The sequence below is a fragment of the Pelophylax lessonae genome, assembly GCF_965119305.1.
Source record: "Pelophylax lessonae genome assembly, contig: HAP1_SCAFFOLD_159, whole genome shotgun sequence".
Taxonomy (NCBI): Eukaryota; Metazoa; Chordata; class Amphibia; order Anura; family Ranidae; genus Pelophylax; species Pelophylax lessonae.
Genome location: NW_028120131.1, coordinates 307,373 through 444,051, shown reverse-complemented (window position 1 = coordinate 444,051; position 136,679 = coordinate 307,373). Strand labels below are relative to the sequence as shown.

The window sequence follows — 136,679 nt, the reverse complement described above, 5'->3', positions numbered from 1 at the left end:
GAAGCGCCGCAATTTTATCCGCAATTCCAAATTGCCTAATGTGAAGCCACTGCTCCCTGTTCACATTAGGCAATTTGGAATCGCCGACAGAAATGCGGTGCTTCTACCCCCGATTCCAAATTGCCTAATGTGCATGGGGCCTCAGTGAGCAGCAGCTGCACGGGAGAGGAGAGATTGCCGATGACAGCTGGGACATAGGAGCCTATGGGTGACATCACTACTCCAGGAATTCCAAGCCGTTGAGTGCTCCCTTCTCTCCCCTGCAGCCGCCACTGAGGCCCCATGCACATTAGGCAATTTGGAATCGGGGGTAGAAGCACCGCATTTCTGTCGGCGATTCCAAATTGCCTGTGAAAGGGGAGCAGTGGCTGCACGGGAGAGGAGTGAGCACTGATGACGGCTGGGACATAGGAGCCTATGGGTGACGTCACTACCCCTGGAATTCACAGCTGTTGAAAGCTTTCTCCCTCTCCCCCCTGCAGCTGCCACTTGCTAACACGGGGGATCACGTGACCAGACTGGAGCGGGCTGAACATAAGTATACTTACCCAGCCGTTAAGTGCTCCCCTAGGCCCTGTTCACATTAAGTGATTTGGAATCAGGGGCAGAATCGCCGCAATTTCAAATGGCTTAATGTGCACGATGCCTCAGTGAGCATTGGCTGCAGGGGAGAGGAGGGAACCCAGATGACGGCTGGACCATGGGAGTCTACAGTATAGGTGACGTCACCACTCCTGGAATTCACAGCTGTTGAACGCTTTCTCTCTCCCCCCCCCCCTGCAGCTGCCACAGGAGATCACATGACCAGACTGGAGCGGGCTGAACATAAGTATACTTACCTATATTTTTATAAATGCAGGTTAGTCTGCATAGGTGTTGGGGAGGGGGGGGGGGGGGCAGATGATTTTAAGGTTAGGTTAGGTTAAGGTTAGGGTGGAATTCTACTTTATTACAAAATTCTTTAAACTGTGCTTGGTTTCAGAATCCCAGAGCTAAAATATCTGATGACTTTATAGTAGAAAGGACACAGAGGGCAATTACCAAAGTGCTGGCCGGGGTGACCGGCTCACAGGTAGGGGGTGGTGGTGTGAGCAGGGGAGATCAGTGAGTAACAATGTAATGATCCTGTGCATAGGACATCATCTCTCCTGCAATGGAGACATCAGAAAACCTTCCTAGTGGGGGATCCCCTTCCTAACGGGCCCCATAGCTGCCGCATGCACAGCTATGACTATAGCCAAGGAACCGGCGCTCTGCTGTGATCTGCACTTCCTGTGTTGTCTCCGGAGCACACTTTCCATATATGACTAAGGACAATAAAATCCACCAGGGTTTAATGACACTTTATCAGCAATCTAGCAGATCTGTCATACAAGTAAACAAATGACTGGAAACAGGAAACTCATTGCAATGTGTGACATGGGAAGGGGGCGCCCAAACTATTTCTATTCCAATAATAGTCTGCAAACTCCTCAATGTCAGGGGGGGCTCTGGAGGTGTGTCAGTAATAATACCGGTACCGTCTGACACCTCACTATGCCTACTGGGCAGCACTGGTTTAAATACAGCACTGGGTTACTTTAACCACTCGCCGACCGGGAACATTTCAATCTTCTGCACACATTCAAATCTAAAAAATGCTAGAAATGACTGCAACCCCCCAAATGTGTATATATAGAGAATTGTAAAGCGCTGCGTAAACTGTTGGTGATATATATATATATATATATATATATATATATATACACATACACACACACACACCCCCCCCCCCAATACATACATACATATATCACACAAATACATACACACGCACACATATATAGGCACATGAACTTTAATGGCCTCCCAGTCTTAGTCCGTAGGGTTCAATATTGAGTTGGCTCACCCTTTGCAGCTATAACAGCTTCAACTCTTCTGGGAAGGCCGTCCACAAGGTTTAGGAGTGTCTATGGGAATGTTTGACCATTCTTACAGAAGCACATTTATGAGGTCAGGCACTGATGTTGGATGAGAAGGCCTGGCTTGCAGTCTCCGCTCATTCATTATTGTGCAGGGTGACTGGTCTTTGGGGGGGGACCCTCTGCATGGTGCAGGGTGACTGGTCTTTGGGGGGGGGGGGGGGCTCTTCTGCATTGTGCAGGGTGACTTTTGGGGGCTCCTCTGCATTGTGCAGGTTGACTGGTGTTTGGGGGGTACCCTCTGCATTGTGCAGGGTGACTGGTCTTTGGGGGGGACCCTCTGCATCGTGCAGGGTGACTGGTCTTTGGGGGGGACCCTCTGCATCGTGCAGGGTGACTGGTCTTTGGGGGGCCCCTCTGCATTGTGCAGGGTGACTGGTCTTTGGGGGGGACCCATTGCATTGTGCAGGGTGACTGGTCTTTTGGGGGGGGGCTCCTCTGCATCGTGCAGGGTGACTGGTCTTTGGGGGGGGGCTCCTCTGCATCGTGCAGGGTGACTGGTCTTTTGGGGGGGGGGGGGGGGGGGCTCCTCTGCATCGTGCAGGGTGACTGGTCTTTGGGGGGGGGGCTCCTCTGCATTGTGCAGGGTGACTGGTCTTTGGGGGGCCCCTCTGCATTGTGCAGGGTGACTGGTCTTTGGGGGGCCCCTCTGCATTGTGCAGGGTGACTGGTCTTTGGGGGGGACCCATTGCATTGTGCAGGGTGACTGGTCTTTTGGGGGGGGGGCTCCTCTGCATCGTGCAGGGTGACTGGTCTTTGGGGGGGGGCTCCTCTGCATCGTGCAGGGTGACTGGTCTTTTGGGGGGGGGGGGGGGCTCCTCTGCATCGTGCAGGGTGACTGGTCTTTGGGGGGACCCTCTGCATTGTGCAGGTTGACTGGTCTTTGGGGGGCTCCTCTGCATCGTGCAGGGTGACTGGTCTTTGGGGGGGCTCCTCTGCATCGTGCAGGGTGACTGGTCTTTGGGGGGCCCCTCTGCATTGTGCAGGGTGACTGGTCTTTGGGGGGCCCCTCTGCATTGTGCAGGGTGACTGGTCTTTGGGGGGCCCCTCTGCATTGTGCAGGGTGACTGGTCTTTGGGGGGGGGACCCATTGCATTGTGCAGGGTGACTGGTCTTTGGGGGGGGGGGGGGGGCTCCTCTGCATCGTGCAGGGTGACTGGTCTTTTTGGGGGGGGGCTCCTCTGCATCGTGCAGGGTGACTGGTCTTTGGGGGGGGGGGGGCTCCTCTGCATCGTGCAGGGTGACTGGTCTTTGGGGGGCCCCTCTGCATTGTGCAGGGTGACTGGTCTTTGGGGGGGGGCTCCTCTGCATTGTGCAGGGTGACTGGTCTTTGGGGGGCCCCTCTGCATTGTGCAGGGTGACTGGTCTTTGGGGGGGACCCATTGCATTGTGCAGGGTGACTGGTCTTTTGGGGGGGGGGGGCTCCTCTGCATCGTGCAGGGTGACTGGTCTTTTGGGGGGGGGGGGCTCTTCTGCATCGTGCAGGGTGACTGGTCTTTGGGGGGCCCCTCTGCATTGTGCAGGGTGACTGGTCTTTGGGGGGCCCCTCTGCATCATGCAGGGTGACTGGTCTTTGGGGGGGGGGGGGGGGCTCCTCTGCATTGTTCAGGATGACTGGTTTTTGGGGGCCCCTCTGCATTGTGCAGGGTGACTGGTCTTTGGGGGGCCCCTCTGCATCATGCAGGGTGACTGGTCTTTGGGGGGGGGGGGGGGCTCCTCTGCATTGTTCAGGATGACTGGTTTTTGGGGGCCCCTCTGCATTGTGCAGGGTGACTGGTCCATGTTGGGCTCTGTCGCATGGCCATCTAGGAATGGAGCTCACTGAGTCATGAGGATGCCGCCACTCTCAAGCATTCAGACAGGGCTTTTGCATCACATCCATCGGATGGGCTGCTGGATGTCTCTGCAGGATTACAATAGCAGTATAGCACTTCAGGTCCATTGTGAATGTATTTTATCATTACCCATTAAACTCCATTTACTAACAGTAAATGCAGGAAGGTCGATGCGCACTGATCTCTGCTTTTCATCTTCCCGATCATCCCAGTCCTGTTACTACTCAGTGCTGCATGAACAGTGCATCCAAAGCACCTTACAGGATTGCTGGTATTTCTTTGCAAACATTATCTCCTTGAACAACCTTGAAGAGCGAGTTAGACTGGTACTTTAATATCAGATAGAATACAGAGAAAGTCATTGTTTCGGGTCTGCTGGTAGCGGTGTCTTGGGAAATAAAGCGGCACATTCCTCTGTAGATGCAGTGGCCTCGATATCTCACCATACAAGACTCAGGGGAAGGTAATCCACTTCCAGATTAAATGGTGCAATGCTTGGGAAGGCCTACTAATAACATCGCTGCTAACAAACCACATGATGTACTGATCACAGGGGAGAACAGAAAGGAGCAAATTGTTTTACTGCCTTGTAAGTCCAGAGAATACGCTGCACAGCAGAAGTGGTCAGCTTCTGTGATGTAGACTTCAACTGACACCCCTGACATCCACCAATGGGCCACACATAATATTTACTAATGGTAATCCTACACAAAGCTGTCAGAGATGGCAGACCTGCAGCAGCAGAGGGCCGCAGACTGCAGACCTGCAGCAGGAGAGGGCCGCAGACTGCAGACCTGCAGCAGGAGAGGGCCGCAGACTGCAGACCTGCAGCAGGAGAGGGCCGCAGACTGCAGACCTGCAGCAGGAGAGGGCCGCAGACTGCAGACCTGCAGCAGGAGAGGGCCGCAGACTGCAGACCTGCAGCAGGAGAGGGCCGCAGACTGCAGACCTGCAGCAGGAGAGGGCCGCAGACTGCAGACATGAAGCAGGAAAGGGCCGCAGACTGCAGACCTGAAGCAGGAGAGGGACGCAGACTGCAGACATGCAGCAGCAGAGGGCAGCAGACTGCAGATATGAAGCAGGAGAGGGCCGCAGACTGCAGATATGAAGCAGGAGAGGGACGCAGACTGCAGACATGCAGCAGGAGAGGGCCGCAGACTGCAGACATGCAGCAGGAGAGGGCCGCAGACTGCAGACATGCAGCAGGAGAGGGCCGCAGACTGCAGACATGCAGCAGCAGAGGGCAGCAGACTGCAGATATGAAGCAGGAGAGGGCCGCAGACTGCAGACATGCAGCAGGAGAGGGCCGCAGACCTGAAGCAGGAGAGGGCAGCAGACTGCAGACATGAAGCAGGAAAGGGCCGCAGACTGCAGACATGCAGCAGGAGAGGGCCGCAGACTGCAGACATGCAGCAGGAGAGGGCCGCAGACTGCAGACATGCAGCAGGAGAGGGCCGCAGACTGCAGACATGCAGCAGGAGAGGGCCGCAGACTGCAGACATGCAGCAGGAGAGGGCCGCAGACTGCAGATATGAAGCAGGAGAGGGCCGCAGACTGCAGACATGCAGCAGGAGAGGGCCGCAGACTGCAGACCTGAAGCAGGAGAGGGCCGCAGACTGCAGACCTGCAGCAGGAGAGGGCCGCAGACTGCAGACCTGCAGCAGGAGAGGGCCGCAGACTGCAGACCTGCAGCAGCAGAGGGCCGCAGACTGCAGACAAGCAGCAGGAGAGGGCCGCAGACTGCAGACAAGCAGCAGGAGAAGGCCGCAGACTGCAGACATGCAGCAGGAGAAGGCCGCAGACTGCAGACATGCAGCAGGAGAAGGCCGCAGACTGCAGACATGCAGCAGGAGAGGGCCGCAGACTGCAGACATGAAGCAGGAGAGGGCCGCAGACTGCAGACATGCAGCAGGAGAGGGCCGCAGACTGCAGACATGCAGCAGGAGAGGGCCGCAGACTGCAGACATGCAGCAGGAGAGGGCCGCAGACTGCAGACATGCAGCAGGAGAGGGCCGCAGACTGCAGACATGCAGCAGGAGAGGGCCGCAGACTGCAGACATGCAGCAGGAGAGGGCCGCAGACTGCAGACATGCAGCAGCAGAGGGCCGCAGACTGCAGACCTGCAGCAGGAGAGGGCCGCAGACTGCAGACCTGCAGCAGGAGAGGGCCGCAGACTGCAGACCTGAAGCAGGAAAGGGCCGCAGACTGCAGACCTGCAGCAGGAGAGGGCCGCAGACTGCAGACATGCAGAAGGAGAGGGCCGCAGACATGCAGCAGGAGAGGGCAACAGACTGCAGACCTGCAGCAGGAGAGGGCCGCAGACTGCAGACCTGCAGCAGGAGAGGGCCGCAGACTGCAGACCTGCAGCAGGAGAGGGCCGCAGACTGCAGACATGCAGCAGGAGAGGGCCGCAGACTGCAGACATGCAGCAGGAGAGGGCCGCAGACTGCAGATATGAAGCAGGAGAGGGCCGCAGACTGCAGACCTGCAGCAGGAGAGGGCCGCAGACTGCAGACCTGAAGCAGGAGAGGGCCGCAGACTGCAGACATGCAGCAGGAGAGGGCCGCAGACTGCAGACCTGCAGCAGGAGAGGGCCGCAGACTGCAGACCTGCAGCAGCAGAGGGCCGCAGACTGCAGACAAGCAGCAGGAGAGGGCCGCAGACTGCAGACCTGAAGCAGGAGAAGGCCGCAGACTGCAGACATGCAGCAGGAGAAGGCCGCAGACTGCAGACATGCAGCAGGAGAAGGCCGCAGACTGCAGACATGCAGCAGGAGAGGGCCGCAGACTGCAGACATGCAGCAGGAGAGGGCCGCAGACTGCAGATATGAAGCAGGAGAGGGCCGCAGACTGCAGACATGCAGCAGGAGAGGGCCGCAGACTGCAGATATGAAGCAGCAGAGGGCAGCAGACTGCAGACATGCAGCAGGAGAGGGCCGCAGACTGCAGACATGCAGCAGGAGAGGGCCGCAGACTGCAGACATGCAGCAGGAGAGGGCCGCAGACTGCAGACATGCAGCAGGAGAGGGCCGCAGACTGCAGACATGCAGCAGGAGAGGGCCGCAGACTGCAGACATGCAGCAGCAGAGGGCAGCAGACTGCAGACATGCAGCAGGAGAGGGCCGCAGACTGCAGACCTGCAGCAGGAGAGGGCCGCAGACTGCAGACCTGAAGCAGGAAAGGGCCGCAGACTGCAGACCTGCAGCAGGAGAGGGCCGCAGACTGCAGACATGCAGAAGGAGAGGGCCGCAGACATGCAGCAGGAGAGGGCAACAGACTGCAGACCTGCAGCAGGAGAGGGCCGCAGACTGCAGACCTGCAGCAGGAGAGGGCCGCAGACTGCAGACCTGCAGCAGGAGAGGGCCGCAGACTGCAGATATGAAGCAGGAGAGGGCCGCAGACTGCAGACATGCAGCAGGAGAGGGCCGCAGACCTGAAGCAGGAGAGGGCAGCAGACTGCAGACATGAAGCAGGAAAGGGCCGCAGACTGCAGACATGCAGCAGGAGAGGGCCGCAGACTGCAGACATGCAGCAGGAGAGGGCCGCAGACTGCAGACATGCAGCAGGAGAGGGCCGCAGACTGCAGACATGCAGCAGGAGAGGGCCGCAGACTGCAGACATGCAGCAGGAGAGGGCCGCAGACTGCAGACATGCAGCAGGAGAGGGCCGCAGACTGCAGACCTGCAGCAGCAGAGGGCCGCAGACTGCAGACATGCAGCAGGAGAGGGCCGCAGACTGCAGACATGCAGCAGGAGAGGGCCGCAGACTGCAGACATGCAGCAGGAGAGGGCCGCAGACTGCAGACCTGCAGCAGGAGAGGGCCGCAGACTGCAGACCTGCAGCAGGAGAGGGCCGCAGACTGCAGACCTGCAGCAGGAGAGGGCCGCAGACTGCAGACATGCAGCAGGAGAGGGCCGCAGACTGCAGACATGCAGCAGGAGAGGGCCGCAGACTGCAGACATGCAGCAGGAGAGGGCCGCAGACTGCAGACCTGCAGCAGGAGAGGGCCGCAGACTGCAGACCTGAAGCAGGAGAGGGCCGCAGACTGCAGACCTGAAGCAGGAGAAGGCCGCAGACTGCAGACATGCAGCAGGAGAAGGCCGCAGACTGCAGACATGCAGCAGGAGAAGGCCGCAGACTGCAGACATGCAGCAGGAGAGAGCCGCAGACTGCAGACATGCAGCAGGAGAGGGCCGCAGACTGCAGATATGAAGCAGGAGAGGGCCGCAGACTGCAGACATGCAGCAGGAGAGGGCCGCAGACTGCAGATATGAAGCAGCAGAGGGCAGCAGACTGCAGACATGCAGCAGGAGAGGGCCGCAGACTGCAGACATGCAGCAGGAGAGGGCCGCAGACTGCAGACATGCAGCAGGAGAGGGCCGCAGACTGCAGACATGCAGCAGGAGAGGGCCGCAGACTGCAGACATGCAGCAGGAGAGGGCCGCAGACTGCAGACATGCAGCAGGAGAGGGCAGCAGACTGCAGACATGCAGCAGGAGAGGGCCGCAGACTGCAGACCTGCAGCAGGAGAGGGCCGCAGACTGCAGACCTGAAGCAGGAAAGGTCCGCAGACTGCAGACCTGCAGCAGGAGAGGGCCGCAGACTGCAGACATGCAGAAGGAGAGGGCCGCAGACATGCAGCAGGAGAGGGCAACAGACTGCAGACCTGCAGCAGGAGAGGGCCGCAGACTGCAGACCTGCAGCAGGAGAGGGCCGCAGACTGCAGACCTGCAGCAGGAGAGGGCCGCAGACTGCAGACCTGCAGCAGGAGAGGGCCGCAGACTGCAGACATGCAGCAGGAGAGGGCCGCAGACTGCAGACATGCAGCAGGAGAGGGCCGCAGACTGCAGACATGCAGCAGGAGAGGGCCGCAGACCTGAAGCAGGAGAGGGCAGCAGACTGCAGACATGAAGCAGGAGAGGGACGCAGACTGCAGACATGCAGCAGGAGAGGGACGCAGACTGCAGACATGCAGCAGGAGAGGGACGCAGACTGCAGACATGCAGCAGGAGAGGGACGCAGACTGCAGACATGCAGCAGGAGAGGGACGCAGACTGCAGACATGCAGCAGGAGAGGGACGCAGACTGCAGACATGCAGCAGGAGAGGGACGCAGACTGCAGACATGCAGCAGGAGAGGGACGCAGACTGCAGACATGCAGCAGGAGAGGGACGCAGACTGCAGACATGCAGCAGGAGAGGGTCGCAGACTGCAGACATGCAGCAGGAGAGGGCCGCAGACTGCAGACATGCAGCAGGAGAGGGCCGCAGACCTGAAGCAGGAGAGGGCAGCAGACTGCAGACATGAAGCAGGAAAGGGCCGCAGACTGCAGACATGCAGCAGGAGAGGGCCGCAGACTGCAGACATGCAGCAGGAGAGGGCCGCAGACTGCAGACATGCAGCAGGAGAGGGCCGCAGACTGCAGACATGCAGCAGGAGAGGGCGGCAGACTGCAGACATGCAGCAGGAGAGGGCGGCAGACTGCAGACATGCAGCAGGAGAGGGCCGCAGACTGCAGACATGCAGCAGGAGAGGGCCGCAGACTGCAGACATGCAGCAGGAGAGGGCCGCAGACTGCAGACATGCAGCAGGAGAGGGCCGCAGACTGCAGACATGCAGCAGCAGAGGGCCGCAGACTGCAGACATGCAGCAGGAGAGGGCCGCAGACTGCAGACATGCAGCAGGAGAGGGCCGCAGACCTGAAGCAGGAGAGGGCAGCAGACTGCAGACATGAAGCAGGAAAGGGCCGCAGACTGCAGACATGCAGCAGGAAAGGGCCGCAGACTGCAGACATGCAGCAGGAGAGGGCCGCAGACTGCAGACATGCAGCAGGAGAGGGCCGCAGATGGCAGACCTGCAGCAGCAGAGGGCCGCAGACTGCAGACATGCAGCAGGAGAGGGCCGCAGACTGCAGACATGCAGCAGGAGAGGGCCGCAGACTGCAGACATGCAGCAGGAGAGGGCCGCAGACTGCAGACATGCAGCAGGAGAGGGCCGCAGACTGCAGACATGCAGCAGGAGAGGGCCGCACACTGCAGACATGCAGCAGGAGAGGGCCGCAGACTGCAGACATGCAGCAGGAGAGGGCCGCAGACTGCAGACCTGCAGCAGGAGAGGGACGCAGACTGCAGACCTGCAGCAGGAGAGGGACGCAGACTGCAGACATGCAGCAGGAGAGGGACGCAGACTGCAGACATGCAGCAGGAGAGGGCCGCAGACTGCAGACATGCAGCAGGAGAGGGCCGCAGACTGCAGACATGCAGCAGGAGAGGGACGCAAACTGCAGACATGCAGCAGGAGAGGGACGCAGACTGCAGACATGCAGCAGGAGAAGGCCGCAGACTGCAGACATGCAGCAGGAGAAGGCCGCAGACTGCAGACATGCAGCAGGAGAGGGCCGCAGACTGCAGACATGCAGCAGGAGAGGGCCGCAGACTGCAGACATGCAGCAGGAGAGGGCCGCAGACTGCAGACCTGCAGCAGGAGAGGGCCGCAGACTGCAGACATGCAGCAGGAGAGGGACGCAGACTGCAGACATGCAGCAGGAGAAGGCCGCAGACTGCAGACATGCAGCAGGAGAGGGCCGCAGACTGCAGACATGCAGCAGGAGAGGGCCGCAGACTACAGACATGCAGCAGGAGAGGGCCGCAGACTGCAGACATGCAGCAGGAGAGGGCCGCAGACTGCAGACATGCAGCAGGAGAGGGCCGCAGACTGCAGACATGCAGCAGGAGAGGGCCGCAGACTGCAGACATGCAGCAGGAGAGGGCCGCAGACTGCAGACATGCAGCAGCAGAGGGCAGCAGACTGCAGATATGAAGCAGGAGAGGGCCGCAGACTGCAGACATGCAGCAGGAGAGGGCCGCAGACTGCAGACATGCAGCAGGAGAGGGCCGCAGACTGCAGACATGCAGCAGGAGAGGGCCGCAGACTGCAGGAGATGGCATAGGGCCACAGGTTGTGCACCAGGGTTGTGCGGTTTGGGCTCTCACCCACAAGGGCTGTCCTAGGTTAGTCTCATTGGACCTGGCATATGCTGGTATCTGTGGTTGTCCCCCTTTTCTCTATATTCCCCTGCTGCAAGCGAGTCTCCATAGAAACATTTGATCTCCAGGACAGTGATTGCTTCCTTTTCCACTGCAGAAGAGATTTATTACTCTTTAGAAACGGTCAATCCCACCCAACAGGAGTGCTTATGCCTTTTGGTTATGCAGTTTGGGGTCCATCTCCAACTTGATGACGAACCCCTGTCTGCACCCTGCTCTGATCTGTTGCCCATCTAGGACCATAATCTCACCTCTTTTCTCACACAAATAGAGATTTGTTTTGGTGGTATTTGATTACCACTGTTTTTGTGCTATAAACAAAAAAAGGCTAACAATTTAAAAAAAAAAAAAAAATAGAAAATTAATTTCAGCTATAAAACCTATCCAAAAAAAAAAAAAAAAATCCAATTTCTTCATAAATTTAGGTCAATACAGGTATTGTGCTACATATTTTAGATTAAAAAAAAACCCAATAAGCATATATTGATTGGTTTGCGCAATTACAAACTATGGTAAATATACTGAAATTTTTATTTTTTATATACTAGTAATGGGGGCGATAAGCGACTTCTAGTGGGAATGCAATATTGCAGCGGACAATCTGACACTTTGTGGGAACCTGGGAAACGAATACAGTGGTCAGTGCTAAAAATATGCACTATCATTGTACCACTGACACTGGCTGGGAAAGGGTTAAACAGGGGTGATCAAAGGGTAAAATATGCGCCTAGCCAGTGTTTATGCATTTACTATGTGGTGTTTTACTAAAGGGATGTGCTGGATTTTATTCCCTGATTTGCAGGGAAACAACATCCAGCACATCCCTGTTGACAGGACAGAGCTCTGTATTGTTTACATGGGCAGAGCTCTTCTCCTCGCCAATCAACGGGTGCCGATGGACATCTATTGCCCGCTGATCAGCTTGGGCTGTGACTAATCGCAGCACAAGAGGCACAATGGCAGCATGCGCGCCCCCCTACCCTAGAGCAGAATCATGTTTATATGTGCATTATTCTGTGCAGCTGGCCCACACTGTTGCAGTATATGTACAGTGCGGGCTTGGCAAGTGGTTTGGATTGATTATACATTGATTATCACTGTTTTAAGCAATAGAGTGTGTAACAAAACAAATAACTCAACACACAGCCATTAATGTATAAACCACTGGCAACAAAAGTGAGTACACCCCTAAGTGAAAATGTCCAAATTGGGCCAAAAGTGTCAATATTTTGTGTGGCCACCATGATTTTCCAGCACTGCCTTAACCCTCTTGGGCATGGAGTTCACCAGAGCTTCACAGGTTGCCACTGGAGTCCTCTTCCACTCCTCCATGATGACATCACAGAGCTGGTGGATGTTAGAGACCTTGCGCTCCTCCACCTTCCATTTGAGGATGCCCCACAGATGCTCAATAGGGTTTAGGTTTGGAAAGATGCTTGGCCAGTCCATCACCTTTACCCTCAGCTTCTTTAGCAAGGCAGTGGTCATCTTGGAGGTGTTTGGGATCGTTATGTTGGAATACTGCCCTGCGGCCCAGTCTCTGAAGGGAGGGGATCATTCTCTGCTTTAGTATGTCACAGTACATGTTGGCATTCATGGTTCCCTCAATGAACTGTAGCTCCCCAGTGCCAGCAGCACTCATGCAGCCCCAGACCATGACACTCCCACCACCATGCTTGACTGTAGGTAAGACACACTTGTCTTTGTACTCCTCACCTGGTTGCCGCCACACACGCTTGACACCATCTGAACCAAATAAGTTTATCTTGGTCTCATCAGACCACATGACATGGTTCCAGTAATCCATGTCCTTAGTCTGCTGGTCTTCAGCAAACTGTTTGCAGGCTGTCTTGTGCATCATCTTTAGAAGAGGCTTCCTTCTGGGATGACAGCCATGCAGACCAATTTGATGCAGTGTGCGGCGTATGGTCTGAGCACTGACAGGCTGACCCCCCACCCCTTCACCCTCTGCAGCAATGCTGGCAGCACTCATACGTCTATTTCCCAAAGACAACCTCTGGATATGACGCTGAGCTTGTGCACTCAAACTTCTTTGGTTGACCATGGCGAGACCTGTTCTGACTGGAACCTGTCCTGTTAAACCGCTGTATGGTCCTGGCCACCGTGCTGCAGCTCAGTTTCAGGGTCTTGGCAATCTTCTTATAGCCTAGGCCATCTTTATGTAGAGCAACAATTCTTTTTTCAGATCCTCAGAGAGTTCTTTGCCCTGAGGTGCCATGCTGAACTTCCAGTGACCAGTACGAGAGAGTGAGAGCGATAACACCAAATTTAACACACCTGCTCCCCATTCACATCTGAGACCTTGTAACACTAACAAGTCATGTGACACTGGGGAGGGAAAATGGCTAATTGGGCCCAAGGTGGACATTGTCACTTAGGGGTGTACTCACTTTTGTTACCAGCGGTTTAGACATTAATGGCTGTGTGTTGAGTTATTTTGAGGGGACAGCAAATTTACACTGTTATACAAGCTGTACACTCACTACTTTACATTGTAGCAAAGTGTCATTTCTTCAGTGTTGTCACATGAAAAGATATAATAAAATATTTACAAAAATGTGAGGGGTGTACTCACTTATGTGAGATACTGTATATCCCTGTGTAAATAATGAAACTTAGAATGTAGAAGCTTGAATATAACCTATGACATACTATCTCCTAAATGATGTGTGATTCAGATTGTATCGTGTATTTTCATTTTCGTGTTCATATATGTGACGAGGCTTTAGGGAAGTACCTCCAAGAATCCCATTTGTTATGGTAGGCTTGTATTTTGTGGTCTTTGTATGCTATTCATTTCTCATAATGTGCTTGGGTATTAACTCTAGCCACTCCTAGGTGGCTGCTAAAATTCAAAAACTATGGTGGGAGATCTGGCTGGTGATATTCCCAAGAGATATTGGGAGCATTGGGAGTGTCATAATCAGACCCCACTGTTAACTGAAATAGAACTACTGGGTGAGGCGCCCCTTTAACCACTTGCCGACTGCCTAACGCCGATCTACGTCGGCAGTCAGCCCCTCACAGGCAAAGTGACGTAGGGCTACGTCACTAGCTTGTGAGGGTCTAGGGAGCGAGCGCGCGCCCCCGGATGCGCGCTCCCGCTCCCGCGTGGTCACGGACCCCCCCGCGCGTGTGACCAGCGGACCCGATGTCCGCCGGCCACTCGGCGAACGGCGGGGGAGAGGGAGAATGTCAGGCAGCTTGTGTAAACAAGCCACCTGTCATTCTCCTCGCTGTTAAGACACTGATCACTCGGATCTAGTATGTAGATCCGTTGATCAGTGTCCTTACAGCTGAAGCCACAGCCAATCACAGTAGAAACCACGCCCCTAGGGATACACACAGCCCCTCCCTCCCAAATAAAGTTAACCCCTTCACTACCAGTGTATTTTTACAGTAACAGTGCATATATATAGCACTGATTACTGTAGAAATGTCACTGGTAACCCCAAAAGTGTCAAAAATGTCAGTCAAGGGTCCGATCTGTCCGCCCCAATGTTGCAGTACCGCAAAAAAAAAAAAATCGCAGATCGCCGCCATTACACGTTAAAAAAAAAAAAACAACAAAAATGACAAAAATCTTTCCCTTTGTTAGTAAACGCGATAACTTTTGCGCAAACCAATCAAAATACGCTTTTTGCGATTTTCTTTACCAAACATAGGTAGCGTAAAACAAATTGGCCGAAAAAGTTAAAAAATTTTGATTTTTACATTTTTTTTTGGGGAATTTCATATAAAAAAATGTGAAAAATATTGCTATTTTTGCAAAATTGACGCTCTTTTTTTGTTTATAGCGCGTGATCAAAAAATCGCACAGGTGATCAAATACCACCAAAAGAAAGCTCTGTTCGTGGGAATAAAAGAACGCCAAATTCGTTTAGGTACAGCGTCGCACGACCGCGCAATTGTCCGTTAAAGTCACGCAGTGCCGAATCGCAAAATACCCCCTGGTCGGAATGGGGGTAAAATCTTCCTGGGCTTAAGTAGTTAATTAGTAGATGAGGTGCCTGTGACGGACCCCCGTACTCAAGAAGAGTATGTCCACCATATAAGCTTCCCTTGCCTGGTAGCAGTACGATCCAAGATCCCTTAGCCCACCCAGTCCCCTGTCGAGACATCAGATATTGTAGCCACGATGTACAAGTCTAGCCGAAAATAGCTTGTATAAGATCTGGAACATTTATTGAACAAACCTACACCGAATATATACCAAACCAGGTCAGGTGCCTGATTACATTATCATATGCAAATGAAATTGTGTACAGAAATATAATTTATATACCTAAGGAACAACCAACACAAACTGTATTCTACTTTCCCACTAGCAACTAACAGATGACAGAGATTTAATTAACTTGAGCTAATTACCTAGCAGACTTGCCGTCATCGAGCTCATGAAGTACAATACACATTATTATAAGTGTAAACACATCCTACAGTAGATAATAGGTAAGTTAATCAGCACAATGTGTGGAAGACAGGTGGCTGAGCTGATGACATTAGCACCTGCCATGAGTCTGACTGTGCGGAGCTGTCCTCTTTTGGCAATAGGCAGCGAGGACTTTAACATGCATCCTAGGTCTAGAGTCCCAAAATCTGTGTGTCTTGGGGAGATGTGGACTTGAATCCAAAGTAACATTTCTCTAAGAGTCACCCCAGCATACATTCACAAAGAGTAGCGTTCTCTCACAAGCCAGGGCCCATAGTCAGTAGGCAAGAGGCTAGCCTGCAGTCCCCTCGAAAAGCCCCTGGCCTGAGTGAGTTTGTCACAGTGCCCTTTTAATTAAGATATAGGATAGAGAATGAAATGGATGGTGTCTGGCCACTTACCTGTTCCGTTCACCTTCTCTCTGAGCAGCTTGGCGTCTCGGCCCAAACCGGCGACTCTGAAGGAGAGATCCGACAGCTCGTCTGCAGACTGAGAGAAACACATCCATGTAAATCCCCCCAATACAGAGTACTCAAATCACAGATAAACCCATCAACACCAAGAGGGGAACAAACTAAAGGGAATCTGTCACTTTGTCCAATCATGGTTTCTATGCCCATTGATACCCACACTCCCTCCACCATATGATGGCCACAGACTTCCCCCAAAGATACATACCCCCCCCCTTATTGACACCCCACCTACTCCACCCCAACCATCAACACCCCACCTACTCCACCCCAACCATCGACACCCCACCTACTCCACCCCAACCATCGACACCCCACCTACTCCACCCCAACCATCGACACCCCACCTACTCCACCCCAACCACCGACACCCCACCTACTCCACCCCAACCATCGACACCCCACCTACTCCACCCCAACCAATGACATCCCACCTACTCCAACCCCCACCAATGACATCCCACCTACTCCACCCCAACCATCGACACACCAACTACTCCACCCCAAACAACGACACCCCACCTACTCCATCCCAATTACTCCCCACCTACTCCACCCCAACGACTCCCCACTTACTCCACCCCACCGACACCCCACCTACTCCACCCCAACCAAAGACACCCCACCACCTACTCCACCCCAACGACTCCCCACCACCTACTCCACCCCACCCCAACGAGTCCCCACCTACTCCACCCCACCCCAACGACAACCCATCTACTCCACCCCAACCAACGACACCCCACCTACTCCACCCCAACCAACGACACACAACCAACGACACACAACCAACGACACACAACCAACGACACACAACCAACGACACACAACCAACGACACACAACCAACGACACACAACCAACGACACACAACCAACGACACACAACCAACGACACACAACCAACGACACACAACCAACGACACACAACCAACGACACACAACCAACGACACACAACCAACGACACACAACCAACGACACACAACCAACGACACACAACCACAGTAGATAAGCTTAGAAGAAAAGCTGTTCATTTGAAGGAATTGCATGAGGACTCGAGGACATACAATGCGATTAGAGGAGAAGCGTTTTAACCTCAGGCAACGTGGGGGGTTCTTTACTGTTAGGGCTACAAGATTGTGGAATTGTCTACCACAAGAGGTGGTTTCTGCGGGTAGTATGGTGACTTTCAAAAGACTCTTAGACTTACATCTCAAGGATCAGGAGATTGAGGGCTATGTTAGATGATTACAGTCACACACACCTACACAGGTTGAACTGGATGGACTATTGTCTTTATTCAACCTCACCTACTATGTAACTATGTAACCAACGACACACAACCAACGACACACAACCAACGACACACAACCAACTCCACCCCAAACGACGACTCCCCACCTACTCCACTCCACCCCAACGACTCCCCACCTACTCCACCACATGAGATCCACTTACTCCATTCAATGATACCCACCTACTTCACCCACTGATACCCATTATCCCAGTGTTCCCCTGTCCATCTCTAAACCCTGTGTACACCCCACCACCTACTCCACCCCAACAACTCGCAACCTAGTCCACCCCAACGACTCCCCACCTACTCCACCCCACCCCAACGACACCCCACCTACTCCACCCCACCCCAACCCACCTACTCCACCCCAACAACTCGCCACCTAGTCCACCCCAACGACACCCCACCTACTCCACCCCACCCCAACGACACCCCACCTACTCCATCCCAATTACTCCCCACCTACTCCACCCCAACGACTCCCCACTTACTCCACCCCACCGACACCCCAACCAACGACACCCCACCTACTCCACCCCAACCAAAGACACCCCACCACCTACTCCACCCCAACGACTCCCCACCTACTCCACCTCACCCCAACGACACCCCACCTACTCCACCCCAACCCACCTACTCCACCCCAACCAACGACACCCCACCTACTCCACCCCAACATCTCGCCACCTACTCCACCCCACCCCAACGATTCCCCACCTACTCCACCCCACCCCAACGACAACCCACCTACTCCACCCCAACCAACGACACCCCACCTACTCCACCCCAAACAACGACACCCCACCTACTCCATCCCAATTACTCCCCACCTACTCCACCCCAACGACTCCCCACTTACTCCACCACACCGACACCCCAACCAACGACACCCCACCTACTCCACCCTAACCAAAGACACCCCACCACCTACTCGCCACCTAGTCCACCCCAACGACTCCCCACCTACTCCACCCCAACCAAGGACACCCCACCTACTCCACCCCAACAACTCGCCACCTACTCCACCCCACCCCAACGACTCCCCAACCAACGACTCCCCAACCAACGACTCCCCAACCAACGACTCCCCAACCAACGACTCCCCAACCAACGACACACAACCAACGACACACAACCAACGACACACAACCAACGACACACAACCAACGACACACAACCAACGACACACAACCAACGACACACAACCAACGACACACAACCAACGACACACAACCAACGACACACAACCAACTCCACCCCAAACGACGACTCCCCACCTACTCCACCCCAACGACTCCCCACCTACTCCACCCCAACGACTCCCCACCTACTCCACCCCAACGACTCCCCACCTACTCCACCACATGAGATCCACTTACTCCATTCAATGATACCCACCTACTTCACCCACTGATACCCATTATCCCAGTGTTCCCCTGTCCATCTCTAAACCCTGTGTACACCCCACCACCTACTCCACCCCAACAACTCGCCACCTACTCCACCCCAATGACTCTCCACCCCACCCCGACACCCCAACCAACGACACCCCACCTACTCCACCCCAACCAACGACACACAACCAACGACATACAACCTACTCCACCCCAAACGACGACTCCCCACCTACTCCACCCCAACGACTCCCCACCTACTCCACCCCAACGACTCCCCACCTACTCCACCACATGAGATCCACTTACTCCATTCAATGATACCCACCTACTTCACCCACTGATACCCATTATCCCAGTGTTCCCCTGTCCATCTCTAAACCCTGTGTACACCCCACCACCTACTCCACCCCAACAACTCACCACCTAGTCCACCCCAACGACTCCCCACCTACTCCACCCCACCCCAACCCAACCCCACCCCAACCCATCCTTCTCAACCCCAACAAATCGCCACCTAGTCCACCCCAACGACACCCCACCTGCTCCACCCCACCCCAACCCACCTACTCCACCCCAACAACTCGCCACCTAGTCCACCCCAACGACACCCCACCTACTCCACCCCACCCCAACCCACCTACTCCACCCCAACAACTCGCCACCTAGTCCACCCCAACGACACTCCACCTACTCCACCCCACCCCAACCCACCTACTCCACCCCAACCAACGACACCCCACCTACTCCACCCAAACCAACGACACCCCACCTACTCCACCCCAACAACTCGCCACCTACTCCACCCCACCCCAACGACTCCCCCACCTACTCCACCCCACCCCAACGACACCCCACCTACTCCACCCCACCCCAACGACTCTCCACCCCACCTACTCCACCCCAACCAACGACACACAACCAACGACACACAACCAACGACACACAACCAACGACACACAACCAACGACACACAACCAACGACACACAACCACCCCACCCCAACCCAACCCCACCCCAACCCATCCTTCTCAACCCCAACAAATCGCCACCTAGTCCACCCCAACGACACCCCACCCCAACGACACCCCACCTGCTCCACCCCACCCCAACCCACCTACTCCACCCCAACAACTCGCCACCTAGTCCACCCCAACGACACCCCACCTACTCCACCCCACCCCAACCCACCTACTCCACCCCAACAACTCGCCACCTAGTCCACCCCAACGACACTCCACCTACTCCACCCCACCCCAACCCACCTACTCCACCCCAACCAACGACACCCCACCTACTCCACCCAAACCAACGACACCCCACCTACTCCACCCCAACAACTCGCCACCTACTCCACCCCACCCCAACGACTCCCCCACCTACTCCACCCCACCCCAACGACACCCCACCTACTCCACCCCAACAACTCGCCACCTACTCCACCCCACCCCAACGACTCTCCACCCCACCTACTCCACCCCAACCAACGACACACAACCAACGACACACAACCAACGACACACAACCAACGACACACAACCAACGACACACAACCAACGACACACAACCAACGACACACAACCAACGACACACAACCAACGACACACAACCAACGACACACAACCAACGACACACAACCAACGACACACAACCTACTCCACCCCAAACGACGACTCCCCACCTACTCCACCCCAACGACTCCCCACCTACTCCACCCCAACGACTCCCCACCTACTCCACCACATGAGATCCACTTACTCCATTCAATGATACCCACCTACTTCACCCACTGATACCCATTATCCCAGTGTTCCCCTGTCCATCTCTAAACCCTGTGTAAAACAGACCTAAGTGACCAGATCCCTTCCCTCGCATGACAGTGGTCAGGCCAGGTGATTGGTCGCTCAGTCTGGACGAATGAAGCATTGTGTGGTGCAGACTATCAGTGGGTGAAGGGGGCCCCGACACGCAAAGTGGGCACTTTGACCTGCATGGGTAAAATAACAGATTCTCTTTACCCATTACTGCCAATGGTACGGTCAGAAGTGGCCGCAAGGAGATGGGGATTATTCCATACTGCGGCATACATACATCCCTATTTTGTATTGGGGGCAAGCTCAATCTTGTGTCCCCAGGACTGTGACCGCGCCTTAACCAACCGCTTCCAGTCACACAGTGACAGTGTGGGAGCCGGCAGAAGGGGCTCTCAATCAAGTGATCATTGTGACAGCCAATCACAGTGATCACATGACGGAAAGGGCCAGGTGTTAAGGTTTTTTTTCGCTTCAGCATTAATGGGTTAAAATTGGGTGTCAGAACCAATATCGGAATCAGCAGACTTTTCTTTTTTTTATTAAGGATGTACAATCTAAACAAAGACTAGTTTAATATAAACTAGTATAACTAGTAAAACTAGTATAGTTTCTGGTGACATCTTTAAAATATAACCTAAAGATAATATCTTGGTTTCTAGGAGGACTCCTGATGTGGGAAAGCAGCTGATCTAAAAATCATACACCCAAAATAATTTGTGTCAGCATCACCCCAGCTTTAAAGAGCCCCTGTCACCGCACCATTCATTCCAATAACAATCTTTCTATTAGATCATAAACTAAATAACCAAAAGTATTGGGACGCCTGCCTTTACACACACAATCTTTAATGGCATCCCAGTCTTAGTCCGTAGGGTTCAATATTGAGTTGGCCCACCCTTTGCAGTTATAACAGCTTCAACTCTTCTGGGAAGGCTGTCCACAAGGTTTAGGAGTGTGTCTATGGGAATGTTTGACCATTCTTCCAGAAGCGCATTTGTGAGGTCAGGCACTGATGTTGGACGAGAAGGCCTGACTCGCAGTCTCTGCTCTAATTCACCCCAAAGGTGTTCCATGGGGTTGAGGTCAGGACTCTGTGCAGGCCAGTCAAGTTCCTCCACCCCAAACTCCCTCATTTAGGTCTTTATGAACCTTGCTTTGTGCACTGGTCTAAATCATTTGGTAGAAGGGGGGGGGGGGGGGGGGAAATATGGCGTGGGGTTGTTTTTCAGGGGTTGGGGCCCCTTCGTTCCAGTGAAGGGAAGTCTTACGGCGTCAGCATACCAAGACATTTTGGACAGTTTCGTGCTCCCAACTTTGTGGGAACAGTTTGGGGATGGCCCCTTCGTGTTTCAACATGACTGCGCACCAGTGCACAAAGCAAGGTCCATAAAGACATGGATGAGTGAGTTTGGGATGGAGGAGCTGGACTGACCCGCAAAGAGTCCTGACCTCAACCCAATAGAACACCTCTGAGATTAATTAGAGCGGATAATGCGAGCCAGGCCTTCTCTCCAACATCAGTGCCTGACCTCACAAATGCGTTTCTGGAAGAATGGTCAAACATTCCCAAAGACACTCCTAAACCTTGTGGACAGCCTTTCCAGAAGAGTTGAAGCTGTTATAGCTGCACAGGGTGGGCCAACTCAATAGTGAACCCTACGGACTAAGACTGGGATGCCATTAAAGTTCATGTGTGTGTAAAGGCAGGCGTCCCAATAACTTCTGGTAATATAGTGTATGTACAATTTATGTATGCCATTTACCTGTAAAGTCCTCCCCTTCTGTAGACATCCATTCCCTACTTGCAGGAGAATTTGGCTTCTCCAAGAAGAGTGATTTCTTTAGCACAGCCCCTTCCCCTCCCTTTCTGACAGCCATTGTTCTCTTCTCCTTTTAGGAGTGTAATTGCTGTCTGTGCTGGCCCAGCTCTTCCTCCCCTCACTTCCCTAAATAACCTTTTCTCCATCTTTTAGAGCAGCCTCTCTCAACGTTTTAAACAGAGGAACCCTAGAAACAGTGGCGGCCGGTCTATAGGGGGCGCCGCCCCCCCATCTCCGTGGCCAATAAAAAAAAAAAAAAAAAAGGAGAAAAAAATAAATAAATAAAATTTTTAGCCCACTAGGGGGGGGGGGGGGTTTGCACCCCATGTGCTTTAAGCAGAGCCGCCAATTGGCGGCCTTCAGGGGGTCATCGGGGCGCAGAGCAATGCGCCCCGACACTCCCCACTTTCCGGATGTCCTGGCTGTGATTGGTCCAGTCTCCAGCCTGGACCAATCATAGAGGACATCCCGGGTGACGTCGCGTGGGGGGCCGACGTCAGAGAAGAGGGCAGCGGGTGGCACGCATGGAGGAAGAACCGAAGAAGACGTCCGGCGGAGCGCATGGAGGAAGAAGATGTCGACTCTCGGGCAGCACGCCAGGGAGTCGGGACGGTGACGGGCGGTGCGCATGCAGGACGAGGACTCGGAGGAAGAAGACGTCCACGGCAGTGGCACCAGAGGTAAGTGAAGTCTCAGGGGGGGGGGGGGGGGCATGCACGCTGGTCTCTGCATTGAAAGGGGCATGTATACTGGTCACTGCATTGAAAGGGGCATGTATACTGGTCACTGCATTGAAGGGGGCATGTGTGCTGGTCACTGTGCATTGAAGGGGGCATGTGTGCTGGTCACTGTGTATTGAAGGGGGCATGTGTGCTGGTCACTGTGCATTGAAGGGGGCATGTGTGCTGGTCACTGTGCATTGAAGGGGGCATGTATGCTGGTCACTGTGCATCGAAGGGGGCATGTATGCTGGTCACTGTGCATCGAAGGGGGCATGTATGCTGGTCACTGTGCATCGAAGGGGGCATGTATGCTGGTCACTGTGCATCGAAGGGGGCATGTATGCTGGTCACTGTGCATCGAAGGGGGCATGTATGCTGGTCACTGTGCATCGAAGGGGGCATGTATGCTGGTCACTGTGCATCGAAGGGGGCATGTATGCTGGTCACTACGCATCGAAGGGGGCATGTATGCTGGTCACTACATCGAAGGGGGCATGTATGCTGGTCACTACATCGAAGGGGGCATGTATGCTGGTCACTACATCGAAGGGGGCATGTATGCTGGTCACTACATCGAAGGGGGCATGTATGCTGGTCACTACATCGAAGGGGGCATGTATGCTGGTCACTACATCGAAGGGGGCATGTATGCTGGTCACTACATCGAAGGGGGCATGTATGCTGGTCACTACATCGAAGGGGGCATGTACGATGGTCACTACATTAAAAGGGGGCATGTACGATGGTCACTGCATTGAAAGGGGGTTTGTGCTAGGGGGCCTGTACTGTGGGGTTTGTGCTTGAGGGGTTTGTGTGGGGTTTGTGCCACTCTCAGTCAGTGTATCCCATAATGGGGTGTCTCTCACAGTATATCCCATAATAGGGCCCCTGCTCCCTATTATGGGACATACTAGTACTGATGGACCCCTTAATATGTGATATATTGGGAGAATTTGTTCACGCAAGCAAAATACAGGGGACAAAATAAGTGGAGTCTATAAAGGGTGGGGCTTCTTAGAAATGGGAGGGGTCAAAATGGAAGGGCGGGGTCTTGCGCCCCACCATCTTAAAACATCACCAGCCGCCACTGCCTAGAAATAACTTAACAGTCTCTAAAACCCATGATCCATTAGTGTGATGGTCAGTGGCAAGAATCCCTATAAATAGAGTGGGAACTTCTGAGTGTCAGAAATTGCTCATTGCTTAAGGAACCCCTAGCAACCTCTAGAGCAGGGTGTCAAACTTAATTGAATCATGGTTGCCCACAAAGGATCGGTTGTATCTGGAGTGTGCTACGCACAGAGCGCAGGGTTTAGGGGTGCGCAAGTGTACAGAGCGCAGGGTTTAGGGGTGCGCAAGTGTACAGAGCGTAGGGTTTAGGAGTGCGCAAGTGTACAGAGCGCAGGGTTTAGGGGTGCGCAAGTGTACAGAGTAGGGATAGACCAATACCGATATTTTGGTCACAAAGTATCGGTCGATATGGGCCAATATTCTGCACATTCAATCACACATCCAATGCAGAGTGATCAGTGCCCCTAGTGCCACCATCAATGCAGAGTGACCAGTGCCCCCATCCAACGCAGAGTGACCAGTGCCCCCATCCAACGCAGAGTGACCAGTGCCCCCATCCAACGCAGAGTGACCAGTGCCCCCATCCAACGCAGAGTGACCAGTGCCCCCAACAATGCAGAGTGACCAGTGCCCCCATCCAATGCAGAGTGACCAGTGCCCCCATCCAATGCAGAGTGACCAGTGCCCCCATCCAATGCAGAGTGACCAGTGCACGGGGATTAGAGCGCTGCCTGATAACACGAAAAGCAGGGTTCTTCTGCTTATCCGGGGCGGGCGCTCTCATACGAAGTCCCGTCTCCTGGACCGGCTCCTATGATCGATATGGGCCAATATTCTGCACATTCAATCACACATCCAATGCAGAGTGATCAGTGCCCCCATTGCCACCATCAATGCAGAGTGACCAGTGCCCCCATCCAACTCAGAGTGACCAGTGCCCCCATCCAACGCAGAGTGACCAGTGCCCCCATCCAACGCAGAGTGACCAGTGCCCCCATCCAACGCAGAGTGACCAGTGCCCCCATCCAACGCAGAGTGACCAGTGCCCCCATCCAACGCAGAGTGACCAGTGCACGGGGATTAGAGCGCTGCCTGATAACACAAAGAGCAGGGTTCTTCTGCTTATCCGGGGCGGGCGCTCTCATACGAAGTCCCGTCTCCTGGACCGGCTCCTATGATCGATGTCACTAGTGTGCTGTCTATCATAGATAGGAGCCGGTCCAGGAGGCGGGACTTGGTATGAAAGCACCCACGCCGGGTAAGCAGAAGAACCCTGCTCTTTGTGTAACCAGACGGCGCTCTAATCCTCTCCCCCAACGGAGGCAGCCCTACCCTAAGAAAATATCGGTCATATCGGCCAAGTTTGTGGCCGATACTTTCAAAAAGTGAATAAGTGAATATCAGCCGCCGATTATCAGAGTGCAGGGTTTAGGGGTGTGCTGTGTACAGAGTGCAGGGTTTAGGGGTGTGCTGTGTACAGAGTGCAGGGTTTAGAGTGCATTATGTACAGAGTGCAGGGTTTAAGGGTGCACATAAAGAGCACAGAGTTCAGGGGTGTGCTATACAGTGTGCAACCCCAACCCCCCCAAAGCTTCCTCACATCTTTCTCTCCTACCTGGCCCAACTCTAGTACCTCCATGTGTAGTTGGCCCTGCCTCGCCTTGCACTGAGTTGATGCTCTCCCTCAGGGTTTAGGGGTGTGCTGTGTACAGAGTGCAGGGTTTAGGGGTGTGCTGTGTACAGAGTGCAGGGTTTAGAGTGCGTTATGTACAGAGTGCAGGGTTTAAGGGCGCACATACAGAGCACAGAGTTCAGGGGTGTGCTATACAGTGTGCAACCCCAACCCCCCCAATGCTTCCTCACATCTTTCTCTCCTACCTGGCCCAACTCTAGCACCTCAATGTGTAGTTGGCCCTGCCTCGCCTTGCACTGAGATAATGCTCTCCCTCAGATTCTGAAGATCTGTCCCCTCTGTGAGCGTGTGCAGGAATCTGTTAGTTCTGGGACCCGCTGAGAGCAAAGCGGTCCCTTGTAAACACAGAAGCCTTCTGTGTTTACAAGTGACAACAGGAATGGAGGGTGAGAGCTGGAGATGGCGGAATGGAGTTCCACCACATTTCTGCTGCAAAACTGGGTGTGCCACATGGCAAGGACTGGTGGACTGGATTCGGCCTGCAGGCCTTATGTTTGACATACGTGCTCTAGAGGAACCCGAGGGTTCCGTGGAACCCCGGTTGAGAAACCCTGTTCTAGAGGAAGAAGGAAGGGGAATGCCATAGAGCACATGTGTCAAACACAAGGCCCGCAGGCCGAATCTGCCCCTCCGGGCCATTTCATGTGGCCCTCCCACCTCTACTCCAGCCCTCCTCAAGACCCTGTGCTTTCTGCTTTCTAGCAATGCCTCTAGCTTCTTCCCAGCAGCAGCACAAGTTAAGGATGGTACATTGTAATGTACGGGAGGGTGGGGGACTCAACTTCTGATGTTGGGGAGGCTCCTGACGTGTTATGCAAGGGTGGGGAATGCTCTGGACATCTAGTCTTAAAGAGACAACCGGCCCTTTTGATGGCAATCATATTGCTGATGCTGCCCTTGATTAAATTGAGTTTGACACCCCTGCCATAGAGCACCCATTCTCAACCAGGGGACCCTAAGGTTCCTTAAGAGGTTGCTAGGGGTTCTTAGAGATGTGGGTGATTGACCTCTTATTTGAATATTTCTGGACATTTCTGGGTTGAACACCATTTTGAAAAGCAGGCACCAATGATCTTTTTAGCTGTCTGTAAGGGTGGCATTGTGTCCACCCATGTAAGAGGCATATACCCACTTACCCCTTATAAACTGGTTTCTGCAGTGGATTCCCCCCAGGACCTGAGACATATATGTTAAGGGTTCCTCCTTCATAAAAAGTTTGAGAAAGGCTGCTAAAGAGTGACAGCCCTGAGTATGCTGGGGCCAAAGACATCACATCAAAAAAAACACCTAGCAGCAGTCTTAGGGGTTTCAGGGGTCCATACCAGCGAGGCTTTTACTGGTAAATACCATCGGTCTAATAAAGCTCTTATGAAATTAGATTTGCAGTTTTAGTAAGCGGTCACGACCACATACCCCCTGCCCGAGTGTGGGGGGCACGTCTGAGGCCAGACAACGAAGGACATGTAGAATAGCAGGGTAAACTGCTGTCAATCAAGCAGATCAGGGCTGGCCTGGGAGAGGGCCATGGTGACAAAGTCAGCTATGGGACTACAGGCACACCGCACGTCAGCACTGCATCCTGAGGTACACCGCACGTCAGCACTGCATCCTGAAGCTACAAATCAAAGCTGGGAAACACAAACTGACCACGTCAGCAATGATCTGCTTTCATGCTTGGTCTGGTCAGAAGATCACAAGAATTAAAATGAATTGGCAGGCTCAGCATGTATTTACTAATAAATGTAAGTGTCACTGTACAAGAAGGAACATGTGCAACAGGGGTGTCCAAACTTTTGACCCTCCTGTGTCACATTGGAAGAAGAGGAATGGTCTTGGGCCGCACATTACAAAACACTAACAATAAGACCCCATTACGAATTTGTGATTTTGAAAATGGCACTGCAATCATGGCAAACCGGACCATACGGGTTTGGGCGCTATTCTTTCTTTACCACTTCAGTACCGCACTATAGCACAGTACTAAAGTCCGGGGAGGGTGTCCATAGATGTCCTCCCAGAACCCCACTCCCTTGCGGTGCGCACTGGGCGCGCTCGGTGACTGCTGTGTCCTTAGGACACAGTTGATCGCCTGTAAACAGACTTGCTGGTTATCGGCAGTCTTTTCCTGTCTGCGTGAGGAAAGGAATGGCAATAACCGGCAAGACTGTCAGTACATTGATGGGCACTGATTATTAGTGCAGTCTCATCAGTGCCCATCAATGAAGGAGAAAAATTACTTCGGGTCTTTTCACACGAGCGGTGTGCTCGGCTGACTCCGTTTTTCCCATGGGGGGATCGATACGCCGATCTCCGCTGAGTAGGCAGATGACAGGTCCGTCTCCGCTTACTTTGCAGAGACGGAGCTGTCAGATCCCTGCACTCCTCTATGGGGAGATCGGATGAAAACGGATCGCCTGTCCCTTTTCATCCGATCCCATCAGATCCGATCCTCCAGACAGATGGAAAATAGCGTTTTCCAACTGTCCGGATTTCACAGACAGGATCGGATGCGGATGGCAGCGGGTATCAGAGGACATGTCTCCGCTGATATCCGCTGTTCCATAGGGGTGCATGGGGCATCCGATCAGATCCGCCTAAAAAAACTGACCGGCGGATCGGAAAGCCCGTGTGAAAGGGACCTTATTTACTAATTTTTTTTAACCACTTAAAGACCGCCCGCCGCAGATATACTGCGGCAGGCTGGCCCTCCTGCGCGAACCAACGTAGCCCTATGTTGCGCACCTGCAGCTAGGGGGCGAGCGAGCGCCGCCGCGCTCCCGCCCCCCACTTGGCAGTGGGGACTCTGATGCATGAGCAGGCGGCTCCGATTGCCGCCGGGCACGCACGATCGCTCCTCACCGAGACAAAAGGACGGGCAGCTGTTGTAAACACATCTGACCGTTCTTCTCTCAGAAATGATCACAGTGCGCCTGTGATCCTTCTATATAGGATCACATGTCTCTATGGTCATTTCACAAGCCACGCCCCCCATACAGTTAGAACCACTCCCCTAGGCTCACATTTAACCCCTGATCACCCACTGTGTTAACCCCTTCCCTGCCAGTGTCATTATTACAGTAACAGAGCATATTTTTATCACTGATTACTGTAGTAATGTCACTGGTCCCCCCAAAAGTGTCAAAAATGTCAGTTAGGGGTCCGATCTGTCTGCCATAATGTCGCAGTCCCGCTAAAACCGCAGATCACCACCATTACTAGGAAAAAAAAAAATAAGACAAATCTTTCACGTAGTTCGTAGATGTGATAACTTTTTTTTTTTTTTTTTAACGCAAACCAATCTACGCTTATTTGCGATTTGTTTTTTTACCAAAAATATGTAGCAGAAAACAAATTGGCCTAAAATGCTAAAAAATTTTGAATTTTTAAATTTTTTTTTTTGTTGGGAATGTTCTATAGCAGAATGTGAAAAATATATTGTTTTTTTTTTTCCCCAGAATTGTCGCTCTTTGTTTATAGAGCAAAAAAAAAAAAAAAAAAAAAAACCAGAGGTGATCAAATACCACCAAAAGAAAGCTCTATTTGTGGGGAAAAAAAGGAGGTCAATTTTATTTGGGTACAGCTTTGCACGACCGCGCAATTGTCCGTTACAGTAACGCAGTGCCAAATCGCAAAATATGGCTTGGTCATTAGGGGGCAAATCCTTCCGGTCCAGAAGTGGTTAACAGAAGCTAAGAAAAAGTTTTTTTTTTTTTATTTTCAGTCTTTTCATTTGTTTTCCAAAAAAAAAAAAGAAAAACCAAGCGGTGATTAAACACCACCAAAAGAAAGGTCTATTTGTGTGAACATTTTTTATTTGGGTACAGTGTTGCATGACCGCGCAATTGTCATTCAAACTGTGAAAGTTGGCCTGGGCAGGAAGGGAGTGAAAGTGCGATTGTCACGCACCAATTGTGGCAAAACGCATCATGTGAAGCGGTCGCCAAAAGAAGCTCCGGCTCCCCCCTATTTTTTTTTTTAGGTGGCAAGCTTTGTGCGACGCATTTTGCCACGATTGCTACGTGTTTCGGTCGCGCGACAACTACGTCAGGAGTCACACTGTATTTAAGGCGCCTTGAAGTGATTGCAAATATACTTCCTTCCTCTGTGTAGTTGGTTTTGCACAAAGCAGCCCCAATCCTCCTCTTCTTGGGTCCCTCGTCGCTGCTCCTGGCACCTCCCTCCTGGAGTGGAGTGCCCCCGCACAAAGCAGCTTGCTATGGGGGCACCCGAGCCGAGCTGCAGCTCCTTGTGTCCATTCAGACACAGAGCTGCCGTTCTGCCCCGCCTCCTCCTGATTGGCTAATTGACTTTGATTGACAGCAGTGGGAGACAATGTGCCGCTGATGTGTCTCAGCCAATCAGTAGGGAGAGTCCCAGACGGCTGAGGGACATCGCTGGATAGAGAGGGGGCTCAGGTAAGTATTAGGGGCTGCTAAGGAGGTTGCTACACACAGAAGGCTTTTTATCTTAATGCATAGAATGCGCCTTCTGCCTTTACAACTCCTTTAAGAAATAAGGGCACCCAAACACGTGTGGTGCGTTTTGCTACGATTGCAGTGCGATTTGGAGTCGTGAAGTGTGAATGGGGCCCAAGGATAGCTGATGAGCCGAAAAAGTCGAGCAGATGATCAGATTTTGTGCTGTGTGTGTACAGTGCAGGAATGGCAGGCGGCTAGGCACAGTGTCAAGGGTAGAGAGTGGGGGGATTTGGGAAGGTGCAACTGAAATCTGAGGGGTGCAGCCCACCCCAGCAGCCCCCTAGATCCAGGGCATGCACAACTTACTTGGCTTGCTAGTGCAAGTCCCTGCATGTGCCTCTGGTGCTACTGCAAACACGGCATCCCTTCAGCCGTTCCTAGGCCATGCTGGTCTATGCCAGCCACTGCCGCTAGTCCTATGCCAAACACAGCATCCCCGGCATCCCTTCATCCACTCGCCAGCCGTTGACCCACAATCGCTCCCTGAGAAGAGAGCATGGCAGTCTACTGTTCTCACTGGAATCAATGCAGAGCGCCGGTGTTCTTCCTATTTAGGATTACAGGTCTCTGTGTTGATTTCTTAAGCCCACCCCCCCCCCACAGTTAGAAAACACCCCCTAGGCTCACATTTAACCCTTTGATCGCCCCTGGGTGCTTGGGTCCTTACCAATATGTCCTTAGCAGTAATGTCACTGGTCCCCCCAAAAATGTCAAAAATGTCAGTTAGGGGTTGGATCTGTCCATCGCAATGTCGCAGTCCCGCTAAAAATCGCAGATCGCCGCCATTACTAGTAAAAAAATAAAATAAAAACTAGGGGAAAGATTTGTCATTTTTAGAGGTTCTAAACTTCATGCAAACCATTCCCCCATTGATTTCAATGCAAAAAACGCCCCCCCCCCCATTGACTTCAATACAATCCCCCCCCCCCTTCAATGCAAAATTGCATCCCTCATTGGCTTTAATGCAAATTTGCATCCTTCATTGGCTTCAATGCAAAAACGCATCCCCCATTAGACTTCAATGCACAATCACGTCCCATTGATGTGCTCTGTATGCCCCCAACCAGAAATTTAAAATAAATCTTATACATACCTCATTCCCGGACCACCGTTTGCTGCCGCTATCTACACTGTTAAAGCCGGAATCCAGGCAGCCATAGGGCTTAGAGGAATACACATCATCATTGAGGCTGAAAGATACAAATACACATTGCAAAGGTTATAATAAGAAACAGGTCATTCCTAAAGAGAAAACATTCCATATTACATTAAAAAAGACGGGAAAAAGACGTAGTAAAATCCCTTTAGGAGCCTTCACACACAATACATGAACATGGACACAGTCACTTGGCATGAGGAGTTGACTTGCCGGGAAGCCGGCTTCACAATCTGAATAGTAACTAACCTCGCATTGTACACTGCACAAATAAAATGAAAGGAACACTTTGGAAACACATTAGATCTTAATGGGGAAAAATATCATGCTGGATATCTATACTGGTATGGACTGGGTAATGTGTTAGGATCTATACTGGTATGGACTGGGGAATGCGTTAGGATTTATACTGGTATGGACTGGGGAATGCGTTAGGATCCATACTGGTATGGACTGGGGAATGCGTTAGGATCCATACTGGTATGGACTGGGGAATGCGTTAGGATCCATACTGGTATGGACTGGGGAATGCGTTAGGATCCATACTGGTATGGACTGGGGAATGCGTTAGGATCCATACTGGTATGGACTGGGGAATGCGTTAGGATCCATACTGGTATGGACTGGGGAATGCGTTAGGATCCATACTGGTATGGACTGGGGAATGCGTTAGGATCCATACTGGTATGGACTGGGGAATGCGTTAGGATCCATACTGGTATGGACTGGGGAATGCGTTAGGATCCATACTGGTATGGACTGGGGAATGCGTTAGGATCCATACTGGTATGGACTGGGGAATGCGTTAGGATCCATACTGGTATGGACTGGGGAATGCGTTAAGATCCATACTGGTATGGACTGGGGAATGCGTTAGGATCTATACTGGTATGGACTGGGGAATGCGCTAGGATTTATACTGGTATGGACTGGGGAATGCGCTAGGATTTATACTGGTATGGACTGGGGAATGCGTTAGGATTTATACTGGTATGGACTGGGGAATGCGTTAGGATTTATACTGGTATGGACTGGGGAATGCGTTAGGATTTATACTGGTATGGACTGGGGAATGCGTTAGGATTTATACTGGTATGGACTGGGGAATGCGTTAGGATTTATGCTGGTATGGACTGGGGAATGCGTTAGGATCTATGCTGGTATGGACTGGGGAATGCCTTAGGATCCATACTGGTATGGACTGGGTAATGCCTTAGGATCCATACTGGTATGGACTGGGTAATGTGTTAGGATCCATACTGGTATGGACTGGGTAATGCGTTAGGATCCATACTGGTATGGACTGGGTAATGCGTTAGGATCCATACTGGTATGGACTGGGTAATGCGTTAGGATCCATACTGGTATGGACTGGGTAATGCGTTAGGATCCATACTGGTATGGACTGGGTAATGTGTTAGGATCCATACTGGTATGGACTGGGTAATGTGTTAGGATCCATACTGGTGTGGACTGGGTAATGTGTTAGGATCCATACTTGTATGGACTGGGTAATGTGTTAGGATCCATACTGGTATGGACTGGGTAATGTGTTAGGATCTATACTGGTATGGACTGGGTAATGTGTTAGGATCTATACTGGTATGGACTGGGTAATGTGTTAGGATCTATACTGGTATGGACTGGGTAATGTGTTAGGATCTATACTGGTATGGACTGGGTAATGTGTTAGGAAGGAAAGGATGCCACATTGTTTGATGGAAATGAAAATTATCACCCTACAGAGGGCTGAACTCAAAGACACCCCAAAAATCAAGGTGAAAAAATTATGCAGCAGGCTAGTCCATTTTGCTGAAATTTCATTGCAGGAACTCAGAATGGTCCTCAGCAGTCTGGACCAGGGCATCACTGAGCTCCTGAACAGAGTGAGGTGCAACCTGGCATTGCTCTAAACTGATGGCCTATTACCTATACAAAATATAGGGCACAGAAGTTTGACGCTATTTCACAGACGTATGTTATATTAAGGCTTGACATGTTGGGTCTGTGTTTACTCGGTGCAACCCCATCTTTTATATTTTACCCAAAAAAATTGGGTCATTTATTGCTTTTAAGTGCCCTAAAATTAACTTAAGTGTATTTTGTACATAAATTGAGCTTTCTGGATCTTACCGTAAAATTGGAACTACCACCATTTTATGCCCTAGGGCAGTGATGGCAAACCTTGGCACCCCAGATGTTTTGAAACTACAATTCCCATGATGCTGAACTACACTGTAGTGTGCATGAGCATCATGTGAAATGTTGTCCCAAAACATCTGGGGTGCCAAGGTCGCATCACTGCTCTACGGTGTCTGCTTTCAGAAAATATATTTGGGTGAGGGGTTTATGTAATATTCAGGGCTAAAATAATTTTTTTTTAAACATTGCAAAAAAAAAAAATAATGCAAAAACCGCTTTGGCAGCTAAAGGGTAAAGCCTATTTGGGGATTAGATTTAAGAGGGTTAGCGATGGGGGTAAGGGTTACAGATAAGGTTAGATGGCGATGTGTGTTTCTGTTTTTGCCTGTTATTGTGGCAGAAGTCACAGATCAAGCATGGAAGAAGGTTACAAAAGGAATAAATATTAGTAGGTAAAACAAATCCGATACTTACCAAGTGGTAAAACTTGTGGGGCGGCTCAGTTTCCCCAGAGCTGACAATTCTGGTGTAGGTTTACTGCAAGCCTCTATGTTAAGGTACTTAAATATGTGAACCTTCCCTTTGAGACAGATCTGTCCAAAATAGAAAACCAAATTCAATATTCTTCAATAAAACTTTGAGAGAAGGGGAGAGCAACGAGACTGCCCTCCTCCTGCAGGGTGACATAGGAATACTGACCTGTGCAGGTGGGTATTGGAGGGGGTTGTTGTCCAGTATGATGGTCTGAAGGTGTCGGAGGTGTCGGTAACAGACAGGAATGTGGGAGATGCGGTTGCAGGAGATGTCTAGACGTACCAGAGGAAGCTCTGAGAGTTCTGGAGTAGAGAATGATGAAAGATTATATATATATATATATATATATATATATATATATATATATATATATATATATATGGGACAGGGATTCCCTGGACACTCATACAAAGCAGAAGATGTTGAAGCAGATAACTTATTTTTATTTATTACTCACTAAGTAATACAGAATACATTGGGAGCTCATCTTGTATTTGGGCCGGAGTTTAAATCCCGGACGAGCCCCCATTGTATTCTATATTCGGCTTCTTTTACATTAACGCGGCTCCAAAGTCGCACAGTTTCCACTGTGACTTTCATCTGACTTTACATTCTCGAAACCAAAGTCGCATCTAAAGTCAGACCAAAGTAGTGTGAAAACCTTTTCTGAAGTCGCAGCGACTTCTGTAGTTACAGTAGGAACAGCTCTCATATAAATACATTAAATTTCACATATTCCTCACATGGGGTCTCACAAGTCGGATCCCAATGCCGCACAAGTGTGAAAGTAGCCTTAGTGAACGAGCAATAAAAAGCTCTTTGTGCTTCAGCTTTTTCTTTTATTTCATGGTGGTTAGCAGGAACACACCTGGCAGATCTGTGGGTGCATGGACTTTTATATTGTAACATTTGGTGCTGAACACCCCTTCATTTGATATAGTGTGTATATATATATATATAAATGAAAGAGTCGGAATATCAACCAAAAATGCAGAAAAGACACAATACAAATGCTAGAAATCGAGTTGCCGCTCAGTGAGTAAAATAAGTATTTGATCCCCTACCATCCAACAATAATTCTGGCTCCCACAGACTGGCTACAGTATGTGCTCATGTGGTAGACAGATTAGTCCCGTCAATGTAAGAAGGTGCTCCAAATGACAACTCGTTATGTGTATAAAAGACCCCTGTCCACAGAATCTCTTTCTTCCATTCATACCTCACTATCATGGGCAAGACCAAAGACCTCTCAAAGGACGCCCTGGACAAGATTGTAGACCTGCACAAGGCTGGAATGAGCTACAACACCATCAGCAAGAAGCTTGGTGAGAAGCAGACAACTGTTGGAGCGATTATTCACAAATGGAAGAAATACAAAATAACCATCAATCGCCCTCAGTCTGGAGCTCTATGCAAGATTTTGCCGCATGGGGTAAGGATGATCATGAGAAAAGTGAGGGATCAGCCCAGAACTACACAGGAGGAGCTTGTGAATGACCTCAAGGCAGTTGGGACCACAGTCACCAAACAAATCATTGGTAACACAATGCGCCACCATGGGTTGAAATCATGCAGCACCCGCAAGGTCCCCCCTTCCTCAAGAAGCCACATGTACAGGCCCATCTGAAGTTTGCTAATGAACATCTAAAACAGGGGTCTCAAACTGGCGGCCCTCCAGCTGTTGCGGAACTACAAGTTCCATTATGCCTCTTCCTAAGGGAGTCATGTTTGTAACTGTCAGCCTTGCAATGCCGCATGGGGAGTTTATTTCTGCCACAGCTGGAGGGCCACCAGTTTGAGACCCCTGATCTAAATGATTCAGAGAGGGATTGGGAGAAATTGCTGTGGTCAGATGAGACCAAAATAAAGCTCTTTGGCATTAACTTGACTCGCCGTATTTGGAGGAAGAAAATTGCTGACTATGACCCTAAAGGCCCGTACGCACGATAAGAAATTCGGAAGGGAAATTTCGTCCGACGACCGATCTGCTGATTTTCAGATTGTTAGTATGGTGCTTTCAACAGCCGACTCCGACTTTTCGGCTGACAAAATCCTGATGTGCAGGCATTAAAATTTTTGCCTCCGTCAACACATGTCAGATTTTCGTCTCATTAGTACAGATTGACGGGGAAAAAATCTTATGAGCAAGACTAGGCATGCTCAGAGAGGAAAGAACACATACAAAGCAATCCAACACATGACATCACTCCTGAAGTAGAATTCTGTCGTATGGGAAAACTCGTTTGAAAAAACCTCTTCACTTTCCACATCAGACTAGCATGCCACAAAAAACAGACATTCGATAATCTTATCGTGTGTACGGGGCTTAAGAAAGCCATCCCTACGGTCAAGCACGTAGGTGGAATCTGGGAGTTCGGTCTGCTTATTGTGATTCATCTGGTCTAGGGAGTGTCCCCACTGGTCCAATAGGGAGGCATGTTGGACAGTGGAGGAAACCTGACCAATGGGTACACAGGCTTTGATACAGCTCCAGTGATTGGCACAGACTGCTGTCTCAGTGCATTGTGGGGTGTGATATAAAAGCCAGGAGCACATGTGCTTGGGGTCTTTGGCTGGTGAGTCCCGGAAGGAGGGTGACAGCTGCTTCCTCTTCTGCAGCAGTTGGTGTATGGTCACAGGCAGTCGGCCTGGTGAGCCAGAAGGCAGGAGCTGAACCCAGAGGTCCAGGAGAGCTGACTAAGAGGAATTGAGACACTGAAGAACTTGGAAAACAGTATGGTGAGTACAGGGGATCGTGCCTAAGGGCCTGACCAGGAAGGGGGCCACTCCAAAGTAGAGTAGAGGATGGTGTCAAGCTGGTGGAGTGAAGGGGGGTGCTAGGCGAGTACTCTGAAGATAAGTGCTAAGTAAGCGGTCTATTCAGGAACTTTGCCTCAGATTCATCTAGTGGCAAGGTGAAACTGCGGCCTAGCCGCATCCTCAGATAGAAGTCCTCAACATTGTGAATTGTTCAAGTTTTGGAATATCCCACTCATCCCTTCTCCCATCCCCATATAAAACAAAACAACAAAAACAACAACCCTACTGTTCGGACTGAGCCGGAGAGTAGAGTAAAGTGTTGAGATTCTGCATGTAGTTGCTACCGGTAACCCAGAGGGACCCAAAAAGGTGAGAAATCCAGCAGCCCTCAAGAGGGCAGTGCTACATTTGTATTTAAATAATTCATGCATCTGAATTTATGTATATATCTAATCTATGTTTTTTTGTGTCCAGCAGAATATGATTTCCTCCTATACTGGTCCTGAGGAAGCTACGCATTAAAGCGAAACGCGTTGATCTGCAGAGGCGACCCACTATACAGATCTCCTCTTTGGGGATTGCAACCCAGGATGTACAGTATTAGCTTAGGAGGTGCTGTATAAGGGTCACATTCTGTATCCATATGCTCCTTCAATGATTTTTAATATTTGCCTTGTTGCATTTCTGGATGTTGTGTCATTCCATGGGGCGACCATATTGTTATTTTATTTGGCGGGAATTTTACTTTTCATTCCAGACCAGACCTTTTTCTGGCACTTTGTTTACATGTAACAATCAGTATTTATTTTCTAGAAAATTACTTAGAACCCCCCTAAATAAATAGCAAGAAGAAGGGTGACCTCTACCTATGCCACATCCCAAATTCACCATTTCTGGACCGCACGCCGCCTTTTTACTGTGGCATTGCGGCCCTCCTGCGCGAACTGACGTAGACCTACTTCGGTCGTGCGCAGGCAGCTAGGGGGTGAGTGTGCGCCGCTGGCAGCATGCTACCGCCCCCACTCGGCAGCGGGGAAGCTGATGCACAGGGCAGGCGGCCACGATTGCCGCCCGACACCCGCGATCGTTGCCGGCTGAGAGAGAGAAGAACGATCAGATGTTGTAAACACAGCTGATCGTTCTCTCTGGAATGAATCCTTCTATATAGAATCACAGGTCTCTATGGTCATTCCACAAGCCACGCCCCCTCACAGTTAGAATCACTCCCCTAGGCTCACATTTAACCCCTTGATCACTCACAATGTTAACCCCTTCCCTGCCAGTGTCATTATTACAGTAACAGTGCATACTTTTAGGACTGATTACTGTAGTAATGTCAATGGTCCCCCCAAGTGTCAAAAATGTCAGTTAGGGGTTCGATCTGTCCGCCGCAATGTCGCAGTCCCGCAAAAACTCGCAGATCGCCGCCATTACTAGTAAAAAAAAAAATAATAAAAATGACAAATATTTCCTGTAGTTAGTAGATGCAATAACTTTTGCGCAAACTAATAAAAATACGCTTACTGCAAATTTTTTTTACCAAAAATATGTAGCAGAAAACAAATTGGCCTAGAATGTTAAAAAATTTTGATTTTTAAATTTTTTTTTTTTGAGAATGTTATATAGCAGAATGTGAAAAATATAGATTTTTTTTTCCCAGAATTGTCGCTCTTTTTTTGTTTATAACGCATAAAATACAAAATCGCACAGGTGATCAAATACCACCAAAAGAAAACTCTATTTGTGGGAAAAAAGGACATCAATTTTATTTGGGTACAGCGCCCCCAACCGCGCAATTGTCTGTTAAAAGAAACGCAATGCCGAATCGCAAACTATGGCCTGGTCATTAAGGGGGCAAATCCTTCCGGTCCAGAACTGGTTATACAATATAGACAGAAAAACGCAGGACCCAGTCCTCCAACAGGTGGACTTCACATCCCGTTTTATCATTATGTGAAAAAATAAAATATTTTGATACTTTTATACAAAAAATGTAATTGGTGTCATGCTAATGCCAGTAAAGTCCACCTGTTCAAGGACTGGGTCCTGCGTTTTTCTGTCTATATTGTATAATTTGCGATGTGGCATTGGTAGAGGTCACCCTTTGTGCTGCTATTTAAGGGGGGGGGGGGGGGGGGTTCTACGTAATTTTCTATTAAAAAAAAAATACTGATTGTTACATGTAAACAAAAAGTGTCAGAAAAAGGTCTGGAATGAAAAGTAAAATTCCCGCTAAATAAAATAACACTATGGTCACCCCATAGGATATTTTTCATGAAACATTCTTTTAGAGACGGCGTCTTTAGGACGGTGAGTCTCACCTTCCGGCAGAGAGGTCAGCTGATTCCTTCGGACGTTCAACTCTCGCAGAGATTCCAGCGATCCCATCTGTGGTGGCAGAGACTGAATCTCGTTACAGCTGATATCCTAGGAGAGACAATACAGAGGTTACGTATAATACCAGGAGTCCCTTGTCTACAACACATGAAGACATTACCTATAAGACATTCCATTATAGAGCTGTGACCGGGTTCAGCACATTCATACAATTCAAGGAGAGACTTCCCACAGACTCTGTATATGAGAGAAGATGCCTTACCTCTCTACTTTACCTCCATCTTTTTAACCCATTTAATCCCGGTCACTTTCACCCCCTTCCTGCCCAGGCTAATTTTCAGCTTTCAGCGCTGTCACACTTTGAATTGAATGACAATTGCGCGGTCATACAAAAATCTATTCAAACAAAATTTTATCATTTTTTGAGACCGATAGAGCTTTCTTTTGGTGGTATTTAATCACCACTTTTTTTTTTTTTTTAAGCAAAAAATAAGTTTTAGTTTCGGTCATAAAACTCTGTAAATAAATACATTTTTCTCCACTGATGGGCACCCACTAGGCAGCGCACATGGGCACCCACTAGGCCGCGCACATGGGAACCCACTAGGCCGCGCACATGGGAACCCACTAGGCCGCGCACACGGGCACCCACTAGGCCGCGCACACGGGCACCCACTAGGCCGCGCACACGGGCACCCACTAGGCCGCGCACACACTAGGCCGCGCACACGGGCACACACTAGGCCGCGCACACGGGCACACACTAGGCCGCGCACATGGGCACACACTAGGCCGCGCACATGGGCACACACTAGGCCGCGCACATGGGCACCCACTAGGCCGCGCACATGGGCACCCACTAGGCCGCGCACATGGGCACCCACTAGGCCGCGCACATGGGCACCCACTAGGCCGCGCACATGGGCACCCACTAGGCCGCGCACATGGGCACTGATTGGCAGCACTGATCATAAGGACACTGATGGTCACTGCCCTGATTATCAGTGTAGATGTCCTCTGTGTGGATTTGCTGCTCATCAGCTCTCCTCTCCTCACGCACACGGGCACCCACTAGGCCGCGCACACGGGCACCCACTAGGCCGCGCACACGGGCACCCACTAGGCCGCGCACACGGGCACCCACTAGGCCGCACACACGGGCACCCACTAGGCCGCACACACGGGCACCCACTAGGCCGCACACACGGGCACCCACTAGGCCGCACACACGGGCACCCACTAGGCCGCACACATGGGCACTGATTGGCAGCACTGATCATAAGGACACTGATGGTCACTGCCCTGATCATCAGTGTAGATGTCCTCTGTGTGGATTTGCTGCTCATCAGCTCTCCTCTCCTCACGCACTGTCAGCGTGAGGAGAGGATTGCCGTTAACCGGCTAATCCTGTATACATTGTGATCAGCTGTGATTGGACACAGCCGATCACCTGGTAAAGAACTGCAGCGATTGGCTCTTTCACAGGATCACAGATCACTGCTGATGCGCAGGCAGCGCCAGCATGCCATATGACGGCCTCCCAGAAAAGTGCAACTGTGCTGAAGTCCGATTAGACTGAACAGGTTAAAGAGTAACTCCCCTTTTAAGAGGAAAAACATTCTCCCAGCCATTGGCTGCCAGCACTGACTGGATGCCCCTTGGACAAAAGCCAGTCAAAAGCACAGTTCAGTCACCAACAGCTCCAGGTCACAGTTTGATTAGGAACCCAGGACAGGCTTCTAATCACATGATCATTCTGACAGCAAATCACATGGGTGACAAGAGATCACGGTGATATTTTATTGGATAATCAATAGTTTGAAATATCCAAAATGGGGGTCCTGAGAGAAATTCCGATATGTATAAAGCAGTAAAAAGGTACCACACCATTGCTGATGGAGTCGATGGTGTTTTTTATTGAATAATCCTTAGTATAGGATATTCAATGTGGGGGTTCTGTGGGAAACCCAGATGTGCAGAAAGCAGCAAGAGTCACACCAATGGTGATCGAGTCTACAGTGCTTTTTCTTTTTTGGATAATCAAAAGATTATATTCAATGTAAAGGTCCTGAGGTACATGTAAAAAGCCGTAGTGCTGCCACACCAACGGTGATAGGAAGGGGTCCTGAGGCAAATCCAGATATGCAGAAAGCAGTAAGGGTGCCACACCAATGACGATATAGGACGAAATAGGAATCAATAGGATAAGATAACCAATGTAATGGCCCTGGAGGAAATCCAGATATGTAGAAAGCTGCAGGGGTCACACATCAAAGGTGATAGGAAGGGTCCTGATGGGAATCCAGATGTCCAAAGTGGTATTTTATTGCTTTATGAATTGGATAAGCTATCCAATGCGGGGGTCCTGAGGGAAATCTAGATATGTAGAAACCAGTAAGCGTGCCGATGGTGATAGAGGCCACAATGGTATTTTATTGGATAATCAATTAGGATAAGATATCCAACATGGTGGTCCTGAGGGAAACCTAGATATGCAGAAAGCCACAAGGGTGCCAAACCAATGGTGACAGTCCATGGTGGATTTTTTTATTTGAAAATTAGGTTAAGCTACCCAACACAGGTCCTGAGGGAAATCCTGATATGTAGAAAGCAATAAGATTTCCACACCAATGGTGATAGAATCTTAAGTGTTTTTTAATTTTTATTGGATAATCAATAGGAGAAGATATCCAATGTCTTGATTCCGAGGGAAATCCAGATATGTAAAAAAGCATAGGGGTTCCACATCAATGGTGATAGAAAGGGGTCCAAAGTGGGATTTTATTAAATTATCAATAAGATAGAATATCAAACGCGGAGGGAAATCCAGGTGTGTTGAAAGCAATAATGCCTCGTTTCCACTGAGCGGATCGGTTTGGGTCAGTTCGGTACGGTACGCTATTTTGAGTGTTTCCATTATGAAAGTGGCCCATACAACCGAACCAAACCGCACCATTCCTGGTCCTCCTTCAGATGTAGGGCCATAGGAAATGGTACGGTACGGTTAGGGCGGAGCTACTGGCGTCACGATACATTCAACTGATTGGCGGACAAGGAAACGTCAATGCTCACGTCAAACGAAAAGCTCAGTCCAGATAATAGTCCAGACTTGCAGTGGAAACGCTCACCTGAATAGGCCGGACCATTATAACCCTTCCAAACTGTACCAACCCGAACCATTCCACTCAGTGGAAACAAGGCATAAGCCTGGCCAAACCAATGATGAGAGGTCACAATGATATTTTATTGGATAATCAATAGGATAAGATATCCAAAGTGGGGGTTCCTGAAGGAAATCCAGATATGTAGAAAGCCCTAGGGGTCCCACACCAATGATGAGAGGAAGGGATGCTTAGGGGAATCCAGATATGTTCAAAGAGGTATTTAATGCCTCGTTTCCACTGAGCGGATCGGTTCGGTACGGTAAGCTAATTTGAGTGTTTCCATTATGAAAGTGGCCCATACAACCGAACCAAACCGCACCATTCCTGGTCCTCCTTCAGATGTAGGGCCATAGGAAATGGTACGGTACGGTTAGAGCGGAGCTACTGGCGTCACACGATAGATTCCACTGATTGGCGGTCAATGCTCACGTCAAACGAAAAGCTCAGTCCAGATAATAGTCCAGACTTGCAGTGGAAATGCTCACCTGAATAGGCCGGACCATTATAACCCTTCCAAACTGTACCAACCCGAACCATTCCACTCAGTGGAAACGAGGCATAAGCCTGGCCAAACCAATGATGATAGAGGTCACAATGATATTTTATTGGATAATCAATAGGATAAGATATCCACCATGGGGGTTCCTGAAGGAAATCCAGATATGTAGAAAGCCCTAGGGATCCCACACCAATGATGAGAGGAAGGGATCCTTAGGGGAATCCAGATATGTTCAAAGAGGTATTTCATTGAATTATCAATAAGATACAATATCCAACACAGCAGTTATGAGGGAAATCGAGATCTGTAGAAAGCAGTAATGATGATACAGGCCAGAGTGGTATTTTTTGGGATAATCAATAGGATAAGATATCCAACATGGGGGGTCCTGAAGGAAAATCAGATATGTAGAAAGCCGTAGGGGTGTAACACCAATGGTGACAGAGTCCACAGTGTTTTTACTGGATAGTCAACAGGATAAGATGTCCAACATGGTGGTCCTGAGGGACATCTAGATATGCAGAAAGATGTAAGGGTGTCAAACCAATGGTGACACAGTCCAAGGTGGTTTTTAGATGGATAAGTAAAAGGAAAATCTACCCAACGTGGGGGTCTTGAGGGAAATCCAGATAGGTAGAAAGCACTAAGGGAGTCACACCTTTGATTGAGTCTAAAGTGTTTTTGTTTTTACTGGCTAATCAATAGGATAAGATATTTAACACATTTCGGGTTCACACATCCCCCCCTTTATCAGGGCTTCTATGTTATACAACTTCAGAAATGCCTGGACTCGAAAAAGTTTATAAAGACCAGAGCAAATGTTAGCATCAGCGAGTATTTCTCATGCTTCATTACACATTGGTACTAACATCTGATCGTATTGGATGTCCTTCTGAATTCCTTTGAGATGAACTGAAATCTCAAACAATATATTCCTTCTTTAAAATTACAGTACAAAGTTACCTACCCCCAGGGGAGGACTGGGCCAGGGGGGGGCAATTGTCCCCTGGGCTGCTCTGATGCTCCATTAAAAGGCTGCACTGCCTCTGCCGCAGACATGCCTAAAGGATTCCTGGTGAAGGGAAGTAAAAAGTCCCCACTGCTGACCTACTGAGTGTGGGATGAAGACAAGGAGAGCGCAGGCCTCCTTGTCCATCCCCCAGTATGGATGGTGTAAACTGTGCCCGAGCAGAGGCCGGTTCCATGCCCCACTGGAGACTCTCCTACCCCGGCCAGCCCTGACCGTGCTTTCCCAGCTCCCCCCCCAATCCGCCTCCGCTGGCCAGTTCGGGAACCCAGATTTGGCTGGAGAGTAGAGTACCTGGAGCAAAGCTTCGGCATGGAATGGGGGGTCAGGAGGAGGCTGGGAAGAGGGAGAAGAGACGCCCTGAGAGGGGACATGATAGCAATTTATAAATATCTCAATGGTGATCTCAGCATAGAAAAACAGCTATTCAGTCGAAGGGATTGCATGAGGACTCGAGGGCATACAATGCGATTGGAGAAGAAGCGTTTTAACCTCAGGCAACGTGGAGGGTTCTTTACTGTTAGGGCTACAAGATTGTGGAATTCTCTACCACAAGAGGTGGTTTCTGCGGGAAGTATGGTGGCTTTCAAAAGACTCTTAGACTTACATCTCAAGGAGAAGAACATTCAGAGCTATGTGAGATGATTACAGCCACACACACCTACACAGGTTGAACTGGATGGACTATTGTCTTTATTCAACCTCGCCTACTATGAGTGTCTCTGCACCATGGGCCTCTGGTTCGTACTTGCCTCCTGGGCCGAAAGTTGCCAGTCAGCCCCTGCCATACCCCATATGTCATGGAGAAGATGAGGTGTCTGTAGTCCAAATCAGGTGAATGACCTAGTGTGACAACACTGCTCTGCCACAGATACAACAGAGTGAGAGTTGTCACACTACGACAGGAAATTTGTTACCGGCAAGATCACCAAGTGGGGAAAAAAAATAGAAGGAGAATAATCCTAAAAGAGAAAATGAATGCAGTCACCATGTCTAAGGACTGCCAAGCTGCACTATATGACATTTTTAGGTTTAGATACTGTTTATGGGAACTCAGGAGCTGCGTCTATTCTGTCTATGCCAAGGAGGATACCATTTACTAAAATAATGTGATTTGGTAATGCTGACGAGGGCCAAACTGGCTGATCTGAAGTGGGAATTTCTGGTGGTAGATGCAGGTCGTGTGGGAAATTCCAAAGGTGTTGGATGAGATGTTATGCCAGTGTTCAGGCCTTTGCCCTCAATGACATGACCCCACAGCATGTGACAGGGTGAGGTATGGCAGACATCTTGCTCTGTATACCAATCCCTCAGCTATCAGAGACGTATATACTGAGCTGTATAATACAGGAAACGAGGGGGGGGGGGGGCACGCTCTCATGCTCACTGCACCCATAATAAAGTATAGAGGAGGAGGAGGAGGAGGAGGAGGAGGGGGGAAGAGACTCACACGCGCACACAGTAGAAGCAGGAAACCTGAGATTACACAATCACCCAAAGCAGAATGAGCCAACATCTTCCGCTGATCAGAGAGAGCCACTGACTGCTCAACCACAACCCCCCTCCTCCTCCTCCCATCTATAGCACTAATACACAACACCCATCTGACAACCTGGCTTATATTAAAACCACATCATCAAACGGAAGAGCCAGATAAACTCCAACGTCTGATTTACCCAAGACCCAACTTTGTTGTTTTTGTAGTTTTGCATAGAATGTTGGGAACGTCATGCCAGCCTGCAAGCTCCTATAGCAGGGGTCTTCAAACTACGGCCATCCAGTTCAGGAACTACAATTCCCATCATGCCTAGTCATGGCTGTGAATGTCCGAGTTTTACAATGCCTCATGGGATGTGTAGTTCCACAACAGCTGGAGGGCCGTAGTTTGAGGACCCCTGTCCTATATCATCAAGTGAACACATGCATGCGTCTTGGTGCACTAATGTGGTCATGTATAAACCTGCCCGTTTGCTACCATCATGTTGGCACCAGATGAGCTGTCTGAGCTCTGTGCTGTATGGTCTTCAGCAAAAACCTATCTATTCCTGATTTCTGACCCCTCCGGATAATGACCGGCCTCCTTATTGCCCAATATTTGCCAATCCTGCTGACCACAACTCTGCCACCTGCCTCTGCACTTTTGTTGCCCTATCAGTGCCAATATCTGCCAATCCAGCTGACCACAACTCTGCCACCTGTCTCAGCACTTTTGATGCTCCATCATTGCCAATCCTGCTGGACAGCGACTCTACCCCTGCCCCGGCTCCTTTGTTGCCTGGTCGTTGTCAATATTTGCCAACTCTGCTGACCAAAACCCTGACTGCTGCCTCTGCACCTTTATTGCCCAATATTTGCCAATCCTGCTGACCACAACTCTGCCACCTGCCTCTGCACTTTTGATGCCCCATCGTTGCCAATCCTGCTGAACAGCGACTCTGCCGCCTCCCCCCGGCTCCTTTGTTGCCTGGTCATTGTCAATATTTGCCAACTCTGCGGACCACAAACCTGCCTGCTGCCTCTGCAATTTGGTTACCAAACTGTTGCCTATACTGCTGACTATAGGTCAGTGTGCTGCCTCTGCACTTTTGTAGCCCTAATGTTGCCAATCCTACTGATTACGACTGCCTGCCGTCTGTCTTTTTTTTCTCTTTCTGCTAACTACAATTTTGTCTGCTGCCTCTGCACCTGTATTGCCCAATCTCTGCCAATCCTGCTGGGCACAAGTTTGCCTCTGCAATTTGCCCTATTGTTGCCAACTATGACACTGCCTACTGCCTCTGCACTTTTGCCGCCCACATTTTGCCAATCCTACTGGTTGCGACTCTGCCTGCTGCCTTTTTTTTAAGCCAATCCTAGTGACTACAATTTCGTCTACAGCCTTGGTATCTGTATTGCCCAATCGTTGCCAATCCTGCTGTCCACAAGTCTGCCTGTTAGTATATAAGGGGTAGGGAATTGGCGCTGCCCGATGGGGATATATAGTGGTATTATTGTTTCATATATCCCCATCGGGCAGCGCCAATTCCCTACCCCTTATATAATAATACTAGATATAGCCTTGGCTATATTTTAGGGAGGCTGCAGCCCCTCCATTCCCTATATTTCCATAGCGCGGGACCCATCCAATATTTATACACAAGTCTGCCTATTGCCTCTGCAATTTGCCCCATTGTTGCCAATCTTGCCGACTAGGACTCTGCTTGCTGCCTCTGCACTTTTATTGCCAATCCAGAAGTCTGACTAAAATCATTTTGGCTTTAAGAAAAAAAAAAAAAAAAAGTAAGTTGATGGCAGAGAACCGAAAGGGACGTAGGAGGTCGCTTCTGTCCTCCAAGAGCATAGAGCCAAGTGAGGGCCATCTTGCCCTCACTTGACTTCCTGCCCAGCCATCTGCTGGACCGGATTACTTCCGGGTTTACCGGTAAGCGGTGAGGGGGGGGGGGGCGCGTCACCTCTCCTGCCACCTATAAAAGTGATCCTGTGGGGAATCTGTTGCTGGGATCACTTTTAATTGAAGGTGGGGGGGGGGGTTATGGCTAGCTACTGCCATAACCCCGGTAGTAAATGTCCACATCATGACGTACATTTACAGTTAGGTAGTCGGCAAGTGGTTAAAGGAGTACAGCCAAAGCTCATTTGGCTGCACTTCTCCTGCAGTTCCCAGGAGTCCAGTTCGTTCTGTACTCCTGTGACACGTCTTCAGCTGACAGCAGGCTGCAGCTGACATCACTCAGTCGCTTCAGGCTCTAGAGCAAGGATATGCAAACTCTGGCCCTCCAGCTGTTGTAAAACTACATCTCCCATCATGCCTCTGCCTATGGATGTCATGCTTGTGGCTGTCAGAGTCTTGCTATGCCTTGTGGGACTTGTAGTTCTGCAACATCTGGAGGGCCACAGTTTGCAAATCCCTGCTCTAGAGGGATCCCAATCTCAAGGTCTGGATCCACTCGGGAGTCTGGACCGGTGTTCCGTGAAAAAACCATACCCGTGAGAAAACCATACCCTCGTCACTTTCGGTTCCGCTACAGAGGGTATGGATTTCTCACGGTAGTTAAACTTGCGGCGGGTATATTAAAACACTTCGGGTGCAACATAAATCATGTCCTCTCCTATCGCTGTAACTTCCCTCATCTCCGGTAATAAATATAAAAGCGGATCACGGAGCTGCGATCGCCGTCACATTTACGTCTCATACACCCGCCGCCGCTTTTATATTTATTACCGGAGATGAGGGATGTTACAGCGATAGGAGAGGACATGATTTATGTTGCACCCGAAGTGTTTTAATATACCCGCCGCAAGCATTAAATTTCACAGAGTGCCGTGAGTTTTTCCTAACCTCTGAGCATGCGCACTTCTCAAATTCTTTGATTGTCAATTAGGTATCCGGGGCTCTGAGCATGCGCACTGCTGCGCTGCTCAGCTGTTTCCCACAGGAAGTGACGAGGGTATGGTTTCTCCACGGGGTATGGAATTCTAACGTTACACCGGCACCCGGCTCAGCTTCTCAGCGATCTGCTGAAAAGCCTGAGCCAGCCGCTCCCGCCCCTCCACAGCCCATCGCTGTAGTGAGCGTTGGAGGTGCAGAGCAGAGAGCCGGTGACTGACAGTCAGAGTGGAGGGGGAGAACGGAGTGATCGGCGGTGTTTAATGGCTCAGTTCTCACTGCAGAGGGCGGAGGGGACAAATGCAGCATTGGATCGATACTGCACCCCCCCCAGTGGAGTATAAATGTGTTTTATTTTTACTTCTCTTTTAATACTTACCCCTCCCTTTGGATCAAAAAAGCCCAAGTCAGCATTACCAAGTCATTATTATTTGGAAAAAAAAAAAGTTCCCCTTTTATGGCATAAAAAAAGAAACCACTGTTCCCAAACTTCCCGCAGAGATCACATGACTACCAATCATCGCTGCAGACAGTCTATGGCTCCTAGGAGATTGTTCTGAAATGATAAAAGCAGACAGAGCTCGGAGTCCCCCATCCCCCTTGTCCAATCACATTACAGTATGAGAGGTGAGCTGCACAGAATCAAGAAGCAGCAGTCCTATCTGCAAAACCAAAAAATCTTTATACTGGTGTCAGAGGAGACACTTAAATGTGAGTGCGTGATCTATTTAACCACTAAAGGACCGGGCCTATTTCTGACACTTGTTTACAAGTTAAAAACAGTATTTTTTTTTTTTTTTTTAGAAAATTACTTCAAAACACCCAAACATTATATATATATATATATATATATATATATATATATATATATATATATATATATATATATATATATCAAAGACCCTAGAGAAAAAAATTGAGATCCTTGTAATATTTTTCATCACACCGTATTTACGCAGCGGTCTTACAAACGAAATTTTTTGAGAAAACAATACACTTTTTTTTTTTAATAAAAAAAATAAGAAAAACAGTAAATGTTACGCCGAGTAAATAGATACTCAACATGTCATGCCTCAAAATTTCGCATGCTTGCAGAATGGCGACAAACTTTGGTACTCCATCCCCATAGGCGACATTTTAAAAAATTCTACAGGTTACCAGCTTAGAGTTACAGAGGAGGTCTAGGGCTAGAATTATTGCTCCAACGATCGTGGCAATACCTCACATGTGTGGTTTGAACAGCATTTATATGTGTGTGCGCGACTTGCATATGTGTTCGCCTCTGAGCGCGAGTTCGGAGGGATGGGGCGCTTTACATTTTTTTTTTTAAACACTGCTCCTTTAAAAAAAAAAAAAATATGTTTTTTGATCATTTTTATTCCTATTACAAGGAATGTAAACATCCCTTGTAATAGAATTAGGCATGACAAGTCCTCTTTATTGTGAGATCTGGGGTCAAAAAGACCTCACATCTCTCATCTACACTAAAAAGCAAACAAAAAAAAAAAAAAGGGCCCTTTAAGGCCATTGGGAGGAAGCGAGGTATGACCTCGCTCTGGTCCTCCAAGGCCATAGAGTGGAGGCCAGTTTGCCCTCACTCGACTCGAGGGGTGAGAGAACCGGATCGTTTAGCGATGTAAATACGCGGTGGGCGGTCCGTAGGTGGTTAATAAAGTGGGAACATTTTTTTTTTTTTTTTTTTTTTAAATCAAGAAAAGCTTTATTGAGAAAAATTCACACCATTACAGTCAGATAGAAAAAACTTTCAGATGGCAGCATCAAACCATAAAACATTACACAATCCACGCCACACCACAGTCCCCCCAAGGTTATCACAGTCAAGTACAGTGCGACAAACACACAGCAACCTCCCACCCGAGCCAAAATTGAGCATATATATATATCTCTCAAAAAATTACAGTAACAAAACGGTCCAGGATAAGATCATCAGGGGCCATGCCCGGTCTGTTCAGCCACACACCCCATACCTTAGAAAATTTCTGAGGCACCCCCCTATGTTGGTAGATAACCTTCTCCATACGTAAAGTAGAAGCCATCTGTTCCAGCCACATCCCATACGTGGGCGGCTCCTGCGCTATCCAGTGTCTCAGGATCAGTAGACGGGCCTGAAAAAGTACCCGACTGGCGGCCTCTCGCAGAAACGTATCTTCCACTACCGCTTCCAGTATCCCCAAAATGCAATGTCTGGGATCCCCAGGGATAGCCACCCCCAGAGTTCCATTAATGGCAGACAGCACCGTGGACCAGTATCTGTGCAGCTTTGGACATCGCCACAGCAAGTGAACCAAGTCCCCCACCTCTCTCTGGCATCGTCCACAGAGGTCATCGTCACGAAGACCCATGGCATAAAGTTTCAGGGGAGTGTGATGCACTCTTAGCAGGATGTAAAGCTGCGACACCTGGTGTGAAGCATTGAGAGAGCAGCTACGGACTACCTCCAAGGCCTCCTCCCACTGTTCCCCCGGGATCTCCCCCACATCCATGCTCCATCGGTCACAAGCCCGGCTCGGGTACTTTTCCAGGAAAGATCCCAGAAGAGAGGCATAGCAGCCTGATATGAATCCCTTGGTGTCCTAAAATTGTTGCATTAGGAAAAAAACAGGGGTCAGGGACAGGAAAAGCTGTCCCAGAACTGCCTGTGCCCTCCATGCGTGTTGCAATTGGAAATAATAAAACCTCATACTGTCTGGGAGCGAGAAGCGCTCCTGAAGCTGTTCAAAGGTCAACAGGGATCCCTCCCGCACAACATGTGTAAGGTGTGTCACCCCATATACTCGCCACCTGTCTCCCTGGTCCAACTTGCATAGTTCCGGATAAGTCCTATTGTCCCATATCGGGCTAAAGTTAGTATAACCCAATGCTCGCTGAAGTTGTTTAGTTTTGTCCCATATTTTTTGTAGTAATCTATATGTCGGGAAGCGCTTATTAGGTTTAGAAAAAAGTTGCGCCTCAAGTCCCTCCGGCACCCCGTGCGCGCCAACAAACCACTGCATAACCGTCAGTGCCGCGCTCGTACGCGACCCGGATACCGCCCCCATGAGATGTTGCAGCTGTGAAGCCAAATAGTACAACCACGGATTAGGAAGGGCAAGGCCCCCCCCTTCACGAGGCTTCTGTAGCTGCTCCATACGTACTCTAGCTGCCTTACCCTTCCACATAAGAGTCCGGAAAAGGGTGTTAACTATGCGGAAAGTTTTCAGTGGAATAACGATAGGAGAATTATGGAGGAAATATAACAATTGCGGCATCAAGACCATCTTTATAAGGTTCACCCTCCCGGCTAGTGATAGCCAGAGTTTATACCAAGTCCTGATTTTGTCCCGAAACCTGGTAAGAAGGGGGCTAAGATTGAGTAAGCTATACTGGGTCAGGTCCGCCGAGACCACGACCCCCAGGTATTTAAACTGCTGAACCAAGGGGACCGGGCAGTGTGGACCCAAGGAAGGGGCATCGGTCCTATCCAGTTGCAAGAGGGCGGATTTGGACCAGTTTATAGTGAGTCCGGAAAACCGACCGAACTCAGTAATAACCGCCATAGCCGATCTCAGGGAAACATCAGTGTCACCCAATGTCAGGAGCATATCGTCCGCGTAGAGCAGGACTTTATCCTCAAATGGTCCATACCGGAACCCCACGATGGATTGCTGAGCTCTTATGCGCGTTGCAAGGGGCTCTATCGCTATGGCAAATAATAGGGGTGATAGCGGGCACCCCTGTCTCGTCCCCAGTGAAAAACGTGCGGAGACCCTGCCTCCCTCCCTAATGGTAGCCATTGGTTGAGAATACAATAACTTTACCCATGATAGGAATATAGGGCCAAAACCAAATGATTCCATGGTCGCCCAGTGGTATCCCCATTCCACACTGTCAAATGCCTTATTGGCATGCAGGGACAGCAGTGCCCTCTCCCCCGCGTTATCCGCCGGCGTCTGGATCGCAACAAACAGGCAACGCAAGTTAAGGGCCGTAGATCTATTGGGCATAAATCCCGCCTGGTCTTCATGAATGATATGCGTTATAACTTTGTTAACTCTACGCGCCAAAACTTTAGCCAGTAACTTGACATCCGCCTGGAGCAGAGAGATGGGCCTGTATGATCCCGGGTCCGTAGATTTATCTGATTTGAGTAATAATATGATGCTAGCCCTAGTCATAGACTCCGGAAGGGTCCCCACCTCCCTCACCCTCTGGAACACCTCCAATAATCTTGGCAATAACAACCCAGAGTAATTCTGGTATATTTCAGCAGGAAGGCCATCATCCCCAGGGGCCTTAGATCCCGGAAAGAGGGCCACCGCTTCCAGCAACTCCTGTTCCGTAATCGGGGCCTCAAGCTGCAGCCGCTGTTCCTCCGTCAACTGCGGTAGAGGAGTGGCACCCAGAAAGTCCTGCAGCTCTTTCCGGACTGTAGTGAGCCCGCGAGGAGTACAGGTCCCTGTAAAACCTCACCAGCTCAGCCATAATGTCATCCTGCTTATTAACTAAAGCACCACCCGGCAACCGGAGAGCCCCTATGGGAGGAACCGAGGGGCGTGTCCCCACCATTCTCAACAGCATACGGTCCGTGCGTTCCCCTTCTTCGTAAAAAGCTGTTTTGGCAAAAAAACGCCTTGTCTGCCTTTGAGCGAACCTCCCCAACCCACACCAACTGGGCCGAGAGCCATGCCGCCCTTGTATCATCAGTGGGGTTGTTCAAGTATTCCTGCTCCAGCCGCTGTGCGCACTGGGACAGTTGTTCCTCAAAACCTTTAGACTTGGTCTGGACCCTCTTAACATTAGCAATGAGGACCCCGCGGAGAAAGCTCTTAAAAGCCTCCCATCTCAGGAGTACATCCCCGAAACGGTCATGCTCCTCAAAAAAGTTTGCGATGGCTGCTGGAATGTCATTGTCCAGCGGAAACAGTTTCAGCCAGAAGGCATTTAAGCGCCAGGGAGCTCTACGCAAGTCCACCCGAGAGCGGACCTGCAATCTGACCACCAGCGGGGAGTGGTCCGAGATCCCCCTACGGGCATACCCAATGTCCTCCACCACGGCCACAGCCTCCCTGTTACCCACACATAAATCTATACGTGACAATGCAGAGTGAGTTTTGGAGAAACAGGAAAACTGCACCGTGTCAGGGTTTCTAAGGCGCCACACCTCAGACCAATCCACCTCAGTCAAAAAAACGGGAGAGAGCCGTACCTCTAGGCTACACCCCCGGAGGGCGGTGGAGGGTGTCTGTCCCTGGCAGGGTCCAGTACCCCATTAAAGTCCCCTATAACAAACAAACAATGGCAATCCAACCTTGTCCATAGTAAAATGAAGGAACTCCCTTAGCACTCAAGAGGAGAATGGGGGCAGAATGTACACTATTGCTATCACACACATAACTTGAAAAAGCATACAATGTAAGAACACATACCTCCCCTCAGAGTCTACCTGGACCCCCAGTTCCCGGAAGGCCAGCGACCCGTGAATCAGCACACTGACCCCCCGGGAATATGAGGAGTGGGTTGATTGATAGCCCCATCCCACCCATGCATACCTAAGGCACCCAACAGAGTCCCCCACCAAATGAGTCTCCTGCAAGGCAATAATGGCCGGGTGGTACTTTCGTAGCTGATGGGCCACCATAGCCCGCTTGAGCGGGCAGCCCAGGCCACGAACATTCCAAGAGACTACCGGTATCCCCGCCATGAGAAAAACCTACAAAAATAGCAGAGTGAAGACCGGAGGCCCCCTCCAAGGCAACCAAGGCAAATACATAGAAGGTCCCCTGAGGAGTCCTGGTGTGGAAATGTGGCATCTTGACATTGTCCAGTGAAACATGTAGTGTGAATCTTCCCAAAAACAAAAAAACAAGAGTCAGTGAAACTGAAACTCAGTAGGTCAAGGCACAACGGCACCCTGACAAAGAACTGTCTGAAAACAGGCGGCTCACTCCAGACGGGTTCGACCGCAGCCTCACCGTCCAGAAGGGAGCCACCCGGCCAACATGCACAACGGTGCAAACATAAAAGCAGGCTCCAAAGCAGAGCCATGGAAAAACACATCCTCGCTCGTCCACACTTGCCATAGTCGGAGCTGTAGATTCCAAATCAAACTCCGTAAACGTCCCCGGCCGGGTCAAAAACAGACAGCGTGCAAGGACACGCGCAAAATGTAGGACAGCCCCACTCCAGATAGATGCGGTCACTGAGGAAATCCCGATCACTCTCCAGGCTCATCCACCCTCCTGCGACCGAGAGCCGGTTCGTGGACATCCAGCCAGCTCGCCGAATCCGCAGCGGTGTCAAAAAAGTGCGCCCTGCCCTCTGCCGTAACTCTCAAACGGGCAAGGTACAGCATAGCATACACCAGGCCAATTCGACTGAGTCGTTTCTTCACATCGATGAATTTAGCCCTTTGTTTTTGTACCTCCGCCGAAAAGTCCGGGTAAATGGACACCCTGGTACCATTATATCTGATATCTGCCTTTTCACGGGCAAGACGCAATATCTTCTCCCTGTCCCGGTAATGTAAAATCTTGGCGAGCATGGGCCTGGGAGCATTGCCGGGCAACGCACTGGTGGGAACACGGTGTGTGCGTTCCACCGCGTATAAAGGAGAAAAGGACTCCCGTCCGAAGATCTCACATAGCCAGTTCTCAACAAAGTCCGTGGGGTCCCTTCCCTCCACCTTCTCAGGTAACCCCACAATACGAACATTATTTCTGTGCAGGCGGTTCTCGATATCATCCATCTTGTTCCTGTTAGCCTGAGCCTGCCTGGCTGTTTCCCTGGATTCCGTTATTAAAGTGGGCATCTGGTCCTCCAAGTCACAGATGCAACTTTCGGCAGCTGTGGTGCGTTCCCGCATTTTTTGTAAATCCTGACGCAATAGGGATACTTCCTCCGTGAGACCCCCCACTCCGTGAGACGCCCCAGTCTGTCCTTGACAGTGTTCACGGAGGCCGTGCATTGCTGTACAGCCTGAAGAATGCGACTCAAGGTGGGCTGAGTCCCCGCCAGCATGTCTCCCTCCAGCCCATTACTGAACTCAGACTGCTCAGGCACCTCCACATCCCCTGTGCCCTGCTGAATGTCCCCGAGTACCTGTGCCCCTGCCAAGGGTGCAGTCGTCACATCGCTTGTGCCCGGGAGGTCGCATAGCTTCTTAGCGTACAGCAGGATGTCACCAGCACTGTCCTTTCCCCCAGTGCGCACCATTTTGGGCTTTGTGCCCATGTCCTTCTGCCTTTCAGGGCCGCAGGATGATTGCTGCGGAGTCCCTAAGCCGGCACCATCCTGACCGGCTGAGCCAGGGACAGGGCCATCCTTTTGCTTGCTCCCTCTGGTCATGGCTGCGCCCGATCGGGACATGCAGAGCGGCAACAGAGTCCGTGTGGGTCAAGGGCAATGGGCAGGTCAGGGAGAGCAAAAGGCCAAAGGAGCAGGGACAACAGCTCACCAAAGCCACGTCCGCCAAGGCGTCGCCGCGATCGGCTGCCCGCCGTAGGAAAGGCCGCGGCTTCAGCTGTAAACTAGGCCTCAGCCCGGATCTCCGCGGATCGTGGTCCCCCGTGGAAAATACAGCCAGAAATCTGCAGCAGGGATGAAGGAGAGTCCCCCCTAGGCGAGCTGGAGCCCGATGATGTGGAATAAAGGCAGGATGGCAGCCGATTGTAATCCGGCGGAGCGGAGCTCTCCCCACGGTCCCGGACCCAGGTTATCCGGCACTTATCCGATATCCAGAGGCAGCAACAGACTCAGGGTGCTTCCCTGAGAAGGATCAGTCCACAATTTACGGTCGTCCGGCCGGGGAAGGATGTAATTGCAGGGTTAATATCGGGAGCTCCATGGAGCTAGGTCTGCTCACATGCCCGGTCCGGCCACGCCCCCCCAAGTGGGAACATTTTTATTAAATTATTTTTTTTTTGCTATGCTGAGTTTTTTTCTCTTCCATTGATTTTCTTCTCGCCTGGAATATCCATGGACGGAGGGAGAGGATTGATCGAGAGATTTGCAGATTGTCGCTCCTTGTGCAGAAAAGCTCCTGCCTGCTGGTTTCCGAATTTTACCAGCCGTTCCATCTGGTGAGTGAGTTTAACATAAGTGGTGGCGGGATATTCACTTGATGTGGTAACACTTGATCCCCGGTTCACACATATGCGGCACGGGAACCCTGTGAATCCACTGTACAGTGCCAGCCCCTCCCACCAGCCAAGATCTGTTTGCACTGCATAGAGAAGCACAGAGACCCAGCGATCACATCACTGGGTCTAAAATACGGTATGCAATGAAAAGAGAAGAAATATCATTAGCATGTTAATGAAGGGGGGGGGGGGGCTAGACTTCAGGTGCGAGCTTTGAGGGTGTCATTTTTATCCTTCCTTCACTACATTGCAAGTCGCTGGCCTGCAACAAGCAGGTGGCCAGTGAATTATTAAAACGTCTTACATGCATGCAGTCCAGGTCAGTGATCAGGGCCGGGACGAAGGGGTGGGCAGGAGGGACGGCTGCCCTGGGCGCAATGGTTTATTGCAGGGATGGGGGCGCCCTGACCCTAAGTAAAGGGGGGGGGGTGCAGTTTGGCATCTCTGCTCTGGATGACTTTGTCCCGACACTGTCAGTGATTGATTCCCCCAGGCAGGATCTGAAGGAAGCTACAATGCTGGAACGGAAGAAAGGCAGGAGAAACGGAGCCCCAGGCAGCTAAGTAGAACACAAATAAATTCTCAAAAGAGATGTGGCGGTGGTGAGGCTCTATGGCCCCGGGTATATGCAGAGACTTTGCTGCCTCCCTGGGGTCAGGGGAAACCCAATGGAAAGAACAAAAAGAGGGCGCACTGACCTTGCGCATTACCCAAGTGGGGTTTTATTGATAAAAAAAAGGAAGGAAATCTTCTCAAAACACAAATGCCCTAAAAGTATATCCTGTCCACAATGGACACAGAGCAACCAGGTCATCAGGACAATGTCCAGCATGCCGGGGGGACCCTCCAAATTTCTGACGCGTTTCGAGGGAAGATTCCCCAGAGACTGGCTCTGAGGAAGAGGGAATCTTCCCTCGAAAAGCGTCAGCCATTTGGTGAGTATAATACATCTGATTACAGGGGACTGACATTTGTTTAAGGGCCTCTTTAGGATGGACAGGGTCACCTCTTACACGCAGACATGTATAAGGGGTCTTCTATCCCACACTTCCTCCACACACAGCTCCCCCCTACATCCCATCACATCGCACCCCTTCAAAAGTAATAAGAACAATGGCACACTTTTCACCTTCTCGCTTCTGCCAGCAGGAAAGTTCTTACATCTTACCCAATAAATCTGCTACTCACCAGCTGGCGCAGGTTGGTCATGGCGCCCACCTCCTCTGGAATGGAGTTCAGCTTGTTATTACTGGCGATGAGGACAGTGAGAGGAAGACGACAGAGATAGGGGGGTAGAGAGGTCAGGAGGTTTCGGCTGTGGAAACAAAGGACGGGAAGTTCATGAGAAAAATTACTTCAATGCCCTCCATTGATTGTACATTACCCTCATTAATCTCTATAATAGACTGGGGTCTTGCTCCTCTCTACAGTAGACTGGGGTCTCCGGCTTTCATACCTAGAAGGAACCCCATGTATATTCCCATATGTTCTCATGGTAGATATCTACTCTGGACTAGTGCCTCTGGTTTGAATACCTAGAAAGAAACCCCCTGCATACTCTTCCTAATGTACCTTTCTTTCTTGCTGATCTCTACAGTAGACTGGGGTCTCTGGTGTGCATGCCTTAAAAGGAACCCCCTTTATCTTCCCATATGTTCTCATGGCTGATCTCTACTATGGGCTAGAGCCTCTGGTTTGAATACATAGAAAGAACCCCCTGCATACTCTTCCTAATGTACCTTTTTTTCTTGCTGATCTCTACAGCAGACTGGGGTGTGCACACTACCTGAAGCAGACTGGGGTGTGCACACCTAGAAGGAACCCCCTTTATATCCCTGTATGTCCTCATGGCTGATCGCTACTGTGGACTGGAGTCTCTGGTTTGAATAGCTAGAAGGAACCCTCCACAGATGTACTTTTTTTTTCTTGCTGATCTCTACAGCAGACTGGGGTCCCTGGTGTGCACACCTAGAAGGAACCCCCTTTATATCCCTGTATGTCCTCATGGCTGATAGCTACTGTGGACTGGAGTCTCTGGTTTGAATAGCTAGAAGGAACCCTCCACAGATGTACTTTTTTTTTCTTGCTGATCTCTACAGTAGACTGGGGCTTCTGTCTTGCATACCTAAAAGGAATACCCAACATCCTTCCAAATGTTCTTGCTCCTTAATGATCTTTACAGTAGGATTGTGATCTTTAGTTTGCACACCTAAAAGGAATCACCTGCACCACTCCAGATGTATTTGCTCCTTACTGATCCCTACAGTAGATTGGGTCTCTGGTTTGCATATCTACAAAAACCTCCTGCGTCTCTCCTAAAGTCCTTTATTTAAGGGGGCTGCTACAGTAGACTGGGGTCTCTGGTGTGCATACTTAGAAGGAACCCCCTCTACATTCCCATATATTCTGATATCTACTGTGGACTGGGGCCTCTGGTTTGAATACTTAGAAGGAGACCACTTCACCCCTCCTGATATACTTGTTCCTTGTTGATCTCTACAGTAGGCTGGGGCTCTGGGTTGCATATCTTCAAAAACCTCCAGCATCTTTCCTGAGGTGCTTTGTCAAAATGACTGCTATAGTAGACTGGGGACTCTTGCTTCCATACGTAAAAGGAACCCCGTGCATCCTTCAATGTGTTTTCATTGCCAAGATCTACAGTAGACTGGGTTCTTCGACTTGGATATCTAGAAGAAATCTCCATCCCTCCAGGTGACTTGGTCCTTGCTCATCTTGACTAAGACTAAGGGCTCTGGCTTGCATCCCTAGGAAGAATCCCTTGCATTCTTCCAGACTGGGGTCTCTGGTGTGCATACCAAGGAACATCCTTTATATATTCCCTTATGTTCTCATGGTAGATATCTATGGTGGACTGGGTTCTCTGGTGTGCATACCAAGAAGGAACATCCTTTATATTCCCATATGTTCTCATGGCAGATATCTACGGTGGACTGGGGCCTCTGGTTTAATACCTAGAAAGAAACCACTTTACCCCTCCTGATGTGCTTGCTCCCTGTTGATCTCAACACCGGGGTCTCAAGTTTGCATACCTAGAAGGAATACCCTTTATCACTCTAAATACACTTACTCCTTGCTCATCTCTACAGTAGACTTGGGCTATGGACTTGCATACCTAAAAAGGAATACCTAAGATCCTTCCAAGTGTTTGTGCTCCTTGCTGATCTCTACATTAGACTGGGGTCTCTCGTGTGCATACCTAAAATGAATCACCTGCACCATTCCTGATGCATTTGATCCTTGCTGATCTCTACAGTAGACCGATCCTGGCTGATCTCTACAGTAGACTGATCCTGGCTGATCTCTACAGTAGACCGATCCTGGCTGATCTCTACAGTAGACTGATCCTGGCTGATCTCTACAGTAGACCGATCCTGGCTGATCTCTACAGTAGACTGATCCTGGCTGATCTCTACAGTAGACTGATCCTTGCTGATCTCTACAGTAGACCGATCCTTGCTGATCTCTACAGTAGACCGATCCTGGCTGATCTCTACAGTAGACTGATCCTGGCTGATCTCTACAGTAGACTGATCCTGGCTGATCTCTACAGTAGACTGATCCTGGCTGATCTCTACAGTAGACCGATCCTTGCTGATCTCTACAGTAGACCGATCCTGGCTGATCTCTACAGTAGACCGATCCTTGCTGATCTCTACAGTAGACTGATCCTTGCTGATCTCTACAGTAGACCGATCCTTGCTGATCTCTACAGTAGACCGATCCTGGCTGATCTCTACAGTAGACCGATCCTTGCTGATCTCTACAGTAGACCGATCCTTGCTGATCTCTACAGTAGACCGATCCTGGCTGATCTCTACAGTAGACCGATCCTGGCTGATCTCTACAGTAGACCGATCCTGGCTGATCTCTACAGTAGACCGATCCTTGCTGATCTCTACAGTAGACCGATCCTTGCTGATCTCTACAGTAGACCGATCCTTGCTGATCTCTACAGTAGACCGATCCTTGCTGATCTCTACAGTAGACCGATCCTGGCTGATCTCTACAGTAGACTGATCCTGGCTGATCTCTACAGTAGACTGATCCTTGCTGATCTCTACAGTAGACCGATCCTTGCTGATCTCTACAGTAGACCGATCCTTGCTGATCTCTACAGTAGACTGATCCTTGCTGATTCTCTACAGTATACAGAGGACTCTGGCTTTTATACCTAAAAGAAATCCCCTGCATCCTTCCAGATGTTTTTATTGCTGATCTCCAAGTCAACTGGGTTCTTTCACTAGAATACCTAGAAGGAATCGCCTCCATCCCTCTAGGTGACCTTGCTCCTTTCGACAAAGACTAAGGGCTCTGGCTTGCATACCTAGAAGGAATCCCCTGCATTCCTCCTGATGTACATATTGCTGATCCTTACAGTAAACTGGGTTCTCTGGCTTGTATAACTAGAAGGATACCCCTGCATTCCTCCAGATACTTGCTCATCTCCACAGTAGACTGGGGTCTCTGGTGTGCATACCTAGAAGGAACCCCCTGTATATTTGCACATGTTCTCATGGCTAAGATCTATTGTGGACTGGAGCCTCTGGTTTGAATACCTAGAAGGAAACCACTTCACCCCTCTTGATGCACTTGCTCCTTGCTGATCTCTACAGTGGACTGGGGCTTCTGGAATCACCACCACCACTCCAGATGTATAATCCTTGCTGATCTCTACAGTAGACTGGGGCTTCTACCTAAAAAGGAATCCCCAGCACCACTCCAGATGTATTTGAGCCTTGCTGATCTCTACAGTAGACTGGGGTCTCTGGCTTGCATACTTAGAAGAAACCCCATGCATACCTAGAATGAATCACCTCCAGGTGACCTTGCTCTTTTCTCATCTTGACAAAGACTAAAGGGCTCTGGCTTGCATACCCAGAATGAATCTCCTGCATCCCTCCTGATGTACTTATAGTTGATACTTACAGTAAACTGGGTTCTCTGGCTTGCATAACTAGAAGGAATCCCCTGCATACCCCCAGATTTACTTGCTACCTGCTCTTCTCTACAGTAGACTGGGTTTTTGACTTGCATACCTAGAAGGAATCTCCTCCATCCCTCCAGGTGACCTTACTCCTTGCTGATTTCTACAGTAGACTAAGGGTTCTATACTATATACCTAAACAATGTCAGTTATGCTTAGTTTGATATAAATACGGAGTCTGAAGACACGGGTAGACAGCTGACCATCAGCAGAGCCGGTCACTGAATACCAGCGTTGGGGGACATCAGGGACTTAGAACAAAGATACATAATTAAAGTTGGGAAAAAAAAAAAAAAAAAAAAGGAGACTGATGGCCATCAAGTTCAATCTCAAACAAAACCTTCTACAGCGGCTGCCAAATTCCTTACTGACCCCCAAGGACAGTCGATTTCCTGGACCAGAGGGCTCTGACCCCCTAAAACAGTCAATTTCCTGGACCGGGGGGCTCTAACCCCCAAAGACAGTCAATTTCCTGGACCAGGGGGCTCTGACCCCCAAGAACAGTCAATTTCCTGGACCAGGGGGCTTTGACCCCCTAAAACAGTCAATTTCCTGGACCGGGGGGCTCTAACCCCCAAAGACAGTCAATTTCCTGGACCAGGGGGCTCTGACCCCCAAGAACAGTCAATTTCCTGGACCAGGGGGCTTTGACCCCCAAGGACAGTCAATTTCCTGGACCAGGGGGCTCTGACCCCCAAGAAAAGTCAATTTCCTGGACCAGGGGGCTCTGACTCCCAAGGACAGTCAACTTCCTAGACCAGGGGGCTCTGACCCCCAAGGACAGTCAATTTCCTGGACCAGGGGGCTCTGACCCCCAAGGACAGTCAATTTCCTGGACCGGGGGGCTCTGACCCCCAAGGACAGTCAATTTCCTGGACCAGGGGGCTCTGACCCCCAAGGACAGTCAATTTCCTGGACCGGGGGGCTCTGACCCCCAAGGACAGCCAATTTCCTGGACCAGGGGGCTCTGACCCCCAAGGACAGTCAATTTCCTGGACCAGGGGGCTCTGACCCCCAAGGACAGTCAATTTCCTGGACCAGGGGGCTCTGACCCCCAAGGACAGTCAATTTCCTGGACCAGGGGGCTCTGACCCCCAAGGACAGTCAATTTCCTGGACCAGGGGGCTCTGACCCCCAAGGACAGTCAATTTCCTGGACCAGGGGGCTCTGACCCCCAAGGACAGTCAATTTCCTGGACCAGGGGGGCTCTGACCCCCAAGGACAGTCAATTTCCTGGACCAGGGGGCTCTCAGAGATTACAACTCTGGATGTCGTCAGCTGAGAGAACATTAGTTGCTCCCTTTTAAAATTCCTTTACTGCTTTTTGCCCTTATTAACTTATGTAGTCACCCCAATAATTAATTTGAAAAGATGCATGAAATGTACAGTTACAGAGCCCTGCAGGCTAAGGCCCTCTTTCTGAACCTTTGACTACAGAGGAACTCTTACAATCATTTTCAGGTCTCGGAAAACCCCTGCTAAAAATAATTATATATACAGCTCATAGTACAATGGCATACTCAGTAAGTGGTGGATATAATAAATAAAAATGTGGTGCATTTAACAAGAATATCATCAGTAATAAACAAGAAATGTAATTAAAAAATTAACGACAGCTAGAAAAAAAAAAGAAAAAAAAATTACATTGATGGCCAGTAAAGAAGACCCTTTGGTGGAGAAGGCCCCCAACTACATTGCATTGGCGGTCAGTGGACAAGGCCTTCCTTACATTGGCGGTCAGTGGACAAGGCCTTCCTTACATTGGCGGTCAGTGGACAAGGCCTTCTTTACATTGTTGGTCAGTGGACAAGGCCTTCCTTACAGTGGTAGTCAGTGGACAAGGCCCCCCCCCCCCCCCCCTACATTAGTGGTCAGTGGAAAAGGCCTTCTTTATACTGATAGTCAGTGGACAAGACCTTCCTTTACATTGGTGGTCAGTGGACAAGGCCCACCTACATTGGTGGCAATTGGAGAAGGCCCCCATGGAGAAGGCCCCCATTTCATTAGTGGTCAATGGGAGAAATACCTTTTAAGAAAAGAGATGCAGACAGTGAACTCTCTTTTGGTAGTCCGTGAAAAAGTACCCCCTTACAATGATGGTTCATGTAATGCTTCACTACACTGGTGGTTATTGAGGAAGGCTTCTCTTACATTGGTGGTCACTCGAGAAGGCCCACCTACATTGGTGATCATTTGAGAAGGCCGACCTACATTGGTGATCAGTGGCAGAGGGGTCTTCTTAGACTGTGGCCAGTGATAGTAAGGTTTCTTATACTGAAGGGCAGTGGTAGTAAGGTTTCTTATACTGGTGGGCAGTGGTAGTAAGGTTTCTTATACTGGTGGGCAGTGGTAGTAAGGTTTCTTATACTGGTGGGCAGTGGTAGTAAGGTTTCTTATACTGGTGGGCAGTGGTAGTAAGGTTTCTTATACTGGTGGGCAGTGGTAGTAAGGTTTCTTATACTGGTGGGCAGTGGTAGTAAGGTTTCTTATACTGGTGGGCAGTGGTAGTAAGGTTTCTTATACTGGTGGGCAGTGGTAGTAAGGTTTCTTATACTGGTGGGCAGTGGAATGAATACCCCATTATACTGGTGTTTGGTGGAAAGAATGAGCCCCACACTGGTGATCGGTGTAGTGACCCCTTACATTTATGCTCACTGGGTAAAATGTTAGTTGGTGGTCAGAGGCATTTAAAAACAGACAGAGGCATCATTGGTCCCCAAACTGTTGGCTCTGCCAAGTGAAGATGCTGCTGAAACCATGCAGATACCATCAGACAAAAGATCTCGGCTTAACGCTCAATACACCCCTAAACAATCTTTGGAGGGACCCTAGGATTCAACAGAACCCTGTTGGAGAAAGGCTGGGCTAAGGTATTAGGGGATTATGTGTGGATACAGGAAGCTCTACAGCTCTCTTACCTTATGTTCAGGTAGGTGAGGGCCTGTAGGTTGGAGATGCACGCGGGAAGGGTACGCAGGCAGTTGTGATAGAGGTTCAAGGATTCCAGGGACACCAGCTGACACAGCTCGCCAGGGACTTCAGAGAAACGGTTCTTCGATAAGTCTGAAGAAGAAATCAAATGATACATCAAAACACAAAGACCTCACATCTGCATGCCACACTACAGGGAAAATCCCAGTCAAACATGGCCGCAATGTGAGAGAACCATCCCTGTCTACACAAACTACTCCGCAGCCTACGCTATTGTATCATTTACAGTAGTTTATTTTTTTGTTCACGTGTGTGGAATGCCCCCCCCCCCCCCCCCAACAACATGCTAATTACATTTAGATCAAACCTTTCCGCTTTCATTACATACCTTCTTTTAGAGCTATTGATATCATCACGGGGTCTCGTGGGAGGGGCCAGCAGGGTGCTGTACATAGCTTCCTAAAAACATCACAGCACCCTACCACCGTACTCCTCTCAAAAACCCCAGCCCTGATACAAGCAGTAGGCTGACTATTGGGGGGGGGGGGGGGGGGGGGAGTTCTACAAATATCAAAAACGCCTTGATGGGTTGTGGTCAGTCTGGAGGAGTCCCCTTTTGGGGATGGAGGAAGTCAAATCATTTGGTGGAGGGGGGATTATGGTGTGGAGTAGTTTTTCAGGGGTTGGGCTTGGCCCCTTAGTTTCAGTGAAGGGAACTCTTTCGACGTCAGTGGAGGAACTTGACTGGCCTGCACAATAGAGTCCTGACCTCAACCCGACAGAACTCTATTGGGATGAATTAAAGTGGAGACTGCAAGCCAGGCCTTCTCACCCAACATCAGTGCCTGACCTCACAAATGCGCTTCTGGAAGAATGGTCAAACCATCTGATACACACCCTCCTAAACCTTGTGGACGGCCTTCCCAGAAGAGGTAAATCTGTTATAGCTGCAAAGGGTGGGCCAACTCAATATTGAACCCTACGGACTAAGACTGGGATGCCATTAAAGTTCATGTGTGTGTAAAGGCAGGCGTCCCAATACTTTTGACAATATAGTGTATATGTTTGTGTGTGTTATATACTAAACTTACACATGGTGCCAAGGGAAGGGTGATGTCACAATCCTTCTGGTAATATTCTGGGAATGCTGAGGATCCCAAATCTCACAATAGGGAGCTCCTGCGCTACGCCTTGGGTTCTTCTCATCAGGTTTGGTGTTCCCAGGCTCTTCACATGACTCTTGTGAGGATGACGGAGGAAAGGTAAAATATATTTTTAACTTTTTTCCCCATTGAGTCTTTTTTTTTTTTTTTTTTTTTTTTTTAGAGCTTTAATGTGGGTATTTCAGAAGGGGGGAGGGGAGGCAGTATGTAATAAGGAAACATTGCTAATAATATAGTCAGACTCCTGAAAATTTCACTATATTTTCCTCCTTTAATTAAAGCATGACCTTGTCTTCCCTTCCAGCCTCTCCCTCCTTGAACAATCTGTGCAGTGTAATCCCCAGATCCTCGTGCCATGTCACTTCGCTCATCCCTCGGTGCTGGCAGAGGCAGGGCGTCGCTGTGCCCCAGGGGCCACCACATGACTCATTGGTGATGACTTGGTTGTGGCTCCCTGCCCAGAGCGCAAATAACAAGGCTTATTCAGGGATGCCGGGGAGAGGCCAGATAATGGAGAGGCCGGGGCGGGTTTGTGACCCCCGCTGTACTAATGTTTGGATTTGTCACACGTCAGGGCTTGTGGGTGAGGGAAGACCGAGGAATGGGCACTTTAGTCCTGGAAGACGAACTGGAACATGAGTCCTGTAGAAGGATGGCATGGTGCCACATCTTCATGTGAGAAGAGGACCTGGATAGCATGATGTGGTTTTATCCGACAACTTTCTGGAACAACTAAATTAGATTCAAACTTTCCATCTATTATTTAAAAGGAATGGGAGGAACACAGACACCAAATATAAAGCCATTTATCCAACTGTCCATCCAGAGCCTCTGGTTTATAGACCAGATACATCCTAAACATAGAACCATTTATCCAACAGTCCAACTCGAACCTCTGATATCAAGACCAGATACAGTGCCTTGCGAAAGTAGTCGGCCCCCTTGAACTTTTCGACCTTTTGCCACATTTCAGGCTTCAAACAAAGATATAAAACTGTAATTTTTTTGTAAAGAATCAACAACAAGTGGGACACAATCATGAAGTGGAACGAAATTTATTGGATATTTCAAACTTTGTTAACAAATAAAAAACTGAAAAATTGGGCGTGCAAAATTATTCAGCCCCTTTACTTTCAGTGCAGCAAACTCTCTCCAGAAGTTCAGTGAGGATCTCTGAATGATCCAATGTTGACCTAAATGACTAATGATGATAAATAGAATCCACCTGTGTGTAATCAAGTCTCCGTATAAATGCACCTGCACTGTGATAGTCTCAGAGGTCCGTTTAAAGCGCAGAGAGCATCATGAAGAACAAGGAACACACCAGGCAGGTCCGAGATACTGTTGTGGAGAAGTTTAAAGCCGGATTTGGATACAAAAAGATTTCCCAAGATTTAAACTTCCCAAGGAGCACTGTGCAAGCGATAATATTGAAATGGAAGGAGTATCAGACCACTGCAAATCTACGAAGACCTGGCCGTCCCTCTAAACTTTAAGCTCATACAAGGAGAAGACTGATCAGAGATGCAGCCAAGAGGCCCATGATCACTCTGGATGAACTGCAGAGATCTACAGCTGAGGTGGGAGACTCTGTCCATAGGACAACAATCAGTCGTATACTGCACAAATCTGGCCTTTATGGAAGAGTGGCAAGAAGGAAGCCATTTCTTAAAGATATCCATAAAAAGTGTCGTTTAAAGTTTGCCACAAGCCACCTGGGAGACACCAAACATGTGGAAGAAGGTGCTCTGGTCAGATGAAACCAAAATCGAACTTTTTGGCAACAATGCAAAACGTTATGTTTGGCGTAAAAGCAACACAGCTCATCACCCTGAACACACCATCCCCACTGTCAAACATGGTGGAGGCAGCATCATGGTTTGGGCCTGCTTTTCTTCAGCAGGGACAGGGAAGATGGTTAAAATTGATGGGAAGATGGATGGAGCCAAATACAGGACCATTCTGGAAGAAAACCTGATGGAGTCTGCAAAAGACCTGAGACTGGGACGGAGATTTGTCTTCCAACAAGACAATGATCCAAAACATAAAGCAAAATCTACAATGGAATGGTTCACAAATAAACATATCCAGGTGTTAGAATGGCCAAGTCAAAGTCCAGACCTGAATCCAATCGAGAATCTGTGGAAAGAACTGAAAACTGCTGTTCACAAACGCTCTCCATCCAACCTCACTGAGCTCGAGCTGTTTTGCAAGGAGGAATGGGCAAAAATATCTGTCTCTCGATGTGCAAAACTGATAGAGACATACCCCAAGCGACTTACAGCTGTAATCGCAGCAAAAGGTGGCGCTACAAAGTATTAACTTAAGGGGGCTGAATAATTTTGCACGCCAAATTTTTCAGTTTTTTATTTGTTAACAAAGTTTGAAATATCCAATAAATTTCGTTCCACTTCATGATTGTGTCCCACTTGTTGTTGATTCTTCACAAAAAATGACAGTTTTATATCTTTATGTTTGAAGCCTGAAATGTGGCAAAAGGTCGCAAAGTTCAAGGGGGCCGAATACTTTCGCAAGGCACTGTACATCCTAAATCTAGAACCATTTATCCAACTGTCCATCCAGAGTCTCTGGTTTATAGACTAGATACATCCTAAATATAGAGCCATTTATCCAAAAGTATCTGGTCTATAAACCAGAGGCTCTGGATGGACAGTTGAATAAATGCCTCCAGAATCTATATCAGTGGAAGTGATATATAAAGCACAGATGGCGATGTTCCCACTAGTAAGAAGGGTGCAGGGATGGTAAAGATTATATTCGCTCCCATCCCCCTACACGTGCCTTTCATTACAGCATGTTATGGGTAAGATTACACAACAAAGCCTCCGGCATCCAAGCACACAACACAGCTGATCCCTGAACACCCTTCACCTCCATTTCACCATCCCAGACCATTCCATCCCAGGAAAATTTGACATCCACAGTCATCGGATAATATACAAAATATACACTGCTGAGAAAGACCCGGGATGGAAAGACCTCGTCCTTTGAGACTCAGATTTCCTGTTCAGAAATAAATGAGGAAGTTCAGTGGCTTTATGAGCAACATTTCTGTGTAATTAGAAAAAAACTTTACTGAAATACTCTGCACTGCTGGAGGACTCTGCTCCTTCCCCTATAACTAGGGATAGCCTTGCGGTTCGCGGCGAACTTTGCTAGTTCGCAGTCCGCCGGTTTTGCGAACACATGGCGTTGTTCGCGGCGGCCATATTAGTTAACATTGGGGAGAACTTTGACCCATGACACAGCCATCAGGCGGAACAGGACAGCCAATTGAAACCTTTCAGCACATGGACATACCCCCTACCTTGTAAATAGACCTGACCTGGCGGCCATTTCACATTCCGCTTTTTGTCAGTGTAGGGAGAGGTTAGCTGTGTGCACCAGGGACAGATTGTCAGTGACACAAATAGCTCTGTTAAGATCAACAAAAGTCCTTGTAAGGACTGGTATTGGGTATAGGTGTACTATTCTTTGGTGTGCAATGCACTATATAGGGGTGTAATACACTATATAGAAAGTATATTATAGTGGATTTGTATTGTGCACTGTTCAGCATTGTGACTGGTGTGGTGAGCGTTTCTGCAGCAATACTACAACTACAAAGAGTGACAAAAGCACTTTTAAAAAAGTATTATAACTGGTGTGATAGATCAGTGGCCCCCCAATACCACATATTAAAGTGGGGTGTTATCTGAGTATACTTTTATAAGTGTATTTGTGTTCTGCAAAAATATTGCCTCTTTTGCTGCGTTAACTCTGCTACACACAGTGCCAAACTCACTAGCCAATTTTTTGTACAAGTGGTGTGATAGACCAGTGGCTCCCCAATACCACATATTGAAACGGCGTGTTATATACCTTGTTCCACATATACTGCACTTCTCTAGAGACTTTTGTTACAGGGTAATTTAAAAAATGACAGGCATAGGAAGAGGCAGGCCCTTACGCATGGGTGCTAGGGGTAGGGCAGGAACAGTAGGCCGTAGCCAAAGTGTGAAGTTTTAGAAGGTGCGTTTGATTACGTCAAAGGACGCACCAGACTTGGTTGAGTGGCTCACTCAGCCTTCCTCTTCCGAACCCTCCTCATCCTCTCTATTTGCACCGCCAAAGACACCACCACCACCACCACATACCCTTCGCTTGAGTCACTGGAATTATTTTCCGATCCATCACAAGACATTTGCGATGGGCAGCCATTCTTGGCATCGGATCAGGAAGAGGAGGTAGCAACAGCCGCCACTCGGCAGTCTGACGACAGTACCCAGATCAGCCCAAGGAGGTTGGTCCCCGCTGTTGCTGCCTACTCCGAGATCTCTAATGTTAGTGGTGGGGAGGGTGACATCGATGACATGTCTATGGATGTCACGTGGATGCACACAAGAGAGGAAGAGGAGGGGAGTTCAGAGGGAGAGACGGACCAGCAGATAGGGAGGAGAAGCAGGTGGAAGTTTGCATTGCACAGGAGAGACAAAGCAGACTGCTAATGTATCAGGAGCGAGCCATCAACCATGTACAGTCACATCTGGCGCTCCCAGGACGCCGGCACATGGCTTCGCAGTGTGGGCTTTTTTTTTATGTGTCCGCTGCTGACAATAGTGTTGCCATCTGCAGCCTTTCCAGTCAACGCATAAGTCGCAGTAAGCCCAACACTCACCTAGGAACAATCGCCTTAAGAAGGCACCTGGACTCCCATCACCGAGCCCAGTGGGAGCAATGCCATCAGAACCCACAAAGCCACACTTCAGGCTCTCACCGTCCAGCCTCTTCTCCTTCTCTTCTCAATTGTCCTCCATTCCACCTTCCATCATGCCGTCCTCACGTTGTTCTGGAAAAAGGCAGGCTTGCGTGGCCCAAATGTTGGGAGCATAAAAAAAATGATGACGCCGCATAACCCTCTTGCCCAACGATTGACTGCTGGCTTGTCGGAAGCGATAGCCTGCCAACTACTGCCATATCCACTGGTGGACTCGGAGGCCTTTCAGGAAATTTGTGGCCATTGGAACACCACAATGGAAGGTCCCAGGCAGGAAATATTTCTTGCAGAAGGGCATTCCAGAGCTGTATGGCCATGTTCAGCGGCAAGTGAATGTATCTCTGGCACACACTGTCGGTGCCAAGATACATCTGACCACATACACATGGTCTAGCAAACACGGGCAGAGAAGGTACAGTGGGTACGGAAAGTATTCAGACCCCCTTAAATTTTTCACTCTTTGTTATATTGCAGCCATTTGCTAAAATCATTTAAGTTCATTCTTCTTCCTCATGAATGTACACATAGCACCCCATACTGACAGAAAAACACAGAATTGTTGACATTGTTGCAGATTTATTAAAAAAGAAAAACTGAAATATCACATGGTCCTAAGTATTCAGACCCTTTGCTCAGTATTTAGTAGAAGCCCCCTTTTGATCTAATACAGCCAGGAGTCTTTTTGGGAAAGATTCAACAAGTCTTTCACACCTGGATTTGGGGATCCTCTGCCATTCCTCCTTGCAGATCCTCTCCAGTTCTGTCAGGTTGGATGGTAAACGTAGGTGGACAGCCATTTTTAGGTCTCTCCAGAGATGCTCAATTGGGTTTAAGTCAGGGCTCTGCCTAGGCCATTCAAGAACAGTCACGGAGTTGTTGTGAAGCCACTCCTTCGTTATTTTAGCTGTGTGCTTAGGGTCATTGTCTTGTTGGAAGGTAAACCTTCGGCCCAGTCTGAGGTCCAGAGCACTCTGGAGAAGGTTTTTGTCCAGGATATCCCTGTACTTGGCCGCATTCATCTTTCCCTCGATTGCAACCAGTCGTTCTGTCCCTGCAGCTGAAAAACACCCCCACAGCATAATGCTGCCACCACCATGCTTCACTGTTGGGACTGTATTGGACAGGTGATGAGCAGTGCCTGGTTTTCTCCACACATACCGCTTAGAATTAAGGCCAAAAAGTTCTATTTTGGTCTCATCAGACCAGAGAATCTTATTTCTCACCATCTTGGAGTCCTTCAGGTGTTTTTTTAGCAAACTCCATGCGGGCTTTCATGTGTCTTACACTGAGGAGAGGCTTCCATCGGGCCACTCTGCCATAAAGCCCCGACTGGTGGAGGGCTGCAGTGATGGTTGACTTTCTACAACTTTCTCCCATCTCCTGACTGCATCTCTGGAGCTCAGCCACAGTGATCTTTGGGTTCTTCTTTACCTCTCTCACCAAGGCTCTTCTCCCCAGATAGCTCAGTTTGGCTGGACAGCCAGCTCTAGGAAGGGTTCTGGTCGTCCCAAACGTCTTCCATTTGAGGATTATGGAGGCCACTGTGCTCTTAGGAACCTTAAGTGCAGCAGAAATCTTTTTGTAACCTTGGCCAGATCTGTGCCTTGCCACAATTCTGTCTCTGAGCTCTTCAGGCAGTTCCTCTGACCTCATTAATCTCATTTGATCCTACATGCATTGTGATCTGGAAGGTCTTATATAGACAGGTGTGTGGCTTTCCTAATCAAGTCCAATCAGTATAATCAAACACAGCTGGACTCAAATGAAGGTGTAGAACCATCTCAAGATAGAAGAAATGGAAAGCACCTGAGTTAAATATATGAGTGTCACAGCAAAGGGTCTGAATACTTAGGACCATGTGATATTTCAGTTTTTATTTTTTAATAAATCTGCAACAATGTCAACAATTCTGTGTTTTTCTGTCAGTATGGGGTGCTATGTGTACATTCATGAGGAAGAAGAATGAACCTAAATGATTTTAGCAAATGGCTGCAATATAACAAAGAGTGAAAAATTTAAGGGGGGTCTGAATACTTTCCGTACCCACTGTATACAACTTTTACTGCCCACTTAGTGAACCTTCTGACGGCCGTCAAGCATGTAACCCATGGCACGTGTGTAGACTTGGTTTTACCACCACAGATTGCATGCAGGCCTGCCTCTTCTCCTCCTACCCCATCCTCCCTCTCCTCTTCGGCTGACTCCTGAATTCCTCATGACAGGCCACAAATATACGCCAGACCGCCACCCACCCACAAAAATTCATGGTCCTTGTCTTCGGTAAGTACAGCGGCATAAAAAGGCATTTCATGTCCATTGAATGCCTAATTTTTGGGGCCTTTCATGGCCGACAATTATTTTTTCTGTCAAAGCCTAATGTACCTCCAGCCACAGAATACAACGTTCTTAGCTGTCAGGTAAACCCATGTGGGCTAATTTTTGGGGCCTGTACTGGCCGACACTTACTTCTGTATCCTGTGAATGCCTAATGTACCTTCAGCCACAGAATACAACGTTCTTAGCTGTTAGGTGAACGCATGTGTGCTAATTTTTGGGGCCTGGAATGGCCAACACTTCTTTATCCTGTGAATGCTTAATTTTTCACACTGGAATTGAAAATCAATGGGTCTATAAACGTTCCGCCAAATTATGGAATGGATGTGGACCCATTTTACAGATGTGTGAATGGACCCTATATGTATTTGACATGTATTTACCGGCTGCTGTCAGTTCTGGCTGATTTAGAATTTTATTTTTTTTTTTTTTTTATGGCAACTTTTCCCAATAGCAATACTTCTGTTATGACATTGTCCATGTTGTGGGGCTATTTGTGCACAACTAGTAAGTATTTTGTGGCTGCAAATATGACCTAAAGGTTTTTAAAGTTTGCCTCCCATTAAAGTCAATGGGACCCGCCGCGAACTTGTGGTTCGTGAACGTTTGGGAAAGTTTGCGGCTAAAGTTCACGAACCGCCGGCCGATGTTCGACCATCACTACCTAGAACTCTCCTCCCTGAAATACTCTGCACTGCTGGAGGACTCTGCTCCTTCCTCTATGACTCTCCTCTCCTGAAATGCTCCTTCTCTTCCCCGCTCTCTCAGGTAAATAGATATCCTATAGGGCAGTGGTTCTCAAATCCGGTCCTCGGGACCCACCAACAGGCCAGGTTTGCAAGATAACTAAATTACATCACAGGTGATCTCATTTGCTTCTCAGTGATTGCAGTATTCTAGTCTGCATCCCCCAAGGTAATACTTAAAATCTGGCCTGTTAGTGGGTCCCGAGGACCGGATTTGAGAACCACTGCTATAGGAAACCATAGACCCATGCAGGCAGCTCTCGTTCAGCACAGATGTCGGATGTTTTACAGACACTCATAACATTGACATAGATTTTGCCTAGGGACTAGAATGTCCCATCCTGGTACAGTTTTTGTGACACACCAGGCTTGCTATATACACACTCACCGACCACTTTATTAGGTACACCTGTTCAATTATAAAGGATAGCCGCGCTAATTTGAGATGTTGAAACTAAATCAAATGCACATACAGATATTGCAGGTACTGCAGGTGTTGTAGATACAGATATTCAATAATTATTTATATAGATGGATAATCAACACAAAATAGAAGTCCTAATAAATTGAAATTAGAACCAAAAATCAGCAGTAAGATAAATAGTCCAAATGAACAGCCAAGATCCAGTGCAGAATGTTGGGTGCAGAAAGGAATCCACCACCATATAATGTGACTGCCTCCGCTGTCAGTGAGACATGCAAGGTATATGCTAAACGCTTACCAGATCACAGATAAGTAACAGCATTCAATCTAAAACAGGGACATCTAAGGATTCAGCCGATGACGTAGTGCCTCTCCCAAGACAGTCCGCACAGTGTGCAGAGAAGCACGATGTCTACCAAGTACCTTATACGGCCGATCTCCTCCAAGACTCAGTACCCAAATGGATATGCAAAAGAGAGGGGCCACAATGGTATAGTACGTCCAAATAGTTTATTAAGAGACTAGGTTAAAAACTCACATTTCAGATAATAGTAGCGCTACACAAAGATCGTTCCGAGGAACGCCGTCGCCCAACTTCCGGGTACACCGTGGTGACGTCAGCAAGCCCTCCCTACGCGTTTCGTCACAAATTGCGTCTTCCTGGGATTGACACCTGTTCAATTGCTTGGTAACACAAAATTGCTAATCAGCCAATCATATGGCAGCAACTCCATGCATTTAGGCATCTAGACGTGGTGAAGATGACGTGCTGAAGTTCAAATCGAGCATCAGAATGGAGAATTAAAGTGACTTTGAACGTGGCACGATTGTTGGTAGCTGACGGGCTCTGGTCTGAGTATTTTCCGGGATATTCCCACACAACCATCTCTAGGATTTATAGAGAATGGTCCAAAAGAGAAAATATCCAGAGAGCGGCAGTTGTGTGGAGGAAAATGCCTTCTTGATGTCAGAGGTCAGAGGGGAATGGGCAGACTGGTTCCAAATGATAGAAAGGCAACAGTAACTCAAATAACCACTCGTTACATCCAAGGTATGCAGAATACCATCTCTGAACGCACAACACATCTAACCTTAAAGCAGATGGGCTACAGCAACAGAAGACCACACCGGGTGCCACTCCTGTCAGCTAAGAACAGGAAACTGAGGCTACAATTTGCACAGGTCACCAAAATTGGACATCAGAAGATTGGAAAAACGTTGCCTGGTTTAAGGAGTCTCAATTTCAGCTGTGACATTCAGATGGTAGGGTCAGAATTTGGTGCATGGATCCATCCCGCCTTGTGTCACCGGTTCAGGCTTGTGGTGTAATGGTGTAGGGGGGGGGGGGGAGGGTAATGGCTCAGGCTGGTGGTGGTGTAACAGTGTGGGGGGAGTTGTAAGGGTTCAGGCTGGTGGTGAAAGGATATTTTCTTGGCACACTTTGGGCCCCTTAGTACCAACTGAGCATGGTCTAAACACCATGGCCTACCTGAGCATTGTTGCTGACCATGTCCATCCCTTTATGACTACAGTGTCCCCATCTTCTGATGGCTCCTTCCAGCAGGATAATGCACCATGTCACAAAGCTCCAATCATCTCACCACTGGTTTCTTCCCCATGACAATGAGGGATCAACCGATTATCGGTGGGGCTGATATTCACTTTTTTTGAAGTATCGGCCACAAACTTGGCGATATGGCCAATATTTCTTCAAGTGATTGTACTGCAGTGATGTCTACATCCACAGACATCACCCCCGTACTGTTTTTTAGAGCCCACGGTCGGCTTTCTTGTAATAACAACCGATGCAGCTAAGCAGCCGCTCAGCTGGTATTACAAGCAACAGGAAAAGGACGTCTCCCCCCCCCCCCCCCCCCCCCCGCCTGGGTCTCCCTGGAGGCCCAAGCGACCAGCCAGCACATACGCCGGCTGGCCGAAGCCTCGAACAAAGCCAAAGTTAGCTTTGATCGGATCTAGTAACCCAGAAGCAATGTCATGACATCACTTCCGGTTAATGGAGCTTTAACTACTTACCGCCCGCTCACAGGCGGAGGAGCGGTGCGGCTCTCGTTCTGGGACGATGTCAAATGACGGCGCCCCAAAACAGCCTCTCTCGCACGCCCATGGGGGCGCGCAGTGTGGCGATCGTGGCCGTGCTGTGTCGCTAAGACCTGGCGCAACCCCCATCTTGGTAAAGAGCCAATGAGTTGGCTCTTTACCCATGTGATCGGCTGTGTCCAATCACAGGCGGTCACTTGTAAACGAGGAAGTGCTGTTTATCGGTGCTCCTCGCCTCACACTGTCAGAGCATGTGGCGAGGAGAGACGATCAGCGGCTCCTCCTCAAAGGGGAGCCTAGGACAGGTAATCAGGGCACTGACTACAGAAAAGTTAAAAAACCGAGCCCACAGTGCCTACCATAAGAGCCCACCATCAGTGCCCATAGTGCTGTCAGTCAGCGCCTGCTCATCTGTGCCCATCACGCTGCCAGTCAGTGCCACCCGGCACTGCCTATATCTAATATATATATATATATATATCACACATATACACAGATTGAGGCTTCTCTCGTTCAGCACAGATGTCAGATGTTGTACAGACCCTTCTCTTTCTCTCTCATAACACTGACATAGATTTTGTTCCTGTGTTTGTCTAAGGACTACAATGTCCCATCCCGGACAGATTTCGTGACACAGCAGGCTGGGAATATATAAACAGAGGATGAATAGAATTTTACAGCCGTGCCATGGCAACACCGAGTCACATGACCAAGCTCTGCAATAGAACGCTGAAACTATATAAAAGGACTTTTCTTTTTTCCCATTTAGAACACAATTCCAATTAAATGCAAAAAAAAAAAGTCTAAAAAAGAAAAGTTTTGTCGGATGTCGTATTCATTTTGTGAAGCAATGCCAAATAACTGGCTGCTATAAGAGAGCCCCCCCCCCCCCCCGGCTTGTCATTGCTGCTCTTCTCGGTGATGACATTGTTGTCCTATAGACCGATGACATCACATCACCGCTGTCACACAATCACAGGTTGCACAGAGTGTGATGAAGTACAAGACGGGGGCCGGATGTGGTCGGCTGTCAGTTTACTTCTGCAAAAAGAGAAAAAAAAAAAAAAAAAACTATGATCTTAGCAGCTGCTGGGGGATGGGAAGGAGGCATGACAGGGACTCCCGTAAGGCTGATGACAAGCAGAGCCGCCAGCTGTGAGCACAAGGGATGAATAAATACCTCCCTACTATTATAGAGGAGAGGGTGCAAATCTTTCCTGACCCAACATGTATTCCTCCCCCACCCCTCCATGTACTAATACAGAGATACAGAGAGTGGATCTACCTTCCCTGTACCCCAATACACCCAGCAGACAGAACAATCACCACTGATAGGTGAAGCGAGGAACTTTCATTATCTCCTGACAATGGCACCTGAAAGAAGTGGAAGATATTAGGCCACAAGTGAACATGTTGGCCCTGAAGTTGATGCATTCAAAGCAAGCAAAATGGACAAGTGTAAGGATCTGAGTGACTTGGACAAGGGTTAAATTGTAATGGCAAGAGCGGGGGGGGGGGGGGGGGTGTATCTCCAAACCTTCTACACAAAGAGCTGGTTTACTGTACTTCTGACTTTAGGAGCTGGGACTGTCGGCAGTCCAAGTAGAAAATGCCCTACCACTGGCGCCTCTGGGAGGAACTCTGCCCCATCGTACTTGTTGCTGGGAGGAACTGCGCCCCATCGCTGGCACCGCTGGGAGGAACTGCGCCCCACTGCTGGGAGGAACTGCGCCCCATCGCTGGCACTGTCCCATCGCTGGCACCGCTGGGAGGAACTGCGCCCCATCGCTGGCACCGCTGGGAGGAACTGTGCCCCACTGCTGGGAGGAACTGCGCCCCATCGCTGGCACCGCTGGGAGGAACTGCGCCCCACTGCTGGTGCTGCTGTGCCCCATCGCTGGCACTGCTGGGGGGGGGGGTTTGGGGGAACTGCGCCCCATCGCTGGCACTGCTTGGGGGGGGTTTGGGGGAACTGCGCCCCATCGCTGGCACTGCTGGGAGGAACTCTGCCCAATCACTCTTGTAGCTGGGAGGAACTGCGCCCCATCGCTGGCACTGTGCCCCATCGCTGGGAGGAACTCTTCCCCATCACTCTTGTTGCTGGGAGGAACTGCGCCCCACTGCTGGTGCCGCTGTGCCCCATCGCTGGCACTGCTGGAAGGAACTCTGCCCCATCACTCTTGTTGCTGGGAGGAACTGCGCCCCACTGCTGGTGCTGCTGTGCCCCATCGCTGGCACTGCTTGGGGGGGGTTTGGGGGAACTGCGCCCCATCGCTGGCACTGCTTGGGGGGGTTTGGGGGAACTGCGCCCCATTGCTGGCACTGCTTGGGGGGGTTTGGGGGAACTGCGCCCCATCGCTGGCACTGCTTGGGGGGGGGGGGGGTTTGGGGGAACTGCGCCCCATCGCTGGCACTGCTTGGGGGGGGGTTTGGGGGAACTGCACCCCATCGCTGGCACTGCTGGGAGGAACTCTGCCCAATCACTCTTGTTGCTGGGAGGAACTGCGCCCCATCGCTGGCACTGTGCCCCATCGCTGGAAGGAACTCTGCCCCATCACTCTGGTTGCTGGGAGGAACTGCGCCCCACTGCTGGTGCTGCTGTGCCCCATCGCTGGCACTGCTTGGGGGGGTTTGGGGGAACTGCGCCGCATCGCTGGCACTGCTTGGGGGGGGTTTGGGGGAACTGCGCCCCATTGCTGGCACTGCTTGGGGGGGGGTTTGGGGGAACTGCGCCCCATCGCTGGCACTGCTGGGAGGAACTCTGCCAATCACTCTTGTTGCTGGGAGGAACTGCGCCCCATCGCTGGCACTGCTGGGAGGAACTCTGCCCCATCACTCTTGTTGCTGGGAGGAACTGCGCCCCATCGCTGGCACTGCTGGGGGGGGGGGTTTGGGGGAACTGCGCCCCATCGCTGGCACTGCTTGGGGGGGGGGGGGGTTTGGGGGAACTGCACCCCATCGCTGGCACTGCTGGGAGGAACTCTGCCCAATCACTCTTGTTGCTGGGAGGAACTGCGCCCCATCGCTGGCACTGCTGGGAGGAACTCTGCCCCATCACTCTTGTTGCTGGGAGGAACTGTGCTCCACTGCTCAGAGGAACTTTGCCCTATCCCTAATGTTGCTGGGAGGAACTGCGCCCTACTGCTGGTGCCACTGCGCCCCACCGCTGGGAGGAACTGTGCCCCATCACTGGTGGTCAGAGGATTGCAGTGCAGGTTGTACCAGCTTGCTTCCCTCTCTGTGGTAATGAAGGAGGGCAGGAGGGACAGCCAGGCCAGGTACAGGATCTAATAGCACTGGTGAGACCCAAGATGCTAGCCCCCATTGTGGGCAAGCTGCAAACCACTCTTTAACCCCCCCCCCCATTCCATCCCGGGGAACAAGCTCCACCCCCTGAGACAGGCTGCAACCACCACACAAAACCACCAACCCACCTGGTCTGTGGAGGGGTCCCTGGTGCTGGGGAGGTTGGGCACTGCAGTGCTGACTTAAAAGAATCTGCTAGCAGATACCACAGCATACCTTCAAAGGTCTAGTGAAGTCCACAGTGAGATGGGTCAGGGCTGTCTTGGTGGCAGAAGGGGGACCTGCATAATATGGGGTGGGTGGTAATAAAGTTATGGCTGATTGGTGTCAGTCAGGTGTCAGTTAGTCCAACTCCAAGTCCAGATCCCTAAACTTCAAATGTTACTGCACAGCAGCCACCATCCAACCCCCACCATTGTGTCTTCTCCTCCACATAATCACTATTCATGCTTTCCCATCAACAATAAATGAGGACACCCATACAAGACGTTATATAATCGTCACCAAAAGCCACGCCAAGACAACTCTGCTGAATGCAAATGATTGGAGCACAGCACACCATCCCTCGTCTGATTCCGGTGTAAGCCGGCAGGGACTGGCACTCCATGGTCAGCCAGGAGGACAGCAGAGAAAAGCACAGCCAGTCCCATGCAGGCCTCTGCCAAACTCTCACACTAATTGCAGATTATCAGCCTGCAGAACTTCCGCAGTTCACACACTCTTCAATCAAGGATTTCCTCAACAACCCTGGGACATTATCCGTGGTGTGACCCCACAACCAGGACTTCCAACCCTCCCCTCTGCTGGGGGCTTAACGACTTCCTGGCACAGGGAAAGTATGACTACAACTGCAAAGAATAACATATTCCACTGTAACTCCAGCAACGAGAAGCTTCTGATAAAGAAATGGTACAACAGCTGGATTCATATATCTACAAGACCAGCAGATCCAGTGCCCCCCCCCCTCTCCGGCTCCATGTCCTATCTCACACTGCCAGTCTCCTCATGTTGTGGGGATCCGGTTGTCTCTCTCTGGATCTGGCAGGTGGATCCGGGTGTCACACATGGCACCAGCATCCACATGACACCACTCCACTGTCACTTACGGGGCGGGGGGGGGGGGTGCATGGTACCACACATGGCACTGACTCTGCTTCCACATTTGGCGGCACTTTTTTTTGGGGGGGGGGGGGGGGCATGGCACAGGGTATCACACATGGCACCAGCACCCACATGACACCTCTCCACTGCCACATTTGCCAATTTTGAGGGGGGGGGGGGCTGGTGGTGCATGGCACTGGGTATCACAAATGGCACTGCCCCCGCTTCCACATTTGGGGCACTTTTTTGGGGGGGGGGGCGTGACACTGGGTATCACACATGGCACCAGCGCCCACATGTCACCTCTCCACTGCCACATTTGCCAATTTTGAGGGGGGGGGGGGGCTGGTGGTGCATGGCACTGGGTATCACACATGGCACTGCCTTTGCTTCCACATTTGGTACTTTTTTTTGGGGGGGGGGGGGGGCAGCATGGCACAGGGTATCACATGGCAACAGCACCCACGCCTCTGCCACATTTGGCACTTTTTTTGGGGGGGGGGGGGGGGGGGGAGTGCATGGCACTGGGTATCACAAATGGCACTGCCTCCGCTTCCACATTTGGGGCACTTTTTTTTGGGGGGGGGGGGGCATGGCACTGGGTATCACACATGGCACCAGCGCCCACATGTCACCTCTCCACTGCCACATTTGCCACTTTTCTTGGGGGGGTGGTGCATGGCACTGGGTATCACATGGCACTGCCTCCGCTTCCACATTTGGCACTTTTTTTTTGGGAGAGCAAAGGGCATGGCACTGGGTATCACACATGAAACCAGATATGGCACATGGCACCAGCACCCACGCCTCTGCCACATTTGGTGCTTTTTTTTGGTGGGGTGCATGGCACTGGGTATCACACATGGCAACCCCTCCAATGCCACATTTGGCACCTTTTTTTTTGGATGTGTGTTTGTTGGGGGGGGGGGGATATTTCCCCTCCACCTCAGATTGTAGCCACCCCCCCTCCTTTCCCTGAAGTCTTCTGGGACACATCACAGGTCCCAGAAGACTGTGGGACCATTCACAAGGTGAAGCCCGGTTCTCGCATACGCAGTAGGGAAGGCTTCACTTCCTGTATCCCTTCCTAGAGAAGCCTGAAGCCTATTGAACAATGGGCTCGGGGTGAGGACATCGCTGGATCCCTGGACAGGTAAGTGTCCTTATAATAGAAGTGATCAGCTACAGGATTTGTAGCTGCTGAGTTTTAATTTTTTTTTTGGGGAGAGCCTGGAGCTCCTCTTTAACCACCACACCCCCCAGGACTTTTCTGACACCTTGTTTACATGTAAAAATCTGTATTTTTGCTAGAAGATTACTTAGAACCCCCAAATCTTATATATTATATACACACATACATACATATATATATATATATATATATATATATATATATATACACACACACACACACACACACACACACACACACATACATACATACATACACACACACATATATATAAAAAAAAAAAAAAAAAAAAAAAAGATATGTGTTTTAGCAGAGACCCTAGAGAATAAAATGGAGATCGTTATAATATTTTTTTATCGCACCGTATTTGCGCAGCGGTCTAACAAATGCAGCTTTTTTTTTTAAATAATACTGTTTTTTTTTTTAATTAAAAAATAAGTAAGCAGTAAAGTTAGCTCAATTTTTTTTCTATAATGTGAAATATAATGTTACGCCAAGTAAATAGATACCCAACATGTCACGCTTCAAAATTGGGCACGCTCGTGGAATGGCGACATACATTGGTACTTAAAAATCCCCATAGGCGACACTTTAAAAATGTCTACAGGTTACCAGTTTAGAGCTACAGAGGAGGTCTAGGGCTATAATTTTTGCTCTCGCTCTAACGATTGCGGCGATACCTCACATGTGTGGATTGAACACCGTTTACAGTGCGCTCTGAATCATATGTCTGTCTGGGGCTAACTTGTAAACAACAAGGCCTGGTCCAGAAGTGGTTAAAAATGATGATTTAAATCCAATCCACCCTGCATAGCAAAGAGCCAAAGAAAGCCGATCCGGCTGGAAATGGCTATAGTGCTGCTACACCAGTCCTTTCCACTAGCTTCCGGATCCCGTGCGGCGCTGTGAACACAGGAAAGTCGCTCACTTGGCGCAGACGCCATACACAGAACCTTGATAAAGTCACGTGCGTAGTGACGCAACGCGTCGGGAGGAGCAGAGTGACGTCACTTCCGCGTTCATGGCTGTAACCGGAAGTTCTACTGTGTACCGCATTGAGTGGAGTCACCACTCCATTTTTTACTGTCTGCATGTAAGTGCGATATCTCTTTGCTCATTAACCACTTGCCGACCGCCGCACGACTATTTACTGCGGCGGTCAGCCCCTCACAGGCAGAGCGACGTAGTACTACGTCGCTAGCCTGTGAGGGTCTAGGGAGCGAGCGCGTGGTCACGGACCCCCCTGCGCGTGTGACCGGCGGACCCGATCGTCCGCCGGTCACTCGCGATCGTCGGTGGAGAGGGAGAAAGGCAGGCGGCTAATGTAAACAAAACCGCCTGTCATTCTCCCCGGTGTATGAATGATGATCATACGGTTCTACTATGTAGGACCGTTGATCATTGTTCATACATCCCAAGCCACATCCAATCACAGTTAGAAGCACGCCCCTAGGGACACACATAGCCCCTCCCTCTCAAAAATAGTTAACCCCTTCCCTGCCAGTGTAATTTTACAGTAACAGTGCATATGTATAGCACTGATTACTGTAGAAATGTCACTGGTAACCCCAAAAGTGTCAAAAATGTCAGTCAAGGGTCCGATCTGTCTGCCGCAATGTCGCAGTCCCGCAAAAAAATCGCAGATCGCCGCCATTACGCGTTAAAAAAAAAATGACTTTTTAAAAATGACAAAAATCTTTCCCTTTGTTAGTAAACGCAATAACTTTTGTGCAAACCAATCAAAATACGCTTTTTGCAATTTTTTTTTTTACCAAACATATGTAGCATAAAACAAATTGGCTGAAAATGTTAAAAAATTTAGATTTTTACATTTTTTTTTGGGGGGAATTTCATATAAAAAAAAAATGTGAAAAATATTGTTATATTTGCAAAATTGTCGCTCTTTATTTGTTTATAGCGCATGATCAAAAAAAAGGCTCGGGGGGGGGGAGGGGGGAACGGCATGGGCGGCGCATGCACCAGAGCGGTCACTGGCTGCATGCAAAGTAAATATCCCCTAAACAGTGCAAGGGGCTCCGGGGGGGGGGGGCACAGGGCTCTGGGGGGGGGAACGGCATGGGCGGCGCATGCACCAGAGCGGTCAATGGCTGCATGCAAAGTAAATATCCCCTAAACAGTGCAAGGGGCTCTGGGGGGGGGGGGGGCAGCACGGGGCTCTGGGGGGGGGGGATGGCACGGGAACGGCACAGGGCTCTGGGGGGGGGGGCACAGGGCTCTGTGGGGGGGAACGGCACGGGGCGGCGCATGCACCAAAGTGGTCACTGGCTGCATGCAAAGTAAATTTCCCCTAAACAGTGCAAGGGGCTCCGGGGGGGGGGAGTTACAGGGCTCTGGGGGGGAACGGCATGGGCGGCGCATGCACCAGAGCGGTCAATGGCTGCATGCAAAGTAAATATCCCCTAAACAGTGCAAGGGGCTCGGGGGGGGGGGGGGGGGCAGCACGGGGCTCTGGGGGGGGGGGATGGCACGGGAATGGCACAGGGCTCTGGGGGGGGGCACAGGGCTCTGTGGGGGGAACGGCACGGGGCGGCGCATGCACCAAAGCGGTCACTGGCTGCATGCAAAAGTAAATTTCCCCTAAACAGTGCAAGGGGCTCCGGGGGGGGGGAACGGCATGGGCGGCGCATGCACCAAAGCGGTCACTGGCTGCATGCAAAGTAAATTTCCCCTAAATAGTGCAAGGGGCTCCGGGGGGGGGGGGCACAGGGCTCTGGGGGGGAACGGCACGGGGCGGCGCATGCACCAGAGCGGTCACTGGCTGCATGCAAAGTAAATTTCCCCTAAACAGTGCAAGGGGCTCCGGGGGGGGGGGGGGGGGGCACAGGGCTCTGGGGGGGAACGGCATGGGCGGCGCATGCACCAGAGCGGTCAATGGCTGCATGCAAAGTAAATTTCCCCTAAACAGTGCAAGGGGCTCGGGGGGGGGGGGGGGGGGGGCAGCACGGGGCTCTGGGGGGGGGGGGATGGCACGGGAACGGCACAGGGCTCTGGGGGGGGCACAGGGCTCTGTGGGGGGAACGGCACGGGGCGGCGCATGCACCAAAGCGGTCACTGGCTGCATGCAAAGTAAATTTCCCCTAAACAGTGCAAGGGGCTCCGGGGGGGGGGGGGGGGGGCACAGGGCGGCGCATGCACCAGAGCGGTCACTGGCTGCATGCAAAGTAAATTTCCCCTAAACAGTGCAAGTTTAGGAGATATTTACAGTACCTATAGGTGATCCTATAATAAGGCTTACCTATAGGTACAAGTTACAGAGGAGGGTTTACTTCCTCTCTAATACGCTCCAACCTATAGGAATGAGATTCCTGGCTCTTTAGTCATTTTTTCATCTAAAAAAAAAATCTTCTGTCCTCGTTGTTTTAACTTTGCATAGTAAAACATATTTTTTCTGCCAGTTACCTTTTAAAAGCCTCTTTCCTGTCTGGTCCTTAGCCTAGACCACTGATGGTGAACTTTGGCACCCCAGATGTTTTGGAACTACATTTGCCATGATGCTCAACCACACTTCAGAATGCAGGAACATCATGGGAAATGTAGTTCCAAAACATCTGGGGTGCCAAGCTTTGCCATTTCCCATGATGCTTAGCTACACTGCAGAGTGCATGAGCCTCATGGGAAATGTAGTTTGAAAACATCTGGGGGTGCCAAGGTTCACCATCACTGGCCTAGGCTAACGACATCATACACAGCTCTCTCTCTCTTGTGAGAGTTTGTCAGCAAGGGAGGAGAGGTAAGTCATAGGAGAGGCAAGGAGAGCTGCAGAGCTGGAGCTGGCTGGATGAGGGCAAAGATAACAGTAGACTGCAGAGATCCATGAGTATTCATCAAGAGAGGAATAATGTGCAGGCAAGCAGTGGTGTGAGTGTGTGTCTATATATATATATATATATATACATACACACACACACACACACCTGTGTGTCTGTGTAAATCCAGGAAGTGAACAGGCAGTAGCTTCAGCTGCCCACAGTTAAAATGGCTGCATCCAGAGGGAGGGAGGTTTCTGCAGCATATTTGGTACAGAATCACAGTATATATAAAATATGCAAAGTGTTTGGAGGGAATAGAAAACATGTTTTTATTACAAACTACACTGCTCAAAAAAAATAAAGGAGCACTTTGAAAACACATCAGATCTCAATGGGGAACAAATCTCATGCTGGATATCTATGCTGGTATGGACTGGGTAATGTGTTAGGATCTATGCTGGTATGGACTGGGTAAGGTGTTAGGATCTATACTGGTAAGGACTGGGTAAGGTGTTAGGATCTATACTGGTATGGACTGGGTAATGTGTTAGGATCTATACTGGTATGGACTGGGTAAGGTGTTAGGGTCTATACTGGTATGGACTGGGTAATGTGGTAGGATCTATACTGGTATGGACTGGGTAATGTGTTAGGGTCTATACCGGTATGGACTGGGTAATGTGTTAGGGTCTATACTGGTAGGGACTGGGTAACGCGTAGGAAATTATGTCACATCAAAGGAAATGAAAATGTATCACCCTAAAGAGGGCTGAATTCAAAGACACCCCAAAAATCAAAGTGAAAAAATAATGCAGCAGGGGAGTCCATTTTACTGAAATTTCATTGCAGCAACTTAGAATGGTCCTCAGTAGTGTGTATGGCTCCCAAGTGTTTGTATGCAAGCCTGACAATGTCAGGACATGCTCCTAATGAGACGATGGATGGTGTCCTGGGGTATTTCCCCCAGATCTGGTCCAGAACATCACTGAGTTCCTGAACAGACTTAGGTGCAACCTGGTGGCATCGGATGGTCGGAAACAATGTCCCAGAGATGTGCTATAGGATTTAGGTCAGGGGAATGTGGGGGCCATTCAATGGTATCAATTCCTTCATCCTCCAGGAACTGGCTGCATACTCTCACCACACGAGGCTGGGCATTGTCGGGCACCAGGAGGAACCCAGGACCCACTGCACCAGTGTAGGGTCTGACAATGGGTCAAAGGATTTCATCCCGATACCTAATGGCAGTCAAAGTGCCATTGTCTAGCCTGTAGAGGTCTGTGCGTCCCTCCATGGATTTGCCTCCCCAGACCATCACTGACCCACCACCAAACCGGTCATGCTGAATGATGTTACAGGCAGCATAACGTTCTCCATGGCTTCTCCAGACCCTTCCATGTCTGTCACATGTGCTCAGGGTGAACCTTCTCTCATCTGTGATAAGCACAGGGTGCCAGTGGTGGAGCTGCCAATTCTGGTGTTCAATGGCAAATGCCAATCCAGCTCCACGGTGCCAAGTAATGAGCACAGCGCCCACTAGAGAGGATGTCGGGCCCTCAGGCCACCCTCATGAAGTCTTTGGTCAGAGACATTCACACCAGTGGCCTGCTGGAGGTCATTTTGTAGGGCTCTGGCAGTGCTCATCCTGTTCCTCCTTGCACAAAGGAGCAGATACCGGTCCTGCTGATGGGTTAAGGACTTTCTATGGCCCTGTCCAGCTCTCCTAGAGTAACTGCCTGTCTCCTGGAATCTCCTCCATGCTCCTGAGACTGTGCTGGGAGACACAGCAAACCTTCTGGCAATGAGACGTATTGCTGTGCCCTCCTGGAGGGGTTGGACTGCCTGTGCAACCTCTATAGCAGAGATATGCAAACTGTGGCCCTCCATATGTTGCAGAACTATATGTCCTACAAGGCATAGCAAGACTCTGATAGCAACAAGCATGACACTCAGAGGCAAAGGCATGATGGGACTTGTAGTTTTGTAACAGCTGGAGGGCCACAGTTTGCATATCCCTACTCTATAGGGTCCAGGTATCGCCTCATGCTATCAGTAGTGACACTGACCATAGCCAAATGCAAAACTAGTGAAAATCAGTCAGAGAAGATGAGTAGGGGAAACAAATGTCAGTGGCCTCCACCTGTAAACCCATTCCTGTTTTGGAGGTCTCATTGTTGCCCATCTAGTGCACCTGTTCATTTCATTAACACCAAAGCAGCTGAAACTGATTATCAACCCCCTCTGCTACTTATCTGACCAGATCAATATCCCAGGAGTTTAATTCACTTGATGCTATACTCTGAATAAAACGTTTTTTTTTTTTTTTTTTGAGCATTGTATGTGAGCAGACTGCAGTTCCTCTTTAACTGCAACAATGTATCTGCAGGGATTGCGATTGTCTGGCCTTGGGCTCAGAATGTGGTCATTGTTCACTGGAGAGTCCAACAAATCAATGTATATTATTATAATAGAGGATTTATTCTTCTAGGACTGGTATATAACCCGGCTCTGTGTTCTTATCTCAATGAATTGCTATAAGTATCCCACATGAGTGTGTGATTATATACAGTGGGTACGGAAAGTATTCAGACCCCCTTAAATTTTTCACTCTTTGTTATATTGCAGCCATTTGCTAAAATCATTTAAGTTCATTCTTCTTCCTCATGAATGTACACATAGCACCCCATACTGACAGAAAAACACAGAATTGTTGACATTGTTGCAGATTTATTAAAAAAGAAAAACTGAAATATCACATGGTCCTAAGTATTCAGACCCTTTGCTCAGTATTTAGTAGAAGCCCCCTTTTGATCTAATACAGCCAGGAGTCTTTTTGGGAAAGATGAAACAAGTCTTTCACACCTGGATTTGGGGATCCTCTGCCATTCCTCCTTGCAGATCCTCTCCAGTTCTGTCAGGTTGGATGGTAAACGTTGGTGGACAGCCATTTTTAGGTCTCTCCAGAGATGCTCAATTGGGTTTAAGTCAGGGCTCTGCCTAGGCCATTCAAGAACAGTCACTGAGTTGTTGTGAAGCCACTCCTTCGTTATTTTAGCTGTGTGCTTAGGGTCATTGTCTTGTTGGAAGGTAAACCTTCGGCCCAGTCTGAGGTCCAGAGCACTCTGGAGAAGGTTTTTGTCCAGGATATCCCTGTACTTGGCCCCATTCATCTATCCCTCGATTGCAACCAGTCGTCCTGTCCCTGCAGCTGAAAAACACCCCCACAGCATGATGCTGCCACCACCATGCTTCACTGTTGGGACTGTATTGGACAGGTGATGAGCAGTGCCTGGTTTTCTCCACACATACCGCTTAGAATTAAGGCCAAAAAGTTCTATTTTGGTCTCATCAGACCAGAGAATATTATTTCTCACCATCTTGGAGTCCTTCAGGTGTTTTTTAGCAAACTCCATGCGGGCTTTCATGTGTCTTACACTGAGGAGAGGCTTCTGTCGGGCCACTCTGCCATAAAGCCCCGACTGGTGGAGGGCTGCAGTGATGGTTGACTTTCTACAACTTTCTCCCATCTCCTGACTGCATCTCTGGAGCTCAGCCACAGTGATCTTTGGGTTCTTCTTTACCTCTCTCACCAAGGCTCTTCTCCCCCGATAGCTCAGTTTGGCCGGACGGCCAGCTCTAGGAAGGGTTCTGGTCGTCCCAAACGTCTTCCATTTGAGGATTATAGAGGCCACTGTGCTCTTAGGAACCTTAAGTGCAGCAGAAATCTTTTTGTAACCTTGGCCAGATCTGTGCCTTGCCACAATTCTGTCTCTGAGCTCTTCAGGCAGTTCCTTTGACCTCATGATTCTCATTTGCTCTGACATGCATTGTGATCTGGAAGGTCTTATATAGACAGGTGTGTGGCTTTCCTAATCAAGTCCAATCAGTATAATCAAACACAGCTGGACTCAAATGAAGGTGTAGAACCATCTCAAGGATGATCAGAAGAAATGGAAAGCACCTGAGTTAAATATATGAGTGTCACAGCAAAGGGTCTGAATACTTAGGACCATGTGATATTTCAGTTTTTCTTTTTTAATAAATCTGCAACAATGTCAACAATTCTGTGTTTTTCTGTCAGTATGGGGTGCTATGTGTACATTCATGAGGAAGAAGAATGAACTTAAATGATTTTAGCAAATGGCTGCAATATAACAAAGAATGAAAAATTTAAGGGGGTCTGAATACTTTCCGTACCCACTGTATATATATATATATATATATATATATATATATATATATATATAATATACACATACATACACACACAGTGCCTTGCGAAAGTATTCGGCCCCCTTGAACTTTTCGACCTTTTGCCACATTTCAGGCTTCAAACATAAAGATATAAAACTGTAATTTTTTGTGAAGAATCAACAACAAGTGGGACACAATCATGAAGTGGAACGAAATTTATTAAATATTTCAAACTTTGTTAACAAATAAAAAACGGAAAAATTGGACGTGCAAAATTATTCAGCCCCCTTAAGTTAATACTTTGTAGCGCCACCTTTTGCTGCGATTACAGCTGTAAGTCGCTTGGGGTATGTCTCTATCAGTTTTGCACATCGAGAGACTGAAATTTTTGCCCATTCCTCCTTGCAAAACAGCTCGAGCTCAGTGAGGTTGGATGGAGAGCGTTTGTGAACAGCAGTTTTCAGTTCTTTCCACAGATTCTCGATTGGATTCAGGTCTGGACTTTAACACCTGGATATGTTTATTTATGAACCATTCCATTGTAGATTTTGCTTTATGTTTTGGATCATTGTCTTGTTGGAAGACAAATCTCCGTCCCAGTCTCAGGTCTTTTGCAGACTCCATCAGGTTTTCTTCCAGAATGGTCCTGTATTTGGCTCCATCCATCTTCCCATCAATTTTAACCATCTTCCCTGTCCCTGCTGAAGAAAAGCAGGCCCAAACCATGATGCTGCCACCACCATGTTTGACAGTGGGGATGGTGTGTTCAGGGTGATGAGTTGTGTTGCTTTTACGCCAAACATAACGTTTTGCATTGTTGCCAAAAAGTTTGATTTTGGTTTCATCTGACCAGAGCACCTTCTTCCACATGTTTGGTGTCTCCCAGGTGGATTGTGGTAAACTTTAAACAACACTTTTTATGGATATCTTTAAGTAATGGCTTTCTTCTTGCCACTCTTCCATAAAGGCCAGATTTGTGCAGTATACGACTGATTGTTGTCCTATGGACAGCGTCTCCCACCTCATAGTTACATAGTAGTTGAGGTTGAATAAAGACAACAGTCCATCCAGTTCAACCTGTGTAGGTGTGTGTGGCTGTAATCATCTCACATACCCCTGAATGTTCTGATCCTTGAGATGTACGTCTAGTAGTCTTTTGAAAGCCACCATACTACCCGCAGAAACCACCTCATGTGGTAGAGAATTCCACAATCTTGTAGCCCTAACAGTAAAGAACCCCCCGCGTTGCCTGAGGTTAAAACGCTTCTCCTCTAATCGCATTGTATGCCCCCGAGTCCTCATGCAATCCCTTCGACTGAACAGCTTTTTTTCTAAGCCTAGATCCCCATTGAGATATTTAAAAATTGCTATCATGTCCCCCCTCAGGCATCTCTTCTCCAGGGAGAATAAATCAAGCGATTGCAGATGCTCCTCATAATTAAGGTCCTCCAATCCCCTAATCAGTTTAGTTGCCCTTCTCTGGACTCTCTCCAGCTCCAACACATCCCTCCTGAGGACTGGCGACCAGAACTGGACAGAATACTCCAGATGCGGTCAGACCAGAGTTTTATAAAGTGGAAGGATTATAGTCTTATCTCTGGAATACATCCCTTTATTTATGCATGCTAATAATCTGCTGGCTTTGGCAGCTGCCGCTTGACATTGCATGCTGTTGCCTAGTCTATCATCCACCGAGACACACAGATCCTTCTCCATTTTTGATTCCCCCAAGGGTTCCCCTCCTAACGTGTATTGTGTTTTTATGTTGCTAGTCCAAGTGCAAAACCTTACACTTCTCCACGTTAAACCTCATTTGCCATGTCGTTGCCCACTCCGTTATTTTGTCCAGGTCATTCTGTAGGATATCTGCTTCATGCTGTGCAGTTATTGCCCTGGCCAATTTTGTGTCATCTGCAAAAACTGATATCAAACTACTGATCCCGTCCTCAATGCTGTTTATGAATAAATTGAACAAGGTTGGTCCCAGGACTGAGCCTTGGGGGACCCCGCTTACCACCTCAGACCAGTCTGAGTATGCGCTGTTTATTACCACCCTTTGGACACGCCCTTTTAGCCAGTTCCGTATCCAAGAGCAAACCCTGCTGTCAATACCTGCCGACCTTATTTTATAAATTAAGCGCTTATGGGGAACTGTATCAAACGGCTTAGCGAAATCCAAGTACACCCCATCCACTGGTCTGCCCCTATCTAGCTCACAGCTCACCTCCTCGTAGAATGTTAAGAGATTGGTTTGACAAGAACGCCCATTTGTAAACCCGTGCTGATTACTGCTGATGATTCTGTTGTCCTTAGCAAACTCTACGATATAGTCCCTTATCATCCCCTCCAGAAGTTTACATACTACTGATGTCAGACTGACAGGCCTATAATTTCCCGGTATATGCCTCTGACCCTTTTTGAATATCGGAATTATGTTAGCTTTCCTCCACTCCCCTGGTACATCTCCTGTCCTAATACTGTCAGCAAAGATCAGGAACAGTGGTCTGGATATAACTTTACTGAGTTCCTTGAGTACTCTCGGATGTACGCCATCCGGGCCTGGTGATTTGTTTGTGTTAAGTTTATCCAGCCTTTCCCTGATTTCACCCTCTGTTAGCCATAGTGGCAAGTCCTGTGTATTACTACTAACCATACAGTCATGGTCAGTGTACCCTTCCGTTTCCTGTGTAAATACTGACGAGAAAAAAGCATTCAGCATGGTTGCTTTTTCAGTGTCCTCTGTAACCATCCTCCCATCATTGTTAATTATGTGTGCAATATGCTCTGCCCTAGTTTTTTTGCTGTTGATATATTTAAAGAATTTCTTTGGGTTTTTTTTACTATTCTCCGCTATTTGTCTCTCAAAGTCTACTTTAGCCATCTTGATTTCGTGTTTACTTTTCTTATTTGCCTCCTTGTATTGCTCGAAAGCCGATACTGTGCCCTCTGATTTATATTTCCTGAATCAGCTGTAGATCTCTGCAGTTCATCCAGAGTGATCATGGGCCTCTTGGCTGCATCTCTGATCAGTCTTCTCCTTGTATGAGCTGAAAGTTTAGAGGGACGGCCAGGTCTTCGTAGATTTGCAGTGGTCTGATACTCCTTCCATTTCAATATTATCGCTTGCACAGTGCTCCTTGGGATGTTTAAAGCTTGGGAAATCTTTTTGTATCCAAATCCGGCTTTAAACTTCTCCACAACAGTATCTCGGACCTGCCTGGTGTGTTCCTTGTTCTTCATGATGCTCTCTGCGCTTTAAACGGACCTCTGAGACTATCACAGTGCAGGTGCATTTATACGGAGACTTGATTACACACAGGTGGATTCTATTTATCATCATTAGTCATTTAGGTCAACATTGGATCATTCAGAGATCCTCACTGAACTTCTGGAGTGAGTTTGCTGCACTGAAAGTAAAGGGGCTGAATAATTTTGCACGCTCAATTTTTCAGTTTTTTATTTGTTAAAAAAGTTTGAAATATTCAATAAATTTCATTCCACTTCATGATTGTGTCCCACTTGTTGTTGATTCTGCACAAAAAAATTACAGTTTTATATCTTTATGTTTGAAGCCTGAAATGTGGCAAAAGGTCGCAAAGTTCAAGGGGGCCGAATACTTTCGCAAGGCACTGTGTGTGTGTGTGTATATATATATCACATACACACACACTATATATCTATTTGTATGAAACAAACCTTAACTGCTTGCCAAGCAGCTGCCATAATTTTACTGCGGTAGGTCGGCCCGCAAAATGACGTACCTGTATGTAGCTTTACAGGACTGCTAGTGGGAGCGCACGTGCGCTGCCTCATTGGCCACAGGGGGAGCCAATCAGCGTGTCCGGCGGCCACGATGTCCGCCGGGCACCCACGATTTCTCCCCGTGGAGACAGAGCGGCGGTCTGCCAATGTAAACACAGCAGACCGCTGTTCTGTCAGTTATGAACACAGGGATCCTCCTATTTAGGAATACAGGTCTCTGTGTTCATCCAGTGAGTCCATCCCCCACACAGTTAGAAAGCACCCCCTAGGGACCGTTCGATCACCCACAGGTGTTAACCCCTTCCCTGCCAGTGTCATTATTACAGTAACAGTACATATTATTTAGCACTGATTACTATAGTAATGTCACTGGTCCCCCCAAAAGTGTCAAAAATGTCAGTCAGGGGTCCGATCTGTCCGCCGCAATGTCGCAGTCCTGCAAAAAAACCTCTCTACCATTACTAGTAAAAAACCAAAAATGACAAATCTTTCCCCTAGTTCGTAGACGCGATAACTTTTGCGCACGCTCTGGCCATCTCTTGTACCGGTTCCCGCATGCTCTGGCCATCTCCTGTACCGGTTCCCACAAGCTCTGACCATCTCCTGTACCGGTTCCCACAAGCTCTGACCATCTCCTGTACCGGTTCCCACAAGCTCTGACCATCTCCTGTACCGGTTCCCACAAGCTCTGACCATCTCCTGTACCGGTTCCCACAAGCTCTGACCATCTCCTATACCGGTTCCCACAAGCTCTGACCATCTCCTGTACCGGTTCCCGCATGCTCTGGCCATCTCCTGTACCGGTTCCCACAAGCTCTGGCCATCTCCTGTACCGGTTCCCACAAGCTCTGACCATCTCCTGTACCGGTTCCCGCATGCTCTGGCCATCTCCTGTACCGGTTCCCACAAGCTCTGACCATCTCCTGTACCGGTTCCCACAAGCTCTGACCATCTCCTGTACCGGTTCCCACAAGCTCTGACCATCTCCTGTACCGGTTCCCGCATGCTCTGGCCATCTCCTGTACCGGTTCCCACAAGCTCTGACCATCTCCTGTACCGGTTCCCACAAGCTCCGACCATCTCCTGTACCGGTTCCCACAAGCTCTGACCATCTCCTATACCGGTTTCCACAAGCTCTGACCATCTCCTGTACCGGTTTCCACAAGCTCTGACCATCTCCTGTACCGGTTCCCGCACGCTCTGACCATCTCCTGTACCGGTTCCCACAAGCTCTGACCATCTCCTGTACCGGTTCCCACAAGCTCTGACCATCTCCTGTACCGGTTCCCACAAGCTCTGGCCATCTCCTGTACCGGTTCCCACAAGCTCTGGCCATCTCCTGTACCGGTTTCCACAAGCTCTGACCATCTCCTGTACCGGTTCCCGCACGCTCTGACCATGTCCTGTACCGGTTCCCGCATGCTCTGGCCATGTCCTGTACCGGTTCCCGCATGCTCTGGCCATCTCCTGTACCGGTTCCTGCATGCTCTGGCCATCTCCTGTACCGGTTCCCACAAGCTCTGACCCACACTGAAGGTCCCCAATATCTAGAATGTTGACCACTACTGCCCTATCTGAAAGAGAAGAGGAGATAATGATATGCCCTAAAGTCCTAGCACTTCCTGTCCTGACAATGCTCATTGCACACAGTACGGGTGAGTGTTGTCACCAAGTGGGGGGAAAAAAAAAAGAAACAAATGGAAAAAGAAAAAAGGAGGAGGAGGAGAAAGAGAAAAAAAAGGAGGAGGAGGAGAAAGAGAAAAAAAGGAGGAGGAGGAGGAGAAAGAAAAAAAAGGAGGAGGAGGAGAAAGAGAAAAAAAGGAGGAGGAGGAGGAGAAAGAAAAAAAAGGAGGAGGAGGAGAAAGAAAAAAAAGGAGGAGGAGGAGAAAGAGAAAAAAAAGGAGGAGAAAGAGAAAAAAAAGGAGGAGAAAGAGAAAGAGAAAAAAAAGGAGGAGAAAGAGAAAAGAGGAGAAAGAGAAAAGAGGAGAAAGGAGAAAAAAAAAATAAAAATAAAAAAATAGAAAAGAAATGAAAAGAGAAGAAGAGGAAAGATAAAATAAAAACAGAAGAAGTAAAGAAAAAGATAAAGAAAAGAAGGCAAAAAGGAAAAAGAGAAAAAAGGAGAAAAAAAAGGAGGAAAGAAAAAGTGAGAGAGAAAAAAGTAAAAAAAAGAGGAGAAAAGAGGAAACAAAAAGGAAGAGAAAAGAGAAAAGAAAAAAAATGACCACCAGGTAAAAATGAACCATAAAAAAAAAAAAAAAAAAAGAAAAAAAGGCCTGGAAAAAAGAAAACTAATGCAGTCATCATATCTAAGAATTGTTCAGCTACAATATATGACATTTCTGTTCCTAGGTTTATGTACACTTTAATTATACAACACCCCATTGTAGAGCGGCCATGTAACATTAGAATACACCAATCAGAAATAAAAGCTGTATACCCCCCGTGTACCCCCCTGCCTCTCCCAGCCCCCCCCCCCCCCCCCCACTCCGGTCCTATTTATGGAAGTGTTTTCCTATTGGTACATGGTTTGGTTTGGTTGGGATTGCTGTAGATGAGAAGCGGCCATCCTGCAGGCTCTGGGATAAGCCCCCCCCCCCCCCCGGTGTACTCTGGGGACGGTGATCCGGGACGGACACACAGCGGTAGTGGATAATTCCTGGCACATGTCTGCACAGATGGGGGGTGCATTCCTCTCCTGTCATCAGACTGGAATCTATACCAGGAACCCTCCGCTTTATTACAGGACGTACCCCACCGCTACATCACATAGAGCCGCCAACCATCCCCCCCTCACTGGGGGCGCCTCCCATTATCTGATGCCCCCCGCACAGCTTTGAAGTGATAAAATCCATCTAGAAGTATAGAAAAAAAAAAAGTAAGAAACTCTGGAAAAGATCAGAATATCCAAAACAGATATTCAGGGGGTGGCGGGGATTCTTGTATCTCCCACACCTGGGGAGATCTGTGTGCACTCCGGAGAGGACTCCATCTATAAATATCACACAAGAATAACTGACACTCATTTATTAAAAAAAAAAAGTGACAGTTATACTAATTTTATATGTACCCTACCAACCTCCAACCCCCACCAAGATAAATTCCCCCTCCACCACATCTGTCCCCGTTTCTGGGGATCAGTTCTCCCAGCTGCAGGCCTGGGAACCAGCAGAGGGGAGAGTGCTCAGCAGAGGGGGCGCAGGGAAGCTCAGCAGAGGGGGGGGGGAATGGAAAAGCTCAGAAGAGGGGGGTGGGAAATGGAAAAGCTCAGAAGAGGGGGGAATGGAAAAGCTCAGAAGGGACGCGGGGAATCCCAGCAAAAGGGACGCGGGGAATCCCAGCAAAAGGGACTGGGAAGCTCAGCAAAGGGGACGTGGGGAGCTCAGCAGAAGGGACGGGGAGCTCAGCAGAAGGGACGCGGGGAGCCCAGCAGAAGGGACGCGGGGAGCCCAGCAGAAGGGACGCGGGGAGCCCAGCAGAAGGGACGCGGGGAGCCCAGCAGAAGGGACGCGGGGAGCCCAGCAGAAGGGACGCGGGGAGCCCAGCAGAAGGGACGCGGGGAGCCCAGCAGAAGGGACGCGGGGAGCCCAGCAGAAGGGACGCGGGGAGCCCAGCAGAAGGGACGCGGGGAGCCCAGCAGAAGGGACGCGGGGAGCCCAGCAGAAGGGACGGGGGAGCTCAGCAGAAGGGACGGGGGAGCTCAGCAGAAGGGACGCGGGGAGCCCAGCAGAAGGGACGCGGGGAGCCCAGCAGAAGGGACGCGGGGAGCCCAGCAGAAGGGACGCGGGGAGCCCAGCAGAAGGGACGCGGGGAGCCCAGCAGAAGGGACGCGGGGAGCCCAGCAGAAGGGACGCGGGGAGCCCAGCAGAAGGGACGCGGGGAGCCCAGCAGAAGGGACGCGGGGAGCCCAGCAGAAGGGACGCGGGGAGCCCAGCAGAAGGGACGCGGGGAGCCCAGCAGAAGGGACGGGGGAGCTCAGCAGAAGGGACGGGGGAGCTCAGCAGAAGGGACGGGGGAGCTCAGCAGAAGGGACGGGGGAGCTCAGCAGAAGGGACGGGGGAGCTCAGCAGAAGGGACGGGGGAGCTCAGCAGAAGGGACGGGGGAGCTCAGCAGAAGGGACGGGGGAGCTCAGCAGAAGGGACGGGGGAGCTCAGCAGAAGGGACGGGGGAGCTCAGCAGAAGGGACGGGGGAGCTCAGCAGAAGGGACGGGGGAGCTCAGCAGAAGGGACGGGGGAGCTCAGCAGAAGGGACGGGGGAGCTCAGCAGAAGGGACGGGGAGCCCAGCAAATATCTGCTCACTGACCTACCCAACAAGATCCCACAAGGAAGGCGCGTTACATCACTTCCCAGGTCTGCAGTCACTTTCCCCCGCTGCCCCGATCTGCACCCCCATTACCATCAATGGAGGGAGAACAAGACATCCAATGTGTCACTAAAGAGAACCTGTCCCAACAAATAGTATCACACAGGCAGGGGACTTTTGGTCAACTATGTGATATAAATAAAGTTTTGGCAGCAAAAAAAAAAAAAAAAGTACAATAAAAAAACTAAAACTAAAAATAAAGCTACACTCAAGCACCCCCTCCAAAAAAATAAATAATGAGATTTCCCCACCTCCATATACACAAAAACAAACACATTGGGGATGCCTCGCAATGTTGGTTGCATTACACATCATTGCACACACTGGAGTGACACAGGCCCGCTATTCACAGTTACACTATAACTAAAGGCAAAACTTTTTATTTATTTATTTTTTTAGTTTTGGATAGAGTGGAGGGATTGGACCCCCGTCTGTCTTTATTGCTGTCTGTGTCTCCGTTAGAGAGATTAACCCTATTTCTTCTGGTGACCATTACCATTGCAAGGTCCTCAGGAAGGATGTGCTGGAACTGGAGAGAGTCCAGAGAAGGGCAACAAAAATAATTAGGGGAATGGAGGACATCAACTATGAGGAAAGACTGCAAGCACTGAACTTATTCTCTCTGGAGAAGAGACGATTGAGGGGGGATATGATATCAATGTACAAATACTGTACTGGTGACCCGAGCATAAAGAACAAACTTTTCAGAGAAAGGGAATATAAAAAGGACTCGCAGCCATTTGCTAAAAATTAGAAGAGAAGCGGTGAGTAAGGGGTTCTTTACTGTCAGAGCAGTAAGGATGTGGAATTCTCTTCCACGAGCAGCGGTATCAGTAGGGAGCATCAATAGTTTCAAGCTGCACGATTCTGTCGCACAAAGAAAACCCCTTAAAAAAAAAAAAAAAAAAAAAAAAAAAAAAGTCACGCAAAGCTTGTTCCTGAAAGTAGAGCAAGAGCTTCTTTTGGGCAACAAACGAGTATAGGGCAGTTAAACGCATGGGCTGCCCAATGTGCGACATGCAGAAACCTGTGTAAATTGCTCTGTCACAAGTCTTGGTCTCCTCCTGGCCTGTAGCCAAACTTCTCCAAGTCAACGTTAATACATCTCAAAGGAAAACCAATCTTCTCTTGGCCTACAGTTGACCTCCAAGTCAACGTTAATACATCTCAAAGGAAAACCAACTTTCTCTTGGCCCACAGTTGACCTTCTCCTGGCCTGCAGCTGACCTCCTCTAAGTCAACGTTAGTAATACATCTCAAAGGAAACCCAACTTTCTCATGTCCCGCAGTTGACCTCCTCTAAGTTGGTTTTCCCTTTGAGATGTATTCTTAAAGTTGACTTAGAGGAGGTCAACTGCGGGCCAAGAGAAGGCTGATTTATTACTTTCTCTTGGCCCGCAGTTGACCTCCTCTAAGTCAACGTTAATAATACATCTCAAAAGGGAAAACCAATGTTGAATTAGAGGAGGTCAACTGCGGGCCAGGAGAAAGTTGGGTTTCCTTTGAGATGTATTATAAACATTGAATTAGAGGAGGTCAGCTGCAGGCCAGGGTAAGGTCAACTTTGGGCCAAGAGAAAGTAATACATCTCAAAAGGAAAACTAACCTTCTCTTGGCCTGCAGTTGACCTCCTCCTGGCCCGCAGTTGACCTCTTCTTAGTCAACATTAGTAATACATCTCAAAAGGAAAACCAACTAACGCTGACTTTGAGGGGGTCAACTGCAGGCCAAGAGAAGGTTGGTTTTCCTTTTGCGATGTATTACTTACCCTGGCCTGCAGCTGACCTCCTCTAAGTCAACGTTAATAATACATCTCAAAAGAAACTCAACTTTCTCATGTCCCGCAGTTGACCTCCTCTAAGTCAACGTTAGTAATATCAAAAGGAAAACCAACGTTGACTTAGAGGAGGTCAACTGCGGGCCAGGAGAAAGTTGGGTTTCCTTTGAGATGTATTATTAACGTTGACTTAGAGGAGGTCAGCTGCAGGCCAGGGTAAGGTCAACTGCAGGCCAAGAGAAAGTAATACATCGCAAAAGGAAGCCCAACTTTCTCATGTCGCGCAGTTGACCTCCTCTAAGTCAACGTTAGTAATATCAAAAGGAAAACCAACGTTGACTTAGAGGAGGTCAACTGCGGGCCAGGAGAAAGTTGGGTTTCCTTTGAGATGTATTATTAACGTTGACTTAGAGGAGGTCAGCTGCAGGCCAGGGTAAGGTCAACTGCAGGCCAAGAGAAAGTAATACATCGCAAAAGGAAGCCCAACTTTCTCATGTCGCGCAGTTGACCTCCTCTAAGTCAACGTTAGTAATATCAAAAGGAAAACCAACGTTGACTTAGAGGAGGTCAACTGCGGGCCAGGAGAAAGTTGGGTTTCCTTTGAGATGTATTATGAACGTTGACTTAGAGGAGGTCAGCTGCAGGCCAGGGTAAGGTCAACAGCGGGCCAAGAGAAAGTAATACATCGCAAAAGGAAAACTAACCTTATCTTGGCCTGCAGTTGACCTCTTCCAAGTCAACGTAAGTAATACATCTCAAAAGGAAAACCAACGAACGTTGACTTAGAGGAGGTCAACTGCGGGCCAAGAGAAAGTTGGTTTTCCTTTGAGATGTATTACTAACGTTGACTTGGCCCGCAGTTGACCTCCTCTAAGTCAGTGTTAGTAATACATCTCAAAAGGAAAACCAATGTTGACTTAGAGGAGGTCAACTGCGGGCCAAGAAAAAATTTGGTTTTCCATTTGAGATGTATTATTAACGTTGACTTAGAAGAGGTCAACTGCGGGCCAGGAGAAGGTCAACTGTGGGCCAAGAGAAAGTAATACATCTCAAAGGGAAAACCAGCCTTCTCTTGGCCTGCAGCTGACCTTCTCTTAGCCCGCAGTTGACCTCCTAAGTCAACGTTAATAATAAATCTCAAAGGAAAACCAGCCTTCGCTTGGCCCACAGTTGACCTTCTCCTGGCCTGCAGCTGACCTCCTTTAAGTCAATGTTAATAATAGAACTCAAAAGGAAAACCAACTTTCTCTTGGCCCGCAGCCGTCCTCCTCCTGGTCAACGTTACTATATCTCAGAGGAAAAGAAAAAGGTCCTCCTGGCCTGCGGCTGAATTCCTGCTGACCTGCAGGTCATCTCCTTCCAGTCAACCTCCTCCTGACCCGCTTCACACGGGTTTTGCAATGCTGTAGACTTAAATGCAAAACCCGTCCGACATGAAAAAAAAGACCAATCTACACGGGTCCATAAGAAGACTGAAAGCAGCCTTAGAAAAGACATGAACATGTATGAATATAAATGAGATTTCAGTGGTTGGATTACATCTACAGAGCCGAGAACTGTGAGGGAGAGATTCCGGAGACCCTACGAGGTATAAGAAGCCGGCTGGGACTACATTGTCCTGGTTTTTGGGGTAAAACTGTCACAAATCAATATTAATACATCTCAAAGGAAACCAATCTCAGACCGACATCAAACCGAACCGATCTAAGACAGATACCAAACTGATCTCACAAGCACGCCATTTTTCTGCATCTGACTTGCTTCCAAGCCTGGGGCCCCTATAGACAAACCCCCAATCATTGGACCCCAACAAGTCCTTCCATATAACAGAGACTGGCAGTCACCTCCTTCTACCCACAATTCCTACAAAGTCCAACAAATCTTCTCCAACTTCACCGAGAGACCAAACCCAAAGAGAGCCTCTGAGATGCGGATTGTGTACTCAGATAAGAGTGTGTACCCCATTACTGCACCCCTTTCCATACCACTGTCCGGGAGGTCACCATAGAGGAGGGTCCCTATATCTTCCCTTCTCATGTCAAGTAAGGGCCCCTACCTGGTTTTACCCTTCCAGTAGAGGTCAGTCAGGTGGGGTTCAGTGCTGGGGTCACCACTGTTTTTGGGTCAATGCTGGGGTCACCACTGTTTTTGGGTCAATGCTGGGGACACCACTGTTTTTGGGTCAGGGCTGGGGACACCACTGTTTTTGGGTCAGGGCTGGGGACACCACTGTTTTTGGGTCAATGCTGGGGCCACCACTGTTTTTGGGTCAGTGCTGGGGCCACCACTGTTTTTGGGTCAGTGCTGGGGCCACCACTGTTTTTGGGTCAGGGCTGGGGCCACCACTGTTTTTGGGTCAGGGCTGGGGACACCACTGTTTTTGGGTCAGGGCTGGGGACACCACTGTTTTTGGGTCAGGGCTGGGGACACCACTGTTTTTGGGTCAGGGCTGGGGACACCACTGTTTTTGGGTCAGGGCTGGGGACACCACTGTTTTTGGGTCAGGGCTGGGGACACCACTGTTTTTGGGTCAGGGCTGGGGACACCACTGTTTTTGGGTCAGTGCTGGGGACACCACTGTTTTTGGGTCAGTGCTGGGGACACCACTGTTTTTGGGTCAGTGCTGGGGACACCACTGTTTTTGGGTCAGTGCTGGGGACACCACTGTTTTTGGGTCAGTGCTGGGGACACCACTGTTTTTGGGTCAGTGCTGGGGACACCACTGTTTTTGGGTCAGTGCTGGGGACACCACTGTTTTTGGGTCAGTGCTGGGGACACCACTGTTTTTGGGTCAGTGCTGGGGACACCACTGTTTTTGGGTCAATGCTGGGGACACCACTGTTTTTGGGTCAGTGCTGGGGACACCACTGTTTTTGGGTCAGTGCTGGGGACACCACTGTTTTTGGGTCAGTGCTGGGGACACCACTGTTTTTGGGTCAATGCTGGGGTCACCACTGTTTTTGGGGTCAGGTCACTGTGTGTACCAGGCCAGCCAATGAGAAAGGGTAGAGGGTCAGGGGGCTCTGACTCTCACCCACTCAGGTCAGGTGGGTTGGGTGATAGCTCCGCCTCTCAGATCAGGTGAGTTGGATGGCACACTGGTTTAGGGGGGTCACACAAGCATATTGTTGTCAGTATTGGGGTGACACTGGTACGGGGTCATGTAGTGGTTTGGGGGTCACACAACAAAATTGTGTGTATTTGGGTCACACACTTCTATGGGGTCAGAATTGAGGGGGCCACAATAATACTGGGGTCACACACTGGTTTGTGGTCAGTATTTTTAGGGAGACACAGGTTTGGGGGGGTCACGCAATAATAAGTGGTCAGTATTAGGGTGGCACACTGGTTTTTGGGGGGGGGGTGGGGGGTCACATAAGGATACTGCTCTAAATATTGGGGTCTCTCACTCATATGGGGACAATATTGGGGTGACACACTAATGGAGTCAGTACTGGGGTCACACAACAAAACAGTTGTGTATATTGGGGTCACACAAGGATATGGGGGTCCATATTGGGGTGTGACACATTGGTTTGGGGTCAATGATGGGGGTCACACAATATGGTTGTCAGTATTGGGGGCCACACAATGATTCTGGGGGTAACACACTGGTTTGGGGGTCATTATTGGGGTCACATATATGGTTATTGGGGGTCAGACAAAGATATGGGGATTGTTATTGGGATGACACGCTGGTTTGGGGCCACTAATGGGGTCACATGAGAATATTGCTGTTAGTACTGGGGGGTGACACACTGATATTGGGGGGGGGTCACACACACTGACTTGGGGCCAGTATGGGGGTCACATATCTCTATATTGGGGTCACATATCTCTATATTGGGGTCGGTATTGGGGTCACATATCTCTATATTGGGGTCGGTATTGGGGTCACATATCTCTATATTGGGGTCACATATCTCTATATTGGGGTCACACACTGACTTGGGACCAGTATTGGGGTCACATATCTCTATATTGGGGTCACATATCTCTATATTGGGGTCGGTATTGGGGTCACATATCTCTATATTGGGGTCACATATCTCTATATTGGGGTCACACACTGACTTGGGACCAGTATTGGGGTCACACACTGACTTGGGGCCGGTATTGGGGTCACATATCTCTATATTGGGGTCACACACTGACTTGGGGTCGGTATTGGGGTCACATATCTCTATATTGGGGTCACATATCTCTATATTGGGGTCACACACTGACTTGGGACCAGTATTGGGGTCACATATCTCTATATTGGGGTCACACACTGACTTGGGGTCACATATCTCTATATTGGGGTCACACACTGACTTGGGGTCAGTATTGGGGTCACATATCTCTATATTGGGGTCACACACTGACTTGGGGTCGGTATTGGGGTCACATATCTCTATATTGGGGTCACACACTGACTTGGGGCCGATATTGGGGTCACATCTCTATATTGGGGTCACATATCTCTATATTGGGGTCACACACTGACTTGGGGTCAGTATTGGGGTCACATATCTCTATATTGGGGTCACACACTGACTTGGGGTCAGTATTGGGGTCACATATCTCTATATTGGGGTCACACACTGACTTGGGGTCGGTATTGGGGTCACAGACTGGTATGGGGGTTACATATTACAATATTGGGGGTCACACACTGACTTGGGGCCGGTATTGGGGTCACATATCTCTATATTGGGGTCACATATCTCTATATTGGGGTCACACACGGATATGGGGTGAGTATTGGGGTCACATATCTCGATATTGGGGTCACACACGGATATGGGGTGAGTATTGGGGTCACACACGGATATGGGGTGAGTATTGGGGTCACACACGGATATGGGGTGAGTATTGGGGGTCACACACTGATATGGGGTGAGTATTGGGGTCACACACTGATATGGGGTGAGTATTGGGGTCACACACTGATATGGGGTGAGTATTGGGGGTCACACACTGATATGGGGTGAGTATTGGGGTCACACACTGATATGGGGTGAGTATTGGGGTCACACACTGATATGGGGTGAGTATTGGGGTCACACACGGATATGGGGTGAGTATTGGGGGTCACACACGGATATGGGGTGAGTATTGGGGTCACACACGGATATGGGGTGAGTATTGGGGTCACACACGGATATGGGGTGAGTATTGGGGTCACACACGGATATGGGGTGAGTATTGGGGTCACACACTGATATGGGGTGAGTATTGGGGTCACACACTGATATGGGGTGAGTATTGGGGGTCACACACGGATATGGGGTGAGTATTGGGGTCACACACGGATATGGGGTGAGTATTGGGGTCACACACTGATATGGGGTGAGTATTGGGGTCACACACTGATATGGGGTGAGTATTGGGGTCACACACTGATATGGGGTGAGTATTGGGGTCACACACTGATATGGGGTGAGTATTGGGGTCACACACGGATATGGGGTGAGTATTGGGGTCACACACAGTCACGGGGGTCTCCCCCTCCTGTCACATACTCGGGTGAGGTGTTAGCCCCGCCCCCTGTGGGGTGACACACATACATATACAGTATTATTGGGATCAGTCTCACCCGCTCGGGTCAGGTCGGTGAGGTCGTAGCTCCGCCCCCTCTCGGGTATACTCCTCAGTCTCCGGCCGCTGAGGTTGAGGTCCCCGGTCCGGGCCGCCTCCTCCAGGGCTCTCTCGGCACTCCTCCTCCCCCCTCCCGGTCGGTGTAGATCGCTCTCTCCCTCTCCGCCGCCTTCCTCCTCATCGCTCCCCGCCGCCATTGAGAGCGGAATGAGCCGGGACCGCACCGCTGCCAGGCAACAGCCAATCACAGCGCAGCCTCCAACCCCCAACCAACCAGCGCCGGAGGCATAACTTGAGCGACGAGGAGGGGGCGACGGGCAGCCAATCAGCGCCGGCCTGCCCCAATCCCCGCCCTTACCCTAGCGGACTGTACAAGAACAGCCCCACCCTCCCTTGCCTTATAAAACCAATCAGGTGCAGGATAACTTCCAGACACGCCTCCCCTGTCACTAACGGAACTGAGTGGTACCATGTTGTAATAAACCTCAGAAACAAACCCCGCCCTCTTGAACAGATTTATGGTGATTGAGAGCTCGGGCAGCCAATCGGATGATAGAAAGGCTCCCAGCTGGGCAGAGGAGAGGAGTGAAGTGATACTATGCTACTCCTTATCATAATATTATCATTCCTATCTCATTGTGCGGCTCACTGCTGCCATCTACTGACCCATCCTAGAATTACACCGAACAGCATAGCATCCTACAGAGGGCTGTCCATTCACACTTAACCACTTAAGCCCCGGAAGATTTTACCCCCTTCCTGACCAGGGCCTATTTTGTGATTCGGCACTGCGTTACTTTAACGGACAATTGCGCGGTCGTGCGACGCTGTACCCAAATGAAATATTTTTCCCACAAACAGAGCTTTCTTTTGGTGGTATTTGATCACCTGTGCAATTTTTTGATCATGCGCTATAAACAAAAAAAGAGCGACAATTTTGCAAAAATAACAATATTTTTCACATTTTTTTATATGAAATTCCCCCCCAAAAAAATGCAAAAATCAAAAATTTTTAACATTTTTGGCCAATTTGTTTTCTGCTACCTATGTTTGGTAAAAAAAATCGCAAAAAGCGTATTTTGATTGGTTTGTGCAAAAGTTATCGCGTTTACTAACAAAGGGAAAGATTTCTGTCATTTTTGTTGTTTTTTTTAACGAGTAATGGCAGCGATCTGCGATTTTTTTTACGGTACTGCGACATTGAGGCGGACAGATCGGACCCTTGACTGACATTTTTGTCACTTTTGGGGGTACCAGTGACATTACTACAGTAATCAGTGCTATATATATGCACTGTTACTGTAAAATGACACTGGCAGGGAAGGGGTTAACTTTTTTTTGAGAGGGAGGGGCTGTGTGTGTCCCTAGGGGGGTGATTCTTAAGCCCCTTACACACGTAGCGATCGTCGGCCGAACGATCGGCTGTCTTTTGTCCCCGGGCTGTCGGTGTCCGCTGAAAAGTGCTAAAGACTGCACACAAATTTTTTCGGCCAACAACAGCCGACTGCAGAAGTGATGTCATGTGATGGTTAACTTTCCCTGTGTTTTTTCTTTTCTGAGCATGCCCAGTCTTGCAAATCTGCTGATTGTCAGCCGAAATCTGTACTGACTGACGCACAATCGGCCGTTCTGGTGTCGGTATACAAAAATTTTAATGCTTGCACGACAGATTCTGTTCGGCCGAAAATGTGCTGTCGGCTGTCGGAAGAATCATACTAACAAGCCGAAAATCGGCCGATCGGTCGGCGGCCGAATATTTGCGGCCAACAATCGGTACGTGTGTACGGGGCTTAACTGTGATTGGACATGGCTACTGGTGTAGGAACAGTGATCAACGGTCCTACATAGTAGAACCGTATGATCACTATTCCTAAATAGGGGAGAATTACAGGCGGCTTGTTTACATCAGCCGCCTGCCTTTCTCCCTCTCCACGACGATCGTGAGTGACCGGCGGACGATTGGGTCCGCCGGTCACACGCGGGGGGGGGTCCATGACCGCGCGGGAGCGCGCCTCCGGCGGCACGCGCTCGCTCCCTAGACCCTCACAGGCTAGCGACATAGTACTACGTTGCTCTGCCTGTGAGGGGCTGACTGCCGACGTAAATATACTGTGAGCAGTCGGCAAGCGGTTAAAGGACAAATACACCCAAAAATAATAATTCACTTATGGGAGGAGCATGATGGGCGGAGCCAGCAGCATACTTCTTATAACTGTTATACATATATATATATTTATATTGTTTTTTTGTTTTTTTTAAATAAAGTTAAAAAGTACAACAAACAGGTTAAAATGGGGAGTAAAAAATGCAGTAAAATGAACGTTTGTGTTACCATTCATTTGTCAAATATAAGAAGCAGACGCGTGTTTTATTGCGTGCAAAAATGTGCAGCAAACGCGGTAAAACACACGGAAATGAATGCAGCAAAAAGCTACTTTTATTTTCACTGATTTCCTTTTATTTTTTCATATACATTTTCTGTCTAATTTCTTTCTTTACTTTATTATGATTTTGTATCTTTATTTATAATTAATTTTCTTATTTTTGCTTTTATTTGTTACATTCTATTTTCATTTTTTTTATTTTCATTTTGCACCTTTTTGTTTCCACCTACCTTTTTCCTATTTTTGATATTTCCATTATTACTAGTACAATTATTTTCTTAAAATCACATCTATCTATCTATTGGTCCGTCCGTCCGTCCGTCCGTCCATCTCTCTCTCTCTCTATATATATATATATATACATACAATATCTCACAAAAGTGAGTACACCCCTCACATTTTTGTAAATATTTTATTCTATCTTTTCATGTGACAACACTGAAGAAATGACACTTTGCTACAATGTAAAGTAGTGAGTGTACAGCTTGTATAACAGTGTAAATTTACTGTCCCCTCAAAATAACTCAACACACAGCCATTAATGTCTAAACCGCTGGCAACAAAAGTGAGTACACCCCTAAGTGAAAATGTCCAAATTGGGCCCAAAGTGTCAATATTTTGTGTGGCCACCATTATTTTCCAGCACTGCCTTAACCCTCTTGGGCATGGAGTTCACCAGAGCTTCACAGGTTGCCACTGGAGTCCTCTTCCACTCCTCCATGACGATATCATGGAGTTTGTGGATGTTAGAGACCTTGCGCTCCTCCACCTTCCGTTTGAGGATGTCCCACAGATGGTCAATAGGGTTTAGGTCTGGAGACATGCTTGGCCAGTCCATCACCTTTACCCTCAGCTTCTTTACCAAGGCAGTGATCGTCTTGGAGGTGTTTGGGGTGGTTATCATGTTGGAATATTGCCCTGCGGCCTAGTCTCTGAAGGGAGGGGATCATGTTCTGCTTCAGTATGTCACAGTACATGTTGGCATTCATGGTTCCCTCAATGAAGTGTAGCTCCCCAGTGCCAGCAGCAATAATGCAGCCCCAGACCATGGCACTCCCACCACCATGCTTGACTGTAGGTAAGACACACTTGTCTTTGTACTCCTCACCTGGTTGCCTCCACACACGCCTGACACCATCTGAACCAAATAAGTTTATCTTGGTCTCATCAGACCACAGGAGATGGTTCCAGTAATCCATGTCCTTAGTCTGCTTGTCTTCAGCAAACGGTTTGCAGGCTTTCTTGTGCATCATCTTTAGAAGAGGCTTCCTTCTGGGATGACAGCCATGCAGACCAATTTGATGCAGTGTGCGGCGTATGGTCTGAGCACTGACAGGCTGACCCCCCGACCCTTCAACCTCTGCAGCAATGCTGGCAGCACTCATACCTCTATTTCCCAAAGACAACCTCTGGATATGACGCTGAGCACGTTCACTCAACTTTTTTTGTCGGACCATGACAAGGCCTGTTCTGAGTGGAACCTGTCCTGTTAAACCGCTGTATGGTCTTGGCCACCGTGCTGCAGCTCAGTTTCAGGGTCTTGGCAATCTTCTTATAGCCTAGGCCATCTTTATGTAGAGAAGAGGTTTGCTCGTGGTAGGTGGACCAAAAGAATGTGCCACATCCCTGAATACAGTAACAAAGGAATATTCCCCTAGGTTTGGGATTTTTCAGGCACAAATTTATAAATGATTCAAAGATCAATGCAGAAAATTATAACATTTATTAAAGTGATAAATAAATTGATGTAGACATTAAAAAGAAAAACATTACAGGCAATGTGTGATCATCAAGAATACAACCATATACGTGAGATGACTCTAACCAGTACCCAATATATTTCGGGAAATGAGTTCCCTTCTTCAGGGGTGGTTTCAGAACGGAGAAGTGTTCTAATAAACAAAAACAACAGTATTATAATTATGCCATTGAACATAATAGAGGTATTCTATTAACATATACATCATTCATATACATAATAATGTCTCGTAATCCACATATTATTAAAAAGTAAGTTGCATAGTTGTTAATGTAGTTGGAAAACAAACACTTACATGGTTAGTCTTGTGATAAAACATGGAGCCTGTAGGGTGATTAAAAAACAAGCTGGTCTGCCACACATGTGAGTCCACCGTCCTAAATATTTGTGTATCCCATGGGTCAGAGTTGTTAGAGGGGAGGTACATATATATATGGAAAGATATGCATCATATGAAATATATATATGTACCTCCCCTCTAACACTCAATGTCGATTATGTCTACTATTATACCATCTTGTTTACACAGACTTGTAAAGGAGTAATTAACCATAGGCTGTGTCCCCCTATATGTAAATGTCCACCGCACTTAATCTTTACATAGATTTTATTTTCAAGTCCATGATAATTCCCATTCCAAATAATTATCCCTTTTTCCTTTTAACATCATTTGGGTTATATTTGGCGAGGTAATCACCACAATGCCACAATAGCTTTATAATCCTTATCTATTATTCAATATACCCGTTCTCTCTGTCTTCCTGGTCTCTATGGTAACCCTGGCACGGGTGAGACAGACCGCCGTATTGGCGCTCGCTGTCTCTGGTCGGCCCTGCCCATTGCAGTTCTCTGCAGACATGGGCGGGCCCGGCCACTCACAAAGCGGATGTGGTTATCCACTTCCGGTTACGTGACCCGTGCCGGTGGAACGCGGACGCCATTTCCGTTTCCGCCGGCGCGATGACGCATGTTATGCGCATTCTCGGCGGCGGGGCTGTTCCTGGCGTCCGCTGTCCAGGAAGCCCCGTTAGGCTGAGCACCAGCTGTGGACAATGGGACCAAATCAAGGTAATATTTAAATTCACACACCTCCTTTGTAATCCTCACATCTTTCTGACCACGCTGGTCGATCCTCATATGTGCTACCCGCTGCCCAAGACCATACAGGTAATTGGCTATTCTTTATATACTATAACAGGACACACTGGATTTCATCTACGATGACCCAGATGCCCTGCAAATCTTTTGGAGATCTTTAGTGACTCCTAAACTAACTAACATATTCCCTATATGCTATATTTCTCCCCTTAGTTGGTCCATATTGTCTACTTCCTGGTGTCTCAGCCTTTTGCTTTGGGACTTCAGGTTCCCACACTTGCTAGGAGACAGGAGACCTACAATAAGATCCTTTCCATGATACAGTCCATTATACTGGTCATTTTTTGACCCATGGGATACACAAATATTTAGGACGGTGGACTCACATGTGTGGCAGACCAGCTTGTTTTTTAATCACCCTACAGGCTCCATGTTTTATCACAAGACTAACCATGTAAGTGTTTGTTTTCCAACTACATTAACAACTATGCAACTTACTTTTTAATAATATGTGGATTACGAGACATTATTATGTATATGAATGATGTATATGTTAATAGAATACCTCTATTATGTTCAATGGCATAATTATAATACTGTTGTTTTTGTTTATTAGAACACTTCTCCGTTCTGAAACCACCCCTGAAGAAGGGAACTCATTTCCCGAAATATATTGGGTACTGGTTAGAGTCATCTCACGTATATGGTTGTATTCTTGATGATCACACATTGCCTGTAATGTTTTTCTTTTTAATGTCTACATCAATTTATTTATCACTTTAATAAATGTTATAATTTTCTGCATTGATCTTTGAATCATTTATAAATTTGTGCCTGAAAAATCCCAAACCTAGGGGAATATTCCTTTGTTACTTATCTTTATGTAGAGCAACAATTCTTTTTTCAGATCTTCAGAGAGTTCTTTACCATGAAATGCCATGTTGAACTTCCAGTGACCAGTATGAGAGAGTGAGAGCGATAACACCAAATTTAACACACCTGCTCCCCATTCACACCTGAGACCTTGTAACACTAACGAGTCACAGCGGGGAGGGAAAATGGCTAATTGGGCCCAAGGTGGACATTGTCACTTAGGGGTGTACTCACTTTTGTTTCCACCGGTTTAGACATTAATGGCTGTGTGTTGAGTTATTTTGAGGGACAGTAAATTTACACTGTTATACAATCTGTACACTCACTACTTTACATTGTAGCAAAGTGTCATTTCTTTAGTGTTGTCACATGAAAAGATATAATAAAATATTTACAAAAATGTGAGGGTGTACTTACTTTGGTGAGATACTGTATATATATATACACACACATACATACATATATATATATATATATGTATAGAATTTATTCTCTCCTTAACTTTTTTATTTTATCCTTTTTTTATTTTCACCATTATTTGATTTTTTTTTTTCTTTTTTACTTCTTATTTTTAATTTCCTTCTTTCCCATTACCTTTCCTCTCTCAGCCCTGACTCACACCGCGCCAATTCAGTGCGATTTCAGCATACTGAGACATTTTGGACAATTTCATGCTCCCAGCTTTGTGGGAGGAGTTTGGGGATGGCCCCTTCCTGTTCCAACATGACTGCACACCACTGCACAAAGGAAGGTCCATAAAGACATGGATGAGGGAGTTTGGGGTGGAGGAACTTGACTGGCCTCAACCCGATAGAACACCTTTGGGATGAATTAGAGTGCAGACTGTGAGCCAGGCCTTCTCATCCAACATCAGTACCTGACCTCACAAATGCGCTTCTGGAAGAATGGTCAAACATTCCCATAGAGACTCCTAAACCTTGTGGACAGCCTTCCCAGAAGAGTTGAAGCTGTTATAGCTGCAAAGGGTGGGCCAACTCAATATTGAACCCTACGGACTAAGACTGGGATGCCATTAAAGTTCATGTGTGTGTAAAGGCAGGCGTCCCAATACTTTTGGTAATATAGTGTATGTACTATGGTTACGTAGATGGAATGGCTGCTGGTGATGTCCATATGGTAAGAAGAAAGCAGCGCCTACTTAGTGCAGTATACAACATTTAATTGGGGTTACAAGAGATTCTGCACTCACCCAGGTACATGGTATGCCAGCATGGTGCCTGCAGGGTCCCTGGTAACGGATGGATGCTGCTACAGGCTGTCAGCGTCTATCAGTCGCCATAGATGTTTCCACGGCGCCTGGGTCTGTGCAGTGGCGTGGGGACGTCACATCCGGCAGCTGAGGAGTCAGGAGAAGCGTGTGATGGGAGCATGCGTGTTCCTTCATCAGGCTCTCTCTCTCTCTGGTTCTGTCCACATGGGTCTATGCAGTGGTGGCCCGTCCATTGGGGGCGCCCCCCCATCCATGCGTTGGGCCCCCTAATCTACATGCAGGGCGCCGGACGCATGGATTCCAATGGGTTTTTTTTTTTTTTTTGAAACACGTGATTGTGGCAAGAGGCTCTAATAGGCTTCAAAAAGGGTGGGCTTGGGGCGAGAGCCCACCCAGTTGTGTGACAATAGCGAATGAATATTCACTATTATCACGCTGATTTTCCTCCCGGCCAATCAGGAAGCGAGTCTTGAGACCCCTTTCCCGATTGGCTGAAAAGAGAATCGATTTTACTGGCCATTGGCCAGGAAGGGGGAGGAAATCATGATGCTGCGGAGGTAAGGATGATGGCTGTCCGTCCGTCCCGGGAGGGGGTGGTAGATTTGACTGCTGGCCGGCCATCCCGGGGAGGGGGTGGTGTTGGTTTTGCCGCTCCCCCCCCCTCCAAAATTTACATGCACCAGCCACCACATGGCTCTATCATATCATAAGAGACAGAAATACCCGACACGTTTCTAATAACAATTCTTTGGGATTCTCCCCCGGGGGTGCAGACATTCGCAGTGTAGAGATTCTGATTTGTACAGTTTATGGCACGACAGAAACCGCTTTCATGAAAAAATGGCACAAAAAGAACTGCCGCTGTCTTGGCTAAGGGATTCCCACTGTAGTCGTGTGAATGGGGGGGGGGGGGGGTATTTATTATGCCCGCAGGGACCCAAAGAAACATCCAAGTCCATTGGGGTCACCAAGATTAGGACTGTCACCAATTCCTTAATCAGGAAAAGGGGGAACTTTTAGAATTCTGTTTCCATAGCCCCCAATTGTCCCGGATTTGGAGGTACTGTCCCGGATTTGGAGGGACTATCCCTGATTTTGAGGGGCTGTCTCTGATTTGGAGGGGCTGTCCCTGATTTGGAGGGACTGTCCCTGATTTGGAGGGACTGTCCCTGATTTGGAAGAACTGTCCCTGATTTGGAAGGACTGTCCCGGATTTGGAAGGACTGTCCCGGATTTGGAAGGACTGTCCAAGATTTGGGTTCAACTAATAACAATTTTGTATAATTCTCCTTTAACCACTTGCCGACCAGTGTAATGTTGTGGTACCTTTGGGTACCCTAATTACTCTTTCATAAGTGTATGCGCCCCACCATTCTCTTTTGGTAAGGTGCGCATACACCTTTAAGACTGATGGTGTCATCACTGAGCGCCGGACTGGATGGCTATTTAGATCGCCGGCTCTCACTCACATGTGTTCGTTCAAACTGCTTTGTGCCTTGATGCTAACCTGTCTTGAAGCTCTCATGCTTGCAAGCATACCTCGCTGTCGGAACCACGCTGCGCTGATCCCTGCATCCCGCTACCGGATCATCCGCTCTTGCCGAACCTCTCCTCTGCTACATTGCTATTAGTGATAAGTACCCCACAGGGGAAACCTCTATAACCTTTATACTAAAGCTTACACTATCTAGCTCTGCATACTAAGGACTATTACTACATCTGCATTATCTAAGATTGCTAGCTCTTGAGCCTACTACCACCTGTTCTTGCACTGGGTTGATCTCTCTTGTATGTCCACCTGCTACTCTGTCATCTGCTACCATACATGATTGCTAAACCTATCTGCATCCCATCTGTTACTATCTTACTTTCAAGAACATTTCCTTTCAAGTGTCTGTCATCTACCATCTCTACCCAACCTGTCTCTTCAGCCTATCATCACTGTGATACTATATACATAAATCACTCTAGGAAACATCTTATTGAGTGTGTGTATTTACTTGCTGAATTGAGATCATCCACACATGATGAGTCATTGAGAGTTGGGATTGGTGTCTCAGCGTTTCTCTACATGACTACTGAAGTGGAATATTTCTGCAGCTGAAAATCCACATCATACGTAAAACGCAGGAGCGTTACAACCAGCCACTGCAGACATATATGGCGGCAGGTCGGCACGTTCCTGCCAATCGCCATACTCGTACAGCGGGAGCAATTGTTGGGGGGCGCGTGCGCCCAATCGCCAGCAGGTAAGCTGATCCGCCGGGGCGGTGCCTGTGATTGCTGCCGGGCACCCAATGATTGTTCCCTGTGGAGGGAGAACGGCGGTCTGCTGTTACAAACACAAGCATTGTTCTGTCAGCAATCATCACAGAGATACTCCTATTTAGGAACACGGGTTGATTCCATAAGCCCCTCCCCCACACAGTTAGAAAACACCCCATAGGGGAGTGACGTAATAAAAAAAAAATATACTTTTATTTAAGTTTTCTTTATCTACTCTATATACTTTGCATGTAGGTTATTATAGTCCCAACTAGTGCTTTTCTTTTCTAGGCCAGTGATGGTGAACCTTGGCACCCCGGAGGGTTTGGAACTACATTTCCCATGATGCTCTACTACACTGCAGAGTACAGGAGCATCATGGGAAATGTAGTTCCAAACCCTCTGGGGTGCCAAGGTTCTCCATCACTGCTCTAGGCCAGGTATATGCAAACTGCGGCCCTCCAGAGATGTTGCAGAACTACAAGTCCCATGAGGCATAGCAAGACTCTGAAAGCCACAAGCAGGACATCCAGAGGCAGAGGCATAATGGGACTTGTAGTTCTGCAACAGCTGGAGGGCCACAGTTTGCATATCCCTGCCCTAGGCTCACATTTAACCCTTTGATCACCCCCGAGTTAACCCCTTCCCTGCCAGTGTCATTATTACAGTGACAGTGCATATTTTTATCACTGATTACTGTAGTAATGTCACTGGTAACCCCAAAAGTGTCAAAAATGTCAGTTAGGGGTCCAATCTGTCCGCCGCAATGTCGCAGTCCTGCTAAAAATCCCAGATCGCCGACATTACCAGTAAAAAAAAAAAAAAAAAATAATAAAACTGACATAAATTGTTCCCTTAGTTTGTAGACGCGATAACATTTGCGCAAACCAATCAAAATACACTATACTGGGATTTTTTTTTTTAACCAAAAATATGTAGCAGAATAAAACATTTTCCTAAAAAGGATGAAACATTTTTATTTTTGTTTATTTATTTTTATTTTTTTTAAGGGAATGTTATATAGCAGAAAGTAATTATTTTATTTTTTTTTTTCAGAATTGTCGCTCTCTTTTTGTTTATAGCACAAAAAAATAAAAATCGCAGAGGTGATCAAATACCACCAAAAGAAATCTCTAATTGTGGGGAAAAAAAAGGACATCAATTTTATTTGGGTAGAGCTTTGCACGATTGCGCAATTGTCCCTTAAATTAAAATTGTGCCGAATCGCAAAAAAAAATGGCCTGGTCATTAAGAGGGGAAAATCCTTCCAAAAAATGTCAGTTAGGGGTCCGATCTGTCCGCCGCAATATCGCAGTCCTCGCTAGAAAATCACAGATCGCTGCCATTACTAGTAAAAAAAAAAATAAAAATGACATAAATCATTCCTGTAGTTTGTAGACGCGATAACTTTTGCGCAAACCAATCAAAATACGCTTATTGGGATTTTTTTTATTTTTTACCAAAAACATGTAGCAGAAAACAAATTGGCCAAAAATGATGAAAACATTACATTTTTTTTTTTTTTTTTTTTATTGGGAATGTTATATAAACAGAATGTAAAAAATATTGTTTTTTTATTTTTTTTTTTCAGAATTGTCGCTCTTTTTTTGTTCATAGCGCAAAAAAAAAAAAAAATAAAAATAAAAATTGCACAGGTGATCAAATACCACCAAAAGAAAGCTCTGTTAGTAGGAAAAAAAGGACGTCAATTTCATTTAGGTACAGCGTCGCACGACCGCGCAATTGTCAGTTAAAGTCACGCAGTGCCAAATCGCAAAATAGGGCCTGGTCATTGAGCAGCCAAATCCTCCGGGGCTTAAGTGGTAAAAAAAAAAAAAAAACGCGACAATTTTGAAAAAAATAAATAAATAATAATATTTTATACTCTTTGTTATATAACATTCCCAATATAAAAAATAATAAAATTTAGTCCAATTTGTATTCTGCTACATATTTTTGGTAAACAAAATACCAATAAGTGTATATTGATTGGTTGGCTCAATAGTTATCGCATATACAATTAGGGTAAAGATGCATGTCCTATTTATTTATTTATTTTTACTAGTAATGGCGGCGATCTGCGATTTTTAGCGGTACTGCAACATTGCGGCGGACAGATCGGAATAATAAATAAGTGTATATTGATTGGTTTGCGCAAAAGTTATCACGTCTATAATTAGGGTAAAGATTGATGTTATTTTTATATATATATATATATTTATTTATTTATTTTTACTAGTAATGGCGCCGATCAGCGATTTTTAGCGGGACTGCGACATTGCGGCGGACAGATCGGAATAATAAATACGTGTATATTGATTGGTTTGCGCAAAAGTTATCACGTCTACAAAACTAGGGGAAAGATTTATGTCATTTTTATTTTATTTTTTACTTGTAATGGCGCCGATCAGCGATTTTTAGCGGGACTGCGACATTGCGGCGGACAGATCTGAAAAACATAAGTGTATATTGATTGGTTTGCGCAAAAGTTTATCACGTCTACAATTAGGGGAAAGATTGATGTCATTTTTTTATATATATATATATATATATATATATATTTATTTATTTATTTATTTTACTAGCAATGGCGCCGATCAGCGATTTTTAGCGGGACTGCGACATTGCGGCGGACAGATCAGAAAAACATAAGTGTATATTGATTGGTTTGCGCAAAAGTTATCACGTCTACAATTAGGGTAAAGATTGATGTTATTTTTATTTATTTATTTATTTTACTAGTATTGGATAGGGTGGAGAGGGATTAGACCCCCTGTCAGTTTTTATTGCTGTCTGTGCCCCCGTTAGGGCGCTCTCCCCCTCTCTATTTCTCCTGTTTATCATTGAAAGTGAAAGGCAAAGAAAATCCCAAATTTTGGTTTGTCCCCAGTAAAATAATAGAGGGGAAATCTAACTATGGGGACACTGGTTCTTATCACAACCCTGACTTTGGAGAGATTTCCTCTCACTTCCTGTTTTGGTTATGGGACAGGAAGTGAAGGGAAATCTCCCCAATGGGACACAGATGGCAAAAAGAAAACTGACCGGGGTTACAACCCTCCCTTACTCTATTCAAAATAATAAAAAAAAGTTTTGCCTTTAGTTCTACTTTACCTACTTCCCACCCGGTCACAGTCATATGAGGGCGGAGCGGTGCGGCTCTCGTTCTGGGATGACGTCATGTGACGGCGCACCAGAACGGCTGCTCTCGCGCACCTAGGACACAGCGTGACCCCGATCTCAGTAAACAGCTGATGATGCGGCTCTTTGCCCATGTGATCAGTTGTGCCCAATTACAGCCGGTCACAGCCTGTAAATTCGGATGTGCCATTTATCGGCTCCCCTTGCCTCACACTGATGGGGTGTGTGGTGAGGAGAGTCGATCAGCGGCATCTCTTCACAGCGGAGATCTGTACAGGTAATCAGGGTACTAATTACAGTAACGCCCCAGCAGTGCCCATCAGTGACACCAATCACTGCCCATTAATGATGCCAGTCAGTGCCCATCAGTTCTAATCAGTGCTGCATATCAGTGCCACCTATCAGTGCCAATCAGTGCGGCGTACTAGTGCCCTTCAGTGCCGCCTCATCAGTGCCCATCAATGCCAACTATCAGTGCCCATGAGTGCCACCTATCATTGTCCATCAGTGCCACCCATCAGTTCTCATCAGTGCTGCATATCAGTGCCACCTATTAGTGCCCATCAGTGCGGCATACTAGTGCCTCCTCATCAGTGACACCTAATCAGTGCCGCCTCATCAGCGCCCATCAGTGCCACTTACCAGTGCCAATCAGTGCAAACTATCAGTGCCCATCAGTCCCACCCATCAGTTCTCACCAGAACTGCATATCAGTGCCACCTATAAGTGCCCATCAGTGCGGCATACTAGTGCCTCCTCATCAGTGACAGCTAATCAGTGCCCTTCAGTGCCACCCATCAGTCCCACCTCATCAGTGCCCATCAGTGCCACCCATCAGTTCTCATCAGTGCTGCATATCAGTGCCACCTATTAGTGCCCATCAGTGTGGCATACTAGTGCCTCCTCATCGGTGACACCTAATCAGTGCCCTTCAGTGCCACCTCATCAGTGCCCATCAGTGCCACCTATCAGTGCTCATCAGTGCAACCCATCAGTTCTCATCAGTGCTGCATATCAGTGCCACCTATTAGTGCCCATCAGTGCGGCATACTAGTGCCTCCTCATCAGTGACACCTAATCAGTGCCCTTCAGTGCCACCTCATCAGTGCCCATCAGTGCCACCCATCAGTGCTCATCAGTGCAACCCATCAGTTCTCATCAGTGCTGCATATCAGTGCCACCTATTAGTGCCCATCAGTGCAGCATACTAATGCCTCCTCATCAGTGACACCTAATCAGTGCCCTTCAGTGCCACCTCATCAGTGCCCATCAGTGCCACCCATCATTGCCCATCAGTGCCACCTATCAGTGCCCATCAGCGCCACCCATCAGGTCTCATCAGTGCTCCATATCAGTGCCACTTATTAGTGCCCATCAGTGCGTCATACTAGTGCCTCCTCATCAGTGCCCTTCAGTGCCACCTCATCAGTGCCATCAGTGCCACCCATCAGTGCCACCTACCAGTGCTCATCAGTGCTGCATATCAGTGCCACCTTTTAGTGCCCATCAGTGCTGCATACTAGTGCCTCCTCATCAGTGACACCTAATCAGTGCCACCTCATCAGTGCCCATCAGTGCCACCTACCAGTGCCAATCAGTGCAAATTATCAGTGCCCATCAGTCCCACCCATAAGTTCTCATCAGAACTGCATATCAGTGCCACCTATAAGTGCCCATCAGTGCGGCATACTAGTGCCTCCTCATCAGTGACACCTAATCAGTGCCCATCAGTGGGGGCTATCAGTGCCCATCAGTGTGGCCTCATCAGCACACATCAGTGAAGGAGAAAAATTACTTATTTACAAAATTTACTGACAGAAACTTTCACATTGTCTTTTTTTTTATTAATAATAATAATAATAATAAAAAAACAGTGGTGTTTTAATACCACCAAAAAAAAGCTCTATTTGTGTGAAAAAAAAAAAAGATAAACATTTCCTATGGGTGTTGCATGACCGCGCAATTGTCATTCAAAGTGTGACAGCGCTGAAAGCTTAAAATTGCCCTGGACAGGAAAGGGGTGAAAGTGCCGGTGGTTAATAAAAGTTTTTTTTTCTCCTTGGAACATATGCTTTGATGTTGTATGTGATAAAAATCAGCACAATTGGGGGTCTAACAAACAAAATTTGTTCTATGAATGTCAGACACATTCATACAAACTGAAGGAAATACTCCTGTATCATCATCGCCATCTAGTGGTCAAACTGGGGTATATGTTCTCACTGAAGTATTTCAGAAAACTCTACCACTTTTTTGCCATTTGGCAAGTTATCTTTTTTTGTCTTTTCATTCCCCCCCCCCCCCCCCATTTGGGGGGTAGTCATTGGAGCAATGTATGACCTTTTAAAACTTTGCAACATTTAATTGTATGAATAAATAAATATGATTTTTAACAGTGAAAATAATCACTGGTTTCATTACACAAATGGGAAGATATTGCCAGTCCTGGGGGGTTTCCTGGAAAATATTCCTGTTTTTATGTTTTCCTGACAATCTTTTGTCTATTTCTGTTTTTATAACAATTCATATTTAACTTTTTTATTTTTTTATTAAATTCCTTTTTTTTTTTTTGTGTTGCATTAAAAAAAAGTGCAACGTGAAGAAAAAAAAAAAGAAGCCTTTTTTCAATTTGTAAAAATGCTTTCAATGCTCTGTCCCGGAATCACAACTTTTGGGGTCTATGTATAAAACATTTGTTGAGCAGATAGGACAAACATTCAATCAGTGCAAAAATTGGTGCAGTACCTCTATTATGTGTGATTCCCATATCGTCAGCACCACCTAGTGGCCATAATGTTTTTTCTTTTATTTTCTCTCCAAAAAAAATTAAATTAGAAAACAAAAAAAAAAAAACAAAACACTTGATAGTGCTGACTGTTATTATTATACAGGATTTATATCGCACCGACAGTTTGCACAGCACTTTACAATGTGAGGGCCCTGCTCATTAGAGCTTACAATCTAAGAGATGATATAGGAATCACATATAATGGAGGAAGTAAAGTAATCTTCACCAGGATTGTGGGAATGATTGCTACATCTGCACAACAAACATTTTATACATAAACATACCCTTTAGCGTAATTTTTAACAGGACAAATTATAAGGGAAAAGGTATGGGGGAAAAAAAAAAGGAACAGTAACAATATATATATATATATAATTATATGTATGTATATATATATATATATATATATATATATATATATATATATATATATATATATAAAAAATATATATATATATATATATATATATATATATATATATATATATATACAGACCTTTTTTCAGCGGGAACACGAGGGAACGCAGTTCCGGCACCTCCAGGACTGAATGTATGTAATGGCACGGGGTGCTGGAGGTGTGCTGCAGGGTCTGTTGATGCTGGTTGCTGGGGATCTATTGTCACTGGAGGGAATCTATTATTGTAGGGGGGGGGTCTGTTGCTGGGGAGATCTGTTGTTGCTGGCAGGGGATCTATTGTTGCTAAGGGTGGGTCTTATGTTGCTGGGGGGGTCAGTCATTTCTGGGAGGGATCTACTTTTTAGGAAGAGGTCTATTGTTGCTGGCTGCTGGAAGATCTGTTGTTGCTTATGGGGGTCTATTGTTGATGAGGAAGGGGGTGGTATTTTCTTGTAGGTGGTCCATTGTTGCTGGGGGGGATCTATTCTTCCAGAGGGTCTGCTGATGCTGGCTGCGAGGAGATCTGTTGTTGCTGCTAGGGAGGGGGGGTGTTTTGTTGTGAGTGGTCCATTGTTGCTGGCTGCAGGGGATCTATTCTACTGCTTTTCTTGTTATCATTAACAAGCTCAATACAAATTAGTTAGTACTACAAATGTTACTGTATTATCTAAAAGGGGTGGTCTTGGGAGGTGGGTAATGGGTGGAACCAAGAAACAGTGCTCGGAGGTGGGTAGGGGCAGAGTCAAGGGGTGATTTGAAAAGGGTGAGTTCCGGCACCTATTCTCTGAGAAAAAAAGCCCTGTATGTATATATATATATATATATATATATATATATATATATATATATATGCAATCCACAGCCAAAAAAAAAAAGCTAAAAAACACATTGTTTTACATTGATCAGTGTTAACCACTTAAGCCCCGGAGGATTTGGCTGCTAAACGACCAGGGGGTATTTTGCGATTCGGCACTGCGTGACTTTAACGGACAATTGCGCGGTCGTGCGACGCTGTACCTAAACGAATTTGGCGTCCTTTTTTTCCCACAAACAGAGCTTTCTTTTGGCGGTATTTGATCACCTGTGCGATTTTTTGATCACGCGCTATAAACAAAAAAAGAGCGTCAATTTTGCAAAAATAGCAATATTTTTCCCTTTTTTTTATATGAAATTCCCCCCCAAAAAAATGTAAAAATCAAAATTTTTTAACATTTTCGGCCAATTTGTTTTATGCTACCTATGTTTGGTAAAAAAAATCGCAAAAAGCGTATTTTGATTGGTTTGCGCAAAAGTTATCGCGTTTACTAACTAAGGGAAAGATTTTTGTCATTTTTGTTGTTTTTTTTAACGCGTAATGGCGGCGATCTGCGATTTTTTTTGCGGTACTGCGACATTGCGGCGGACAGATCGGACCCTTAACTGAAATTTTTGACACTTTTGGGGTTACCAGTGACATTTCTACAGTAATCAGTGCTATATATATGCACTGTTACTGTAAAAATCACTGGTAGTGAGGGGGTTAACTTTATTTGAGAGGGAGGGGCTGTGTGTGTCCCTAGGGGCGTGATTCTAACTGTGATTGGCTGTGGCTTCAGCTGTATGCAGAGTGATCAACGGATCTACATAGTAGATCCATATGATCATCTCTCATACAGAGGGGAGAATGACAGGCAGCTTGTTTACACAAGCTGCCTGACTTTCTCCCTCTCCCCCGCCGATCGCAGAGTGGCCGGCGGACATCGGGTCCGCCGGTCACACGCGCGGGGGGGTCCGTGAGCACGCGGGAGCGGGAGCGCGCCTCCGGCGGCGCGCGCTCGCTCCCTAGACCCTCACAAGCTAGTGACGTAGCCCTACGTCACTTTGCCTGTGAGGGGCTGACCGCCGACGTAGATAGTCGTGCGGCGGTCGGCAAGTGGTTAATATATATACTGATATACTAAATATATACTGTAAATATGAAAGCAAAAATTTGCAGCGCTTTTGGATTGTGTTATAAAGTGCAATAGCGTTTATGCATGTAAATATATGCTAGCCAAAAATAAAGTGCATAAACTATGTGCAAAATCGCATAGTAACGGTACTAAAATGTGCAAAACCGCATAATAACAGTGCTAAAATGTGCAACCTATAAAGTATCTAAGTAATTTAAAACATGAAGTGCAAAGTTGTATATGGACCACAAAATTATTGCAGTACTGAGCAATAAAGTGCAAAATTATATATGGATCATAAAACACACATATATATATATATATACACACATATATAAAATATATGTAAGTGAATGGGTGATAAAGTGGCTGATGCTGTTAATGCAAAATGCTCATCATAGCAAAAAGTCCACAGATTCCACCATAGACGTGCAACGGTGCTGATAGGTCTTCTATTGCGAATTCAGGTGCATGACCATCACCAACAGGGCAACTGGTAATGACGGCTTACCAGATGTAGTGGACCCAATAAAGTATACACCTTACACCAAGAAATAGATGGACTTGATACCAATATAATATCCAAAGATCAATGGCTCAATCCTCCAACGTCATCCACTCATAATGAATGCTATAGCCACTAGCAGTAAGAGCAGCAAGAAATCCTCTTCCGGACTCTCCAAAAAAAAAAAAAAAAAAAGGCTCACATAGTATGTATCTTTTAAGACATTTAATGGTAAAAAGAAGAAACACACTTACACAGACTTGATGGTATAACACTTGTACAAGTAGATAAAAAAACAGCATTTGCAGTAGACCAGACGCGTTTCGTCTAAGTAGACATCATCTGGGGTCATATATATATATATATATATATATATATATATATATATATATATATATAAAATGTTTGGGGGTTCTAAGTAATTTCTTAGCAAAAAATACTGTTTTTATCTTGTAAACGTGTAAAAAAAAAGGCTTAGGCTCCAAGGGGTTAATACACGTCTGCTAACAGCCTCAGACACCAAGGATATTCATACATCCCATTTTTTTTAGCTTCAGCCTCTTCCCCCAGATAGCATAATATTTCCCTTAGGAGTCCTCTGCTGTATACAATTTTTCTTCAATAGACCTCATCCAGTCAATCTTTACAACCCATTCTCTCATACTCGGAACTTCTGGTGTTCGCCAGGATCTCGGGATCAGGCTTTTAGCGGAATTTACTAAATGAGACATTAGAGTATTCTGATATTGGGCTATCATTTTCTCAGTGCCATGGAACAAACAGCTCTATGGTTCTCAGGGCCGCTGATGGGGGAACCACCAGTCCTCCTGTAGGGGGCCCAGGCACACGGGGGGGGGGGGGGGGGGCCCAACAGCTCGGGGAATCAGTGCAGTCAGGCAGAGGGGCAATTACAGAAGGAAGCACTGTGCGGCTCTCTGCAGAAGCTGGAAGGCAGTTTCTCCCCCTCCTTCCAGCTTTCAGCTGCTGCAGGGAGAGACACAGACACAGGGCATCATTCCTGTAATTGCCTCTTTGACACCGATCCCTCTCCTTGTTCTGCCTGCTTCTGATCCCCTCCTTCCCATGCAACCCCCTCCCCTTTCCACAGCGCTGCAGGCTTCCCTATTTCTATAAAAAAAAAAAAAAAGAAATTGTAAAAAAAAAAAAAATAATTAAACATTGTAATAATACATTTTAAAAAATTGTAATATAAAATAGTTGTAAAAGTTTTTAACATTTAAAAAAAAAAAATGATAATTTTTTTTTTAAATGTAAAAAACAAAATAAAAAAGGCTAATTCACACAGGTTCTCTGTTATGAATGTGTCCACTAATAATGATTTTAGTGTATTTTTAGTGAAAATGTCTTGATGTATTCGGTGGGGGGGCTTTTCAGGAAGGCTGTACGGGGCCCCGTGATTTCTAACAGCAGCCCTTATTGTTCTGTCTGTATATGTTCTCCTATAATTTCATGAATTGCCTCGATAATTCCCTCCCAGTAAGTCTGTATCTTTATATATTCCCACCACGGATGTGGGTGGGAAGGTCAATGGGGCGTAAAAATGTAAAAATCTCTATTATTATTGAAACAATTAATGTCCCAATCGAAATGAAGGACCTTATGGAGAATGTGTTTGCATCTCATAGATCCTCCAAATCTCTAGGTGAAACATTTCCCTGCTGATGTTACTCCCCTTTCCCCTCCTCCCAGTGGGGAACATATTTATCTAGGAATAAAAACCCTGTAGGGTCTTTATTGTAAATAGAAACATATGGGGAGATTTACTAAAATTGGAGAGTGCAAAATCTGGTGCAGCTCTGCATAGAAACCAATCAGCTTCCAGGTTTTGTTGTCAAAGCTTATTTGAACAGGCAGAAGTTAGAAGCTGATTGGCTACCATGCACAGCTGCACCAAATTCTGAGTGCTCCAGTTTTAGTAAATCTCCCCCCATAGTGTCTACTCCTCCTACTCAACCAGGGTTCCATAAAACCCCAGGGTTCCTCCAGTGGGCGCTAGGAGTTCCTTGAGCAATGGGGCAATTTCTGCCATGCAGATAAGTAGCCATTGACACCAATGATCTTTACTCTGTCTGTAAGGGGAATATTCAGGGCTGGCCCAAGACATTGTGCTGCCTGGGTCCAAGAAGGAAATTCTGCCCCTCCCTCCAAAATAAATAAATAAATAAATAAATCAGGCCCACCAAAAGGTCCCCACATCCATTATATCTAAAATTTTGAAAATATTTTATATACTGTTATCTTCTTCTATAACTCACCACTGGACCGGTCCACCAAACACCCACTGTCTGTTTTCCTGTCACCCCTGTGTCTTCTGCACCCACCACCCTAGAAGATCCAGCCTGCCCTGCGTGAGATGGAGTGCGCTGATGTCTGACGTCATTGCGCACACCACAATTACATGATGGACATTCCCCGGTTGAGATGCTCCGCCTCCTCATTCTCATCAGTTTGTACTACGGGCGGCAGTACGTGATGGGGAAATGCCTCCCGTAACGCGCCGCAAACTGATGACACACAAAATCTTGGGAGTCAATTTGCTGCCCCTCTCAAAGTTCTGCCTGGGTCCAATGGACCCAGTGGGACCCATGGTAGGGCTGGCCCTGCCAGAGGGATTATTGGAGTGGAAGGGAAGGCTCAGGAACCAATCTGGTTTTCCAAAAGCGCGTTTTTGACCTTTCGTAAAAAGGGGTCAAACACCTTTGGTTAAAGTGCCATCTACACTTTGAGAACCTATGATGAAGCCACTAGAAGACACGTCTGTCTAGAAGCACTTTTTATTTTTGGTGTTGGGCATTGTCACATTGGACTTTATGTTTTTTCTTATTGTATTTCTCATATTATTTTTTTCCACAATTTCATTCTACAGATTTAATAACACATCACGTGTTATTCATGCATCACTTTTATATCTTACGTTCATTTGCACAGAGCCATCACGTTTCATTTTGCTTTAAAAATTTGCCTCTTACTGTGAACTTTTCAACTACCCAAGCGTGTAAAAATGGCGGTGTCTTCATAATCCGCTTCTTACGAAAAATGCACTCCTTTCCGCAAAATGCATCGTCCATGCAGAAAAAACACACTGTTACTGATATATTCAAGTTTTTGTTTGTTTGATTGGTTAAGGCGACCGGACAGTTGAGAAATGTTTTATCTGATTAGACTGCGTCTGAGGTTCTGTGGCTGTCTGAAGTGCAGAAATGGGGGCTGATGGGAGATTTCTTGGGAGTTTCTCAATTGAAACGGTTTGGTGGGTGGATGAACTGCTGAAAATGTTTTTTTCACGAACCCCCCATCGAATAGTAAAGACACGTTTACCATTTGTTAGTTAGATGTGGTGCCCCCCCCCCCCCAGATACCTCCCCCTTGGGAATGACTCAAAGGTATAAAGGACCACAGAAAATGTTTAAATAACTAAAAAATAACTAAAAAAAAACATAGACCATGACTAAATATTTTATTAACTCCCCAAAAAATGTCTCGCAGTGTAAATCCGATCATCCAGCAATGTAGATCCATGTCAATCACAATAAATACTGTAAATGAATGGAAAAAAAGTGTTGACCCACAGACACATCCGCTCCTGGTGGAGATTCGCCTCCAAATGACATTTCCCAGCAGAACATAACCAAAGGGGCATCCTGTGTGATGTCATTGACCAAATATGGAGATAACCATACAAAGAGTGAGCGGGCATTGGAATGTCTCAGTCCCAAATTGTACATACACAAAAGAAAATTGCCCACAGGACTGTAACGAGGCACAGCCAGAGATGTAAAATAAATGTGTAGCACTGCCCTCGTAAGGACAGCTTGATATTCACTCTGTGAGTTCCCCCTGGTTACCAGCAAAACCCTAATAATTAGAAATAAGTCCTTAATTCTCCTTGGCTTATTTTCCAATAATCAATCCAGGGGTATTTGGTTGTTTTTGTTGTTTATTGTAGAATGGGGATAGGAGAAGGAAATAGTGGGATACTCCAACGTTAACTATTCACAATGATTGAGGACTCCTATCTTCTCTGCTTTACATTAGGTTTGGAACAGTCAGGCTGTTGATTCACCCTGCCACTTTGGATGAATGTGGATTCAGTCTCTTATCTTTAAGATGACTGGATGAACAACTAGTTAGCTTCAGGACACTCTCCTTAGTATCCTCTCTCTTCCTTCGCTGACACCTGTCCACTGACTGTCCTACAAGCATGGGTGGCCCCCCTCAGGTCAGGCCCCTTGACACAAGTCCCTGTACTCACGATACTACAGTCCCCAGGGTCTCCATTGTCTCCCCTCTTAGTCAGTTTCCCTGGACATCTGGGTTCAGTTCCTCTCAACCACTGCTCTGGCCCTCAGGATGACCACATGGTACCTCTACAGAGGAGGAGGCACCAGCCCCCTCCCTCCGGGACTCCGCTCTCCAGCCAAAGACCCCCCCAGCACATGTGCTCCTGGCTTTTATACAGTATCCCAGAATGCACAGAGGCGACCTGCCCCTTGCCAATCATCAGGACTGTATCAAAAGCCTATACACCCATTCGTCAGGTTTCCTCCCACTGTCCAACATGCCTCCCTATTGGACCAGCATGAAACACTCTTCAGACTGAATGAATCGCATACTGAGCACAATGAGCAGACCCCACTAACAGATCCTGCTCTCTTGTAGGCAGAGAGCAATGTAGATTTACCTGCAGCTCCTCTGGTAAGTAGACAGAGCTCAAAACTATACTAATCTCTCTAGCACCTACCTAGGAGGGTGCTACAAATTTGATTTTTTTTTTTTTTTACAAAAGACAGATAATATGTACATTTAAAACTATATTGTCATACATAGTTACCAAATATATGTGTACATGAATAGCCATCAATGAATAGATCAAGGTTGAGCTCAATTTCCATGGGGTGGATAACCTGTGCTGATTCTCTCGAGGAAAGAGATTCTCTTGAGAGAATCAGTACAGGTTATCAAACCCATGGAAATTGAGCTCCATCTTGATCTATTCATTGATGGTTATTCATGTACACATACAGTATCTCACAAAAGTGAGTACACCCCTCACATTTTTGTAAATATTTTATTATATATTTTCATGTGACAACACTGAAGAAATGACACTTTGCTACAATGTAAAGTAGTGAGTGTACAGCTTGTATAACAGTGTAAATTTACTGTCCCTCAAAATAACTCAACACACAGCCATTAATGTCTAAACCGCTCGTAACAAAAGTGAGTACACCCCTAAGTAAAAATATCCACATTGGGCCAAAAAGTATCAATATTTTGTGTGGCCACCATTATTTTCCAGCACTGCCTTAACCCTCTTGGGCATGGAGTTCACCAGAGCTTCACAGGTTTCCACTGGAGTCCTCTTCCACTCCTCCATGATGACATCACAGAGCTGGTGGTTGTTAGAGACCTTGCGCTCCTCCACCTTCTGTTTGGGGATGCCCCACAGATGCTCAATAGGGTTTAGGTCTGGAGACATGCTTGGCCAGTCAATCACCTTTACCCTCAGCTTCTTTAGCAAGGTAGTGGTCGTCTTGGAGGTGTGTTTGGGGTAATTATCATGTTGGAATACTGCCCTGTGGCCCAGTCTCTGAAGGGAGGGGATCATTCTCTGCTTCAGTATGTCACAGTACATGTTGGCATTCATGGTTTCCTCAATGAACTGTAGCTCCCCAGTGTCGGCAGCACTTATGCAACTCCAGACCATGACACTCCCACCACCATGCTTGACTGTAGGCAAGACACACTTGTCTTTGTACTCCTCACCTGGGGACCGCCACACATGCTTGACACCATCTGAACCAAATAATTTTATCTTGGTCTCATCAGACCACAGGAGATGGTTCCAGTAATCCATGTCCTTAGTCTGCTTGTCTTCAGCAAACTGTTTGCGGGCTTTCTTGTGCATCATCTTTAGAAGAGGCTTCCCTCTGGGACGACAGCCATGCAGACCAATTTGTGCGACGTATGGTCTGAGGACTGACAGGCTGACCCCCCCACCCCTTCAACCTCTGCAGCAATGCTGGCAACACTCATATGTCTATTTCCCAAAGACAACCTCTGGATATGACGCTGAGCACGTGCACTAAACTTCTGTGATCGATCCTGTTAAACCACTGTATGGTCTTGGCCACCGTGCTGCAGCTCAGTTTCAGGGTCTTGGCAATCTTCTTATAGCCTATGCCATCTTTATGTAGAGCAACAATTATTTTTTTCAGATCCTCAGAGCGTTCTTTGCCATGAGGTGCCATGTTGAACTTCCAGTGACCAGTATGAGAGAGTGAGAGCGATAACACCAAATTTAACACACCTGCTCCCCATTCATACCTGAGACCTTGTAACACTAACGAGTCACATGACACCAGGGAGGGAAAATGACTAACTGGGCCCAATTTGCACATTTTCATTTAGCGGGTGTACTCACTTTTTTTGCCAGCGGTTTGATTCTCTCCAATTATGGCTCATTGCTCTTAGTCCCACCCCACACTATAAAAATATTCTTCTCATAGCAGCTATGTGCAGTGTGATATTGGCGTGGAGAGAGATAGAACAGGGCTCTGTTCAGTGCTGCTAGAGAGTTAGTGTGCTATAGTGTGCTATTCTGATTCTATTGTCAGTGTAAAGTATCAGTTTAATGTGAATTTAGTGCAGCATGAGTGTACAGCGACCATTCATGTTTACTTTAGTGTCAGTTTAGAGTGTCAGGGCATGTTTACTGCAGTATATTGCAGTGCGTTAGTGCATGTTTACTGCAGTATATTGCAGTGCGATAGTGCATGTTTACTGAATAGAGAGGAGATGGTGCTGCGCTATTCAGAATATTGTGCTGAATATCAAATAGAATCACTAATATATCATAAAGCGTTTATCTACATATAATAGTGGATCAAGTAGATGAAGTGCACGGTGCTTAAATTAATTAGAAATAGATGAAATGTATATTACAAAAGTAACAGAGGTGTATAATAGATGCAATCAGAGGATGCATAAAAGGTGAAAGAATTAATGCAATAAAAGGAGATTAGCAGTTGTGTCTAAAATCTCTTGAATAAAGATGAAAGTATATAGCAGTTACTTACAAAAGAAAGAAGATTAAATACATATACAGTAAATGTTTGGGAAAGACCCAGTGATGAATCTTCTAATTGTGATACATCAGAAAAATGACCAAAAACACTTATATAGGCAAACATAAATATTCAGGTTGGTATTCATTGAAGACAGACAGCATTCAGACACATACTTTGCTAATAGGAGCACCAAAAGGTGAACAAAGGGACTCCTCCTAGTATTGAATAGCACACTGATGGGTTAACATCAGTATATGAACCTGATGACAGCAGCGGCTCCCTGACAGATAGCTCAGACGACGGATGGGTCCCTGTTAGACCCAGGTGTACCCGACCCCATTCTGGAGTTGCTGAGATGCAGGAATCACAGGGTGCTCGTATGGAGCAGAGTGTCGGTACTACGGCCGCTCATCCTTCTGGCAGCCTGGCAAGTGCCAGCGGCCTAGTACACCCTGGACCTAGTACAAACAGCGCTGCAGTAACACTTGGTGTTGTGGCGAGTCCCATAAGTGCAGTTGAAGCTGGTGCGGTGGCTAGCACGAGTAGTGGCCCGCAGCCACCGCGTATTCGAAGACAGGCCCGTAGAGCCCATAGTGCCCTCCCTGATGCGCTGGCATATCCCAATAGGCAACCCACTGATTCTACAGCACCAGTACTTCCCCCATTCACTGCCCAACCTGGAATCCACATGGAGACAGCTGGTTTTACGCCCCTGAACTTTTTTGAGCTGTTCTTCACGGAAGATCTCTTAAGATCTATTGTGGATCAATCAAATTTATATGCACAACAATTTATCGCCGCCAACCCAAATTCGTCCCTTGCCAGACCATTCGGCTGGAAACCTATAACGGTTCCCGATTTTAAAATCTTTCTGGGCCTTTCCCTCAACATGGGCATAACTAAACAGAGTGAATTGCGGCTATATTGGTCCACTAGCCCACTTCACCATATGCGCATGTACTCTGCCTCCATGTCCAGGACGAGATACGAGCAAATTCTGTGATTTTTGCATTTCAGCGACAATGAAATCTGCCATCCTCGGGGAGACCCTGCATATGATAGGCTCCACAAAATTCGGCCCCTCATAGACCACTTTAATCAGCGGTTTGCAGCCTTGTTCACCCCCTAACAAGTTGTCTGCATTGATGAGTCCCTGATTAAATTTACTGGCCGCCTTGCTATGAAACAGTACCTCCCCAGCAAGCGTGCCAAGTATGGGGTCAAGCTGTACAAGCTCTGTGACAGGGCCACAGACTATACAGTTAGTTTCCGGGTCTATGAGGGAAAAGATAGTACTGTGGAGCCCCCCAACTGCCCAGACTACATAGGGAGCAGCGGCAAGATAGTTTGGGACTTGGTGTCACCCTTATCCGGAAAGGGGTACCATTTGTACGTGGACAACTTCTACACAAGCGTGACACTATTTAGTCATACGAGTGCTCTTTGGTGTGGGTCACCTTTGGGTGTGCTACATGCTCACCTACATGTCCCAGACCATACGCCTTAAAGATCTCCTAGGGGGATACTCTCCTTTCTCCTTTCCTCCTCCGGATCACTTCACTGGATATTGGGGGTAGTGGTATAATCCTCCTTTGTAATCCTCCTTACAGGGATCCACTTATATATTCTCTGGTAGTGTCCCAGATCTCAGAATAAGGGGGCCGATATAGTGTAGTATTGCCAAACACTTTATTGTAACAAAGTAAACAAAAATGTATCCACTCACATTTTATACTCGCATATGTGCGCAGCGGGATTCATTCCTCCCCTCCTCCACTACGTCACTTCCGGTGTACCGCCCTAAGCGTTACGTCATGAGGTCATGTGACTTCTTCAGTGAATCCCACACTCCAGCACTCGTATGCACAGTATATAAGTGGAAGAAATCACTATAATACACAGAGGAGGAGGACTCACAAATTTATTTATTTTGGGACACTTGAGCACTTTTTCTATTTAAACTGCAAATTGATATGAATTTGGGAATTCTTTATAACTATTGCAATATAGCGAGTATTTCAGAGTAATAGAGACCACCAATTGCACCCTAAGCACTTTATCAAACACGTGATATTATTTTATTTATTTATATATAAGAGCACTTTAAGCAACTTTTTCAATTTTTGCACGTATTTATATATTGAATTTAGAAATATTTGTTATATATTTTATAAGCTATAGAAAAGTTTTACATGAAGATATAAATATATGATTTATAAGGTAGACACACACAGAGATTATAAACACATAAAAGGTCATACAAGAAATATTTATCATTATTTTTATTGACACATTATAAATTAATATTAACCATTTTTATTTATTAATTTAACACACTGGGTCACGAGTATAATACACACTATCTTGAAGTGCGGTACTCCCCCCCCCCCTTTAAATCCAAGCTGGAAAATCGCAGTTCACAAAAAAAAAAGTGTTAAAAAAAAATTAAAAATCCAAACACAGTTGTATTTTTTTATGTTCTTCTACTCTTCCTACTGTACTTTTACTGTACTTTGTTTTTCATTCTTTTGTTAACCTGTTTCTCTTGCAGGTACTCGTCGGCTGCCACATTGATTTTATATATTCTGACACAAACATTGTTTGCGAACAGCATATATGGATACCTTTGCTGGCAGCAGCTGTGGTGATAGGCTGATTTCAGTACTGCAGTTAAAATACCTTTTAGGTATACGTGGAATATTGTCATGTATACCCACCATTAAATTCAGTGGGTGGCTGTTTGGGCGGTTAATGATGAGTAATACTACGCATTATTCCTGTGCTCATTTCTGTTAGGTTCTCTTTTTTTCGTTCAGCCCACAGGCTGCATGAAAAAAAAAAAACCTACACTATATGCCAAACAAGGACCAGCAATGTACTGTTACGTTGCTGGACTTTGAGTGGTTATACCAGGATGATGCCTGCAGAATTAGGCATCATCTTGGTATCGTTTTTTACAGCCAGCGGTTGGCTTACATGTAAAAGCAATCCTAGCGGATAATTGGCCGCTAGACTGCTTTTACATGCAGTGGGAGGGGACTCCCCCCCTACCGCCGCCTTCCGCCGCATTCCGTGGTTTTTCTCGGGCTCTCCTGTCCCACCGGTTAACCCGATAGTGCAGCCGGTGGTTCACTTACCTAACCATAGAGCTGACTGGAGATGAGAATGGCTCCAATCATCTCTATGGCCTAAGATACCGGAAGCTACGAGCATTTCATGACTTCTGTTTCGCCAGAAAAAAACAGCGCCATTGGGAAATTGGGAAAGCATCTTATCACACCAATTTTGGTGTGGCCAGATGCGTTAAGGTCAGAGGAGAGATCTAGAGTCTAAAAGACCCCAATTTTTTTTTTAAAAAAGAGTACCTGTCACTACAGATTGCTATCATAGGGGATATTTAAATTCACTGTGATAACAATAAAAATTATTAAAAAAAGAAAAAAATTAAAGGAAAGGTGTCAAAATAACATAAAAAAGCAAAAAAAAAAAAAAAAAAATCAAACCCCCCCATCCCCCCCATGCTTGCATGCAAAGGTGCACTCAAGTGTTGGTCTAGTGTCATATGTAAACCGCAATTGCAGCATGCATGTGAGGTATTGCCGCGAACATAGTTACATAGTTACATAGTTAGTGAGGTTGAAAAAAGACACAAGTCCATCCAGTTCAACCCATGATGCGTGTGTGTGTTTGCTTTTAACCGTACATTGTGTACCCCTGTATGTTGTGGTCTTTAAGGTGTACATCTAATAGTTTTTTGAAACTATCTATGCTCCCCGCTGATACGACTGCTTGTGGAAGAGAATTCCACATCCTTACCGCTCTTACAGTGAAGAACCCCTTACGCACTTTAAGGTTAAACCGCCTTTCCTCAAGTTTTAGTGAGTGGCCACGTGTCTTATTGTATTCCCTTTCTCTGAATAGTTTGTTCCTTATGCTAGGGTCGCCAGTACAGTATTTGTACATTGATATCATATCCCCCCTCAATCGTCTCTTCTCCAGAGAGAATAAGTTCAGGGCTTGTAGTCTTTCCTCATAGCCGATGTCCTCCATTCCCCTAATTATTTTTGTTGCCCTCCTCTGGACTTTCTCCAGTTCCAGCACATCCTTCCTGAGGACCGGTGCCCAGAACTGGACAGCATACTCCAGATGTGGCCGGACCAGAGTCTTGTAGAGCGGGAGAATAATCTCTTTATTTCTGGAGTGAATCCCCTTTTTTATACATCCCAGTATTCTGTTGGCTTTGCTTGCGGCGGCTTGGCATTGCATGCCACTGCCAAGCCTGTTGTCTACCAGTACCCCCAAGTCCTTTTCCATCCTAGACTCACCCAGAGGTTCACCCCCTAGTGAATAGCTTGCTTTCTGGTTTCTGGCACCCAAGTGCATTACTTTACATTTTTCTACATTAAACCTCATCTGCCATGTGGTTGCCCACCCCGTTATTTTGTTCAGGTCTGCTTGCAAGATTTCCACATCCTGCATAGAAGATATTGGCATGCCTAATTTAGTATCATCTGCAAATACTGAGATTGTACTAGATATCCCCTCCTCTAGATCATTTATGAATAAATTAAACAGGATTGGTCCCAGGACAGAAACCTGGGGGACCCCACTTTCCACACCCGCCCAATCCGAGTACTCCCCATTAATCACCACCCTCTGTACTCTCCCCTGGAGCCAGGTCTCTATCCAGGTACTCACCTTATGATCCATACCTACCTTCCTTAGTTTGTACAGTAAGCGTTTGTGAGGAACGGTGTCAAAGGCCTTTGCAAAGTCCAGATACACCACATCCACAGGCTTACCTTTATCTAGGTGGCAGCTCACTTCATCGTAGAAGGTTAACAGATTGGTTTGGCACGAACGATTTTTCATGAATCCATGCTGATTTCTACTTATAATACCATTTTCATTACTAAAGTCTTGTATGTGGTCCCTTATCATCCCCTCCAAAATTTTGCAGACTACAGATGTTAGGCTGACCGGCCTATAGTTACCCGGGATATATCTCGGCCCCTTTTTAAATATTGGTACCACGTTGGCTTTTTTCCAATCAGCTGGCACCATACCTGTCTGTAAACTATCCTTAAAGATCAAGAATAATGGTCTGGCAATCACCTGGCTGAGCTCATTAAGAACCCTCGGGTGCAAGCCATCCGGTCCCGGGGATTTATTTATGTTAAGTTTCTCTAGTTTAGCTCTAAGTCTATCCTCTGTTAGCCATGGCGGCACTTCCTGAGGTGTATTATTTAGTTCGGCCTTACAAGCGGGTTTCGTGTAGCCCCCCGATTCCTTTGTGAAGACTGAAGAAAATAAATTATTTAACACTTCCGCCTTTTCTCTGTCCTCTGTGGCCATTTTTCCTGGCGAACGCCAGGTCAAGTGCAGTAATTCTTGCAGTAGACCTCCTCTGTAAGTCTAAAGTGGTAACCTGTAAAGACTTTTAAAGGCTTTTAAAAATGTACGTAGTTTGTTACCGCTGCACACGTGTGCACAATTTTTAAAGCATGTCAAGTTTGGTATCTATGTACTCTGCATAAGATCATCTTTTAAATTTTACCAAACAATTTGGAATTATATAGTGTATTTGTGCAATAAATTTAATAAAAATATTGTTTTTTGCAGAAATTGTGTTTGGAAAATCTGTGCGCAAATACCGTGTGACAAAAAAATTTGCAACATCCACTATTTTGTTCTATAGGGCCTCTGCTTTAAAGAAATATATAATGTTTCGGGGGTTCAAAGTAATTTTCTAGTAAAAAAAAAAATAAAGTCACAGAAAAGGCTTGGTTTTCAAGTGGTTAGAAGAGTGGGTGATGTGTCGCTAAGATTGAGCATAAAATGCCGGGACAGTTTAAACACCCCCCAAATGACCCCTTTTTGAAAAGTAGACACCCAAAGCTATTTGCTGAGAGGCATGGTGAGTCCATGGAATATTTTATATTTTGCCCTACGTTTCGGGAAGATGACAATTTTTTTTTTGTTTTTCTTTTTACAGAAAGTTGTCACTAAATGATATATTGCTCACGCATGCCATATGTATATGTGAAATGACACCCCAAAATACATTCTGTTGCTTCTCCTGAGTACAGGGATACCACATGTGTGAGACTTTTTGGGAGTCTAGCTGTTTATGGGACCCCGAAAACCAATCCCCATCTTCAAGTTTTCTAATGGCGTAAATTGCTTATTTTACCTCTGCACTACCTGACACAGTTTCAGAGGCCCTGAAATTTCAAGATAGCACAAAACCCCCCCAAATGACCCAATTTTGCAAAGTAGACACTCTAAGCTATTTTCTGAGAGGCATGGTGAGTCCATGGAATATTTTATATTTTGCCACAAGTTTCGGGAAAATTATTATTATTTTTTTTTTTTTTTTTACACAAAGTTGTCAGTAAATGATATAATGCTCACACATGCCATGGGTATATGTGAAATGACACCCCAAAATACATTCTGCTGCTTTTCCTGAGTACAGGGATACCCCATGTGTGAGACTTTTTGGCAGTCTAGCCGCGTACAGGACCCGAA

At 47.9% G+C, this 136,679-nt stretch overlaps 1 protein-coding gene across 1 annotated transcript; it reads right to left on the bottom strand.

The window, feature by feature from the left end:
• Positions 1-15,695: 15,695 nt before the first annotated feature.
• LOC309543522 (DISP complex protein LRCH3-like) lies at positions 15,696-104,910 on the bottom strand (the record flags this gene model as incomplete). The annotated part of the gene is made up of 8 exons (XM_082275996.1): positions 104,683-104,910; positions 64,120-64,264; positions 57,385-57,511; positions 38,966-39,071; positions 34,050-34,186; positions 33,825-33,943; positions 31,146-31,242; positions 15,696-15,783 (listed from the first exon to the last, which is right to left on the bottom strand). Coding segments are annotated over exons 1-8 (1,018 nt in total), but the record flags the coding sequence as incomplete, so codon positions are not given.
• Positions 104,911-136,679: the final 31,769 nt, after the last annotated feature.